This window comes from Prionailurus bengalensis, chromosome B4 (genome assembly GCF_016509475.1).
Source record: "Prionailurus bengalensis isolate Pbe53 chromosome B4, Fcat_Pben_1.1_paternal_pri, whole genome shotgun sequence".
Lineage (NCBI taxonomy): Eukaryota > Metazoa > Chordata > Mammalia > Carnivora > Felidae > Prionailurus > Prionailurus bengalensis.
Window position 1 is genome coordinate 98,955,872 of NC_057358.1, and position 134,998 is coordinate 99,090,869.

The following is a 134,998-nucleotide window of genomic DNA, read 5'->3' on the forward strand; positions in this document are numbered from 1 at the left end:
CATCATCCCCTCTGTCTATTTTCATGATTTTCTCTTTGTTTTGGTTTTTTGCAGTTTAAATATGATATGCCTAGGTATGGATTTTTGGTATTTACCCTTCTTTGTGTTCTATGAACTTCTTAGATCTGTGATGTTTGTCATTAATTTTGAAAAGTTCTCAGATATTATTATTTCAAATATTCCTTCAGCTCTGTTTTCTTTCTTCTCTTTATTGTATTCCAATTATATGTTTGTTATATCTTTTGAAGTTGCCCCACAATCTTGAATATTATGGTCGCCTTTTGTCATTCTTTTTCTCTGTGTGTCTCAGTTTTGGAAGTTTCAATGTACCTGTCATCACTTAAATTGTGAAACACTGAGACATTATCTTAAAACATCCTGTTGCTGCAGACACATAGAAAAGAATTGGCAGTATAAACTTCATCATCTGTGTTCTCATGTAATCTTATTGTCCCAATTATCGTTGCGTTCTTTTCTGTTTAATTTTGGAGGACAAAAGTATTAATTCACTTGTCAGTGAATTAATACAATCCAATACCCAGGGTTTTTTTTAAATTTTTTAACCTTAATTGTATTTTCAAAATCCAGCAGTCATATTTTTAATCTCTAAGTATCTTTCTTGGATTTTTAATGACGTTCTACTCTGGTTTTCTTGAATTTTAACACATTTACAGATTATGGATTTTTTTTTAAGTTTCTTTAATTTCTTATAGTAAGTTTGTTTTATAGGTGGGCATTTGTTTTACTTCCTCAGAGTAAAACATTCAATAAATACATTGGTCAACCTTTTGGTTTACTTAACCTTAGAGAGGGAAGCTTATGTCTGAAAAATTGTGGGGTTGAGATGGGTTGTAAGAAATTGAAAGGGTCCTATGTAAGTCACAAAAGCAAGAGAAAAACTTACATTTGTTATAATTTTACTTTGGAAAGTTAATGATCAAGGACATTGCACTTGGATGCAGTTAAACCTGGGTTTTCTCTTCTTTGCTGAAGATTTTCTTGTCTGTAATTATGCAGTTGTCCCAATGCTTTCTATAAAATTATTCTCATTGGCTTGACAGCTCTCACTGGGAACTACCCTCAGCTGTCTCCCTGATTTAGCTAAAAGTGTATATGAGAATAATCTGTACAGCAGGCTCCCTCCATTGCACAAACCCTGGCATCCAGGAAATTTCTGGTGGTAGACTTAATTAGGATCAAGTTATGCTTCTTACCAACTGCTGTGCACCCACACTCTTATCCAGCTCTTGCCATTCAAAATTAGGTAACAGTAATGGTTTTTTCAGTTCTTCCTGAATTAGGCTACAGTTTTATATGCAGTGAGTTAAAGGATAACATAACTTCCCCAATACATTGTCTCCTTTTCTATAGCCTGTAGACTCCTCAAATCTTAGAAGCAAGATCCACATTCTTTTCCAATATTAATTTTTGATACATATTTTTCACTACTGTTATATTCCCTCGGTAATTTAATGACAATTTTATGAAACATTAATGGTCAAGTGCTTCAAAAGTGGGGGTTCATATTCCATAATTTTATTATACTCTATATTAAATGTGTTAAGTCAATTGAATACTACTAATCACAAATATTATATTTATCTAAGTTTTACCATAGTGAAGTCATCTGTCTTTACTTCTTTTGGATACTTTTGAGATTTTCTCCTTACCATTGGTTTTCAACAATTTGATTAAGATGTGCCTTAGAGTGATTTTCATAAGGTTTACTCTTCTTAAAATTTATTGAGATTCCTGGGTCTGTAGACTTATAGTTTCCTCCAAACCTAAAAAATTATTTACTATTATTTCTTCAACTGATTTTCTCTCATCTCTTCTCTCTCTTTTTTCCTTTTGAGATGGCAATTGTATGCATGTTAGACTGCCTGTTATTATCCAACCGGTCATTGATGCTCTGTTTATTTCTTCCCTCATTTTTTGTGTCTGTACATAATTTTGTATAGTTTTTACAGCTTGTGTTTAAGTTCATTGGTCTTTTTTGCTGCTGGGTCTAATTTAATGTGAATGCTGTCTCAGTCTTTTCAGGTTGATATAACAAAAGTGTCAAAGACTGAGTGACTTAAAAACCAGATATTTATTTCTCACAGTTCTGAAGGCTGGGAATTCCAAGTTCGAGACACAAGAAGATTTGATATCTAGTGAGGGCACACTTTCCAGTTCATAGATGGTCATCTTCTCCTTGTGTCCTCACATGGTAAAAGGGGCAAAAAGGCTCTCTGGAGCCTCTTTTATAAGAGCACAAATTTCATTCATGAAGGTTCTACTTTCATGACTTAATCACCCACTAAATGCCCACTTCCGAACACCACTACATTGAGGATTAGATTTCAACATATGATTTGTGAGGCACACAGACATTCAGTCTATAGTATGATCTACGTTATTTGTCATCTCAGATACGGTATTTTTTACCTCAAAAATTTCAGTTTGAGTCTTCTTATATCATTGAACTCTCTCCTTTTCATGATCGTGTTTTTTTCTGCCTTCTTATTCATATGGCTCATAATTAAAATAGCTATTGTAATATCTTTGCTAATTCCTTCATCTCTGTAATTTATTAGTTGATTCTATTGATTAGTTAAAATTCTTCCTACATTAAAAAAATTCAATTCCAATATGTTCCCTACAAATCTTTAACAAAAACTTATTAGAGCCAATTAATCATAGGAGCCAAAAGTTGAAAAACAATCCAAATATATGATCAAATTTTAGTATATTCAACAAAATATTACTCAGTAATAAAAAGGAACAAACTACTGATATACACAAAAACAAAGAATAACTTCAGAGATACCATGTGAGTGAATGGAGTCAGACACCATGCAGAGCAGATATAGGCAGGGTAAATATAGTGTGACTATTTACATGCATTTCTAGAACATAGAAAACTAATTTATAGTGATAGAAATCAGAACAATGGTGGTTGGCATGAAGCAAGGGAGAGGTGATCAAACAGAAAGGAGTAGCAAGGGACTTTCTCTGATGATGTTACTGAACTAAACAACAATTATGTTGGTCAGATGGATTTATATATTTTCCAATTGATTGAATAGTACTCTTAATATCTGTGCATTTAACTGTTGGTAAGTTATAGCTCAATTTAAAAATGTTATGAAAACTTCACTGAAGAGAAATAGTTCAAAAAGAAAAAAACAAAACGAATTGAAAATAATTGCAACCTATGAATGGTTCAAAATCTTAACTATCTAACAAAATTTGGAAAATTATCAAATGTTTCTAAAGAATCAGAGAATTTGAAAATACAAATAACCAAGGATTATGACTTAAAAACTTATAAAAATCAAGAGTGGGATACAAAAATAAATTATAAACGTTTACTGACAGACCTGAAAGAAGAGCTGGAAAAGGAAAAGATGGGTCATGAGCAATAGAAGAACAATTAAATAATCTATATTTTAATATAACCTCAATCAATGATCAAAGAAATTAACAAACAAACAAAAAAACCACCTAATTCTAAAGTTCATGAAAAGAACAAACTAAGGATGCTATAGAAAATATAGCTAGATGCTATGGAAAATAGAGCTATAGCTTTTTTTAAAATAAAATTAGTGATGAAAGACATGAATAACAGAAGTTAAAAGATATTACAAAGAGTCTCTGTAAACAGATCCATGTATATACTTTAGTTTGTGGTGAAGACAGCATTGTAAACAAAAATGAAAATGTGGACTATTCAGTTACTAGTATTTGAAAAATTGGGTTTGCACATTAAAGAAAAATAGATCTCCGTGTGTGTGTGTGTGTGTGTGTGTGTGTGTAAATTCCAGGTTAATTAATATTACAAAAGCAGTAGAAGAAATTGTAAGTCAATATTGGTAGAGATGTTTTCTAAGTGAAACACAAATCCAAAGAAAAGAAACTGACAGATTCTGTTTCTTAGAAACTAAAGACTCCCTAAAACAAAATAAATCATAAATAAAGCTAAAATTTCAGCAAGGTTATGGGGAAAATTTTGCACCATATACTACTATATTACTGGCCAAGATTACTATTTAAAATACACACACACACACACACACACACACTCACATATACACACACACAGAGTTCCTAAAGTCAATTAAAAAAAAAACAATAAAAATAATGGAAATAATGGACAGGATGTAAGTCACAATGGATAATCACAAATATCTACATAAATATATACAAAAATATGTTCAACCCGATTAGTTATAAGGAAAATGCAAAATAAAAAGGAATTATTTTTCATATGTTTGACAAGAATTTCAGTGATTACATCAAGCCTTGGCATAGAAATGAGGAATAGTACTTTTGTACACTCAGTGGGAGTACAAATTGCAGAAACCATTCTGGAAAACAAGTTGACAGTCTATCAAAATAAAATCGTTCATCTCCATTGACTCAGCAGTTCTACTTCTAAAAAACAATCCAAAAGAACTATGCATAGATGAGCACCAAAATAGACACAGTAGAATGATTTATTTGTTGTGGTAGTAAAAATTGGAAACCTAAATATCCATCAAAAAATTATTCATAATAATATTGTAGTGTATTACATGGCTATTGAAATGAATGACATAGGCTTTTATGTGCTTGTACAAAACTTAACCCTAACTCTATAAAAATGAAGTTATAAGATGCAAAAACTAAAGGTTAAAGTATCAATTTCTATCTGATAGAAATCCCAGAAAGAGAAAAAAAAAAGAAAGAAAATGGGGGTGGCTGGGTGGCCAGCCAGTTAAGCATCCAATTCTTGGTATTTCAGCTCAGGTCATGATCTCACAGTTCAGGTAATTGAGCCCTGTGTCAGGTTCTGCACTGACAGCTCCAGAGCCTGCTTGGGATTCTCTCTCTCCCTCTCTCTCTGCCCCTTTCCTGCTCACGCTCTCTCTCTCAAAATAAATAAACATTAAAAAAAAAAGAAACAAAGAAAATGGAGAGGAAAGAACTGAAAATATAACAGTCATCATTTTTTTATAACTAAATAAAGATGCATACCCTCAGTTGAGAAGCCTCATGGAGTACAGAGGAGGGCAGAAAATATAAAGCAGTACATATTTATATGCAGTGCAGAAATATTTAAAAGCATTGAACACAAAGAGAAATTCTCAACATTTCTAGAGTTAAAACAGTAAACTTAAATTTGAATCATTGACCCAAGGTCTAAATAGTAACATAAGATGTGAAAAGATAAAAGACTAACATAGCATATAGTGGATGAAGTATGGACTCTGTTGTGAACAATGTTGAAATAATTAGTTCGCAGTATGAAAAGCACAATGAAGTTATGACCATATGTCACAGAAATAAGCTCCAGGATTGAAAGGATATTGTGAAAAGAAAAACAACAACGTTAGTAGGAAGTGTATTCTGATATCTTTTATCTCTCTATGGAGAATTATTTTTAAATAAGAACAAAAGGCATTAATAATATGAAAGCAAATTGTGTATAGTGTTACATCAAAGGTAAAGATTTTCTCAAACAAGGACCTCTCAAATGAAGTTAGAAGTAAGGGGGTATTTGCAACATCTAAAACTGACAAAGGATTAAGATCTATAATATACAAAGAAGTATTATAAGTTATCAAGAAATGGGGAAACCAGAAAGAATTGGGAAATTATATGAATGGGCGATTTATACACAAAAACACCATATAAATATATATCTGTATATATATACATATATATGTACACACACAAACATATGGAGAGACCAATAGCAGTAGTAATCATAGAAGTGCACATAAAAATAATAATGATATACGTTGTATTATCATCATATTCGAAAAAGTTCAAATAATGTCAAGTATTGATGCAGATGCAGGGAACAAAACCCTGATGCATTAGATGGCATCCGTGGCACTCATTTTGGAAATAAATTCTATTGACTAGTAATCAAATAAGGGTATGCATATATCCCACAAAAAGAAGAATAATTCCAGTGAAACCCTTGCTGAGGTACACAAAAAGGCATAGATAAAACTGCTCATTTGAAGTACAATAGTAGTAAAAAGTTGGAAGCATTCCAGATATCAGTCAACAGAAGACTAGATAACTTAGGGGGTTACTGAAAAGGATAATTCCAATAAGTTCATGCAAAAATTTTTCCAGTTCTATATAGGTCGAGTGAAAAAAGTAAGAAATATAACGCAACACATACACAAATGTGTATGCATTACATGCAACAATACTGTATATTTCACACTGACACCTTTATGGAGAGTGTGGATTGACAGGATATAAAGTAAGCACAAAATCAAGAAAAAGCATATGGGAATGAGATCATATAGGGAGATGAAGGGCATAAAACTATAAAAATAAACACTTGCCATACATCGACTAATAACGTACCAAAGAATATACCTCAATTTAGTCGGTGCACTTGAGATCCTCCTCAAATTTTAACATTCAGTATAGGCAAGTCCACAGTGAAACAAGCGTTCACATATGCTACTATTAGGTGATACTTTTCAGGACCTAAATGCCAATCTGTGTTTTTGGAATATATAATAACCTAGTCAGTTACCAAGTACATAATAATGTATAAAAATAGTTTTATACTTTTATAACTGTCAAGAGTTTTATCACTCTTGACTAGCAAGGCCACTTTTAACACATCAGTCTGAGCCTTTGTCTACTTTCTAAGATACTTCTATTTTATTCATTCAGCAGATGTTTACTAAACTCTAATTTCATACCTCAAACTCTGTGAATTCATCTCTGTCCTTTACCGATTCCCCATCTGCTTCTCTGATGGCTCTATTATTTTATCTTTTTCATTTTAATCTACCCCTAAACCTGAAAATCGCCAAAAGCTCAACCATTCTGTTTTTGCCTAAAATACTTTTTAGATTAATCCTTTATTCTCATAGTTTCTCCATATTGTCAATTTCCAAATCCAAATCTATTTTTTCATCTGGATATTGATGCTTTCATATCATTCTATTACCTCAAACTCAAAATAAATCAGTTGAATTTCATCATCTTCCCACCAAAATCATCTCTGATGGCCAATTACTGCCATCTTCTCTGAATGCATTGTTATCCCAATTGACCACTTAAGCTAAAAAAAAAATTATATATTTGTTTGGCTCTTTTCTTTCCTTTATCAATCATATCAGTTCTCATAAATTCACATCTGTATTAGTTTCCTATTGTAACAAATCACTATTAATTGGCTTAAAACAATATGAATTTATTATCTTACAGTTCTGGAGGACAGACGTCTGAAAGGAGTCTCACTGGGCTAAAATCAAGGTGTCCGTAGTTAGTAGGGCTGCATTGCTTACTTGTTCTAGTGAGAAAGCTGGCAATGGATGGTTGCCTTTTTTTATGATGCCATTTCTCTGGTTCTTTTTTTCTGTCTCCTTCTTCCTTGATGACTCTCGTGATTATACTGAACCCACTTGGATAATCCAGAATAATTTCCTGGAATAGCTGATTTAGCACCTTAATCCCATCCTCAACCCTAATTTCTCCTTGCCATGTAATAATCACAGATTCTGGGATGAGGATTTGAACATCTTTGCAGATCCATTATTCTACCTACCACAAAGTTTGTTCCATACCAATTCAAATTCACCTCTTTTTTAATTTTTCTCCATATTTCATAATTTAGGACCTATCCCTTGCAAAATCCTTTTTCTTCCAAAATGCTTCTGGGGTTCTTCACCAGGCACCCTGCATGTGCTCAAACCAAGTCACGTTTTTTATCATCCACCTGTACCGTTGTCCTAGTTTTTATGTCACAAATGTTCTTTTTCAGACTAAGTCATGTCATCTTTGAGTATCCACAACCCCCATCCCCTCTCAACAGTTATGAAGTTGTCTAAGACAAGTGAAGCCATCTTTTTAAAAAATTCAGTAAATCATTTGACGCTTAAATGATTGAATAAATTCAGATTTTGTTTAGTAGATATAGCTGTTTTATAGTACCTAGAAGAGAACAGTAATTCTTAAAAGTAAAAATTAAACAATTCATCCCAGAGTTAGTATTACTTTGTTATTACCACCACCACCACCCCCCACCCACGCTAGCAAACCACTGAGAACAGCCCCAGGTGTTACTCTGTCTTTCCTGCTAGATTGAAACTCAATAATTCCAAGTTAAGCCTCATCTCAATATCCTCAAAAACCCAATTTGGCAATTCCTATTATTATCTGCCTGTACCCAGTACATTTTAGCAAGCCTCCTTTCCTGAGGCCACTTGCCTGTCTTTTTAGAAAAATTCCTTTTTCAATTGCTCCAAACTCGGTCTTTTCCAACTGGCTGGCATTCAGTTCTTCTGGAAATGATTGCCTGTCTTTCAGGCTACATAAAAAACATAATTCTTTAAATTCCAGAATTTCTCATAAAACGTTTCCTTTATTTCACTGTTCATAGCCATACCAGACCAAATTACTGCTACACGATTATTAATAAGTCATGATATTAGTTGGTCTGAAGATAATGTGATCACTTTCACTGACAGGGAAAACAGAGACTGTAATTCAATATCCAATAACATTTGAAGAAGGAAGTATTTCTTCACAAAGCTTTCTGGGTCAAAAGTGCTGTATAATTTCAAAATAACACAATCATTTTATTTTGGCAATAGAGGAAACGAGCTTCAAAGATTCTAGGGTATGTCTACTCAGATGCATTTTCAGACATCTCTCTGGGGGAGAAAAGCTCTATGTGGGGGGGGGGGGGAAGCTGGTGTTGCTACATTTGTTGATGAAGGTAATTACTTCTTGGGGCACTTGCGTGGCTCAGTCAGTTAAGCATCTGACTTGATTTTGGCTCAGGTCATGATCTCACGGTTCGTGGGATCGAGTCCTGAGTCGGGCTTCCTCTCTCCTTCTCTCTCTCTCTCTCTCTCTCTCTCTGCCCCTCCTCCACTATCTCTCTCTAAATAAATAAATAAATAAAGATTTTTAAAAATAGTTCTAACAGGGGCGCCTGGGTGGCGCAGTCGGTTAAGCGTCCGACTTCAGCTGGGTCACGATCTCGCGGTCCGTGAGTTCGAGCCCCGCGTAGGGCTCTGGGCTGATGGCTCAGAGCCTGGAGCCTGTTTCCGATTCTGTGTCTCCCTCTCTCTCTGCCCCTCCCCCGTTCATGCTCTGTCTCTCTCTGTCCCAAAAATAAATAAACGTTGGAAAAAAAATTAAAAAAAACAGTTCTAACAAAATAATTAGGACGGAAGACCAAAACATCTGGTGACTTAAAAGTTAAGTTTGCTGAAGCACTCAACATTGTTCAGCAGTTCGCAAGTATTTACTGTTGTCAAGAGGTTGGAGAGACAAGCATCACGGAAACCAAATAGGGAAAAAGTAAAATCCTGTTTTGAGGTCTTCACTGGTTGTCTCTGACCTGGAAGAAAGAGTTGCTGAGCCATAAAGTAAGTCATCTTGTCACTGTTTGAATTAATTATGAGCTACCTGGAGGGTTGCGGTGAACGGACTAGCAACCCCTCACAGCTCCCAGCACATGGAAAAGCCTTGGATTTAATCAGAACTCTTGATGCTTGCTGAGAATCTCCTCACACATGGTACTCAGTGCTTCCCAGAGGCAGGCAGGGTACAGTACTTCCTGCACAAACATGATGAGTGCAGAATCTAGAATAGGAAATCTCTGAGGTTGATGACCTTTGAATGATCCTCATTCCTCTTGTAATGACTGAAAATTGTTAACATCCCACACTTCCTCTTTTCTATGCCAGGGCACTTGACCGTTACTGTTTTCAGATTTCCCTTTCTAATCTTTTTCTCTATTGAACAACCCCAACCACTCCCCCACCCCTTCACCCCCCACCCACCCCCCGCCACCTTATCCGTTGCAGAGCAAGACTCTTTCCTGCATCCCAACCTTTCTTTCAGGACCTCTTCAAAGTTCTTCATACAGACGACAGGGGAAAGAAAGTCTTCCAAAGGAACCAGAGTACTAGCCCAAAGCAGCATTTCCCAAGTGTAGATTTCTTTGACATTTTTGTGTTATCATTAACATGTACATAAATTTTGCATCCTACTTACTTCCAATTGTATCTGAGTTTGTAGGAATCCAAAATGTATGAAATTGTTTATCAACCGTGGAAATTGATGCTACAGGAAGATAGGCCTTGATTAATTATGACTTTCAGTATTCACGTAAGCCTGGAAGCTATTCTTTTCTCCAGGTCCACAGGAAAGTGTGTATATTGAGAGATTGTAGAGGTGACGTTCCCCCAACCCCCTAACTCTGCTTTCTGACCTTTACATTTTCATCTTCCAATAAAAATCTATCTTCATTTAAAACAATTTATCTTACATTGTGCTTGTTAAGGTCACTTTTCTCAATGTAGACTTTCAGAGCTGGTTCATAGTCTTTCTCTGCCACACTTGTACCACAATTCTAGGTGATTTCAGAGTTTACATAGACAAAAAATTCACATCCTAATTTCAAATGCCCTAGACCTCTTTTGCCTTACCGTTTCCCCCTCTTCACTGTAGCCCTTTTCTAAGGGACGTGCCTTATCTCGTGGTCCGTGGGTTAGAACCCCGCATCAGGCTCTGTGCAAAAAGCTCAGAGCCTGGAGCTAGCCTGCTTCAGATTCTGTGTCTCCCTCTCTCTGCCCCTCCCCTGTTCATGCTCTCTCTCTCTCTCTCTCTTTCTCAAAAATAAATTTAAAAAACATTTAAAAAAATTAAGGTATGTGCCTTGAAGAGGTAACTTGAAACTTTGAAGTTCTACATTCCATTCATTGTCAACAAATTCTTGATTTTTCACCTCTTATATACTACCCTTCCCACCAAATATGCACAGGAATCACAACAAACCCTCCAGGCCCTGGATTCCACCCCCCCCCCCTTTTTTTTTATTTGTTGATTTCATCCTAGTCTACCTTCTTTTCTCACTGACAAGGTTGTTCATCTGAAGTTCCTCATCACCAGCAACCTGCAAACCCAAATCCTAGAGCAGTGAGTTACCCTTTTTTGGTTTCTGCATTTTGGAACTTGGTAATGCTAGATAAAAAGCCCCTGGTTCTTTCTTTGATCTTGCACTACTGAATTCATGGTTTCCAACATTGGCTAGGACCTCTGAATCATTTCAGGACTTTACTTGTCCTGATTAGTTCCCTTCAACATTCCCCTCAAAACCCATTCAGAACCTGCTCCCCTGAAACCTCTTTCCCTCTCAGACTGGACTCTGTTTTATTCTCAGCAGATTTCTGCCTCTTACTTCATACTTCATCAAGAAAACAAATGCTCTCTCCTTCCACTTCCTACATCCTTTCTCACAAAATGTATTATCATATTAACATGTAGCTAAAGATCATTTTTATTTAAAGTGAAAAACATAGTGCCTATATTTAAGTTATTTTCAATTGTTTGAGAGTCCCTAACCCATTTGATAATTTAGAATATGAAAATAGACCAGATCTGCTCTGAATAATTATAGACAACAGTGTTCTAGTCTATGTATTCCTGCCTCGATGAGGGCCGAATGAAAAACTACCCAGTCCTCCATTTATTGCTTATAAACTATATACATACTTTAAATTCTGACACAGTACAATTAGATTTCTAAAACAGAAAGCACGGAAACTGTGCCACTTTCAAGTTGAAAAAGACAGTGCATCTTTGATCACTGCAATGGAGACAGAGCTGCTGAGACTTCATTCTTTAGAACCCACCTCTTCAGAGTCCTCACTTTCATCAAGGTGGCTATCCACTAGTGTTGTTTACAACTCAGAAATACCCTAGCTGCTGTCTTGGAGGTCTGGGCTCTGCACCGAGAAACAGCCCAAACCAACTTCTTGTAACATTTGAGAGAAAATATTCAGCTAGACACTTAGAAACTACTTCCCTCCAATAAAAGAACTCAGTGTCATTAATCTTCAAATGCTTTATAACAAGCAGGAATATTCGTGATTATTTGCTGACTTACGTTTGTACTTCCAGATTGAGGAGGTACAAAGCTCACACAGATGGCTTTGCTTTTGAAAAGACTAGTTGAAAATTGTAAGCTTTCAGCTGAGCTTCCAGGTTACCAAGGCTCGATATTTCCTTCCTTTCTGAAATATGAAGTATAATGTTCTTATACAAGTAGAACAAAGTTCAAGACAGCAGCCTGTTCCATTTCATAGTTCTGAATTTTTTCCAGAATTATATTTTCCCTTCATTTTCTGTCAGAACCAGTGCATTTACACTGACTAATTTGGATTACTTCAGGAGTGGAAGAAATGCATTCTTGTTCAACTATGCCGGCAACCAGCAAACACAACAGACTCCAATGTGAGGCAAATCTTAGGTCTCCCTGTCGTAAAAGCCAAGGATCTGTCCAAAATATTGGTAGCCAGGATGAAAGTTTATGTGCAAGATTCCCCCAAAATGTTGGTTAAATCCCTTAGGTCTCTACATTTTCCTGTCTCCAACACAAAATGTTATTGTTCTCAAGGGTAACCTTCATCAAGCTTGGCCCTCTTTTTTTGTGGTTGCAATTTCTGTTCTTACTCCAGGGAGATTTTCAATAGCTCAGATAGCTGGACTTATTCCAAACTGCCAAAGATCTACGCCCCCAGATCCTTCAAACTAGGTAGGAGATGCTGCATCTGGCCTAGAGATGGCTGAGCACAGAGGGACCGGACAGACTCTTCCCTGGGTCAGGTACCCACCAGTTTAGCAGTGCCCCCAAAAGGCATCTGACTCTCCACTGGCACTAACATCTCCTCTCAACCTCACAGCCCCAGCGTCATGCCCCTGCCCATGCCAACCTGCCTGCTGGCAACATCTCCTCCTGCAGACTCTGGGGTTGTATGTCCCCAGCCCCTCTGGAGCCATGCCACGCCACTGGTGGAGGCCAAAGAAAACCTCTTTTTGTTCATCGTTTTTTAATTTCCAAAGTTAAAAATTGCCCTCTGAATTTTTCTTTCATTATAGGACCCCATTCTTGTTTCATAGGCAGACTATCTTTTCTCACACCCTTGATGGTATTAACTATATTTGGTTTCTTCTGTTCCACTGATGGTCTTTGTTATTGTGCAAGTTGTGTTTTCCTGTTTGTTTTTTGTCTCTCCTAAATTGTATTTTCTTTTTTTTTAAATTTTTTTTAAACATTTATTTATTTTTGAGACAGAGAGAGAGAGAGAGCATGAACAGGGGAGGGTCAGAGAAAGAGGGAGACACAGAATCTGAAACAGGCTCCAGGCTCTGAGCTGTCAGCACAGAGCCCGACGCGGGGCTCGAACCCACAAACTGCGAGATCATGACCTGAGCCGAAGTCGGATGCTTAACCGACTGAGCCACCCAGGCGCCCCATAAATTGTCTTTTCTTGAATGTCCACTGATTGTTGGCTGTCCTCTCATATGCAAAAGTGAGAAGCTGACTGGAAGAAGTGCATGGGTGTGTGTTGATGGGTGGAGGATATTAACCTGGTTGTCTAGGATTCTAGGAGCTAGACAGGAGAAGCAGCCTGCTGGTCTTGCATTTCAGCATGTAGATTTTTGCATTATCTTACCACTCTTCCTACACACACACACACACACCTTATCCTGTGTGCCTGTTGTCTCTGAACTCAGAGGCTCCTTGGGCTCAGTTTCTCCAGACTAAGCATGCTATTACCTATGATGCATGTGGGTAGGGTAGTTTCTTGACTGCTCAGAAAGTGTAAGGGACCAGGAAGATTCAACCAATTTGTATATAGATTTTCAACCATTCATGTTGCTAATCATACCTCACTCCATGTTCTAAGCATTCTGAAATGGAAATTAGATCAATTCTTACAGGTACTCCTCCTCTTATAGGCATTTGGATTCCTCTTTTTTATGGTCTGCTAAAACCATTAAATTTCCGGGGCGCCTGGGTGGCGCAGTCGGTTAGGCGTCCGACTTCAGCCAGGTCACGATCTCGCCGTCTGTGAGTTCGAGCCCCGCGTCAGGCTCTGGGCTGATGGCTCGGAGCCTGGAGCCTGTTTCCAATTCTGTGTCCCCCTCCCCCGTTCATGCTCTGTCTCTCTCTGTCCCAAAAATAAAATAAAAAACATTGAAAAAAAATTTTTTAAACCATTAAATTTCCTCCGTAAGTTTGTTGTCTAAACTTAAAAAAAATCTTTCATCCACTATTCTTCACTGATATTTTTTTAAAAAAATTTTTTAATGTTTATTTATTTTTGAGACAGAGAGAGACAGAGCATGAATGGGGGAGGGTCAGAGAGAGAGGGAGACACAGAATCTGAAACAGGCTCTAGGCTCTGAGCGATCAGCACAGAGCCCGACGCGGGGCTTGAACTCACAGACCGCGAAATCATGACCTGAGCCGAAGTCAGATGCTCAACCGACTGAGCCACCCAGGCGCCCCTCTTCTCTGATATTTTAATGAAAAATTTGGAGGGAGAACTGCTGGACAAAGATGGTCAGCCTACTAAGTTTTACTGGAAGGGCTCCATAGTTAACTTGATATTTCTAAAACATTGGACAACATCATAGGTATACATATGGTTTGGGGGCAATATGTAATGCCATATAACAAATGTAACATTAGAATAGCCTTCTGGCTCCACCTTCAAAGAATAATCAGAATTTGAGCCTCCTAGCAGCTATCATCCCAATCCAGTGATATCATCCTTGACCAAGACGCTATCATCTATCATGTGGATTCGAACAGTATAGCAAATGACAGAAGCCAATCTGGATTTACTCTGATGCCTGAAATCTCCCCGAGAGCTGACTTCACACTATGCTTGCTAGCATTCAGAGGAGATGTCCTACATTATGCTTGTACTGTTCAATGACTAAATGCCTAGGAGTCATGTTAAATAACAGGCTTTGTTTTCTCCCCAGACTTAAATCTGACATAACGTTCATTTGTCACTCTAATATGTGTGTTAACTCTCTTCTGTGGCTACCTTTTGTAGAAGGGGTCTAGACCACTGATAGAACCCTTATCTGGTGAGAAGTGGGTGTAGAATGCAGGAGAGGAAAGCTTCCCCCACTGGCAGGAGCCATCTTGGCTGATGTTTTGTAGTTTTGCCAAAATAAGTGCAGTGATCTTTTGTCGGGTAATCAGCCTCCTCTTGCTTATTATGTAGCTGCAGTTCCGAGATTTGCTTTCAGCAAACCCGAAAAGAAAAATGTGAACCACATGCTCCTGACAGTAGGTAGTTGATTCAGTACTAACATTAGGACCTTATCCCCGAACCTCAGAAAACAAGCACAGTTTAATGCAGCTGGTAGAATGGGAGCATATGAATGAAATACCACTTTCAAGACCTGCCGAGTAGCTTGGGAAAGCTTTAGAGTGAGATGAATGTCTGTGGAATAGGTGGGTGGCTACTAACCACTGGACATAAGTGAGAATGCACTTCCCATGTCTAACCCCATTTTTCCAACCACAGCCAGGAAAGGCCAACAGTTGGAATATACCCATTCCCAACCATCCCCACCCTTTTTCAAAAAAATCTGAATGCTCATCCGTGTGTATTCTTGACCCCATCTTCTTCCAAACTACCTACTACTCCATCAGTACCTCCTGTTTTTTAAATCTCCTTCCCTTTTACCTTCTTTTTCTTATTATTCTTAAGTAGTACCCTTGATTTATCCTCACAAGTGTGTTTTGCCTTACATTCAATTTTGTCTGGTATTAATTTAGCTTTTTCATCTTTCTTTTGATCATTTTTTGAATGGTATATACTTCCTCATCCATTTTGATATGGTTTTAATTTAGGTAATTAATTATTTAATTTGGGTATCCTTATAAGTAGCATGTGGCTAAAATTTTTATTCAATATGATAAAATCTGCCTGATGAAATTAGCCTAATTGTATTTATTACAGTTACTGATATTGTATTAGGATTTTACTATATCTTATTTTGTGGTTTCTGTTTAGCCACAGTTTTTCATAGATTCCTTACCTACCTATCTTCTGTTTGATAAATATTTTTATGTTTCTTTTTTTTCTATGATGATTTATTTTCTTTAAGTTTATTTATTATTGTAAGGGAGAGAGAGAGAGGGGAGAGAGAAATAGAGACGGTGTGTGTGTGTGTGTGTGTGTGTGTATGGGAGGGGCAGAGCGAGAGGGAGAGAGAGAATCCCAAGTAGGCTCCACACCATCAGCACAGAGCCTGATGCAGGGCTTGAACTCATGAACAGGGAGACCATGTCCTGAGCCAAAATCAGGACGCTCAACCAACTAAGCCACCCAGGTACCCCTCTGTGATGATTTCAAAGCTGAAGATTGCATTTTTATTCTTTCTGGTGATTTCCGCTAAAATTTTGGCATGAATACTTAACTATAATTTTTAACAAACGTTAACAGTATTTCTACCTCTACCCCTAACCAATCACACTTTTACAATCTTTTCCCACACGGTGTTATTGTTGTTTAGAGTTTTCATTTTATCCTTTATTTTAAATCCATACAAAAAATAACTTCATTGAGTAGCTCATTTAATTTTTTGTCATTTGCTTGCATTTGGAGCAAAAGATATAAACCATCTTGAATGGAAGCCCTTAAACTTAGGAACATGTTCAAGTCTCTCCGCACTGTTCTGGAGGGGTTCCAGGGCTGTCAACAGATTCTCAAAGGGGAACACTGTCAATAGATTAAGGACCGCTCACCTTCAGAATAAAATCCAAGTCCCTTCTCATGGCATACAAGGCTCCCAGAACCTGCTCCTACCAATACCTCCGGGTTTCTGCCATTCCTTATAGGACTAGTCAAATTCCAGCAGAGACAAAGCAGTACACGAGCATGCATGTGCATGCACTCACAAGAGCGCAGAAACACACATGCACAGAGCACAGCACATACTATGCTGTCCCTTACTTCTGAACATTTGCTCATGCTCAGTGAGTCTAGAATGCCTCTCTCCTCCACACTTCTCCCATCTTTGTCTCTGATATCCACTAGCTAACTCCATGAGCATTTTCCTCTGATTAGCCACCACCATCACATTGCTGGGACTTCCATAGTTGTTTATATTTTATAATTTGACTTATCTTTTTTTTTTCAATGTTTGTTTGTTCGGTTTTGAGAAACAGAGAGTGAGCCAGGAAGGGGCAGAGAGAGAGGGAGACACAGAATCTGAAGCATTCTCCGGGCTCTGAGCTGTCCACACAGAGCCCAAGGCGGGTCTTGAACCCCCAGACTGCAAGATCATGACCCAAGTTGGTCGCTTAACTGACTGAGCCACCCAGGCGCCCAGCTTACCTTTTTATAATATGACTGTTTCCCACATTAGACAAAGAGTCACATGAACGTAATGAGTCTGTCATTCATGTTTGCATTCTCTAGTGCTTGGCTCAGCACCTGACATATAGAAAGTACTCAATATGTATTTGTTGAAGGAAAAAACAAAGGAGAAGAACTACAGACTTGCTTAAGGGTAAAAAGCAATTAGGCTGAATACTTTCAATTAAGATTAGAGTCTATCTGTAGCTTCAGAATTAGCCAGCCATAAGGAACACCAGTGAGACTCTTAATGCAGAAATGAGAATTCAATCATCTAATTGGAAAATAATAGTGAAACAGGGACTGTACAAAATAATTGTTTCTGGGGTGTGTGTATGTGCAAACACACATACACGCATATCACATATTCTTTTTTTCTGTTTTTCTATAAGATAACTTCTTCTTACTGAGTTCTGAGGAACAGATGTCTCAGGAAATATAATTGCTGGGTCCTACCTGGAGGTTGGGGGTGGGGGGAGCTTGCAAGGTAACAGAGGAAAATGGGGAGACATTAATCTCACTCCATTAAGAAAAAAAAGATGTTTAGGATATAATGATGTATAAATATGCCATTTGTAAGACAGAAGATAGAGATTCCAAAAAAATGGGGAATCGCATTAATTTAATATAAGAGAATATAGACATGGATATTACACCACTGAAATTTAACTTTAAAATATATGAAAACAACACCTGAATACTACAGCAAAATTGGTAATCAACATATAAAATATAAAAATTGAATATAAATATTCAACATAAAAATTCTGAAATTAAAAAAAATACAAAGATAAGTGAAAAATCAGAAAATATGCCCAGTATCAGATGAGCAAGCTGAATACTGTGATATGTCCTAAAATAGGCTTAAATTTCAAGAAAAAGTAAGTAAAGAATTCTCTGAACTCCAAAAGCAGTAAACAGCTTACTATCAGGAAACCAAAGTCAAGAGTGTTTCAGACTATCAGACAGTGGGGTGACACCGTCAGAGTCTGAAAGAGGAAGTGTGTGATCCGAGACTGGTACACTCCTATTCTAAGAGATGCCAATTTCCAACATCCCTTCCACTCATACATCTTTCTTCAGAGAACAATAGAGTGTGGTACTTAGAACACTACTAACAAAGGATTGCAGGAAAATTCGAAGTAACATCTTCAGATGTCTTACAAATTACTTATTTTAGTGATGTGTAAATAATGGGGAGATTAGAGAACGGCCACTTAAAGGGGTAAAATACAAACACCCCGAAGGAAAGAAGTTGGCGTGGATTGTAAATAACTCCAATAATTTCTGGAACAAAATTGCACTTTAAAAAAACATCAGTTTTTCATATAGCAGTCCTAAAGAATGTGACAGGAGAGAAAGAAAAACATAAAAAGCATAAAACATCTGATATACTAATGATCCAAACATATTGGGATTGCTGAGGCAGATAGAATTTTATGGATTTATGTCAGCTGACAGATATTTATTGTGTATTTATGCATCAGATGCAAAGCCGGAGGCTATACTAGACTATGGGAATATAGTGATGAACAATTAAAAGTGGCAATTGCCCTCTCAATGCAGGTAATGGTTGATATAAACGAATGTGAGTGGCAAAGTGGTACAGAGGATAAATGGTGCTATGGTGAGTAAAAGGAGTTCTAAAATTTCTGGCATTACAGATGAAACCTGAAAGTGTGTTTTGAATTGTTTATAAGAAATTTCAGAACTAGAATGATACCTTCTGAATGACACTGAAATATGAAAGGAAATGTAAGTAGAAGTGCATCAAAATGTTACCCTACATCTGCCTTCCAGCCTTCGTTGTCTTAGGGAAGTAACTCCATTACAACTTATGCAAGTGTCATCTTTCCTGTCTCTTCCCTTATTTTTCTAGCATATGTGCAAATACATATCTGCATGCACACACATGCACACACACACACACACACACACACACACACTCATCTAGAATATAATTTCCATATCTGTCCATGCTGCCAATCACTTATCACACTTAGCAGTCACTGGCTTCTTCATCTGCAGTTTCTGGGACCTATAAAGCTTCTTGAGGACAGAAAGCAGACCTTATTCTACTTTGGACTACCAGGGTCTAAGCAATACCCCTCGCTTCTCTGTCTCACTAGAAGCTCTCAACTTCAGGTGGGCCTATATCCATTACAGTTGTAGTCTACTTAAACTCCCTTTTAACACACACACACACACACACACACACTACTCAAAGATAGGTGAGAATAAATGATCCCTTGAGCCTCATTCTAAGAAAACAGGCAAGCTTTTGTTTTTACTGTCCCAGAGTTGGAAGCAGAAATGATTAAAAACTCAACTCAGGATCTGAATTTTTTCTGCATCTTATAGCAATAAGAACCAAACATAAATTATTCTCTCTACAAATTATCTTGCCATATTTATTAGAGTCATTGGTGAAACAGAGGAAATGGACAAACTTTTTTCATCAAGAGAATTATATGATACTTAATCTAAGACAGTGATAAACTCACTAATTGCCAGAACTAATATAATATAATGAGTAACTGTTGCAGAGGTAAAATATGTTCTGCAAAGCTATGACTTTATATTATAGTTCAATTTCATTTATCTTTAATAAAGTATAACTTTGGATTCTATGTATCACTCATTCATATAGATGTATCATGCCTATTTTCTTCTTTAATGTCTCAAAAGAATTTTATAAACCATGGGCCATATTAATTAAATCCCTGATTAGTTAACAAAATGTTTTTAATATCTTTGTTTTATTCAAATTCTAATTAAGGATTTGTTGTGCTTACTATTTTTGTACAAAAAATAACCCCAGAACTTAGCAGCCTAAAGCAAACATTTTATTTTGCTCACAGAGTTATGGGTCAATTATACTTCAATAAACCTGAAATTAAAAATAAACAGAATATAGAAAAGCTCATCCAGGTGGTTCTCACTTGGGGTCTGTCAAGTGAATATGGTGAGAGGTTGGTTGGGGCTGCAATCAACCCAAGATGACTCACGCACCTGGTAGACAATTGATACTATCAGCTGGGAGACCAGAGCACCTCATACAATGGCTCCAATCTGGCAGTCTCATAGAGTCTGACTTCTTACTTGGTGGTCAAATCTTGCAACAAGCAGTGAAGACACTTTGTGGCTTTTTCTTGCCTAGTCTGAGAAGTCACACAGCATCACTTCAGCCACAGTCTATTGTTACAATCAAGTAACAAGTACATATCCAACTAGAGAAGACACACACCCCACCTCTGGGTGTGAGGTTAAGCTCACTAGATAAGAACACTTTATGGGATGAGATACTGTCCCGGCCATCTGTAGAAAACACAATCTCTTACTGGATGCAAAAGACAATTGACTGCCTAGGGTACACGCCGAAGAGGTTAGGAATGTTGCCTAACATCTCTATAGATATAAAAGTCATCTTCCACATGTATCATCTTCCAATTAATTTCAGTAACAATAAATTTTGTTACTAATCACTCTTTCAAACTGTCACCTTACTACATACTTCGTAAGAAAAGAATTGATAGCTTTAATACAAGATTTTGATTTTCCTTCATGGGCTCTGATGAAAGAAGAGAATTCATCTCTCTTTTAAAGAATAATTCTGGGGCATCTGGGTGGCTCAGTCAGTTAGGTGTCTGACTCTTGATTTCTGCAGGTCATGATCTTGTGGTTCATGAGTTCAAGCCCTGTGCCAGGCTCTGAGCTGACAGTGCAGAGCCTGCTTGGGATTCTCTCTCTCCCTCTCTCTCTGCCCCTCCCCTGCTCATTCTCTCTCTCTTATTTTCTCTCTCTCTTAAAATAAATAAATAAGCTTTATTAAAAAATAAAAAAAAGAATGGTTCATATGATTGCCATTTGGGATTAATCAGAAAAATAAAGAAAATTCTTCATTAATTTTTTATTTCAGGCAAAAAATTACAAAAGAAATAAATGTATACTAAGTTACATGTGTCTGCTAGATTGTATTAAGCACTATACCTAGAGATCTATCCACATCTACATCTCTTAAGTATATCCATATTTATACCTATAGTGAATCCTTCAGTAAAGACTCAGTGACATTAAGTAGCTTCCCAAAGTCATACCTAATTTGTATCAGAGCTCAACTTTGAAATCAATATTCAGTGACTTCAAAGGTTGTGTCCTTTCCACATCATTTATATTAAAATGTTAAAGTACATGTTTTTTTCTTGATGTAATGGTCATATCCAAATACATCATCAAAATTACTTTTCCTTGACATCATATATTTTTTTTAAGTTTTTCTATATGAATCTCTTCAACTACTGGATAAGTGTACAACTTTCATAAGTGACACATAATGATTTCCTTGAATGGCAGTCACCTGTTCCATATTGGCTTTCTAATCATCTGAAAATCCCAGGAAACTCAGCATACAGTTGCAAAGGTGAGAATCTTTTCATTTGTATCTAAACTTCAGCCATACTCAGAAATCCCATTCTAACTTGATAAAAGGAATACTTAAACACAACAGAGACCATGGTTGTTTTCTCCTTGCATAAAATTCATCACCAGATAAATCATTTTTTATTCAAACCCTTACAAATAACTTTGCATTGCTTAGAAATCCAAAAACTATACAAATTAGCTTACACAGGTTGAAGAAATCTTAAAATGTGTATCCAGTAATACATTTCTATAATTTATTCAATCAAATCTCCAAAATCTTAACCATTTCAGTTTTTTATAGAACACCTGAAATGCCATCTCAATAATACCTTAATAAATCATGACTCCAGAGAGATGAATTATTATTATTACTCCCCTGATAGGACACAGTTCTTCCATGCCCCACTGTGTTTAGTTTATACCTGTGTTGTATCAAGCATGAACTAGGGGCATTTAATTTTTTAACTTTTTTAATGTTTATTTGCTTTTTGAGAGAGAGACAGAGCGAGGGACACAGACAGGGAGACACAAAACCTGAAGCAGGCTCCAGGCTCTGAGCTGTCAGCACAGATGGAGGGCTCGAACCCACGAACCGCGAGATCATGACCTGAGCTGAAGTCGGATGCTCAACAGACTGAGCCTCCCAGGCGTCCCTATGCTACAGTGTTTTAAGGCAAAAGTGTTCAAATGTAAGAACCAAACAATTGTTGCTTTAAATCACACATGTATTCACTTAGCAAATTTTGATTTAATATCTACCACACCTCAAGAGACTTTCCATTAGATACCAGGGTCATAAAGTGAAATAAGATATGGTTCTTATACTCAAGAAGCTTACAATACAATACAATACAATATAAGCCAAGTAATAACTATAGTATGAAGTGATAGATGCTTCATTTATCCAATGCCAATAGGATCCAAAGAACGGCAAGTATATCAGACTCCAGAGTTTCTTGGCTTTAGTTTTCCAGAAGTGATGGTTCTTGAGGTAGTATTAGAAAACAGTAGCAGTTGATTTAGATGCGCTAATGGAGGAAACAATGTTAGACAAAAGTATCAGAGCAGTACTGAAGGCACAGAGGTTTAAAACCTCATAATCCAGGGGCGCCTGGGTGGCTCAGTGAAACATCCGACTCTTGGTTTCAGCTCAGGTCATGATCTCATGGTTTGTGGGTTCGAGCCCATGTCGGGCTCTACTGACAGTATGGAGCCTGCTTGGATTCCTTCTCTCTCCCTCTCTCTGCCCTTCCCCAGTTGTGTTCTCTCTCTCTTCCTCTCAAAATAAACATTAAAAAAAAATTAAAACCTCATAATCCTGTTTAAAAACTTTAAGTAGCTTAGAATGGCTGGGGGAACAAAGAGAATGAACTGTGGAGAGGGAGATCAGCTTGGGGAGACTAGATTATTTAGGTTGTCTGTCATAACGTGAGGAGTTTGAACTTCTCTTAAAGGTGTGGGATACCATGGAAAAACTTTAATCATGGAAATAAAGTACATTTGAGAAAGATAATTCTAGAAGCAATGTGTAGATGGGTTAAAGTAGGAACGGAGAGGAAGCAGAATTGATGTGGAGGTAATACACATGTAAAGTGGTAAGAGCTTGAGCAAAGGAATAGGCACTGAGAATAGTGAAAGGGATGGATTCAAAAGTAAGAAACCCAAGGACTTGAGACCAAGTAGATACACAAAGCGTGAGAAAAATCTACACTGAGAGCCTTGGGCAATTGAACAGAATAGTGCTACACAGTAAGTATAGATGATCCTTGAACAATATGGGCTTGTTCTGTGCAGGTCCACTTACACGCAGATTTTTTTTGGGTTACAGTACTGAAAACAATTTTATTATATATATATATTTTTTTAATGTGAAATTTATTGTCAAATTGGTTTCCATACAACACCCAGTGCTCATCCCAACAGGTGCCCTCCTCAAGACCCATCACCCACCTTCCCCTCCCTCCCACCCCCCATCAACCCTGTTTACTCTGTTTTTAAGAGTCTCTTATGGTTTATATATTTTTAATGTTTACTTATTTTTGAGAGAGAGAGAGAGAGCGAGCACAAGCAGGGAAGGGGCAGAGAGAGGGGGACAGAGGATCCGAAGCAGGCTCTGCCCTGACAGCAGCTAGCCAGACACAGGGTTAGAACTCATGACCTGAGCCAAAGTCTGACACTCAACCAACTGAGCCACCCAGGGGGCCCAGTACTGAAAATGATTTTAATAACATTTTATTTTTTCTAGCTTACTTTACTGTAATAATGCAGTATACAATACATATAATAAACAAAATATGTATTAGTTGACTATGTTATCGGTAAAGGGTTCTGGTCAACAGTAAGTTAGTAGTAGTTAAGTTTTGGGGGAGTCAAAAGTTATAGGTGGATTTTCGACTGCACAGGGGATCAGCATCCCTAACCTCTGTCGTTTAAGGGTCAACCATATTATACATGACTGACAGAATGAGGTCATGATCAAATGAACAGTGGCTCCACGATGAGGCACTTATTCTTTACCCTGTGAAGACATCCAAAAAAATGTTCTCCTTAGAAGTTTGTAGAACCATAAAATAAAAATGGAAGGCTACAACAGGAGCTTTTCCTCATTATCAGATACAACACTTCCCCGTCAACCCACTGAATTCTCTTTGCTCTTCTCTTGCGTGGCTTGTTATACAGGTTCGGTTCCTTCTACTTTTTCAAGCATTTTCACTGTAGATTTTTGTCCTTGCTGGCCAACTTAGGGGCGACTACAGTTTATCACATAAATAAACTACAGTTTATTTATGCAAGTACTATAAACCATAATCTCACATATATACGCATGCTAAATACTGGGCGGTAAGCACAGCCTATTGTATACAATTCTCTCCTGAAGTAACTCACAACTTTGACTGGAAATTCAAAGTAATTAATAAAATGTGTCTTATAGATGTGTCAACACTATGGATTGTTCTAAGTCAATTTACCTGTGCAGAGTCACTGGTTCATTAAGAACATATGTTCATATAGTAAAACATTTAAAACAGGAACATACACTTTTACCTGTATTATACTCTAGTTACTCCAGCATTCTAATGTATATTCTTTCCTAACTAAGATACAGTACTCCTTTTTTTTTCCTAAAAAAAGTGAGTTTTCCCAAAAACTCTAAAACTTTATTAGTAAGAGTAGAGACACTAAAATGAATATATAGACTTCAATAAACAGTGTAGCTATTGAGAAACCAGCTCTATACCACAAACAAGTAAAGACCTTTTAAAGATCTAGAGAATGATGGATACACTTGATATAAAATGTATGTAACATCACCATAACATATAATTTCATATTTAATATTTTAAAGTTAATCAAGAAATATTTTAGACTCTTGAAGACTGTTAAGAATTTTAAAAGCCAGTTATTATATTGTCCATGTTTGAAAATATAACCATGTAATTAAAAGCTCTCCTATTAGACTGAATACTAAATAATAGATTTTATTACACTGAAATCAGAGAACAATGCAGACAGTAAGGCAAATGCAGAATGATTTATTGGGCCAAGAATTATAATTTAACAAAATATACAGATAACATATTGAATACGTATTCCTTAACTCTACATTGAAATAACAGTGGAAAGTAATAAGAAATTAACTATTCCTAAACTCCTATATAGACAAACTTCTTGCAAACAAACACATATCAGTACTTATATTAAGAGCGTGATGGTTTATTTAAGAGTAAGATGTGACATTAACATGTTAAATCCCAGAAGAATCTTCCCTTTTTTCCCAATATGACAGCCTACACAATACATTTTGTGATTATATTCACAAGATGACCCAACAATGTTAAGAGTAGATTTGTTATGAATAAAAAATTATCAATGAAAAACAGTACATGCATATTGAGCACCCACAGAATTAGTCATTTTAATATGAGAACAATTTGTAGGTTTTAAAATGACTATAGTTGGATACATTTTTCTAAGAATAAGAATGCGATTAAGAAATGGTGTTACTATCGAGTTACTATACTTACTATAGACTTATTTCTGCGAAAATGTCTTCCAGCATATTGTTTTAATTACAATAACCTAATGGCGGGGTGAATTCCAAGGAATAAAGAATTTAGCTAGTGAAAATAGCACTAAAATGTTCTTTCTGATATTTTAGTGGTGAGTTTTAGTACCTACTCGAAAAACTACTACTTTGAATGTACTGTGTTCCCACACATCACACAACTGATAATGTTGCCAATGGCATAGATGAATAAAATTATATGCCAAAAGTCATATTCTACAACTTATTTTACTCAACACCATTCTTTTCTAATTTATGTTATCATAATATATAACATTTAAAAGTATGAACTTGGAAACAACTGAGTTTTCTCTTCTCTCTGTATTTCCAAGCCGAAGTGAGGAGAAGTGAAGGAAAATTTAGAAAGGATAATTACAACATATTTAATCATTAAATAATATCTATTGAGAAGAAAATGTTTCAGTTGTTTTAGTATAACAAAAGGAGGTGTTTAGAATAACATACATTCATTTTAGGAAACAAACATCCTTTTACATTTTGTTAAGAATTAGAAAATTATCCCTTAGTCCATACATGTGATAATGCACTTTTTGAGATCTTTACTTAAAAATCTCAGAAAACATTCCCCCTCCCATTTTACACTGTTTCTAGCTAACTAGTAATTCTGTGTAGGTAAGAAGGATTGCAGTTAAAAATAGAATAAAAGAACGAACAGAGCTGATCACTCAAATAATTACACTGTGCTCAACTGGACCAAAAAAACAAAACAAAACAAAACAAAACAAAACAAAAAAACAGCACATAATTTAGAAGAATTCACAAGACAAGTCAGTGTTTACATAAGCATTTTAGGGGTAAGCCTCCATCATTCTAATAATTTATCTTATGGAAAACATCTACAATCACCCCACAGGGAAAATTTCCCTTGCATATCCGTTAATTCCTTTAACATTTTCATGTTTGAAACAAGCTGAACTATTTGAAGTCTTATAGGCTTTGGGCCCAATTCCAGTCTATCAGATTGAGAGTGTTGGCAATCATATTTTGGGGAACAGGTAGCAAAAAAAAAATGGATGTGTAACGCAGTTACTATATACATGCTCCCATATAGTTTCATGAAGACATAACTTTCCTATGAAGCCTACTTAAAAATGACCTTTAAAATCTATTCAAGATAAGTAATAAATCAAAATGACAGGACTTTACAAACTTAGAGACACTCATACATGCACATGAACATACATATAACTTCATCTATCTTTCTGATTTCTCTTTTCAGACTCAATCTTTTCGAGGAAAAGAAAAAGTCCTAGAAAAATATATTCCAGTGTTTGACTGTATTTTACAATCACTTCATTCTCTCCTTTAAAATGCTTCGTGCTGAAGACACATTCATTTTGAAAAACTAAATCCCCCATGGGGTACGTAAGATATTAACAAAATCTTCATCATTTACTATCCCTATACTTAGACCTTCATAGTAATCTTCAAATTCACCATATGACACTTCATCAGACTTGCTGCAGGCATCTTTTAGTGTTTCTAGAAAAGATAATTTGATTTCTTCCTCTGTGGAATGGCCTGTAAAATAGTACTGACTGTGAAACATTCTCCTTAGAAGACTAGTAAAGTGACTGATGATGATAAAGAAATACTTAATCACCTTATGAAATCTCTTCCACAATTTGAAATCTTATGTCAAACTTCCCTCCAATTTATTTAAACATTTTCTTGCATGAATCAGAATTTAATGGTGATGAGTTTAGTACACATTTGAGGCCTCTTTTAAGCCTCTGATACAATGTAATACATATAGGCAAAATAAGAGTCACTAATGTAGACATTCTTCTATTTCTTAATATTTTAGAGGACTCGGCTTTATTTCCATTAGAAATAAGGAAAGAAGAAAACAATTTCCAAGATTTATAGGCTGTTAACGCAGTAATGCAACGTATAAGAAACATCCTTATATTCAGGCATTAGTTATTTTATGAATCCGTTACTCATAATTGCAGCTAGAAAATATTACTGCGAACATAGGATTCAGAGGCCTATGAAAATCTTTGCTGGAAGAACTTTCACTGGATTAAATCACCCTATTTTAAACTCTGCAATTAAGTAGGTTATTTCCACTAGGTTATGTTAAATATGATTAATTTCATTCTATAGGAAGATGCTATTAAGAATGACATAATGTAAAAAAATTATAATTTTTTAGTTTGTCATTTTAAGAGAGAACATAAAATATCTGATTCAGTCTTTTAATTCATTGGCTTTGTTTAATTCATAAAGAAAACAATAAGCTATTTAAATAAGTAGCTCGGATTTTATTGTGGTCAGTTAAAGGGAAGGAACCATCTCAGCCACTACCCTCCTCACACAGATCTACTCCCAGGATCCCAGCACCGAACAGGAAAAAAGACATTCATTAAGTTTTTAATAAGAGGAAGTAATAATAAGATGGAAGTAAGCTATAGAAGGCGGTCAGGTAATACTCAAAGAAAATAGACGCCCATATATATAAAGGCAAAAAAGGGTCAGAGAAATCTATGTGACTCTCTAAATCATTCTGAAGTCATGTCGCATTTCAAAATAACACACTTAAATGGGAATACCACCTTGTCTAATGAGGTGGGCAAAATTAGGCAAGAGTTGGATCTTTTTCAAACACCAGAGGTCTCTAATGGACTCGGTAATAATTCATCGTAAAGTGCCTTTCCAACTGAAAGAATGCTTTGGATAAAATGTTTGCTGTCTTTTAAAAACATGCATGCGAGGGACGCCTGGGTGGCTCTGTCGGCAGAGCATCTGACTCGGTTTCGGCTCAGGTCATGTCCTCACAGCTAGTGAGTCCTAGACTCCCATCAGACTCTGCTGACAACACACAGCCTGTTTGGGATTCTGTCTCCCTTTCTCTCTGCCCCTCCCTCATTCTCTCTCTCTCTCTCTCTCTCTCTCTCTCTCTCTCTGTCAAAAATAAAGAAATAAAAATAAATAAATATTTAAAAATAAAAACTAAAAACATGCATGAGAAATACAGAACAAATGATTATTTTATTTTAAACACAGGCTGAATGAACAACGACTGAATAAGTACGTTCTGCAGAAATGGTAATATAAAACAATAAAGTGAATTTGTGATTGAATGTTAGTCAAGGATTAAAATTAATCAAGATCTGATCTATATAAAACATATATACCTGTTGGCAGTAGAGATTTCTTCCTTTGTTTACCGTCCGTACTTTAGGATAAATGAGTTTTAACACTTTTTTAAATAAAAACATTATTTTTTAAATTTTATAAGTTTTTATTTATTTTGAGAGAGAGAGTGTGAGCAGGGGAGGGGCAGAGAGAGAGGGGGAGAGTAAGAATCCCAAGCAGGCTCTGTGCTGTCAGCACAGAGCCCAAAGCAGAGCTCAAACACAAGACCATGAGATCACGACCTGAGCCAAAATCAAGAACCAGATGGTTAGCCAATGGAGCCAGCTATGCATCTCAACATTTTTTATTTAAATTTGTGTTTCAAATACTCAAGAATTTTATACTTCCTCTGTACTCCCACCTAGGAAATACATAACTTTTATCACTTGTAACTAACTTCTTTCTCTCCTCTTAGAGACCATCAAGTATTTTAATGAACAATGTTAAGTTCTATTATCTTCACAAGAAATATATTTGGAATATCTTATTTCTATTAAAGCTGAAAATAGCTTTTTCTAATAAATTATTTATGCAAAGTAAAAAAAGTATTTTCTACAGTTAGATTGTGCTACAAAAGCCTTAATTTAAATGAATTATAAATTGTAAACAATCTATATTCCAGAGATGGGTATGTAAATATATTATAATTTGTAATGACAGACAACAATAAAGGTTTTTTGTTTCTTTTTTTTTTTTCAACGTTTATTTATTTTTGGGACAGAGAGAGACAGAGCATGAACGGGGGAGGGGCAGAGAGAGAGGGAGACACAGAATCGGAAACAGGCTCCAGGCTCCGAGCCATCAGCCCAGAGCCCGACGCGGGGCTCGAACTCACGGACCGCGAGATCGTGACCTGGCTGAAGTCGGACGCTTAACCGACTGTGCCACCCAGGCGCCCCTGTTTCTCTTTTTTAAAAAACAGTAATGAGTTTTCCTCTTTTTAAGGCTTTTTATGCCTTGCTAGATCTTCCTTAATGAGAATGCAAAGACAAGGTATGGAATTTCTTAAATTAACAAAGGCTTACCCAAAAACAAAAACAAAACCCTCACCAACAATTCCATGACATCTAACAAAACTAAAGCTACTTAATTAAGATTATTAGAGGGGAGAAAATAAAGAGAAACACAATATAGGGTGTTGAAATCACCTAATTCTGAAATAAGTAAACTATCTTGTTCTTATATCTAGTAAGACTAATTAAAGGAGAAAAGCAGAGAATGACAAAGGTTTAAAGGAAAAGATACGCTAAATCCAATTAAATAATCCTAGAAATTTTCTTATGGCAACTGCAGTTCATTTAAAGTCACTGATAAGCACATTAAACTATTTTGACCTGAAACAGATTATTAGAAATTCTTTTAATATTAGAAAAAGGAAAATTCTAGAATAATAGTATTCTATAGTACTTAATAGTAGATGATCAAAATTATAAATTAGAAAGAAACTATTCATAAAATATAAATTATAAGTGGTCAAAAAATATACAAAAATGTGTTTAGCCTTCCAAGTAGCCAGGGAAAGGAAAATAAAATTATTTTTAGTCTATCAGATAGGCAGAAATTTGTGGTGTTAGCATGGTAGCAGTGTAACTGAATTCTCCATCTAATGGCAATATAGCCATCTTACAATGCAATGGTATAGCCATATTACAATGCAATTTGAAAGTATCCATTAATATTTGAAATGCAGATATCCTAAGTCATAAAATTACCCCCTCCACCCTGGAAACAGCAGAAAATGAGCCTATGGAGTCACAAATATGCCTATTCACTTTCTTCATTGTTTAGAAATTAAAAGTCTACCAATAGGAGACTAGATAGGTAGGTAAATTCTAGTATATTGATTTTTACAAAGAGTAATATACAACAAATAAAAATAAGGTGGATCAATGGGATTAATATGGAAAGAGCTCCAAAAGGTATTTTTGAGCGTAAAAAGTAAATTACATAGCAATGTGTTTAGTGTACCTTTCATGTTAAAAAAAAAAAAAGAAAGAAAAATCTTCAAGAAGTATTAGATCTTTATAGTACATATACATATTCATACAAAATTCATGGAGTAAGGATTGAAATGTATATATATTAAATGACAATAACTGTTACCTCTATAGAGGAAAGTATAATGAAAAGAGGAGAGTTACTATGGCCAAATGCCTTCATTATAATAAGAATTCATTTATACATCAATTGTGTAAAAATTAAAGTCTGAAGAAATATAGTAGGCAATACATCTCTAAAATTACAGATGTTCCTTGACTTATGATAAAGTTATGTCTGATAAACCAATCAGTTGTAAATTGAAATGGTCCTAAGCTGAAAATGCATTTAATTCACCTAATCTACTGAACACCATAGCTTGGTCTAGCCTACCTTACACGTGCTCAGAACACTTACATTAGCCTACAGCTGGGTAAAATCACCTGATGCCTATTTTATAATGTAGTTGAATATCTCATGCAACTGACTGAATACTGTACTGACAGCGAATGGCTGGAAGCGTGTGGGTTGCTGACCCTCCCAATCGCATGGCTGACTGGGAGCTACAGCTTGTTGCCCCCGCACGACAGCAGCAGAAAGTACCCTACCACACGACGTTAGCCAGGGGAAAAGATCAAAATCCAAAATTTGAAGTAGTCTCTACTAAACAGTTAATGTTTTCACACTATCATGAAGTCAGAATACCGTTAGGTTGAACCATCCGAAGTTGGGGACCACCTGGATGTATGCATGTATTTTCTAGATGCTCAAATTTTGACAAACATATGTATGCTCATTACATGTACACCTCCATTCCTAGAGAAAGACGTTCACTTTCTGCCTTAAATCTTCAAGTGTAAGCACATACAGTAAAACCAACTCAGAGAACTTGCACATGTAATTATCTGTCCTCTAAATCTATTCTGTTCCAACTCAGATTCCTCGCCATCTCCTCAGCAAGAAATAAAAGTTCAATCTCAGTTTATGAATATCAGAGAAAAAAATAAGAAGACAATAGACCTATGAATTTTTAAAGGAAGGCCAAATGACTCTTATGTGTCTGGTTTGAAAAATAACTGTTTATTTCCTCCCTTAATAGCTTCAAGTCCACACCGTAAATTAATACGATTTAAAGATATTACTTTTATTAACTAACATTTTAGAAATGTAATGCATTTTGACTCATAATAATTACCTGAAATTACTTGAGGATGCTTCTTTGCACAATAACATTTTCTTATGTCTATAATAGGCACACAGCCAGTTTTGTTGAAATCCAGTTTCATAAAGACCTAAATAAAGAGAGATGTTATTTTTTTTTCTATAAACTCATTAGACATGAGAATCTAACTCCCTATCCTGAAGAAGGTTATTTATGATCTCTAAACAAGCCAGTTTAAAAGTACTAAACTGGTATATGAAGGAAGCATCATGAATCCAGGAAGATATTAGAGCAAGATGTTAGGTAACCTACGCTGGAGTATTATTTCTACCACTTCCTGGAACCCTGACCTTGAAAAAGTAACCTTACCTCTGTTGCACTGGCTTTCCTCTCACACTTTAGAGTTGAGTAAAAGACCTTTCTGGTAACTTCCTGCTCTAGAATTTACAGGAAACTGATAAATGGCCCAGACAAATTACTTTGATTCAAAAAGTGAACATGTAAATATTCACCACTAAAATCAATGAGAAATTGCAATACTTTTTAAATGGCCTGTGTTACTCTATTTCCTAAAATTTAACACTACCTTTTGATATGCCAATTGTTTTATTGCTCCTCTAACTCAATACAATTTTTAGCATCATAAAATAAAAAATATTTTATGGAGGAGTGGGTATATAGAAACACAAAACCAACTCAAAACAACAGCCCACATTTACAAGAGTCGAAACTGGAATCAAGTTTGTTTATTCACAATAATGTGTTCACAGAAATATGGCACCTGTAATGGGCTGAACTGTGTCCTACTCCAATTCATGTGTTGAAGCCCCAACCCACCCTGTACCCCACAATGTGACTGCTATTTGGAGATGGGGCCTTTAAAGAAGTAATTAAGTTAAAATGAAATCACTAGGGTGGGCCCTAATCCAGTATAACTGGTGTCCACATAAGAAGAGGATATTAGGACACAGACAACCAGACTGAGGATTTGAGCACATAAAGAGAAGACAGCAAATCACAAGTCAAGGAGAGAGGCCTCAGGAGAGGCCAAACCTGCTGACACCTTGATCTTGGACTCCTAGTCTCCAGAAGAGCAAGATAATAAATTTCTGTTACTTAAGCCACACAGTCTGGGGTATTTGTTATGGTAGCCCTGGCAAATTAGTATAGTACTTTATAACTCTATTTTTGTCCTCTATTCCCAGAATCAAGATTTATGAAAGAGACAACCCTCCAATTTCTACTCCTGATATTCAAACCTGTCACCAGGACATGTAAAGTACAAATAAATGCACATTTATAAATATTATGTGCTGAATTCATTTAACATAAAGTTTTTATTGTGTCTTTTAGCCAGTAAAGATAAAGATTTTGAAAGTTTCTATTTCAGATTTATACCTGATGTAATTGTTTATACTTTTCTGTACAAAACAGCTTTGTTTCCAATATTAGATACATCTACATTTTCTATTAGGTACATATACAAAAGAAAAACAAACTACATTGCTCCAAATATGCTCCAAAAATGGCTACAAGAACCTGAGTAATACATAGTTTCCTATAAAAATCGGGGTTTCTGTTTTGTTTTGTTTTTTAAAGTTTTATTTATTTATTTATTTATTTATTTATTTATTTATTTATTTATTTATTTTGAAAGGGAGAGTGTGTGAGCAGGGAAGGGGCAGAGAGAGACAGGATCTCAAGCAGGCTCCACACTGGAAGCAGGGAACCCAATGTGGGGCTCGATCCCACGAACCATGGGACCATGACCTGAGCTGAAATCAAGAGTCAGACATTTAAATGACTGAGCCACCCAAGCACCCCAGGGGTCCTGTTTTTAATTTCAATTTAACACAGTCATTTTAATCTTCATTTGAACAGCTAACATGCATATTATAAAACCAGAGAAATATATTATAAAACCAGAGATTATAAAACCAGTCATCATCCTAAGATAACATGTATTGAGTCTTGACACTGGAATAGCCACAACGCTAAGATTTTACATGTTTAATCCTTATACCAACCCTATGAGACAAAACTAAGGCTCAAAGATATTTAATAATAGATAGTCATATAACTAGTCATTTATGGAGCCAGCAATTTATGGAACTAGTAGTCTATGAACCAAAATTTGATTTCAGATTTTAATTTCCTTTTAAAATCTGTTCCTGGGGTGCCTGGGTGGCTCAGTCAGTTAAGCATCTGATGTGGTCCATGAGTTCGAGCCCTGCATCGGGCTCTGTGCTGACAGCTCAGGGCCTGGACCCTGCTTCAGATTCTGTGTCTCCCTCTTTCTCTGCCTCTCCCCAATCACACTCTGTTTCTGTCTCTCAAAACTAAATAAATGTTAAAACAAAATTTTTTAATAAAATAAAATCTGTTCCTAAAACATATGTATAAATTATTTTGCTTTATCCTGGTAGATTTGTATATGTATGTATTTTGCTTGTATTTTACTAAACCCAAAACAAATGACAGGTAAAGGGATTTAAAACATGTTCAATGGTGGGGCTTCTGGGTAGCTCAGTCAGTTAAGGGTTGACTCTTGATTTAGGCTCAGGTCATGATCTCATGGTTCACAGGATTGAGCCCTGAGTCAGGCTCTGTGCTGTCAGCACAGAGTTTGCTTGGGATTCTCTCTTATTCTCTCTCTCCCCCTCCCCTGCTTGCATGCACTCTAAATAAATACATACATACATACATACATACATACATACATACATACATAAACAAATATGTTCAATAGTAATTCAATGACGTTTTAAAATAATGAGCCCTGCGGCACCTGGGTGGCTCAGTTGAATGAGAGTCTGACTCAGGTCATGATCTCATGGCTCATGAGTTCGAGCCCCACACTGGGGCTCTGTGCTGACAGCTCAGAGCTTGGAGCCTGCTTCAGATTCTGTCTCCCTTGCTCTCTGCCCCTCCCCTGCTTGAGCTCGCTCTCTCTCTCTCTCTCTCTCTCTCTCTCAAATATAAATAAACATTAATTTTTTTTAAATGAGACCAACACCTTATTAAAAGTAACTATTTAAAAGATTACTTAACAAAGTTACCTTTCGAACAAATGATTTCCTGTACTCATTCATTTCACCAATAATGGCACGTTTGAATTCTCCGTAATCAACCTTGCCACTGTCATTGCCATTCAGAATTTGCCATGCAGGTTCAAAATCCTAAAAATATTCACACAGATACCGTTGTTTCACCTTGAAATTGTATATGACCACAACAAAACTCATCTCAATAGTATTTTGTTACTACTTTAGCCCCAGACAAGGTAACAGGCTTAATTTAAAACTTTGAAAAAGTTATATATAAACCCAAACAAAAGCACTAAGAAAGCTTACAAAGGCACTAAGAAAGCTATTTAAAGGGACTCTGTGGTAAACAGTTCTGTAAGTTAAGGACCATTTAGGAGTGGCAATGTCACAAATTTATATTTTCAGTTCAATTCCTTTCTATACAAAAATGTTTACCATTTACTTGAAGTTGAACACTGGATATGTTTAATGTAGTCACTTCAGGTTCTGTAATGCTTCAAAAGCATCAGGACCACTCACAGTATTTCTAGTCTTCATGTTTCAAAGTACAGAAGATTTGAATGGGTCCAATATTATTCCATAAGTCACACTGAAAGGTGTTATTTTGAGTCAAACCTTAAGTCAGTTGGTTCATTTTACCATTGCCACTTATTCCTTTGCAAATGCACAACTTAGTAGAATATTCTATTCACAGAATTCCTAACAACAAAGAAATTACAGCATGAGGTTTTCTTAAACTAAGGTAAATATACTTTAAATGTCTCAGTCAAGTTGTTAGCTTTAAGTGAGAATGTAAATAGGGTATCTAGCAAGGTGATTGACAAATAGGTACTCAAAAAAAATTCCCTTCCACTTCCTCCTAATTTTTTCAATTAAAATTCTAATAAGAAAACTCCATCTTAAGATGCCCTGCTCCCCACCACTTTTCAACTACTCCTAATTTGTCTGTCATAATACCCAGTACACGACTGACTTTAAGTATCTGTAAAATGTGCTGTTAAGTTTAAAAATAAGCCTGACGGAGCACCTGATGGGTGGCTCAGTCTGTTAAGCATCTGACTCATGGTTCAGCGCAGGTCATGACCTCACGGTTTCGTGGGTTGAGGTCCCACATCTGGCTCTATGCTGGCAGCGAGGAGCCTGCTTGAGATTCTCTGTCACCCCCCCTCTCTCTACCCCTCTCCCAATCACTCTCTCTGTCTCTCAAAATAAATAAACTTAAAAAAATAATAAAAATAAGGCATGTTCCCATGAAATTTTCTCATCTGAGGTTCAAAGTAACTCTGACTAGAGGTAGTATCTGTGGATTGTCCAGGCAAAGCCTGTCAATTAGAAAAGTTAAAAGACCAATTCAAAATCACACAGTTGAAGTAGTAAGGCCAGAACTTGAATCTATACCTCATAAATTCAATTTCCAGTGTTCCCTCCACAAAATATACTACGTCTTGTGACAAGACCGTTTGAAGCAAGAGAGCAACGCAAGAGAATCCCTTACCCGAAACCCTTGAGGTAGACGTGTTTCAAATTCGCTATTAGAATAAAATCAAACTTAGTATGGCATGAAAGGCTTTAATGTAATAGAACCGTGCTAGGCTTATTTCTCTCCATTCTTCTCTGTTCCTTCCATTCATATATCTACCCATGTAAACTAATGTGTCGCCTGTTTACTCAGCACTTGCGTATGCAAGGTTCTTCTTGAGGTGTTACAGCAGGAAACCAGAAGCACCTTGGTGTCTTCCCAGATGGAACTTATACCCTACCTGCCAGAAAAGCCAGAGAATATTTGCAAAGTGGTATGAAGAAAATAAAATAGGAAATGGTATAGAGAGGACTGGAGATCGGATGAGGCTATCAGTGTAGCGCTCCCAGTAGAGAAAGCCTGAATGATGGAAAATCCAGCCATGCAAAGGTCTAGTGGGAGATTGCCCCCAGCATAGAGAACAGGATGTATAATGGCTCTGGTCAGGGTAGGAGGTGTGAGGGTGACCTTCTGCCATTCCTAGAACAGGGTATACTCCCTTTCCCCTTCATGCCTTTACATGTGCTTCTCCTTTTGTGGTCTCGCTGTCTGATCCACACTCCTCCTCCCCTCTTGTCTGTTTAGTTCTTCCTCATCCTTCAAAAGACAGTTCAGCTATACCCTCCTGCAGGAGTCCTATGATCTTCCCTCCCCTTCCCCATAAGCTGGCTTGGAAAATATCCCATGTGTTCTGAAAGCATTCTCCACTTAACACAGAAAGTGTTTTGTAATCTATTTATATTTCTTTTCCTTTGATTATGAAGACCTTAAGAGTACAGAGTATGTGTTCTCAGAGCTGAGAACAATGCCTTCTTATTAGGCTCTTGTTAAATGTAGGAGGGAGGAATGAATATTGAAATTTTAAAAAATCAACAGGACTTGTCGCTTGATGGCTAACACTGATTATGAGGCACAAAGAAAGAGACACATGAGCTACTAAAAATCTCACTAGAAAAATGAATAATACCACTTAAGAATACTGTTACTCATTGCAGCACGTACGTTTTCGGACACTTCTAAGTGAAATGCTTTTAGAGCTTGCTTAAAATCTGCCTTAGCTAAAAGTCCAGTTCCTTCCTTGTCCAGTTGTTGGAGGTATTTCCCCAATCCAGTCAAAATACGAACACCTCTTTTGTGTAGCTGTTCCTTTAGCGCATCTGTTCAGGAAGAAGAGAGATGGAAACCAACTGGTCTAATGTACAAATGTATCAAATTACAATTGTCTCTCTTGTAGAATTAAAGCTGATGTAAGTGATACAAGGGATGTGCTTGCTTATGCAACTAGATGGTGCGTGTGACTGACAAAAGAGTTTGGAAAATAGAATGCTTTTAGTAGAGTGTTATATACAAAATCACATGTAAATATACTAGAACTATAGCACCACTGTGTGGTGGAGTGCTGTATTTTAAATATACAAAAATAATGGGTCACTTTATCAGGATGAAAATAATCCAAGTGTTACAAATAAAATCTTAGTTTCTACTTTCCAGGCTTCCTCTTCATCTAATGATCCCACATCTTTAATCTCTTTCCTCTTTCCCATCATGATAAAATTGATGCCAGGCCAGTCGCTCCAAAACCATGAGTTCAACATTTCTAAAATAGTTTGAAATCATCAAAGGATAATTTACATATTAAATAGCATCAAGGCTTTGGAATGTTATCTTATACTTACACATTTAAAGTAGCCCTTTCTTCTAGGAATGTTTACGTTATATTCTCAAGCTCTTAAAATTCTCTTTGTGGGTCAGTGATTACATTTAACACAGTTTGTGCCATCATTACTTAAGAAAATATAATTAACGTTACTAGAGCAGTTATTGAACACAATAAAGAACACACATCACTGGATTCAGCAGTGACAAATACTGTACTGACCGTGACGGAACAGAGAAAATAATTTACTAACAATAACATGAAGAATTTTGGACAGTTCAAGCACCAATCCCAGACCAACATTTTAAAATGTTTATTTATTTATTTTGAGAGAGAGTGCGAGCAAGCAGGGGAGGGGCAGAGAGAAAAGGAAAGAGAGAATCCCAAGCAGTCTCTGTACTGTCAGCACAGGGCCTGGAGCAGGGCTCAAACCCACAGCCCTGGGATGATGCCCTGAGCCAAAATCAAGAGCCGGACACCCAACTGGGCTCAACCGAGTCACCCAGGCACACCAAATATAAGAATTATAGAAAGTACTAGGGGAGAGGAGCCGGGATGGTGGAACAGCATGGAAGCTTTTTGTGTGTCTCGTGTCCATGAAATACAGCCAGACCAACACTAAACCATCCTACACACATAGAAAACTGACTGGAGGATTAACACAACGATCTGCACAACCTAAACCACAGAATTCAGCAGGTACACAGCACAGAGAGCTGAACTTGGGGAGCAAGAAGTCGTGAAAGGTAGAGAACCACCTTTGCGGGCAGAGAGAGGACAGAGACTGGGGCGGGGGAAGAATATAGGAAAAGCACCCCTTCCCAAAAGCAGCTGGAGAGAAGGTAGAAAGTTGGAAACAGACGCAGGGACTAAACTAAAAAGGGAGAAAGGAGAGGGTTTAAATTCCATTAAGACTGTAAACAAGAGGAGCGCAAAGGCTGCAACTCCACAGCTCAATACCTGGCGGTGCTCTGGTGGGAAGGGCGAATCCCCAGGAGCAGAGTGGGGTCCAGGAGGATCTCGGGCCACATGGGGAAAAGCGGTTCCACTGCTGGAAGGACATTTGGTAGAGACTGTTGAAGCCACCTGGTCCCAGCAGACCCCAGAGAACAGCCACATTCGCTGTTGCTAGAACAAGGTCATTAAGGGTGAAGCCTGGTGCCAGACGTGTGTTGTGATTTTCCATAATCCCTGAAAAGCTGCTGCTACACTATCTTGCGAACTTTTTCTAGGGTGGGCTGGCACCTAGCCTCAGTCTCGGGGCACCGGCATTAGCAGGGTCCAGCAGGCTTTCCTGGTGCAGCTGGCATTTGGCCATTGCTCAATGAGACCCTCCCGCGGAGGGGCGGAACAGGTCAAAGTTGCAGTCCTTTGGAAGTAAGGGGCTGGGGAAAACAGCCACATCTGAGACAAAACTTGGGAGAGAGGTACTGCCTGGGGCCTGGTCACAGAGAGTGAAAAAGCAGGGAGTGGATGAAAGCTGAAGACTGAGGACGAATGCGCAATTGCTGATCCCGGAGAACAAACTGGGTAGCTGGGTAGTACCATTTTCACCGGTTCCATGCATGCACATGCGCATACGCACCTGCGAGCGCTGCAACAATCCACCCCAGTAGGCTAGCAGTGCCATCTAGTGGAGAGCCGAGCTGTTACACTGAGCCCCGCCCAACTGGGCCAACTTCACTCTTCAAGAACACAAGTCTCACCGCCAGCTTAATTTATGGAGTATAAAGAGCTACATAGACTGACTTCTAGGGGAAAACGAAGCAATTTCAGTCCTACTTCAATCTGTTAGCAGGCTCATCTATTCAATTTTCTTTTTCTTTTTTCTTTTTCTCTTTTACAATTCTTTTCTTTTTCTTGAATACAGAAAGAGAAAAAAATGATTTTTATTTTCAATTTTTATTAAAAATATCTTTCTTCAATTTTTATTACTATATTTTTTACTTTTGTGTAAGTTTTTCCAAATTCTACTTTACTTCCATCATTTTATTTTAGTCTACTTCAGTGTATTCACCTTTTCAAATTTTCTAACAATTTACTTTTTTTTCTTTCTTTTTTCTTTTTCTCTTTTTTGTTTATTTTCTTTTTCTTGAATGCAGAAAGAGAAAACCTTCATTTTTACTTTCAATTTCTCTTAAAAATATTTTTATTTAATTTTAATTACTATTGTTTTTGCTTTTATGTAAATTTTTTCAAATTCTATATTACTTCCATCATTTTATTTTAGTCTACTATAGTGTATTCACTTTTTCAAATTTTCAAATGACTTTCTTTTTTTTACCTTTTTTGTCTTTTTCATTTCTTCTTCTTAAACACAGAAAATGAAAAAATTCATTCATTTTTAATTTTTATTAAAAATATTTTTCTTTAATTTTTTTCTACTATACTCTTCACTTTTGTGTATATTTTTTAAAGTTCTATTTTACCCCCATCATCTCATTTTAGTATACTTCAGTGTATTCATTTTTTCAAATTCTCAAACGATTCCCTTTTTTTTTTCTCCTTTTTTTTTTCTCTAACCTGTCAAAACCTCTTTCAACACCCAGACCAAAACACACCTAGGATCTAGCATCATCTATTCTACTTGTGTGTGTGTGGTTTTAATTTTTTAATTTTAATACTTTTTAATTTCAATTTTTTTATTTCAATTTTTCTACCTCATTAATTCCTTTTCTCCCTTTAAAATGACAAAATGAAGGAATTCACCCCAAAAGAAAGAGCATGAAGAAACGACAGCCAGGGATTTGACCAACACAGATACAAGCAAGATGTCTGAACCAGAATTTAGAATCACAATAATAAGAATACTAGCTGGAGTCGAAAATAGATTAGAATCCCTTTCTGCAGAGATAAAAGAAGTAAAAAATAGCCAGAAGGAAATTAAAAATGCGATAACTGAGCTGCAATCATGGATGGATGCAGCGGCAGCAAGGATGGATGAGGCAGAACAGAGAATCAGAGATATTGAGGACAAACTTATAGAGAATAGCAAAGCAGAAAAAAAGAGGGAGATTAAGGCAAAAGAGCACGATTTAAGAATTAGAGAAATCAATGACTCATTAAAAGCAACAACATCAGAATCATAGGGGTCCCAGAAGAGGAAGAGAGAGAAATAGGGGTAGAAGGGTTATGTGAGCAAATCATAACGGAAAACTTTCCTAACCTGGGGAAAGACAGACATCAAAATCCAGGAAGCACAGAGGACCCCCATTAGATTCAACAAAAACCGACCATCAACAAGGCATATCATAGTCAAATTCACAAAACGCTCAGGCAAGGAGAGAATCATGAAAGCAGCAAGGGAAAAAAAGTCCTTAACATATAAGGGAAGGCAAATCAGATTTGCAACAGACCTATGCACAGAAACTTGGCAGGCCAGAAAGGAGTGGCAGGATATATTCAGTGTGCTGAATCAGAAAAATATGCAACCAACAATTCTTTATCCAGCAAGGCTGTCATTCAAAACAGGAGAGATAAAAAGGTTCCCAGACAAAAATCAAAGGAGTTTGTGATCACTAAACCAGCCCTGCAAGAAATTTTAAGGAGGGCTCTCTGAGGGGATAAAAGATGAAAAAAAATTTATATATATAAATAAATAAATACCAAAAACAACAAAAGATTAGAAAGGACCAGAGAACACCACCAGAAACTCCAACTCTACAAGCATCATAATGGCAATAAACTCGTATCTTTCAGTACTCACTCTAAATGTCAATGGACTCAACGCTCCAATCAAAAGACATAGGGTAACAGAATGGATAAGAAAACAAGATCCATCTATATGCTGTTTATAAGAGACCCACTTGAGACCTAAAGGCACCTTCAGATTGAAAACAAGGGGATGAAGAACCATCTATTATGCTAATGTTCAACAAAAGAATTATAGAAAGTACTAGATAGTATGGGTTTTATCCATGAAATGAATAAAATATAAGTGATTTTTGTAATATAATACTTGTCCTATGCATTAGATGATAACCTAAAGAGATTTATAGTAGCCTCTTGTAAAAGAAAAAATGCTACACTGGGAATGAGATTCATGTTGGGATTCTCTCTCTATCTCTGTCCCCCGTCCCCCACCACTGCCCCATTCCCGTGCTCATGAGTGCTCTCTCTCTAAAATAAAAAAATAAAATAAAATTCTTAAGATCATAATTCATATAATATTATTCAATTAAACAGAATCTTTAAAATAGAAGAAATCTTAAAAATATTTTTAAATATATATATATCATAAAATATAAGCAAAATAAGCAAATAAGAAATATAAATCAAGTGCCTTTGTTATAAAACTAAGAAATGTCTGGAAAATATTGCTTGCAAAGAGAATGGTTGAAGACTTGAGACTATGGTAATGATACATACCTTGAATGGCCTTTAAGACAAGCCTATCATTGGCTTCTTGACTGGTTATATCCTCACGTTCCACAGAATCAGTTCTGCAATTGACATGTTCACGATGATAAAAATGTATTCTTTTGCAATTTTGAGTATGGAAACTCTAAGCTCTTTCCTGTTCCGGACTCAAAGAAACTCTCAGAGTTGGAAGACTGCTTAGAGATTAGTCAAGTCCCACCTCTGCTTGCTGCTTTAATCCCCAGAAGACTGAATATGCTAAATCAAGAGCTAAAATCCTTAAACCTTCCAAGAACTACCTTTAAACATTATATTCATTTTGTAGCTATTTCAATGTTCTTTTAAAATTATTAAAACTATAAAATTTAAAATCAGTTTTAACTTTCAAAGTACAAAATGTAAAAACGTTATTTTAAAAAGTGAAAAAAAAATTGCATGCATTTGAGCAATACAGCACATAACAAAGAAATAGACTTCCTTTAGCCAATTTATGGGATGTGTCCTCTAACACACACACAGTACACCAATTATTGTCATTCTAATATGCATATAGCACGAAGAAACACTCAGCAAGAACAGCATATATACATATATATTCTGTGACTTAAAAATATATATTTTATTATATATTCTGATTATACACATTTTATATTTTATTTATATATATTACCTATATATAAATATGAATATATAAAAAACATGTTATTTATACACACTTTGCATCAAAACATGTTTTTAAATGAATTTCAATTTTTTAAATCAGAATATATATTATAAAGCATATATAAATAATATATATTTCAATTGACATGTTCATACATATATATTATAAAATATATATAAGTAATATATGTGTGGGGGCACCTGGGTGGCTTTGTTGGTTAAGTGTCCAACTCTTGATTTCGGTTCAGGTCATGATCCCAGGATCATGGGATCGAGCCCCAAGTTGGGCTCTGTGCTGAGTGTGGAGCCTGCTTAAGATCCTCTCTGTCTCTCTCTCTCTAAAATAAAATCTGTTTAAAATGTATGTTTTACGTAATAAATATTCTGTGATTTAAAAAACTCAAATTCATTTAAAAGCACTTTTTGATTCATACCACTTTTTTTTTTCATTACGTATACCATCAATCCATGAATAATATAAGCAAGTGCTAAAAAAAAAAGCATTACACTAAAAATGTGGGTAACATTATAATATGGTACTGAGGCCTACCTTTTAAAATTGATAACTTAAGTGGCATTTGGTAAAATAAAAGTGATATAACACAGGCAAATTAATAAAATACCTTTAACAGAAAATGGGACATTTTTTATCTTTATTTAACTATTCCCACACATAAAGTGTATTTGAGTACAATATAGCACATAAAGGAGTCAAATATATCTATGCTTTGTTTTTCGAAAATATAAACCTTAACTAAAGTCAAAATGCTTTAGAACAGAATATCATTTTAAGATCATAAAAAATAGTGTTTGCACTTACTTTCAAAATGACAAGTGCATATTTTACTTACTTGAGAGAATCCAAAGCTATCTGATCAATATTAGTGATTCGAAGTATAAGTAATGTGTTTTCTTTTATGCTTTCTGGAAGTCTGGGATGATCAGAACTCAAAAATGTCAAGTTTGCTCCCTAAAGAAATTAACAGATGAATTATTTATTAATTTTTAATATTTTTAATGTTTATTTATATTTGAGAGAGAGACAGAGAAACAGAACACAAGCCAGGGAGGGGCTGAGAAAGGGAGACACAGAATCCTAAGCAGGCTCCAGGCTCTGAGCTGTCAGCACAGAGCCCGACATGGGGCTGGAACTCACAAGCCATGAGATCATGACTGGAGCCAAAGTCAGACACTCAACTGACACTCACATGCCCCAGCAGATGAATTATTTAAAGCTAGGAAGTATATGAGAAGTAAAACACACTAATACTAATTTTAAATATTCAATTCTGATTATACGATACATGGTATACTTTTATACTATAAAAAAAGTATATTTAGAGAATATTTGGAAACCACACAGGCTCCAGCTAATAATATTGGAAATTAAGGAAATAATTTCTCAATCTCTCAATTAGAACAATCTCAGATTTAACAATCGATGTGAAAAAAGAATTCCAACTTTCTATAAGAGTCAGAAGAAGAAAGGACAGTTATTTAATTATGGCATCCTTAAGTTTAGAAATACAACTATTGATTCACAGAAAGATGTACTGCAAATTGATGAACTACAATGGATCCATCACCCTCTCTCACCCGGTCTTTTGGAACAAACACCACATAAATTTAAAACTAATTGTAACCTAACTGGAGCAGCAGGGCTTTGGTGAAAAAATTCCTATCAAAAATCCCTAATCCAAACTTAGAAAATTATTCTTTTAATCTCTGAGCTGCTCAAATAAATATGGTTGAATATAGACAAACATTAAAATAAGGGGCTTAATTATCTCTCTTGAAAATAAGGGGAGAGATTTCTTTCCTTTTTCTTGGAGTATTTACTTTAAAAACATCTAACTATAGTATTTTCTCCATTCTTTAAAATGTATATAAATTCTCTTGAAATGATTATATGAAGCATTGAAAGAGACTATATGATACGTGTAGCAGAACAATGCCTATAAGCACACGTATATATACATTTGTGTGTACATACTTGTACGTGTTCTAAGTCAGAGCATCCAAAGCATGATTGTGAGTTAACGTATGTGGGTGCACTTTTATGTGTGTCTGTGGGCACACGTACATGTTTATATGAGTATTATCTTACCACAGGGCACTAAAATTTCCTTCAGGGAGTGTCTGGGAAAAGACCTTCATGGAGCATACAAAAGTGAAAAGGTAAGTTCCAGGATAACACCTGGAAGGTCCCTGCCCCCACCCCCACATAAGACAAGACCTGCCCCCACCCTCGCAAAAAAGGAAATTAAGCCTAATATCCCTGCATACAGAAATGGAAGACTGTGGGAAGAGCAAGAGGTGGAAGCAGTCAGAAAATGGACAGGAGGACTTATATCATGAGAAATGTTTAAGGAACATAGTTTTAATAAAAATGTCTATTGTAAGTTGCTTACACTGATGCAAAATAAACCTCCCTCTATTATGCCCTTCAAAATGTCTGCCACACTAAGGATTTTATATATATATATATATATATATATATATATATATACACACACACATATATATACACATATATATACACATATATGTATGTAATACATACACGTATATATGTGTATATATATATAAATTTTTTTAATGTTTATTTCTGACAGAGAGAGAGATGAGCATGAGAGGGGGAGGGGCAGAGAGAGAGAGAAAGAGAGGGAGACACAGAATCCGAAGCAGGCTCCGGGCTCTGAACTGTCAGCACAGAGCCCAATGTGGGGCTCGAACTCACAGACCCCGAGATCATGACCTGAGCCGAAGTCAGACACTCAACCGACTGAGCCCCCCAGACGCTCCCTTCGTTCTTTCCCTCCCCTTTTTCTTTCCTACTTTCCTTCCTTCATTCCTCTGTTCCTCTCTCTCCCTCCCTGCTTTCTTTTCTCTTTCTTCCTTCTCCTCTCCACCCCATTTGTTTCTTGGAAATCATAAAAGGCAGCAGAGTTCCACATCTGGTTCAAGTAATACAGAACAGGGATAGTGAGAATAAATCATAAACTATACTAAATCATTAAAGCAGCAGCTCAAAGCAAGAGGTAACTTTAATTTGGGGATAGACATGAAACGTTCTGTCTGCAGGTTGTGAAATGGGATTTGGAGTTGATGTTCTCTAGATCTCAAGAAGCAGGCTAGACTGACATATGTCTAGTGTATTTATTTAATCCAAGTTTAAGATGTAAAGTTTTTCCTCACCCCAACTCCTCATGTAACTAGTCACAACATCTTATTGATTCTGCCTCCTGAAGACTTTAAATTTTTTTTCTAATTAGCTTCAGAGACACAGCCACTTGCCTAATTCAGGTTGCCGTTACCTCCTTCCTAATTAATATTATTCAGTCCAATCTGGTTCTTTCTACTAGTCTTCAATCCATTCCCCATATTGTAACTAGAAAGATCTTTCTAAATCACACACCAGATAATGTCAGCTCCCCTTGTTCCATCCACCTATCATCTTTCAATGACTCCCCAATACATTTTAGATAACTCTTTAATATAAGTCTACTGTTAATAAGCTCTGACTCCTCTCTTGCCAACTCTTAACTTGAACTAAAGTTCAGCCAGCTAACTACTTCCGGTTCTCCAAATAAGCCATGTTCTTTCATGCTTTTGTTCTTTGCACGAGCTGTCTCCTCCACCTGGAAGCCTTTCCTCTCCTATCTACTTATCCCAGCCTAGCTAATTCCTTTTCTAGGTCAACGTTGGATGGCGCTCTTTCCAGGAAGCCTCTTTTGACCCAACAAAACTGAATCATTGCCCCTCCTATCCAGCCCTCCTTTTTGACTGTATTTCCCATTAGAGGGTAAGCTCCATGAAAGTAGGAAACTGACTTAACTTATTCACTGTTCTATCTCCAATGTTTATCCTATGAGTATATATGTGCTACCTGGATGGTCACTGTGGATAGTGCTACATTTGAGATAATATAAACATAGTAATTTAAAATTTAAGAGCACTAGAGGCTCCTGGCTGTCTCAGTCCACAGAGCACGCGACTCTTGATCTCAGGGTCATGAGTTCAAGCCCCACGTTGAGCGTAGAGCTTACTTTAAAAACAAAAATAAATACAAAACAAAATTTAAGAGCACTATACAAATTGTAATATTACCGAAGACCAACCCATTCTAGGGAATCCTTGTTATACACCATAAGTCAGTAGTTGTGTGAGGTGGGGAAATCACAAGGAGGATAAGCTAACTATCAGATATATGACAGCTCCAGAGGCCAAGTATCCCTCTATACGGAGAAAAACATGCATCTTCAGGAGATAAGCCTGCAATTATGAGAAGCATTACTCCTGGTACTACTGAAGTAGCCACATACCTAGTGGCACAGCCTTGAAGGCCTTAAAAGTACCGAGAGACAAGCTCTCCCAAACTTATATCCCAGATTTGTGGGGAACGGTAGAGTGTTACGGGGAATAAATGCTATGCTTACATTCAGGCCACCGGGATCTGGACCTGAGAGGCAGAACCTCCTGGGGAAAGAGCAACCATTAGCCACTCGCACAAATGCCCCTGCCCTGTAAAGAGTAGAGGTAATAAATTGAAAACTAGAAACCCTGTTCCTCCACCCCCACAGGATCCTACAAAATTCAACATCTGGTATTAAAACATTGGCATACATACATACTTAACTTACAATATAAAAATCACCAAGTTGGTATTGTTTTCCTTTTCTTCGTCCACACTGATGACTATAAATGTTTTTTTGAATAAAAGGAAGCACATTTGTTCTAGAAGTTAAATGACAAAAGTGCAAAGTTAGTCAGATTCTCTCAGAAGTCATCATCTTGAGAGTTGTAACAATGTTTTATGGCATACCTATTTTTCCCAAATTGCCGATATTCATAAATTGTTAGGGACTGGTCATGAGTAAAAAAGAACCCAATCAGCTCTCTGCAAGCATCACGTCCATTTCTAGAAAAATAGAATAATATTAAAGATTTTCAAATAGGCTAATTTTCAAATTAAATAATAAACCAGAATTGTGTATGTCAAAGAATAGCATAACTCTCTTGAATGTGTGCCAATGAGCAACCATTATGGACAGCTACAGGGGAAACGACCTGGCTTGCTGAAGTGTCAGTTTAAGTGAGATTTGGATGGAGAAAAGGCTTTACCTTACACTGATATGAATATAGATATATTACAATTTAGATCACTATTTTGACATAGAATTTTAAGATAAAGTGAAAAATTTTTTTAAATGTTGACCTTGCAAGAAGCCACTCAAGGATAGACATTTTCATCTTTGCCATTAATAGAAAGTTTAAGGGGCTCCTGGGTGGCTCAGTCAGTTAAGCATCCAACTTTGGCTCAGGTCATGATCTCACGGTTTGTGAGTTTGAGCCCCACCTCGGGCTCTGTGCTAACAGCTCAGAGTCTGGAGCCTGCTTCGGATTTTCTCTCTCTCTCTCTCTCTCTCTCTCTCTCTCTCTCTCTCTGCCCTTCCTTCCTTGCTCATGCTCTGTCTCTATCTCTGTCTCTATCTTTGTCTCTCTCCCAAAAGTAAACATTAGAAAAAATTTTTTAACGAAAAAAGAAAGTTTAAAATCACTAAACAAACATGATAACTTTTAAAAACACACTTCACCTTTAATATACACAAAGAACATCAGCATTTTGTATGATTGGAAGTTTATAAGACAGAGATAACATATGTGAGAACCATCTTTCTTCTCACTTTCCTGTATCTATCAATAATCTACTAGTGATTTAAACCATTAAAGGAAAATCAAATAAAGCAGCTTACATAAAGGTTAATTTTTAAATGGTCTACCATTTTCTACTAGTAGTATATATCATCAAAAAATTCATTTCTAAGTTTCTTTTCGAAAGACATTTTATTTTATTTTATTTATTTTTTTTTTTAATTTTTTTTTTTTCAACGTTTATTTATTTTTGGGACAGAGAGAGACAGAGCATGAACGGGGGAGGGGCAGAGAGAGAGGGAGACACAGAATCCGAAACAGGCTCCAGGCTCTGAGCCATCAGCCCTGAGCCTGACGCGGGGCTCGAACTCACGGACCGCGAGATCGTGACCTGGCTGAAGTCGGACGCTTAACCGACTGCGCCACCCAGGCGCCCCCGAAAGACATTTTAAAATCACTTTTTAAATAACTTCTAATTAAAATGTCTTATTTGTAGGTTCCTAGTTCCTATAATTTTTGCAACATACTAATATATATTACCTAAAATGTTCATTCTACATTCACATTTTTTATTTAAATGTGACATAACTAACTAATCTCATTATTCTTATTTCTATTTGAAGAGACTATGTTTTACATTTATAGAATTAGAAGTTTAATAAAATCACAATTACCTTGATATGATCCTACCATCAAACTGTACTTTGTGGGAAAGCATGTTTTCAGTTAATGTAGAATGGGTTCTTATCCTGTTAAGAAATACACTGGTCAATAATTATTTTAAAGTTACTTACACGACACTTGATGTAAATGATGAAGTACGAGAAAAAGTTACGTTGATATTTTGAAACGCACAGAATGAAGATGAAGTTATAACCCCCACCCCCCCGCCTCGCCCCGCGTTTTGAGTGCTCACTGAAGCCGACTCGGAGGAAATAACCCTGAGATGCAGTGTATAACACATGACTGACTTCTATTTGAATGTATAGTATCAAAGTGCTACACAAGTAAACAGCACATTTGTAACTGGTCCTACCTGCAGCCATTTCTAACCCTGTTCTATGCCTCCCTCCAACCATATAATTTGCTTTTTTAGTTTTTTTCCATTAGAGGTAACTAAGGGACAAAGTCCTGCCAATAACTTCCAGGAAAGACTTTCTTTTACCCTGGTGACAGAGTGTGGCATGGGAACAGTTCCTGCCTGTGAATGTGGCAGGGAAAAGATGCCAGCCATCAGGCAAGCATGTCAGAAAGGCCAATAAGATCTTGAGAAAGCCAGCCCAGAGCTGCGTCATCACTGAGCCACTGGCCTAAAACCAACCACTACCTCCAGGCAACTGGTCATGTAAGAAAAATAAATCCTGACTTGTTTAAGTCACCATCCGTCAAGTTTTCAGTCACGGGCAGCTGAAAACATTCCTTACCAACATAACAGAATAATGGAAAAGGATGCTGGAAGAGGCTCCAGCCTTGCAAGAGGTCTAGCTGTAAGACCCCAGGCTGCTTATTTAATCTTATGGCCTTCATGAAGCACAAAATGACCTCACGAAGATTGCTAGTCCTAAAATTTTGTTTAATAATATGAAATAAAACCCAAATATCCACACTTTGGAACCCTGTTACTGGTAATCTCCTTTATATTAAGAAATCTGAAAAATTGGTCATGTGTCTTTACTCTCCTTCCTAAATAATTTTTTGGCACTCCAATAAAACTGCAGGTGTAATGAAACTGCAATAATGTAAATAGTAAGTGAGTATATGAGTCATTGGGATCTTGAAAAGTAATACTTCAATAAAATCTAAGTCTCTATGAAAGGTAAACAGGATACACACAACAAGAACCTATGGACCAAAGGAGTTTGTGAACACAGGATGGAGCCATGAAAAATTGGTCATCTCGATTCAACTTAATCCATTAGTATTAATGTGCATAATGAATGCTCACTACATGCCTAAAAAAATTCTAAATGCTGAGAAAAAAACAGCAATAACAGCTACTATTTATTGAGAACTTCCTAGACATCAGTCACTATTAAAATCACTTAAATGTGTATTGGTCCATTCAATGCTTGCAATAACTTCATGAAGTACTATTATCCCATCTTACAAATAAATTTTACAGAGTCATATAGTTACTGCATGACAGAGCCCAACCTTGCTCATAACCATTATATTAGATTGCTTCTCAAAGATGAACAGAATTCAATTTAACAGTGATAGGTTGAAGTAACAGCAGCTTAGAGTCTAGAGTCTCCATGAAAAGATAAAAGAATAAAACATTTACATTATAAATGGAAAGTTCTATGCTAAGGTTTTAAGTATCCAATAAGTAGTACCAAACACTTCTACCCAAGTTCTTAACCAATACAAAATAAGAATCAGGCAGATGAAGATTAAAATATGTATTTTATTATATTACTAACTATATACTATATTACTATATACTATTACTGTATACTATATACTATTACTATATACTATATTACTAACTATATTACTAATTATATTACTAACTATATTATATGACTAACCCACTCATTCCCAGTGGGTAGGGACCCTGCGAAATGTAACGCCTTGAGCAGCTTCTGCAGGCAGCTGGCTCCCAAGGAAAAGAGAAGAGGAAGGGCTGCCCTATACCTGCTATTCCCACTTCCAACTCTGAAGCAAAATCCTCTTCTCCTTCTCCAGGAAGAATGAATGCGGGAGGACGAAATCCATGAATTCAGTAATTCTAACTAATACCACTATAGTATTTTTCACTGAAGGAGGCTCAATCTAAAATTTATATTGACAAGGGCTGCCTGGGTGGCTCAGTTGGGTAAGCATCCGACTTTGGCTCAGGTCACGATCTCATGGTTCATGAGGTCAAGCCCCAAGTCAAGTCAGGCTCTGTGCTGACAGCTCGGAGGAGCCTGGAGCCTGCTTCAGATTCTGTGTCTCTCTCTCTGCCCCTCACCTGTTCATGCTCTTTCTCTGTTTCTCTCTTCAATAATAAACATTAAAAAACTAAATTAAAAAATAAGTAAAATAAAATTTATATAGAAGAGGAAAGGGCATAGTATATCAAGCCAATATTGAAGGTTTTTTTCTAATTCCTCTAAAAGAAAGCAATACCAATTAAGACAGGATGATATTGGTGCAGAAATACACAATAGGGAGATGAGACTAAAGGAAAAGCCTAGACACCAACCATGCATTTATAATAATTTGATATATTAGGACATAAGCAGCATTATGAGTTAGAGGGACAATGAGTTTGTGATAGGTAGAGATTTCGTGAAGATACATAGGGCACTAACGACAAGTGGAAAGATCGGCAAACTGGTCTACATCAAAATTAGTAAACTCCTATTCAGCAAAAGACTTGATCAAGAAAATGAAAAGGTGACCATAGAGGAAGAAAAGATCTGTCCAACAAATATAACTGAAAAAGGACTTGTACCAAGAATATATAAATTAAGTTCCACAGATCAATGCAAAGAAGATAACCCAACAGACTCGAAGGGAAGATTCATGTAAGAGGATATCTGTTTCATACAAGGGGATACTGATAACACACCCATAAGAACTAAGATGAAAGACATTGACAATACTGAACACCAGCAAAGATGTGGTGAACCAGAATCCTCTTACTGCTACAGGTGGGAGTGCTAATTGCAGCCACCACTCTGAAAAACTATTTGGCGTTATTTTTTAGAGCTGAACAAATGCATACTAAATGGTCCAGCAATTCCACTTCTAAGGATGTACTGAGCAGAAACGAGGACGTATGTTCACCAAAAGGCATACACCAAAGTTCATGGAAGCACCACTCTGAAACAGCCAAATGTCCATCAACATCGTGAGTAAAAAAACCGTGGCATATTTATATACAAAGAAATACTGTACAGTGAGAATAAAAGACAAAAACAAGTAACAACTCATAACATGTTGACTCATAAACATGTTGAGCAAAAAGAAGCCAGATACATAGTGTCTAAATTTTGTGACTTCAGTAAGTTTATAATAAGGCAGTTACCATCTGCGATATCAGGACAGAGAGGTTACCCTGTTATGGTAGGGGAAGTGGATAGGCAGGCAAGGGGAGTTTCTGGGATGTTCGTAATGTTCTATTTCTTGATGTAGGAACTTGGGACCTGAGTATTGTTCACTTTGTGGAAATTCGTTTGCTGTACACTTAAACTGTGTACATTTTGTGGACATATACTTTATTTCAATAAAAGATTACTTTATAAAAAGAAACATTTAGGGGCACCTGGGTGGCTCAGTTGGTTAAGCATCCGACCCTTGATTTCAGCTTAGCTCATGATCTCACAGTTCGTGGATTCAAGCCTGGAGTCAGGCTCTGTGCCCACAGTGTGGAGCCTGCTTGGAATTACCTCCCCTCCCCCACCCCGCCACTTGTGCCTCCCCCCCCCCAAATAAATAAATAAACTCTAAAAACACAAAGAGAAGTTTAGATGTGTTAGCTGAATAATGACCCTCCAGAGTTGTTCATACCCTGTACCTCAGAACATGTAAATATGTTACAATTACATGATAAAAGGGACTTTGCATGTGTGACTCCAGACCCTGAGATGAGATTATCTGAAATTACCCAGCTGGATTCAATGCAATCACAAGTGTCTTCATGAGAGGAAAGCAGAGGGATACTGTGACTACAGAAGAGCTGTGTCAGAGTGATAAAAAACAAGAAAGACGAGCAGCCATTGCTGGCTTTGAGCATGGAGGAAGGGGCCATTAGCCAAGGAATAAAGGCAGCCTCTAGAAGCTGAGAGAGACAAGGAAATGGATTCTCCCCTGGAGCCTCCAGAAGGAATGCAGCCCCGTCAACACCTTGCTTTTAGGCTTCTGACCTCCAGAACTGTAAGAGGATGAATTTGTGTTGCTTTAAAATACTGTGTGTGGTAATTTGTCACAGAAGCCATAGGCAATTAACACACAATACCTTTGAGTATTTAAGGTATGGAAACACCCTTCCAGAAAATAAGAATGAAACAAAAGAGAACAGTTCTAAAGAAGTACTTCTTGGCATGTCCAGCAGTCTGAAAATATGAAAGCATTGCTGCAGAAACTGTGGATTTTGTGTCTATTGATGCTGAAGCGAGCCATCACCTGCCAATGAAGTTGTTGACAAATTTAAGTGGACTGCACCCCAAAACTGTAAAAGCCCAAAGATTTCATAAGCTACAACGTAAAAGGCAAAATGATAATAATAATAATAATAATAATAATAATAATAATAAATGTTTAAATAATACTAACTTTGAATACATTATATCAATGAGATTCGGCATATACAAATGTCTCAGTTACTATATTGTATATTGTCACATATATTATCTCCTAAGGTTGTAGCTGTCATTCCTAAGTTACTAATAAAAACTCTAGAGGGCAAAGTATACCCCAATACCCTAAATTGGCAGAACCGAGATCTGAACTCCAAAAATTCCACTTCCTTTTATATAGAAAAAAGCAAATATAAGCCAATAAAAAAGGTCTTTTCAGTTAGACACATAAGTATATTTTTAAAAATTCATTTATAACATACTATAACATCCTCATTCGATATAAGTAAAGTCTTCTTACTTAGTTTCATGTAGCGTTCTTTTCCTAAATCGAAGAGGTGCCATCTTTGAATCTGGAACGATATGAATGCTTTCTTGTCTCTCGGAGGTTGAGTTTTGTTCTGGATCACTGATCACAGCCCTACACAGAAAATACAAAGTCTGACAATTTAGTGTGATAACGCATGACTCTAGCATTCACATATGTGTAAGCAGCTAGAAAAGCTCAACTACCAATGCAAACTTACAATTATATATTTGCCAGATACTGAATGAATAAATTTAATAATTAAAACCTACTAGCCATAAAAAACAAACACTCCTATCAATCTTTTTCCATAAATATTATCTAAAAATACACTGAAATTTTTTTTTTTAGTTTTTTTTTTCAACGTTTATTTATTTTGGGGACAGAGAGAGACAGAGCATGAACGGGGGAGGGGCAGAGAGAGAGGGAGACATAGAATCGGAAACAGGCTCCAGGCTCTGAGCCATCAGCCCAGAGCCTGACGCGGGACTCGAACTCCCGGACCGCGAGATCGTGACCTGGCTGAAGTCGGACGCTTAACCGACTGCGCCACCCAGGCGCCCCTACACTGAAATTTTTGAGAAAACTCTGAGCTTCGTGTCTCTCTTTAATTTTTTTAATGTTTATTTATTTATTTTGAGAGAGAGAGAGAGAGAGAGAGAAAGCACGAGCAGGAGGAGGAACAGAGAGAGAGGGAGACAGAGAATCTCAAGCAGGTTCTGTGCTGCCAGCACAGAGCCCAACTTGGGCGTCAAGCCCACAAACCATGAGATCATGAAATCAAGAGTCAGATGCTTGGGGTGCCTGGGTGGCCCAGTGGGTTGAACATCTGGCTTCAACTCAGGTCGTGATCTCGTGGTTTGTGAGTACAAGTCCCACATTGGGCTTACTGCTGTCAGCATGGATCCCACTTCAGATCCTCTGTCCCACTCTCTCTCTGTCTCTCTGTCCCTCCCTTATTCATGCTCTCTCAAAAACAAATAAAATAAACCTTAAAAAAAAAGATGCTTAACCTACTGAACCACACAGGGGCCCCCATGTCTCTCTCTTATTTTTCTTTCAACAAATAGACATTGTATTGATGACTTCTGAATAAAGATGTGAAGCAAAGTAAGTAAGCAACAATATGGATTTCTGGGGGAAAAGCATTCCAAGCAGAAGGGAAGATAAATGCAAGGTACCTAAGACAGGAGTGAACCTTATGGTATGTTTGAGAACAGGGAGGAAGCTGAGTGGCTGGAACAGAATAGATAAGAGAGGGAGAGAAGCAGGAAAAGTGAGCCAAGGTCTAATGATGGGCAGATCATGTAGGGCTTGGGTAAACTATATTATTGACAATTTTTTAGCACACCTGATCCATATCCTTGCCATGGCCTCATTATAGGTGTACTGTACTTTCTTCCCCTTTAGCTTTGGGCTTAGCCATTTGACTTCCTTTGGCCATTATATAGAGCTGCATGGCTCTGCTGATCTCAACTAAACTAACGTATGTAAGTGTGGGTTGTTTGTGGATCTGCTTGTCTAGGATAATCTTGGCTAAGTGGCCCAGGTGCATTTGCAGAGTCACGTTCTTCTTAAGACCAGTGGGTGGGCCAAGCTGTGTTCTCATAAATATAGTGAAAGCACAAAAAGGCCAAGTGGGAACACATAAGGCTTCCTAAGTCCTAAGCTCTGAACTGAGACCAATGTTTTTATTCATATGTAACTGGCCAAAGTAAGTAAAAAGTAAGAACCACTTGGCCAAGCCTAGCTTGGACAGTTAATCTGAAGATACATGAGCTCTAATTAATTATTGTCTTAGGGGGCGCCTGGGTGGCTTAGTCAGTTAAGCGTCCGACTTGGGCTTAGGTCATGATCTCACAGTTTGTGAGTTCGAGCCAGGATCCCTTCAGGCTCTCCACTGTCAGGCAGAGACCCCCTTCGGATCCTCTGTCTCCTCTCTCTCTGCCCTTCCCCCACTCGTTTGCACTCTCAATAAATAAACAAACAAACAAACAAACATTAATTATTGTTTCAAGCTACTAGGTTTTGTGGTGATGTGTAATCAATACATAGATATTATTCTGATGTGGAAAATTACTGGAAGGTTTGATCTGGCTTGCTTTTTAATAGACTTACTCTGGCTCCTGGGTTAAGAACAGACCAACAAGGGGCAAATGGAGACACGATGAGTGTAGTTAGAAAGTGACTAAAATAATCCAGGAGAAAGAAGATGACAGTGTGAGCAGGGATGATGGCAGAAGAAGGAGTAAATTTATTGTGAGGGTGGAAATGAGAGTGATTGCTGACAAACCGAATATAGGATTTGAGAAAAAGAGAGGCATCAAAAGCATCACCAAGATTTTAGGTCTAAATAACCTGAAGAATGGAGCTGCCTTGGAGGAAAATTAAAGAGGATTTGGTCATGGGGAAAGGGAAGGAAAAGAACGTCCCGGAACCCAGATTGGCAAACGTTCCACTGCAGCCTTAGATTAGGGAAGCATCAGCGTATAAATGGTTTTTAAAGGCATGATACTGGATGAGGTCACTTGGGAACTACATGTAGAAAAAGTCCAAGAATGGAGCCCAGTGTACTCCCACATATAAAGGCAGGGGTGATGAAAAGGAACCAGGGGAAAAGACTGAGAAGGAGCAGAAGGGAGAAGGAAAACTAGCCAAGTGTCGTGTGTAGGAAGCCAAATGGGAAAGAGAAAAGTATTTCAAAAAAGGAGAAAGTTTCCAGTGGAGAAAGACGTTGCTGGGTCAAATAAAGGAGAACCGAGCGATCACCATTAGTGGAACAACATGGATGCCACTCGTTATCTTATGAGGAGATGTGGTGGCACAGTGAGGGTGAAAACACCGACAAAGTGAGTTCAAGAGATAAGTGAAGGAGGTGCATTGAAGCCTGTAAGAATAATTAATAGGGGCGCCTGGGTGTCTCAGTCGGTTAGGCGTGGGACTTCGGCTCAGGTCATGATCTCACGGTCTGTGAGTTCGAGCCCCGCGTCAGGCTCTGTGCTGACAGCTCAGAGCCTGGAGCCTGCTTCCGATTCTGTGTCTCCTTCTCTCTCTGCCCCTCCCCCGTTCATGCTCTGTCTCTCTCTGTCTCAAAAATAAATAAACGTTAAAAAAAAAATTTTTTTTAAAGAATAATTAATTATTTCAAAACAAGTTACTGAAAAACATGCACGTAAAAATACCTTTCTCTCTGCCATCTACACAAGCAATACTTTTTTTCAAAGCTAATCATAAGTCTCTCTCTCTCTCTCTCAAAAATAAACATAAAAAAAATTTTTTTTCAGCTAACCAAAAGTCCTAGTTCTTTCTTGAAGGCATCCTAGACTATTCCGCCTTTTCTGAAATCCTGCCATATTTACATATCATCATGCAATTTGAAACAGCTGTGTTTAACCTTTACACAGTTTTCTAAGAGTTATGAAACTGGAGATTAAGTTTAAAATTTCTAACGGTCCCACAGTTTCCAAACTGTGCACCAAGTCACTCTAGGGTGCCACAGAAAATTCATAGGGACTACGTGAGATATTTTTAATTTTTGAGGGAAACAGTGATACTTGGTATTTGTTGGATGCTACCTGAACTACTAGCTCAAGGTAATTCACAGTTTGAACAAGAGATCATGTTACAATGATGTCAAAACGTTGCAAAGCAGGGTTTTCTACAGTTGCTGTGATAAATAGTAAGTGCCATGTGCAGTCAAAAGTGAAGGTGACAGTATCCTACACATTTCTAAGGTTTGAGGGATTGGGCAGTGTCCCAAAAGGTACAAACAAGTAATTGAGGCTATTTGAGAATGAAATAAAAATATTTTTTCTTTCAATTTATGTGTATTATTTTTTCAAATGGCCATTAAGTTGTAATGAAGTAAATACTTAAGTTATTTAGATAAAAAATACTTAAAAATAGAACTGTTGGGTATTTCTACTGACTTAGGAATGCTATGAAAAACAAAATCGCTAAAACACTATGAGTGCAGTGAACAGAGAAAGTTTGAGAGCCTCTGAGATAGCCACTTGCTGATTGACTAACAATAAAAAAAATTAATGAAAACTTTCTGAATGGATTTATATTACTCATTACTAACTCTCACCCACCTAGATAAGTGGTCTATCATCACTTGCTCTGCAACAGTCTGTTTCTTCTTCTCTGCAGCCACAATTTCCTAAGAAGAGAAAATTTCTTTTTAATTTCATTGTCCATAAAATAGAACAATACTATAGTTAAGACAAGAATCCAAAATATATGTTAAATTTCCAACTTCCTTCTTAAATATAAATTACTATATCCATCACTAATAAAAGAATCCTTATTATTTAATATAAAAATACCATTTATTTCCTAAAAAGTGATACACTTAAATTTCTGTAGAAATCATCAGAGTTTTCCATGCACAGCCTCTGAATTTCATGGAGCCAGAATAAAGGAGGAGGAGATTATTATAACCCTATCCTTGACAGATGCCCTGTAAAAGGCACTTTAACCTGCTCCAAGAATACCAACCCTGACACAAAAAGAGTTTGTTCTAAAACTGTAAGTAGTAGATATGAAGCTAAAACTGAATTGGAGTCATTCAACCTTATATCAAAAATCTAAAAATAAATATTTTTAAAAAGCCTTCCATCATTAAAAGGATAATAATATTTTCTATGCATATAATCCATTACTCAATTGCTGGTTTGATTAAACTATCTTCACACTATTTTTTGCTCTTCCAACTCATTTGAAAATATTTTTACTAGGGGCGCCTGGGTGGCGCAGTCGGTTAAGCGTCCGACTTCAGCCAGGTCACGATCTCACGGTCCGGGAGTTCGAGCCCCGCGTCAGGCTCTGGGCTGATGGCTCAGAGCCTGGAGCCTGTTTCTGATTCTGTGTCTCCCTCTCTCTCTGCCCCTCCCCCGTTCATGCTCTGTCTCTCTCTGTCCCAAAAATAAAATTAAAAAAAAAAAAAAAAAAAAAGAAAAGAAAATATTTTTACTATATTTTAGGTTATATGAAATTGAAAGATTAGTAATCATTCAATTCCAATTAGATTATAATGTGACTATATTCACTAAAATGTTTCTTTTCAAGAGTAAATAAAATAAGCTAAAAAAAATTAAGGAGTCAAAATAAAGCTTGTTCTATTTTTACACTATAAATTACTGTCATCTCCCTTGATCACTCTAGTAAATGGAATCAAGTACAATAACATTCCTTAGATAGAGGCTTTGTAACCTTAGGGAGAATGCTCCATTTGAAACTAACGCAAAATTCAAATAAGAATGACTAAAGGCATATCATAGAAACTACTAAGAAAACTGGAAATTTGGGCACAACTATTTAAATATTAGTCTATAGTTGAATTTCATCTTTTTTTTTTTTTTTTTTGGTTTGGTAGAACTTAAGATACAGTTTACACATCCAAATACGCCCCATATAAAGTTCATGTCATTTAACATAACTGCATCTGGTGTTATCTAAGCTCATGACAATTTATAATGACTTGTTTAGTAATCAATGTCAAACAGCAATTAAAAAGTTAGAAAACTTGTGGTAACTTACAGGTACAGCAAAGCATGTTTTATGTCTAAGGGGGAAGAAAGTGAACACTGACTAAAACATGAAATTATATACAGAAAAGGTCAGCCAGAACAGAGGTGTAAAACTCAGAAGCAAGCAAAAGAGGTGAGATTAATGAGTAGAAAGCCCATGCAGAAAGCCCACCTTGAGTGTTGACATTTATGGAGGCTTATTGTAGGAGAGGTTAGAATCACCCTCAGGCATACTGATTTAGAGGCCTGCGTAAACAAAAAGCAGATCAGAAGCAGAAGCCACACTGATTCAAAGGATCTGATGTTGAAAACTGACTAGCAAACTAGAAGAGATGGATATAAAAACCACACAGGCTCGGGGCGCCTGGGTGGCGCAGTCGGTTAAGCGTCCGACTTCAGCCAGGTCACGATCTCGCGGTCCGTGAGTTCGAGCCCCGCGTCGGGCTCTGGGCTGATGGCTCAGAGCCTGGAGCCTGTTTCCGATTCTGTGTCTCCCTCTCTCTCTGCCCTTCCCCCGTTCATGCTCTGTCTCTCTCTGTCCCAAAAATAAATAAACGATGAAAAAAAATTAAAAAAAAAAAAAAACCACACAGGCTCACTGCTTCTGTTGTTGACTTAAGTGGTTAAAAATTAAAATGTTTCTACCTACATTTTATTTTTTTTTTTAATTTTTTTTTCAACGTTTATTTATTTTTGGGACAGAGAGAGACAGAGCATGAACGGGGGAGGGGCAGAGAGAGAGGGAGACACAGAATCGGAAACAGGCTCCAGGCTCTGAGCCATCAGCCCAGAGCCTGATGTGGGGCTCGAACTCACGGACCGCGAGATCGTGACCTGGCTGAAGTCGGACGCTTAACCGACTGCGCCACCCAGGCGCCCCTCTACCTACATTTTAAAAATAAATCAGTATTGGGGCGCCTGGGTGGCTCAGTCAGTTAGGTATCCGACTTCGGCTCAGTTCATGATCTCACGGTTCGTGGGTTCAAGCCCCGCATCAGGCTCTGAGCCCATCCAGCTTAGAGCCTGGAGCCTGTTTCAGATTCTGTGTCTGCCTCTCTCTCTGCCCCTCCTCCACTCGCGCTCTGTCTCCCTTTGTCTCAAAAATAAATAAACTTTAAAAAAAATTAAAAATAAATCAGTACTAATTTCAAACGCATTCAAAGTGTACTTACACAAACATTTCCTTGGGCAGGTGTGGGGGTGATGATAAACGCCTGCTACCACAATGAAGTAAAATGTATGTGATGCTGAATTTAGTGAATTAAAATGATTGTGAGTAAAAGAAATCCACTAACACCCAGATGGCTTTGGATGAAATCAAGAACACTCAATAGGCCTTAAGTATCAGTAATACTCATTTCAAGTGTAACTGCAGGAACATATCAAAGTAAGCCTTATCTGGGATACTGTTTTGTCTTATAAAGCAGCCTTTTTTAATTTTAGGATAATCCTGGTAAGATTCCTTATTCTATTAAACATAAATATCTCAATAATAATAGGCATATAAAATAATGTTTATGTTGTTTTAGTAAAAGAACTATAGTAAAGTAGTAACTTGGTCATCCACAGAAAATAGTACATAGTTCGGAGACTGATTACACATTGTTGTCAATTCAGAACATACTAATTCCGGATGATTATAATTCCAATAAAATATATATTGACTTCCCTCTCAATGATAATGATAATGTAACTGGCTAAAACTGTAATGTTTTATTATATTTAGGTTATTTAAGCCAGAATTTTCCCAACTTTGGAACCACCACACACTGGTATTTCATCAACTCATTACTAATATGTCTAAGATATTAATCACCTGGGGGTGTCTGGGCTGGCCAGTGGACTCCAGCTTCAAGCAGCTTGGTCTGATTACCCCAGGACACTATAGAAATGTCATTATCTATTTGTATCAGACCTGCCCTAAGCGATCCTCATCCAACAATCCAAATGATTTTATAAAAGATGCAATTTAGAGTTAATATTGAGAATCTAGAGCTTTGCTTCCCTTTTCCTTAAAAAAAAGAATAATTACTTGATTCCTGCCCTTTTCCTTAACGTGCTGGAATTTCTCTAGTCTTATTTGCTTATCACTTTCAAAAAACTAACTAGGTTACTTTGGAGGCAGGGGTGATGCTAAATTAAACCCACTGACAAAAACAGCAGCCAATTAACATTTTTAATAGCATAAACTAAATTTTTACAAACTCTTAAAGATTCAAGACTATTTTTCCACGGTAAATATACCAAACAGCAACCATTGGTAAAAATAAGGACTCGATTTACTCATTAGTGAACATCCACCTCAGTCCAAATTCAATTGTTGCAATTATTTATTCAGTTTTAAGTCTGGAAAATCTTGGAGGGCAAATGAACTTAATGGGTTAACAAGTAAATAAAAATACTGGTAACTTACGGCATCAGACTTCCTCATACACCATGGTGCATTGTACGGGATGTCTGCATAACCCTGCTGTAAGAGGGCCTTCCTATCCAGAGTTGTAAGACCATCAATGATGGCTGCTTCACCTTGTACACACTGCAAGTGAAAGCAATAAATAAACTCATGAGAGTTTGTACTCAGTTCACATACTTGGCATATTTGTTTTTAACAAAATAGAGTATTAAATCACCTCTGAACATATCAATAGTTATTTGTGTAGCAGTTAACAGTACAATCTCTGACAATCAGATCGCCTATTTGAATCCAGTTCTTCCACCTTCTAGCTAGATGACCTCTCTGTGCCTTGGCTTACTCATGGCAATGGGAATTATAACAGTATCTACTTCACACACACACACACACACACACACACACACACACACACACAGATTAAATGCCCAACACCTATAAAAGTATCTGATATAGAGTCAGCATTAGATACAAAGTAGCAACTATTATAACTATTATTGTCCATTTGAGTCTTTGTAAAGTTAATAAAAATGGGCAATGTCCACTCCTTCATACAATGAAATTCAGAAGTACTAAGAGATGGGGTTTATCCTTTAAGGTAAAGGATTCTCTGGGATCCTAAAGACAAACACTAAATTTTTTCTCTGAATATAAGATGTACTTATATTCCCTTAACAACAACAACAAAAATGTCCCAGTGGGATAGCAATTGCCAAAAACATAATAGATTTCAAGAGTTTTTCCTCCAGGGTTTGTTCTCACTTAAATCCTTCTCGAAAGGTCACACTCCATGTTCATACTCTACTCTGTCTTCATGACCTTTGACTACTACATGAAATCTTATACATTTGTTTGTGAATTATTGCCTGCCTCTCCTGCTAGACATTCCATTAGGGTGGAACTGTCTTTTCTATTGCAGTATCCCTGATGCCTGAACAGGACCACACATTGTGAACACTCGATATTTATTCAACAAATGAATAACACATCTTATATAAGTATTAACTATTGGGAAATCAATTTATGAGGATACTTTATAATTTTATTTATTTACCTGCTAATATATTTGTTTTTCCTGCATAGTGATTTATTTTAACAGGCATCAAAAAAGATGTTTAGCATTATATAAGGTAAATTAAGCTGATTAAATTAACAGATTATGTTCAAGTATAAGCAAAGGTCTGCACTAAGTTTAGACTGAAAAACACTTTCAAAAGATTTTTATTTATTTTGTTTCAGCTTATTTTTATCCTTTTACAAAAGGGAAAGGGTGACATTTCCCCCTTGGTATGTCAAATTTAACCTCCCCAGACCAGACTTCCTGGTGGTCTTCCCTCCCCTTCCAATTGTTCAGGCCCAAAACTTTAGAGGCATCCTTCATCATCTCTTTCTCCTAAGCCTGCAACCAAACCATCAACAAATATTCTCAGCAAATATTCTCAATTATTCAAAATCTACCCAGAATCTGGTTTCTCATCATGACCACTTCTTATCCAACTCTGCTGCCATTGTCCTCATCTCCTGTGTGGCTTATTGTGACAGACGCCACAAATATCTTTCCGCTTCCAGCTTCGCCCCATTCTTCACAAAACCCATCCTCAACACAGCAAAGGCACTTTCTGCCTCAGAGTAAAAGGCAAAGTTCTTACGTGGTCTACAAGGCCTCGCAAATCTGCCTCCCCGGCCTCCCTTAACTCTCTCCTCATCTCTCCCTTCCTCTTCCTCCTCTGACCACACCATCCTCCTTGGTATTTCTTCTTTTTTTAGTGTTTATTTATTTATTTTGATAGAGAGAGCCAGCATGGGAACAGGCAGAGAGAAGAGAGAGAGAGAGAGAGAGACAGAGAGAAAGAGAGAGAGAGAGAGTGAGAGAGAATCACAAGCAGGCTCCGTGCTGTCAGCACAGAACCTGACTCGTGGCTCAAACCCACAAACTGGGAGATCATGACCTGAGCCAAAATCAAGAATCAAAGGCTTAACCAACTGAGCCACCCAGGTCCCCCATCCTCCTTGATATTTCTTGAACACTCTATGCTCCCTCCTGCTTCCTGACACTCAAGAGTTTATTCTGAGTGGCTTGTGCATCACCTCTTGTGCACCAGTCGTGTGCTGAAATGCTACCTATGGGAAAGATCTTTCTTCCCTGGTGATCCTGTACAAGTTGCAATCCCAACCTTGAACCCTGGTCTTCCCAGTTCCCCTCCATTCATAGCATTTATCACCATCTGTCAGGCTAGATGGGTTGATTCATTCATTCATTCACTAATATTTTTTTCTTGCTAAGTCCTTCCACGATGATATATATTCTGTAAGGGCAAAAATATTTGTTTTATTTACTGACTTAATTACTGTTTTCTATAAAATTGAAGTTTAATGATTTTCATGCTTTATTTAAAGATATTTCATTATTTAAAATATAAGTTCACATTTTGGGAAATAATTTGACAATAAGGATTCATCAGCTTTTTACACTAAATGGAAGGAAACTCAACAAAGGAAATCTGCCGTTAAACAAGCTGAGGGGAACTTTTATCTTACTGTTTAATTAATTATCTGTTGACTGATAATATCAGTTTGACTAATGGGTGATTATGACCTTTAGTAATTGTCCTAGGTCCTAAATAAGTCTAACTTTAGCTTTTTTTTTAATCAGTAAAAAGAATCAATTTACATGTTGTTCCCTACTTTATCAAGAGGCTTACATTTCTGATATCAGAGAGCCCTTCTATTTCCAGAGATTACTATTCCAATGCGAATTAATGTAATTGTAAACAGTTTTACTAATAGCCCATGTATACAGCAATTTTGATTTTCGTAATGGCAAAAATCTAAAAAAATATCAAATAAGTTGTTCGAACCCTTAAGTACAAAATTATTATGTATAGAAACCAGGTCTTTTTGCAAGACTATCAAGAACACATGAAATAATAATTGTATACATTTATATGTAGATTTTAAAAATCAAAGCAAAACAGAATTTTTTTCCAAAAGAAAATATGCATATGCTGGCTTCTATAAAGTTCTTTATTCATACTATAAGTGTTTACCAAACATATGGGAAGCTTTGCAAGAAATATTGGTTCCTCTCTTAACCAAAAATAAACAAATGCCCTCATCTGAACACATGTTCAAGGAAATCAAAGCTTCGCTTGAAAATATTTTAAACTACTTTGCTGCAGCAAATAGAGCATGAGCTTTTAGATATCTTCAGTCTATTTCCCCAACACTATTACAGTGATCTAAATATTACATGGTAAAACTTATAAATAAATGGCCGGATGCTACAGGGCTGTGAAATTATCCTGCCTATGATTATAGACATTAGATTATTACATTTGTATACATCTGTTTGGATCTGGGATATGTGTCTTAACATAATAGAGACAAAATAATCCCATAACTTTCGTTACTCTTTCCACTAAACACCATGTGATGTAGTAGTTAGTTCAAGATAGTTCCTACATGGATAGATGATATGCCATACCTACTCATAAATTAATCAATTCTTTTTACCTATAAAAAATGTTAAGCTGATACAATCATCAAACTTCCCTGAAAATACAATATTCTTACAAAAAGTTAACTATTACATCCAACTATTATCTCTTTTATGGCTAGTAGTGTCATAAACAATGTTTCTAAACCTTTCTTTCCACATTTCAAGGTTGACCTTTCCAATATGCTTACGAAAAGCCATTAAATATATTATGGTTAGTTTGCTCTCATGGTCATGAATGGTGAATTTACATCTAATTAATATTAAATAAAAGCATAACTTTAGTAATTCATGATGTTAAAAAAACATCTCCCAACATGACGCAGAAGAAAATCACGGAGTGATGACAGTTTTAGAATAAAATAGGGTCACTGTCACATCTGTAATCACTTTTCAACTTTAAAATTTAGACTGTGAGGGGCATCTGGGTGGCTCAGTCGGTTAAAGCGTCCAACTTCAGCTCAGGTCATGACCTCACAGTTCGTGAGTTCGAACCCCGCGTCAGGCTCTGTGTGAGAACTCAGAGCCTGGAGCCTGCTTCAGATTCTGTGTGTGTCTCTCTCTCTGCCCCTCTCCAACTCATAGTCTGTCTGTCTGTCTGTCTCTCTCTCTCTTTCTCACAAAATAAATAATTAAAAAACAATTTTAATTTAGACTGTGAGACAAAGAGAGTTCAGGATAGCTACATCAAAAACAGCTTTGTGATATTGTCTTATTTCCAATCCCAAAATAATGAAAACTTCTAACAGAGAAAAGATGACTAGGTCATCTGGCTAGAGTTTTCACATTTGAAAATGATAAATAATAAACCCTTAGAGTAGTTATTAAGAATAAACTAGTTAATGCAAGCAAAGCACTTCAAATAGTCCCTAGAACACAAAAACAAATGCTAGCTACTATACTTACTGTGACTAACAGCAAGACACCCCAGACAAAAAGACTTCTCTGATACATGGAATTTCTTTTTTTTTTTTAATTACATCAGAACTTCATGAAGTCTCATACAATACCTTGTCATCTACCTTGTTTCTTGGAGACTGTTGCGTGACACCTGGTTTTGGATTTTCTGCATTTCTCTGACTGTACTGTTTATATCCCTCTTTCATTTCAGTTTTATGTTGCTGATATTTTAGTTTATATTTGCTTGTTGGTCCTGGTAGGTTTTCAGGTATTATGTCTTGCTCCTAGATGTAAAAATAAAAAGCATGTTATCCACCAGAAAAAAAAGAGAAAAAAATGAAAATAATTATTAATTTTCCTTATTAACATACACAGGTTTATCATTTACCTTAACATTTATGCTTAAGAAACAGATCATTATGATCTACATGCTAAACAGAGGTCATATGTAAAATATTTCACTGGTACAGCATCACTGAGCAACCAAAGCAAGTTGAACTGCTCAGGATGGACTGTGGTCGTTAAGTACCAGGAAGCTTATACTTTGTTTCCCAGCTGAAGATCAGTCCTGGTGCTATGAAACTGGTGGGTTAAAATGAATATGCGCAGTACTAAGTGGGATATATGAAAAGCCATCCTAAAATAAAATTAAATAACATTTATTATGGGCTCTATGCAATATTGTGTCCAAATGTTTTTTATAGTAAATACCAAGTAAAAATTACCTCCTCATCAGAGTCAACAAGGCTTCCCAAATCAAGTCGTGGAACCCTGAAAGAAATAATCTATGCATCCCATTACTTTTTAAAATGAGGCTTTAATAGTTGCAAGTCATACATGCTGCATCTTATATAAAAAGGTACACTAAAGCCAGTGGTGTGCTGCACCTACCAGCTGTGAGAGGCTTGTGTTACATAAAGGTTCAGTAGTTTTTGAGCTAGTTGTTAACAAAGCATTATTAAAGATAAAATTATATAAACTTCTAATTAAATAAGCTATATTAAAAACAAAGGTCATGGGGCGCCTGGGTGGCGCAGTCGGTTAAACGTCCGACTTCAGCCAGGTCACGATCTCGCGGTGCGTGAGTTCGAGCCCGGCGTCAGGCTCTGGGCTGATGGCTCGGAGCCTGGAGCCTGTTTCCGATTCTGCCCCTCTCTCTCTGCCCTCTCTCCCTCTCTCTCTGCCCCTCCCCCGCTCATGCTCTATCTCTCTCTGTCCCAAAAATAAATAAACGTTGAAAAAAAAATTTAAAAAAAAAAAAAAAAACAAAGGTCATAAATACTTGAAGTCATCACTTCTTAATGGCTTTACTGTGCTTCACTATTATCTATGTTCTAGAAGTTATTTACACCTATGGTATTTGTGTGGTAGTATAACGGTGTGCATCTCTTTCCAAGTCTGGGTTCAGTAATATTACACATAGCTTGAAATCAGCCACAGCAGGATGATTGACACAGAAATTGGCAAATGCTATGAATCAGGACTTGATTTATTATTTTGTTGATTTCTGAGACTCAAAACAGTAGTGAAGAAAACATTAATGGTACAGATTAAACTTAAAAAGTGTATCGTATCTGTAATTGGCACATTACAAATAACAAAAACTGAGGAAATATTGTACCAGAATTTGAAACTTTTATTTAAGTCAACAACTAAATCACTCACATCACTTTGCAATAAATGAAAATATCAACCAATGTTCATAAATTGAACTAATGGTTCGCCAGCTGCAGATACAAGAATTCAGCAGAAAACAAAAAGCATTCCGTGAGAATCAATTGGCTACATGGAATTTCCAAAGGAGAGTTTATATATTTATTAGTATTTGTAAATTGCCTACTATATATCTTCCATAGGAGTAAAATTTATAACCAACTTAAAAAATACTTAAGTTTATGTATGATTAACAAGTAAAATTTTAAATAAACTTATAGTACACTTATAAACTTATAGTACTCAGAAAACCAGTTGTTAAACATTTAACATGAATGGGATTCATTGTCAGTACACACTGAATATATTTATCTAAGGCTTGCACCTACCTCTATTCTTTGTCTAGATGAGTACAGAGGTATCTGTTACGTAGAACCACATGAAATTGCTGATACTTATTAATTTCATACGGTTCAGCCTAACAAATTACTAGGGTTTTAACTTCTATTATCTAATAAGTCCTGTAGTCTAAAATACTTGAAAAAATATAAAAATAATAACCTTCCAAATTTTAAAAGGCAAAAATGTACAATATAAAACATGAATTAATGTAGTCCATCCAAACCTAAAATCATTTAAATAAGATTGACAAAATTGTCATATTTCTCAAGATAAGGTTAGGGTCACAGATACTTTTCATTAAATTCATTTTGACTATCCTAGTTTTAAAATTCAAAATTTCATACATTTCTCTAATAAATTCACTTAGCTCAATTTTCTAAATAAAACAATAGTTTAACTTTTTCAGGAAAATGTAAGAATATTAAAGAAAATAAAAAACAAGACAAGTAGTACCCTCAATCCTATCATCCTGCTTCCATTATGGCATAGCAATTTTCAGGCCATCTACATGAATATCAATTTTTTTGCAATTCACAATCACAGCTACATATAAAATTTTGCTTTATTTTTTTTTTATTTGTTAACGTATTATATATGTTCGCCCATTAAATAGCTCAAATGTGAAGAAATGTGACTTACACAGGTAGGCAAGGATTCTGGATTGCCCGTGATTTGGAAGTCCGTCCTTGCTTTAATTAAAAGAAAAAATCAGTATGTATATACCCTTTATTTATACGTTAAAAGATAAGCAATGAGTCAATTCAGTAAAGCTGATTATTATTTTCTCAGTAAACTTCATAGAAGAAATATTTATTAAGGCTCTCCTTACTATGCTTGAGACACAGAAATAGGATGATAAGCAACACAGACAATCTTTACCCTCATGGTGCCCTGTCTGCTGGGGAAGACATTCATTCAAACAAACAATAATGCGGAAAAACACGTGCTATGACAGAGCAACTACATATAGGATGTGTACCCAACAAGTCTAGGAAACTGAGGACGTTTTTTCAAAAACAAAAAAAAGTAACCTTGAAATGGAACTCTGAAGGGTAAGTAGCAGTTAGCCAGATAAAGGCAGAAGGGAGAATATTGCTTTAGTCAGGAAACAACTCATCCTGCACTAGCCCACAGGCAAGAGCTAGCAGCTAGACAGGGCTGAAATCCAGAGCAAGGAGATCGTGGCCAGAACTGTTCCATAATACAAGTCAGAGAACTTGGACCTTGCCCTAAAGGTAATGTGAAAACTGCAGGATTTAAGCAAAGAAGAGACAAATATATACATGTATACATTTGTAGATGTTCAGTATTATTTCCAAAAAATTGTGCAAAGACATGAAATTTACTCATGATAAATTGAGTGGTGAGCTCATGGTGGTGAGCTCAGCCACCATGGAATAAGAAATACATATGAGTCATAGAGAAATTCAAGTTAATAAGTGCAGCAAACAATTCATCAACACTTCTAGCTTACTTCTTAAATGTTATCTAACTGGTCATTTTTGTGATACTGACAATAAGTATAGAAATTACATTCAAGGGGCACCTGGGTGGCTCAGTCTGTTAAGCATCCAGCTTTTGATTTTGGCTCAGGTCATGATCTCACAGTTCACAGGTTTGAGCCTCGCATCATGTTCTGCACTGACAGCACGGAGCCTGCTTGGGATTTTCTCCATCCCTGTCTCTCTCTGCCCCTCCCTCACACTCTTTCTCTCTCTCTCAAAATAAATAAATTAAAAAAAAAAAAAAAAGAAGAAGAAGAAATTACATGTAAGACTGAACTTCATCACTCTAATTGACCAAAGAGAACACAAATTCAATTCAGTATAAACTTTATTAATACGGCATTGTTTTAAATACTATCCTAATAAAAAGTTAAAATGCAGAAATATAAAATCACAAAATAATCAGTTAATTAGAAAAAAATATATATATATATATATAAAATAGTTGACCCTTGAGCAATGCTGGGGTTAAAGGTACTAATCACCTCCCCCCATACAGTCAAAAATGCAAATATAACTTTTGACTCCTCAAAAACTTAACTACTACTAGCCTACTATTGACTAGGAATATAAAGTCAATTGACACATATTTTATGTTATATGTACTATACGCTACATTCTTACAATAAAGTTAGCTACAGAAAATGTTATTAAGAAAATCATACTGAATAGAAAAAACATTGTATTTATTGAAAAAAATCTGCATATAAATGTACCCATGCAGTTCACACGAGTTAAAGGTCAATTGTCTATCTATAACACATACATCATAGCCTAAAGTAGCAGCACACCTCTATCATGTATCAAAGATTGTCTTAATTGTACTTGGAAAACATCGTGATATCATCTAAACTTAGGAAGAAAATCTAAACAGAATATAACTGTAGTTGTCATAATTATCACCATCATTATCCCCCAGAAAGCCTTTTATTTTTTTTAATGTTTATTTATTTATTTTGAGAAAGAGAGAGAGTTCACAAGAGCAGGGGAGGGGCAGAGAGAGGAGAAAGAGAATCCCAAGCAGGCTCTGCACTGTCAGCACAGAGCCCAGTGCAGGGTTGGATCTCAGAAACCTGAGAGTATGACCTAAGCCGAAATTAAGACTTGGGCACTTAACCAACTGGGGTACATAGGTGCCTCTGCACCATCCCTCCCCCCTCCCTCCCCCCCAGAAGGTGTTTTAATAGACCCCAGAAAGTGTTTTGACTTAAAGACAGTCTTTTAAAGTCATAGGCCTATTTTACAATGGCAGTTACCTTTCTTGTCTAATTCCAACAAAATTTTGCTAGCCAATCCAGAATGAAGGTAAATTATAGCTTATAAATCCCTGGGCCAGGAGTTGGCAAACTATGGTCCAGCTCTGTTTTATAAATAAACTTTTATTGAACCACAACCACATTGATTTATTTATGAATTGTCTATGTATTCTCATTACAACAGCAGAGTTAAGTGATTGCAACAGAGACAACAGCCCATAAAGCCAAAATTACTAGCTGGCCCTTTATTTACTTTTTTCTAAGTTTTTTATTTATTTTGAGAAGGAGAGGGAGAGAAAGAATCTCAAGTAGGCTTAGCACTGTCAATGCAGAGCCTGACACAGGGCCTGAAGCCACGAACCAGAAGATCATGACCTGAGCCAAAATCAAGTTGGAGGCTCAACTGACTGAGCCACCCAGGGACCCCTAGCTGGCTATATCCTGTCCTTTTTTTTTAAATAGACTTTATTTTTTTAGGAGTTTTAGGTTCATAGCAAAATTGAGTGGAAGATACAGATATTTCCTGTATGTCCCCTGTGATATTATGATTTGTAAGAAATATACATTTGGACATTCATATGACCAAAACAGATTTCTCATATATATTTGGTCTTGTCCAGTTCCTGGGTTACAGCTCCCAGAATCTTTGGAGTTTTCTCAAAGTTAAGAGAAATAAATGTCCTTTGTTATGTTAATGAGGTTGCTTTTGGAAAGCTCCTAAACTTGAGGGCTGGTTGCCAATAAAGCCTACCCTGTGATTGGAGGGTTGGACTTTCACTCTCACCTCCTGACCTCCAGGGAGTGGAGAAGAGGGCTAGAAGTTTAATTAATCACCAATGGTCAATGATTTAATCAACCTTGCCTATGTAATGAAACCTCCATAAAATCCCAAAAAGACAGCATTCAGAGAGCTTCTGGGTTGGTGGACACGTGGAGGTTGAGAGAGTGGCATGCCTAGAGAGGGCATGGAAGCTTCCTGCCCCTTCTCCCATACCTTGCCATACCCATCTCTTCTCTCTGGCTATTCCTGAGTTATATTTTTATAATAAACTGGTAATCTAGTAAATAAAATGTTTCTCTGAGTTCTGTGAGCCACTCTAGCAAATTAATCAAACTCAAGGAGGAGGCTGTGGGAACCTCTGACTTACATAGCTTGTAGGTCAGAAGTACCAGTATCGGAGTATCAACTCCAGCCTGTAGCCAGAAGCACAGGTAACAACCTGGGCTTGTTTGAAGTTGGAGAAGGTGTGCAGTCTTTAAAACTGAACCCTTAACCTGTGGAACCTGATGCTATCTCTGGGTTGATAGTGTCAAAACTGAGTTGAATTGTAGGTCACCCAATTGCGTCAGAGCATTGCTAGTTGAAGGTGTTGAAATTGAAACAGGGTGCTCATAACACCAAAAGACCCTATTGACCACACATATGCATAGCCTTCCCCATTATTAATATCCCTCACCAGCGTGGTACATTTGCTACAATTGATAAACCAACATTCACAAATCATCATCACTCAAAATCCATTACATTAGAGCTCACTCTTAGTGTGTATTCTATAGATTTAGACAAATTTGTAATGACTTGCATACTGTCTTTTTCCCCTTTTATTTTAAGCAACTTCCATGTTACTCCTTAAAATCATGTTCATCTAGTATTTCTCAATTGCTACATACTTTTCCAGTATTTTTTTCATTATTTAAAAAAACACACACTTTTAAAAAATACCTTTGTTTTCATCTGAGTTTTTCTATATTTCAGATTATTTCCATAGAATAGATTCCAGGGATTTTATTTGCATCAAATCACTTGAAAAATTTTATAGGTCAATACACACCACCAATCTTGTTTCCAGAAATGTGGTACCAGGTTTTTGTTTTGTTTTGTTTTTTGGGTTTTCTTATATTTGATTCTGTAGAATTTCAATTTAGACTAGTCATTTTCTAAAGAACATAATATACACATTACAAACAAATGCCTCTGCATTCCAGAAATTCAACTCCTGAAAGTTTTGCAAAGAGGTGATGATTTCTATGTAATATCCTGCTTCTCTAATTATTTCAAAAGCCAAAAAGTTAACAAAGCAGATTTAAAGACAGCAGCATGAGTCAATAAAGAAACTTTTGTATTTTCAAAACTCTATACACTAATTTTTCTAATGTCACTATTACAATGTAATTGAAATCAATTAATATAAATGATAATCAGTTAATACTGTGAATTATCATTGATGTTTTGGTCAGGTTTTTTTTATACGTCACTCTGTGCTCATCAAAAGTGCTCTCCTTAATCCCCATCACCTGTTTAAGCCATCTCCCCACCCACTTTCCCTCATGGTACCAGTTAAGAATGCACCGATTCTAAATCTGAGTATTTCAATATTACATTTTTCCTCTAATTTAATAGAGGCATAAAAGTATATCATGATGCTAATTTTCATTCCCCTGATTATCAGTGGGGCTGAACAAGTTTTTGTATTCTTATCTCCTACACATATTTCCCAGCTGTTGGTGTTTGTAATGATATCTGAGTAAAGAGCACAGATCTTGAAGTCAGAACTGGAGTTCAAAATCTTGGCAAGTCACTTAATCTCGAGGACCCACAGTCCTTCCACTTCTAAAAGTAGGTTAATAATAATACCTACCTCAAAGGTGTGTTGTAAGAATTAAGTGATATAAGTTAATGAAACATTTATCATGGTGTCTGGACAAGCAGTAGGCATTCAATATTTAGAATAATAAGAATAAAGAAATATAAATATACATCACTTGTATGTATTTCTAAACTAAAATTTATATTTACCCAATTCTGTGATGGAAACAAGGGAAAAGTAGCCGTAAATTTGTGCTTAATCAATGATTTATATACACAAGGGTGATATTATGAAGGTTTACAAAGAATAAAGGTCTTAATAGAAGCCCAGATTCTCTTCTTACCTAACACAAAATGTATACTGATACTCTCTTCTTCTTTCTACTATTCTTATTTCTTACATTTTCTACAGATACACACAGATAATTTTTAAGATAATAATATGAAAACAATAATAATAAGCTTTATTTTTACAAATAAAACTAATTCAAGCAATGACCAAGTTTTCAATTGATTATCTTCAATCCTGGCCACTCACTTCTTCAAATCTAGAAAATACGGATCCTAAATATTTGTAAGTATAAGTAGTCATAAAAAACATGAAGAAAATGGCCAATGATTTAATAAATCATTTAATGAATTTAACAAATCATTTAGTGAATAATCAGGCAATTATTTAAGAGGAAAACTATATAGCACACATACTTGCAGCAGCTTTCTTCCAGAGAATGGCTGAGTTTGACTCGCAGGAGAAGAAGCAACTCCTTTAACCTCTAAATCCATTCAAGTTCACGTATTTATCCTGCAGTATACTTTGAAAAGGGTAAAAACATTCAAAACGGTCATTCTTACTCTAATTTTAAACAAGCCATGCAAATTGCATACTACTACTACATGGAAAGAAATCATGTGGTTAATCATTCTTACTTCTTTCACTCAAATCAACTTTTTGTGGGTGAGTACATTGTGGGGCAAATGCTAGTCCGAATAGTGTTCCCCCAAAGATGTCCATGCCCTAATCAGTGGGCCCTGTGAATATGTTTACCCTATGCAACAAGGAGGACTTTTCAGATGTGATTATGTAAAGGATTTAGAGGTGTGAAAATTATCCTGGATTATCTGCAGGGCCCAATGTAATCATCAGGGTCCTTATAACAGGGAGCAGAATAATCAGAGTACGAAACAGAAGATGTAACAAAGACAGCACAGGTCAGAGAGTAGTGAAGATGCTCTACAGCTGGCTTTGAAAGTGGAGGGAGAGGTCATGAGCAGTCTCCACAAGTCAGAAGAGGCAAGGAACGAATTTTCCCCTGGAGCCTCCAGAAGGAGCCAGCCCTGCTGACATCTTAATGTTAGCCCTGTAGGACTCATTTTGTACTTCTGATATCCAGAACTATAAAATAAATAATAAATAATAAGTTAATTTATGTTGTTTCAAACCACTAAGTTTGTGGGAATTTTTCATGGTAGTGATAGAAAACTAATGCTTGTACTTCTCTACCCCAAAGTGGTATAAATTTATTTTCTTTACTTTTTTCCTAAACCTTTAGGAGTTTTGACTTTACCAGAGTAAGCTAATGAAAAATCTTGTTATGCAAACAGTATTCTTCAATACAAAGAATAAAATAGAGTGGATGGTCCAATTAGTAATTATGAGGTGACAGGTAAAACGCACGTAAGAAAATATTGAAAATCATCAACTTGCAAAGTTGTACAAAACCAAAATCCTCAGTCACCCAAATTTTGAATATTTTATTTCACACTTCAACCTTGATCATACTGAGGATATGTTGTTTAACAATTCATACTTTTTCTATTATTAGACTTGGATTTATTTTAATAGTAATTTAATTTTTAAGGAAAGATGGCATGGCATAGTGCCAGCATAGAGTTATATAGACTGATATTAAAATCCTCATTTTTTTGATACTTTCCCATAATGTAAGCTTGGGTAAGAATTTAACCTTTCCGAGCCAATATTTCTAATTTGTAAAATGCGTTTAATGTTACCACATTTCTCATCTTCCTATGTATATGGAATATGGTTATTCAATTCGTGGTAGCCATCATTATTATTATCAAAATGTAGTTTTACTGCAATGAAATCCTCTTACTGAGATATCCCAGTTCTTCACTAATTTATCTATATGGCTCCTTTTACCCCATTTCCATAGTCCCCTCCCCTAGGACCCCATGACCTAAGGCTAGATTTCTACTGTTAAGAGTAAAATCAGGAAGACTTATTAACCAACAGCAGACATATTCTGAAAACATCACAATATTGGGTTTGATAATAATTTGGCTTTTTGGCTTTTTTTTCCTGAGCTATCTTTCACAAATAAGCAACTTTCTTATTTTTTTTTACTATATTTTTTTTATTTTATTTTTTATGAAATTTATTGACAAATTGGTTTCCATACAACACCCAGTGCTCATCCCAAAAGGTGCCCTCCTCAATACCCATCACCCACCCTCTCCTCCCTCCCACCCCCCATCAACCCTCAGTTTGTTCTCAGTTTTTAACAGTCTCTTATGCTTTGGCTCTCTCCCATTCTAACCTCTTTTTTTTTTTTTCCTTCCCCTCCCCCATGGGTTCCTGTTAAGTTTCTCAGGATCCACATAAGAGTGAAACCATATGGTATCTGTCTTTCTCTGTATGGCTTATTTCACTTAGCATCACACTCTCCAGTTCCATCCACGTTAAGCAACTTTCTTAAAGTTGTTATTGCTTTGGTGGGGGGAAAGAAGGCTGTTGTTTGCTTTTAACCACATCACAAAAGCTGTTGTATTTGCCATGATGATTGGCAACCAACAAACCCAAGTTAAAACAGAGAAGCTGAGCAATCAGCTAAGTGATTTTCTCCACACACCACCCACACAATTATCTATACCTGAGAAACCATTACAGCCATTTCAAATCACTACAGGTCACGTTACATCGCCATAATTCATTTGCAAATAACAAAAACAACAAAATTTAAATACTCTTTCCAGGACTTCCTACTCCCTGTATTTCCCTAGGCTTAACACTCATTAGCTTTGACTGTAATTAACTCTTTTCGTGTCTCTAATAAACTGTCAAGACCATGAAGCTGGATTTCATGTCCTTAATATAGGAGATACATAATAAATATTAATTTAGTCAATAAATTAATGCATAGTCAAATACCTGTTCACATTTTAAACATATTCTTAGTTTCCCTTCTCTGCACATAAATGACATGATCACATGCTACATATACTGTTCTTCAAACAATAGATATGGTATTCAAAGCACGAATGGTAATCATTATTTTTCACGCTATACTGTAAGCCTCACAAAGGCAAGGACTATGGTTTTGCTCACCTTGTATCTCAGCACTTAGCAGAAAGCCCAGAAAACAGTAGGAACTTAACAACTGTTTGCCGAATAGGTGAATTCAGTCAATTCACATGTGCGTTATTTCAGACCTTGGCAGCATACAAACGGTTCATTCAGATATCACAGGAGTAGGAAAGGGCAGTGCCATCATACAGGGAACACTCCAGGATCTACAGAATTGGGGCAGTCAGGCTCCTGACACCTCTGTCAAAGAATCTTAAGATTTGGACAGGCCTGCAGAGATGAAATAGCTCAATCTTCTGATTTCCAAACTGAGGAATCAGTGACCCAAAAAAGGGGGATTTTACTTTGCCAAGTTATTTGTCAGTTATTACTGAGCATGAATTTATACCAGTTTCAGATCTCTTTCTAACACTACCCCCTTGCTGGTGGTACAGGTCAGAAGAAAGAGAGGAGAATTAGCTAGAGACTCAAGAACACCAGAAACCTAAACCTGGTGGCAAAAGAATTTCAAATAAATGGCCTGTGAGCCGATCTTTGGAATGCACACCAAAGTCTGTCCATGTCAGACGGGAATACTCAGTTGGGGTATGTTGGGGAGGAGAGGTGGCAGGAGGCAGGGAAAAGTACTTCTGAATGGCTCTGTCTCCATCCGGACTGCCGCAAGTCAAGAGATATTATAGCTGGCACGTCATGAATGTTGTTAACAAACAGATCCAAGTCTTACCACATTATCTTTAGTGCCACCAAAAAGAACAGAACTCACCTCCCACTCTTCTCATTTCTCAAGGATAATTATTTCCAATTGTAATTATCACCATTTCCCTCTTGGTTAGTGATATTAGTGACTATAATTTGCTTCTACCAAATCAGAGCATAATGGAAAGCGAAGAATAAATTGGTCAAATCCATCCCATAATCAAGGAGAGAAGAAAAAGATGAAAAGATTTAGTATTTAATCTCCATGCAAGTGAGGACCAAGTTTATCTTGGAGCCCAGGTGATAAGAAAGTATCTGAATGAACCTGGCGTCATTCTTAAGTTCAAACAGTAATTGTCGGTACACCCCTCCCCCCCAACACACACACACAAAGGTTAAGATTATGCATTAACGCAAAGTACCTGAACTAATGCTCCGCCCTCTTCCTATCGGAGATTCAAGGACTGGGGTGTGACACCAGCCAACGACAGCCAACCTGAATTGACCCAACAAGATAGGTAAAGAGCAGGTCCAGAGTGGGAAGGATGGCAAAGGTATGTATCAACGGGGCGATTCCATCGAGAACTCCCCCGAGACAGCTGAGACAAGCTGGAAAGGCACAGCTCCCAGTACACTCTGCCAAGCCCAGGCCCGCGTCTGCAGGTTGCCTAGCAACTGGCGTCCCCTTGCTGGGCCTCCAAACCCTTTCTCAAATGCAAGGAAAAGATGATCGGCCCAAATCCCTTGCTCCTTCCACGCCACCTCTTGCCCTATACTGAGTGGGGTATTTCCTCGGCCAACCCGGCCAGCGAAGCAAGCGACCCGCGGAGGTACTTTCCGGAGCGAGCTGCTGAAATCCTGTGGGGGCCTCCGAGTCTCATCCGGGGACCAGTTCCAGGGTGCCTCTAAATCCCGGCGGGGAAATGGAAGAGGATTCACTTATATATGGGCTTCTCAGGCGCAGAGACGGGACCAAAGCCCAGCCGGGATCCACCACGGGTGTTGTATATAATTCTTTTAAGTGAGTTCTCTTTAACAAATTTTATACGGCCTCTGGCAGGAGTTCAGATCCTAGAGAGATATTATGAGGGGAAAAAATTATGTTATAATGCCCGCTGTCAAGGAACTTGCAATTATTTATTTTATTTAAAAAAATTTTTTTAATGTTTATTTGAAAGAGACAGCGACAGACAGAGCATGAGCAGGGGAGGGGCAGAGAGAGAGCAAGACACAGAATCTGAAGTAGGCCCCAGGCTCTGAGCTTGCAAGCGCAGAGCCTGACATGGGGCTGGAACTCACGAACCGAGAGATCAAGACCTGAGCCAAAGTCGGCGCTTAAGGACTGAGCCTCGCAGGCGTCCCAGAACTTGCAATTATTTAAAAAGACAAGACGCAATATAGTATTATAGAGAGATATATACATACAGGTACATAGATATTTGGATATAGGGAGATATAAATTAAAATACCGATACAGGGGCGCCTGGGTGGCTCAGTCGGTTGAGCGTCCGACTTCGGCTCAGGTCACGATCTCGGGGTCCGCGAGTTCGAGCCCCGCTTCGGACTCTGGGCTGATGGCTCAGAGCCTGGATCCTGCTTCCGATTTTGTGTCTCCCTCTCTCTCTGCCCCTCCCCCGTTCATGCTGTGTCTCTCTCTTTCTCAAAAATAAATAAACGTTAAAAAAAAGAAATTTAAAATACCGATACAATGGAAAGGGAACAAAACTAGGAATCAGGAAATTTTCATTTATTTTTTGCTCTGCACACAATGTCTATGGGCATCAACCCTTCATCAATAAAAGGAAAGTTCTGGTTTGAGAGATTTGTCGGGTTCCAAGCAAGGTATGCCCACGGAGGGGTCCAATAATAAAACTGACCTAAAGAAATGACCAAAGCAGGCAGTTTTTATATTTTTGGATGCAAAGAGACAATAAATCTGAAGAATTGACAAAACAAAGAACAAAGAAAGCTGAATTTGGGGAGTTCGGTAAATTATTCTAAACAGATTGCTCTGGGGTAGTAAATTAATAAAAAGTAACAAGGGTTGTTTACATACCCTTCTAGGCTCTTAATTTCTTCTCTGGGGATAAGGATGTCACCTTACATCCTGGTATAGGAACAGTACCTTTCACATGGGAGGTTTATTTCTTGCTTAGAGGAGACAAAGCAGGGAGAAGGTCAGAGTGCTCTCTTGCATTAACTACTTAAGTAACTTTTATTTAAAATAAGCAATATAACAAAGTTGCACATTTTGGGGTGGCCTGCCTTTGGCCCCTACATATAAACTGTACTTTTTTGCCAATTTTCAAAACAGTTCCTCACAAAAGTTCTGTTGCTATTACAGACAGTTAATTTCCTTATACACAAAACAATACTACATTAACCATATGTTATGCTATGTTAACCATATGTTATACTATGTTATTGACAGATCCAAAGTAACCTGCATTTGAAGGTCAGCAAACAACCACTGAATACCTACTATCTGCAAATATATTCAGTGTTAGAAAAAATAAAGTCTATAAGCCAACCTAGTATTGCCTTTTAAATTGAGTCTAAAATACTTATTGAGCCTCTAGTATGTATATGATGAATAAGATAGCTTAAAATTGTATACATTATTAGAAAGTTAAGGAGTGCTCATTTCCTCATTAATTCAGTCAATTAACATTTATTGAGGGCATGTGGGTTCAGTAGCTGCTCTAGGTGCTATAGATATAGAAATAAAGCAAATAAAACCACTGTTTCAGTGAAGGTTAAAATCTGAGGCGATAAACATTAAGTAAATAAAGACTATCATCGCAGGTAGCAATTAATGTGATAAAGAAAAATATAAACACTGATAAACACTGGGATAAATACTGATAGAAGTTGTAGGATCATGTATGGCTTCATTGAGGGGAATTTTGCAGACAAAAGTAACAGCAAGTGCAAAATGCTTGTGGGTAGAGCATCCTTGCCAAGCTGATGGATGTGGCTGAAGCCAAGGGAGCCAGTGGAGAATGTAGAATAGGGGGCAGAGATTAGCCATGGTCAGATTATGTAGTGCCTTTTGAACCAAACCTAGGAATTTGGATTTTATAAATGTGACAGGAAGTCATTAGGGGGTTTTGAAAAGAGGGGAGGCTGTGATACTATGATTTATGGTAAGAAATATATATTTGATCTTCCTCCAGGTTTCTGGCACAGAGTTCCTAAAACCCTTGGAATTTTCTTAAATGGTGAGTACAAGGAAACTTCTTTTGTTATGGTGATGACATGACTCTTGGAAAGCACCTAAGAATGGAGGGCAGTTGCCAATGAAGCCGACCATGTGATTAGAGTTGGAAGTTTCCATCCCACCCTCAGGCCTTCTAAAAGGGGACAGGGGCTACCAGTTGAATTAATCATCCAAGTCCAAGGAGTTTATCAATCATGCCTCTGTGGTGAAGCCTCCATAAGTACCTAAAAGAAGGTTCCCAGAGCACTCTGCTTCCAGAGTGCAACATAGAAATTCTGCCTGAGTTTCTAACCTTCAGACTCAAGACTCCAACATCAACTCTTATCTGAATCTTCAGCTTGTCAGCTTGCCTTAAAGATTTTAGGCTTTTCAGCCCCCACAATTGTATGAGCCAATTTCTTTAAAATCTATGGGTGTACATGTGTGTGTAAAAGGGAGTGGGTGGGAATATATGTCTATTAGTTCTGTTTCTCTGGTAACCCTGACTAATAGGGGAAAAGAGAAAGTAATAAGATATAGGAACATGAGGTAATTTAATGACAGACAATTCCTTCTAATTGGAGTACTTCATAAAAGGAACTAATGATTGGAATCTTATAGGATTCATTTATTAATTTGTTCATTGAATATGGAACTCTGTTGAGATGCTGGGGATACAGTAGTAAAAATAATACTAATAAGCAATCCCTGCCTTATGGGGCTTACATTCAATTGAGGGGAGAAGTGATAATCTAAATAAGTAAGTTACATATGATATGAGGATAAGGGTTATGGGGAAATAAAGGCAGAAAAAAAACAATAGGAAGTAATAGGTGTAGGATGGGTAATGTAAAATACCACTGTGAGGTATTTTGAAAAGATGAAATTTGAGAAAATACTTGAAAGAGGTTATAAACAAGTCATGTAGCTTTCTGGGGGAAAGGGTTCTAGGCAAAAGAAATGAGCAAGTGCCCTGAGGCATCAGTTCCTTCCGCTCTTTTAAGGAATAACAAGGGGGTCCAAGTATCAGAGGAGTGAAAAGGAAGGGAACAGAAGCTGGAGGTGAGATCATAAAAGGGTCTCCTTGTTTAAGGCCTTGAAGGCTACAGTGAGTGATGTGGTTTTGGAGTGGTGGGGTCTGGAGCCCAAGCCAAGAAGGAATTCTTGACTTTATATTTTTTTAAGTTTTTTTTTTTTTTTAAGTTTTTTTTAAACGTTTATTTATTATTGAGAGACAGAGAGACACAGAGCATGAGCAGGGGAGGGGCCGAGAGATGGAGAGACACAGAATCTGAAGTAGGCTCTAGGCTCTGAGCTGTCAGCACAGAGCCTGACGCTGGGGCTCAAACTCACAAACTGCGAGATCGTGACCTGAGCCAAAGTCGGACACTCAACCGACAGAGCCACCCAGGCGCCCCATCTTCATTTTATTTTACTTTTTAATTTTTTTTTAACGTTTATTTATTTTTGAGAGAGACAGAGACAGAATGCGAATGGGTTGGGACAGAGAGAAGAGGGAGACACAGAATCTGAAACAGGCTCCAGGCTCTGAGCTGTCAGCACAGAGCCCGATGCGGGGCTCGAACTCACGAGCTGCGAGATCATGACCTGAGCTGAAGTCGGATGCTCAACTGACTGAGCCACCCAGGCACCCCAATTTTATTAAAGTACCAAGACAGGACCAGTGAGCAGAAAGAGCTGGACTGGGGTTGTGAGGAGTGACTGATTATATACTTGGGAGTTGGGAGAGGTGAAGGCAAGGAGAAGTTTCCAAAAGGACATTCATACACTAAGAGGACTCAAAAGATACTGGAAGCCTAGCTATTGTCAAGCTTAAGTGTTTTGTTTTGTTTTGTTTTCTCTAGCAAACCATGAACAATAAGATAATAAGGAGTTCCTGGAGAAATGTTATACTCTGCCTATCTCAAGTATTTGTCAATGGGCTGCAGGTTATAAAGAAATTTAATTTTCCAACCATTTCCTTTTTGCCTTTGTTCCCCACATCAAGAGGAGTTGTGATGGGTGGGGTGGGTGATGTTAGGGCTCCAGGAAACTGAGTCTATAGGTTTCTGGAGGCTAGGCTATTGATAAGATTGCCTTTTTCTTATAATTTACTAAGATATTTGTAACCTGATGGGGACTCTTGTGCTACGTGAACACGATCTCTATCAGTTCTGTTGGTTTTTCCCTTTCCTTGCTTCTTGGGCATCCAGGAGTACCTGAGGAATGTCCCACATTTCCCACCTGGGGGAGGTGGGGGGGGGGGAGTTGGTGGTGGGATTGTGGGACGTCAGCTTGCCTTATGCTCCCTCATCTGTGAGGATAGCCGGTGAGGATTTTGCTTTGAGTGCCATGGGAAGCCATCAGTTGGAAGGTTTTGAACAGAGTGATCTGACTTATATTAGTAGGATCACTTTGGATGCTGTGTTGAGACTTAGTATTTAAATATTGGAATATGAAGATAAATATACATAGAGACAATAGAATGAAGTCCTAGAAATGCTGAGAAAATTGTTTTCCCTCTACTGGTCTGGTATTTTTTTTTTAATAGTTTTTTGTTGTTGTTGTTGTTGTTGTTTTTGTTTGTTTTTTTTTACTGTTTAACATGTATGTATCACTTAATAAAGTCAAAATCAGTCCATATTTCTACCCTTCTTCCAGGAATACAAGGACTTTAGAATAATTCAACTATAACCACTGAGCTCTCCCATCTTCCACATGATTTTTGCCAAGTATTATAGTTCTACCCTGTACTTAAACTCCTTCCTTGAACGCTCTTCCTCCAGTAGCCACACACTTCCCTCTTGCATCCCCTTCAAGTATTTGCTCAAAAGTCACCTTCTCAAAGACATCCACACTGATCACTCTATTTGAAATCAAACGTGCCACCCTCATCTCCACCCCAGTGCTCCCAAATTCTTTAGCCTGATTTGTATCTTTTCTATACATATCATCAGGGTGTTTTTCTTAATCATAGAATTTATTATGCTCACCATTTATTCCCTGTGTCCCTTCACTAGAATTCCAAAAAAACCAGATTGCTTTGTTTTGTTTCCTGTGTTGTAAGCCCAAACACCAGGAAGGATGCTTAGAACATAGTAGACACTGAAAGTACTTAAGTATGCTCAAGACTATATACAATCACTCTGACTGCTGTCTGGAGAATAAACCATGGGAGGTTAGGAAGCAGGAGCAGGAAGGTCCACCAGGAAGCCATTGCAATTATCCATGCAATCAAGGAGTGCCCTTTCAAATGCTGAATGGTAGTCAAGCTCTGAAAATACACAGACAAAGACAACAAAATTTGTCAAGGGACCCAAACCTCCAAAGTTTGGGGCCTGAGCCGTCAGAAGGATAAAACCGTCATTAACTGTGATAGGGAAGATTGTGGAGGGACCCGTTTTAGGGTGTGGGATGTAAGAAGTTCAGTTTGGACTGTGTAAGTAATGCTAGCCACATATATTGCAATTCTCCATCAGCAGAGACAGATGAGAAATATTGTCTCTCCTGCTAGGTAAAATTTCCATTAGGATCCTTGTATTTTCCCCCATTTTATAATTTAATTTTCTGCTTTTTTTAAGATTTTATTTTTAAGTAATCTCTACACCCAATATGGGGCTTGAACTCACGACCCTGAGATTCATTGACTGAGCCAGCCAGGCACCCCCTAATGTTTAACTTTTTACTTAAAAAAAAAGTTTATTTTTCAGAGAAAGAGAGAGAGAGAGTGCAAGCAGGGGAGGCATAGAGAGAAGGGGACAGAGGATTCAAAGCAACTCCGTGCTGACAGCAGTGAGCCCAATGTGGCATACGAACCCACGAACTGCAAGACCATGACCCAAGCTGAAGTCACTCTACCGACTGAGCCACCCAGGCACCCCTACTTTTTACTTATTAAAAATGGTTACTGGGCACTTGGGTGGCTCAGTCAGTTAAGCATCCGACTTCGGCTCAGGTCATGAACTCACGGCTCCTGAGTTTGAGCCCCGAGTGGGACCCTTTGCTGACAGCTCAGAGACTACATCCTGCTTTGGATTCTGTGTCTCTGTCTCTCTCTCTCTGCTCCTCCCTGCTCATGCTCTGCCCCTCTCAAATAAACATTAAAAAAAAATTTTTTTTTAATGGTAACTAGTTGCATCAAAGATTTTTTTAGTGGCAAGATTTATTGACTAGAATAGTCAGTAGATATAAATATGTATTTACTTGAATTAAATGGCACTGTAAACAACCTCAAATCATCAAATAAAGATATTTATTTGAACACAGAAATACTGGAAAATGTCACCAAAAAATGCTGGTTTATTATTGAATAACAAATGAAGTTGATTTACATTTCAATATAGGTAAAATAAGCAACCAAATGTATTCTGTCTTAGTCGTTAACATGCCAACTAAAGTGGTCCTTTATCTGAAGTTTACTAGTAACCAAACCATAGGTCTGTTTCAAACTCAAATATCAAGAATGTAAGATTTTGTCAAGAGGAACTGCTTAGCCACACCTCTCTATCTTTATCTTTCTAGGTGGTCAGTCTCCAAATGAGAAAACAAAGGCAAATTTTTGAATTATTAAATGTTTGACCAAGTAATAATTTAGGATCATACTATGTGGAGTACACAAAATGCCCATTCTTGAGTTATTACCAGTTTCTGGAGATATGGGTAGTATGACACTGCAGTTAATTTAAAACAGTAAAAAAAAGCTACATATGAAAACCGAGGCTATGTAACTAATATATAGGGTTTTGTGCCGGCCTGGTCCACTGTCAGCATATAATACGGTTGTCTTTTTACATAACACCATGTCGCCAACATGTTGCAATCTGGATTGCAGTTCAGGAGCTCTCCCCAGTGATTCTGGATTGGGTCCTCAGCGTCCTGGATGGTTAAAACCAGGCACCAGAGGGCCACCCAAGGCTTTCTCTTGTAGCGCAGGGCTTTGACGCGTGCTACCTGCTGCCTGTCCTGCCTCGGGTTCTGGCGCAGCCCTCTGGGGGGGGCCAACCAGCCGAGCATCCCCGCGCTGAGCTCGAGCTTGTGCAGGAGGATGGAGCCAGCCCGGAGAGTGGTCCCCACGGGGCCGCGGAGGACTGGCTGGCCGAGCCGTTACTGGTCCACGCAGTCAGAGCGTCTTGTGCATTCCGCTATGGTTCTGAGGAAGAAACTGAGTTGCTTATGGACGCTAGGTCTCTGTCTGGTAGCCAGTAAATCGTCTGCCAAAGTTCCCTCCGTCACAGACACGAATTTTAAAGACAGCAGCGTCAAGGCGCACAACGACATGCGCGGCAAAGTCTGGCCCCCCGCGGCCGACATGAAACACATGGTGAGAAAGAACCCCGGGCTGGGATCTTATTTCTCTGGTTCATCCTAAGGTAACTTGGCGGATAAATATGATGCAGCCATTTGTATGAATTCAGTCTGGACTTTCAGCGTGCACTTAAGAATCACACCTTGGCCGGGCTATCATCCTTCAGGGGGGTGATAGGCGTGGACGAGAAGGGAAAACTTAAACCTGTATCTTGCCCAGGTTTAGCTCCCTTTAGTGGGGGGCGGGGGGGGGGGGAGAGGAAGGATTGGGGGGTAGGGAGGATAGGGGAATGGAGGGTGGGGGTGGAGGATGAAGGGTGGGGAGTCAGGAAGGATGGTGTTTGGGAGTTGCTTGGTCTTCATCGCTAAGGCGTAATAGACGTACTTCCGCAACTTCGCACAGGTTTCCCCACCCCGTCCCCTTATTTTGGCTAGCACTCCCCAAACAGCATAACTGGGATACTACGGATAAAAGAAAGAACACAGGGATCGAGATTCTCTTGATCTCTTATTATGAACTCAAGGATGTAACAGCACTACATGTGTAGTATTCATCTTTAAGAAATGTTCTACAAGGATGTGAATAATGAAATCAGCATTTGAGCAATATCAGATTGTCATTTCCATGAAAAATAGAATGTGAAGTTTAACTCCAAAAACATTGAACTGATGGTGTCTTTTGTAGACCTTCATCATATAGACATTAAGGCAAAAAGAGTACTCTGTTGAAGAATGAGCATCAAGAACATTGGACTATTAAAATAATTCATAGAATTTACAGTTCTTAAACGAATGCCTGACTATAAATTTTCTTGCATGTAGATGTCATAATGAAACTATGAATATAAATGTTGACAGCATAGTTTTGCTTATATACTATGCAGGTATAGCTACATTGTAAAACATATCTATTCCAGCTTTGTTCCTTTATATCCAACAGAAAATAAAATGGAAATAGGGGCACCTGGTGGCTCAGTTGATTAAGTGGCCAGCTTCTCTGGTCACGATCTCGCGGTCCGTGGGTACAAGCCCCACATTGGGCTCTGTGCTGACAGCTCAGTCTTGAGCCTGCTGTGGATTCTATGTCTCCCTCTCTCTCTGCCCTTCCCCTGCTCATGCCTCTCTCTCTCTCTCAAAAGTAAATGAACATTAAAAAAAATTTTTTTAATAGGTACATAAAATGGAAGTATTATAAGATCACATTCAGCAAATAGCACAATTTAAAACTGCACTATTCTGCTACATGGGAAAGAATTTTTTGAGGGGGAAGAGGTTTCAAATAGGTTTGGGAAACACTGGACTGGATTAAACAACAATAAACTGATCTCTTTAATACAGAACTATTAAAATATTTTAATATGTAATATGTACTTTAATCTCTAATAAGTTAGGGTGGTCAATGACATGGATTTGCTATACAGTATTTCCTCCACACTTATTTGAATATATTTTTTTAAGGACTGTCTTATGTCATTAAGATGGTATTTATATATATGTGTATATGTTTACATATATGTGCATTCTATATAAACACACACATATATATGCTTTGGTTTCCAAAGGAAATAATAAAAAGATATACATAAAATTAGTTTAAATTTAAATAGTTAGCTGAAGGCAAGAGGGAAGAAAGGAATAGGGTGGAGAAGACGTGAATGGAAACCAGCCTTCTTTGCATTTACTTTGTTTTATGTTTGAGTTTGTAGACATGTAAACGTTTTTGTTATTTAACCCTTTACATTTTCTGGTGCTCTTTATTTCTTTGTTTAAGAAATTTTTTTTTAATGTTTATTTATTTTTGAGAGAGAGAAAGCAGAGTGTGAGCAGGGGTGGGGAGGGAGAGAGAGAGAGAGGGAGACACAGAACCCAAAGCAGGCTCCAGGCTCTGAGCTGTCAGCACAGAGTCTGACGCAGGGCTCAAACTCACAAACCTCGAGATCATGACCTGAGCCAAAGTCGGACGCTCAATCGACTGAGCCACCCAGGTGCCCCTCATTTCGTTGTTTACATCCATATTTCCACTTGGTATCATTTTCCTTCTGCTTAAGGGACATAAACATTTCTTATGCTTCAGTCTGTTGGTTTTTAATCGTATCAGCTTTTTATGTTATAAAAGTCTTTATTTCTCCTTATATTTTTCTCTATTAGGCGATTGCATTAACTGTATATTGTTTCCAGTCGAATGAGAAATAATTGGCATACATCACAATATAAACTTAAGGCATACAGCATGAGGGTTTGCTTTACATATATTGTGAAATGAATGACACAATAGGTTCAGCTAATGTCCATTTTCTCATACAGATACAGTTTATAAAAAGAAGGGGCGCTTGGGTGGTGCAGTCAGTTAAGCATCTGACTTTGACATAGGTCATGATCTCATGGTTCTCGGGTTCAAGCTCTGCATTGGGCTCCGTGCAGACAGCTCAGAGCCTGGAGCCTGCCTCGGATTCTGTGTCTCCCTCTCTCTCTGCCCCTCCCCAGCTCGCACTCTGTCTCCGTCTCTCCCTCTCTCTCTCTCAAAAACAAATAAACGTTAAAAATAATTTAAAAAAAAAGAAGAAGAAAGGATAAAAATTTCTCCTTGTGATGAGAACTCATAGGATTTACTCTCTTAACTTTACTATATATCATACAGCAGTGTTAGCTATAGTCATCGCGATGTGATGTGGGCCAGGAGCAAATAGTGAAGAAAGAATTCTTGAGACGTTTTCAGTGCAAAAACGTGTTTCTATTAAAGCACGGGGACAGGACCCATGGGCAGAAAGAGCAGGGATAGGATTGTAAAGGCAATTGATTATACACGTCTAAGCTGGGGGGAGGGGGTGGGGGGCGTCGGTGGTAAAGACAAAGGAAATTTCCAAAAGGATTTTCATATGTTAAAGATTTCCGGGATCCTGGAGATCTGGCTATTGTCAAGCTAAAATTGTTTCTTGCCTCTGGCAAAGCATTAATATTAAGACAATTGTGAGTTCTTTTTTTTTTTTTAATCTTTTTTAAAAATTTTTTTTTCAATGTTTATTTTTGGGACAGAGAGAGACAGAGCATGAACGGGGGAGGGGCAGAGAGAGAGGGAGACACAGAATCGGAAACAAGCTCCAGGCTCTGAGCCATCAGCCCAGAGCCCGACGCGGGGCTCGAACTCCCGGACCACGAGATCATGACCTGGCTGAAGTCGGACGCTTAACCGACTGTGCCACCCAGGCGCCCCTTTTTTTTTTTTTTTTTAATTTTTTTTTCAACTTTTATTTATTTTTGGGACAGAGAGAGACAGAGCATGAGCAGGGGAGGGGCAGAGAGAGAGGGAGACACAGAATCGGAAACAGGCTCCAGGTTCTGAGCCATCAGCCCAGAGCCTGATGCGGGGCTCGAACTCACAGACCGTGAGATCGTGACCTGGATGAAGTCGGACTCTTAACCGACTGCGCCACCCAGGCGCCCCCAAGACAATTGTGAGTTCTTAGAGGAAAGTCCTGCTCTGTCTCAAGTATTTGTTGATGGGCTGCAAGTTGTAAGGTAATTTAAATTTAGCTACATTTCTTTTGCCTTTGTTCTCATCAATCATGTACATTATATGGATAGTACTTACTCATCTTATAACCAGAAGTTTGCATCTTTTGACAACTCTCTATCTCCTTAATTTTTGCTAGATATTATCATTGTGTGTAGGATTCTAAGCTTAACTTTAAAGATGTTGCTGCACCGTCTTCTTCTTTCACATTATTTGTGATGAGAAATCTGCTGGATCATTCTCTTGGTTCCCATATACATCATATGTACTTTTCCTTTGGCTGATTTTAAGAATTTCTCTTCATCCTTGGTTTTGAGCAATTTGATGTTGCCTAGTGTCACATTGTTCATGTTTCCTAGGGCTCATTGAGCTTTTTGTATCTGCAGATTTTAATTAAAACAGAAAAATTTTACGCATTATCTATTAAAATATTAGAGGCTCCAATTACACATACATTATACCATTTGAAGTTTCCCACAGTTCACTGATGCTCTTTTCATTATTGTTTTTTCTCATTCTTGCTTTTTCTACTAACTTTAACACTTGTGTCAGTTCTGTTTGGATTTCCATTGATTGATTTTTCTGCTCATTTTGGCCTGTATTTTCTTGCATCTCTCTATGCAGATAATTTCTTATCAGGTACCAGATATTGCTAATTTTACCTTGTTGGGTGATGTTTATTTTTGTATTTCTATAAATATTCTGGATTTTTTTTCCTGGCATGCATTCATGTTACTTGGCATTTTGATCCATTTTAGACTCGTTTTTAAGATTTGTTGGGCTGCACAAAAGCTGTAGTTTAGACTAGGATAAATATCCCCCACAATTAAGCCAAGATCCTTCTGAGTACTCTACATAATTCCCAAGATTATGAGGTTTTTCCAGTCTGGCTAGTGAAAAAAAGGCACTATTCCCAGGACTGGGTGAGCATTAGGTAATATTTCCCTTATCTTTTTGAGTGATTCATTCCCTGGTCTTGGGTAAGTTCCTCATATGCATGTGCTAATCACTACTCTGCCAAATATCCAAGCAGGACCCTTTGAACATCTTTGGAGTTCTCTCTCTATGCAAGTCTCTCTTACCTGGTACTCCTTTATAGCCTGAAAATTCTCTCAAGGCAGTAGGCTGAAGTTTAGCTTATTGGTCTCCCTGTCAGGGAGCACTGGTCTTTCTTTGCTTGATGTTATGTGTGCCGACACCTGTTGTTTCATATATTTTATTTTTATTGTTTCAAGTGGGAAAGTAAATCTAGTCCTGTTATTCCATCTTGGGCAGAAGCAGAAGTGCTAACTATTAGTTGGGACTTTAATAGGAGTTTCTCCAGTCTTCCACTACTGAATCATCAAGGAAAACTAAGCACCTCATTTCTCATATCAATTTCTATATTTATCAGGAAATGATAGACTATTATATTGTGTTAACAATTGAAACCTGAAAGCTCACAGGCATTTTTTTCCCCATTTTTTTTATTGACATGACACTGTAGTTAAGTATACAACATGATTCAATATATGTATACTGTGAAATGATTACCACAAATTGAGTTAATGTCCATCACCTCACATAGTTACAATTTCTTTTTCTTGTAATGAGAATGTTTAGGATCTAATAGCTTAGCCACTTCAAATATACAATGCAGTATGATTGCATATAGTCACATCATCATGCTTTACTGTACATCCCCCAGAACTTATTTACCTTAAAACTGGAAGTTTTCACCTTTTGACCTCCTTCACCAATTTCACCCACCCCCCATATCCATAAACCACCAATATATTGTCTGTATGTATGAGTTTGTTTTTTTTAGATTCCAAATGTAAGTAAGATCCTACAGTATTTGTTTTTTCATTGTCTGGCTCGTTTCACTCAGCATAATTCTTTAAACAATATAGGTTTAGTATCTCACTCACACAAAGTCCAATACTGGTTGGACCACTCTCCACATCACTTCTTCGTGCAGTGCCATGGGCTGATTTTATTTTGGTTCCATCATGCCAACATATGTTTTTCAGAGTCACCATTGAGAAAGCTAGAGGGCTGTACAGGTATTTTTATAATCAGACCTGGAGGTGATATATGTCATTCCCACTCAGGTCCCTCTGGCCAGAATTAGTCTGATGACCCTAGCATGCTTGCATTAACTATCACTAGCACAGACTACTTTTATGGTCATCAGATATTTACTTATTCCTTCCATCCCATAAGCAGAATAAGTTCAAGGCCTCCTCCAAAGGATAAGCCCAATATCCTGTTTAGTTACTGAATCAGAATCTAATATCTCTGAGTAGAATGCAACAACCCAACGAAGTCAGTTGTGAACACTCTTGGCCTAGTGCCTCTATCTGTCCTCCACACAAACAATATTCAAAGGCAATGCAAGACAAGATAACCATAACAAACACTTCTACTGAGAAAGTGGAAGAATAGGAACCACACAGCAATCGTTGGTTCAGAATGATTATGAAATCTTTAGATAGTAGACAGTATTCATACCTAATATACTGGAGGTCAGAAAAGTTTTTTTGATTAAGGAAGTAGGAGTTCCCTTGTCCATTGTTTTCTGTGGTATCTATCTTCTCCCTCTAAAATGTTCTTCCTTATTCATCATCCTCCTTGGCGAAAATGAATTGGGCATTGGGAAATATACCATCTTTAAGCCATAACCGTTATGCCCAGAATTTGTGATCCCCAAAGACCACCAGGGAGCCGAGTCCGAAGCAAAAGCAAAAAGAGCCTTTATTTGAGCTAGCTCGAACTCAATCTCCTACCTGCACCGACACAGCGGTGAGATACCAGAGAGAGAGAGTGAGTTTCAAAAGGACAAAGGTTTTATTGGGGCCTAGGGTCAGTTGGTGAGATAATGGCTGTGGCCTCAGTCGATTGGCTGGGGAAGGGTCGTGGCCTTGGCCAATTGGCTGGGGAAGGGTCGGAGTCCTGTTATTCAAGGGGAGGAGACATGGTTGGCCGGCATAGGTCCGCCCCTTCAATAACCTTCTCAGATTGCTTTCTGCCCATGGAAGTTTAAGATCCAAGGTATTCATAGGCTTTTTTCGTAACAAGTTTACAATATCTTTGGGAATACATCTGTCTCAAAAAATCTGAAAGTCTTTCAGCTATATGCCCCCAATCAATTCCAAATACCAATACCCACACTTAAAGTACCAATTGGAGAAATTTTCAAGTCTTTCTTTGTTTTCTCATTTTGGTGCTTTTCTTGTTCACCTTAATGCCAGTTATCTTGAAATATGACTTTTGGGGAAATGGGTACATCCTCATCTGTTCATTTGCTAAGGACCTTTTAATCACTTAAGAAGATATCCTTGGAGTCACATTCTTCATCTCCTCTTTGTCCTAATCGCATGAAAGTTTTATGACATTAGTCTCTCAAAGTCTTTTTAAGATCTCATATCTTATTATATGCTATATAGAAGCAGTTCTTTTCCATGCCTCAAAAGCCCCACACTTCTTGACTCTAGCTTTCATTTCTTTCTCCAAGCTGGCCATTTTTTTACTCTTAAAATATCGTGTTGAACCCATACCACAACCAACAACCACTATTTTGTTTTCCAATCTCTGCTTAGAGCTTCAAGTTCAGTGAACTCATGATTCTGAGTTATAGATCACATTTTTTCAGATGTTTTGGCCCTGAATAACATGGATTGCTCTTATTCCTGCCTCTGACATAAGTTTCCTCACTGCTTTCCAGCTAACTGTTAAATTCCCCACACGGTTCAGGCAAGCTTACCACCAACATTTGTGGGCTAAAGGAAGAATAAAAATGGAAACCTACATATAATCTCATTGTTTGCTCAGTAATTCAATCTTTATTTAGTAAAGAATGTATGGTTTCAAGGATTTCACCTACCTTGCTCAGATTTGGATTTAACCAGAATAATTTTGCTCATTTTCATTTATATAATCAGTAACTAAATTTTTACTTCTTCTGAAATAATCAAAACTATTAAAATTAAAAGGCAAAGTTTAATGGGTGAATAATGATTTTAAGTATTGAAATTTTTTTTGGAAAATTCAAGTCTTGTATATTTGTATAAATATAAAATTCACCATTCTAGTGATCATGTCCATCTAGTGGCCAATGTAAAGAACTGATGTCATGCTTCACTTAGGTAACATACAGATCTACATTTACCCCTACTTAACAGTGATGGAAATTGTTACCATTGAAAAATGTCTTCCTTACCCCAAAAATGGGAATATGAAGAGAGAAGGAAGGAAATAGATCTTCAGTAGTTCTGCTAAACAATATTATATTATGTAAGATTCCACTGCTTTCATGTTGCTTTAAAAGATTTGACAAGTTGATCTTTTCTCTTACCTAAGACTGAACATAGTTAAAATCTTCCCTGGACTCTGAAGCAGTGTCTGTCTCTTACATCATCAGCAACAATATTCACAAACTATTTTACCATTCACATATAAATGCCTTTTGTTTTAAAAACATGTCGGTGTCGTGGGTCACACTGAACATGTGGTAAGGTTAGAATGAGAAGAATCTTTCATTTTATAATACCCTGTGTGTGTGTGTGTGTGTGTGTGTGTGTAATATGTGATGTCCTATAAAATCTGGGCCCACAGCAGGAATCCTTCCTACTTAGGTCTCAGGGTGGTTTAAGTTTAGATTTTTATTATGGCTTCACTCTACTTTGAGTAGTAAGTTTTATGAAGCTAGTCTAGGCTGTCCTATAAAATAGACCCTGAAATTTTAGTGGCTTAACAATTTAATTCCTTAGTGGCACAAGTTGGAGAGAAGGTGAATTGGATTCAACCTCTCTTGCTGAGACAAGACCCTGGGTCCCTTGCTGGGACCCTTACCTGGGTTAGCTCATTTACCTGCAATATTACCAGAGATCCCAAAGTCATTCATTGGATAATTGCTTTACCAATGTGAAGAATAACTATCTATTGATTCTCTTGCTATTATAAAGTAAGAGGTTTTTTTTTCTCATTTCTTCCCTTTTTTTGTTGAATTAATATGGCATTTATAGTCAGACCACTGTTCTTATTAATTGCAGATCTTATTAATTGCATTTCTTATTAATTGCAGATCTTTATCCTAGAGGCAACTAGTAGTAACACAAATAAAATTTAAGATAAGTGTTTGTGAGGTTGTAAAGAAATTGGAAACACTGTACATGGTTAGTGGGCATATAAAATGTGCTGCAGTTCTGGAAAACAGTATGAAGATTGCTTAATAAATTATAGTAGAGCTACCCTAAGATCCAGAAATCCCACTTCTGAGTGTATATCCAAAAAATTGAAATCAAGATCTTGAAGAGATATCTGCACTTCCATGATCACTGTAGTACTATTCACAATAGCCAAGATATAGAAACAACCCAAGGGTCCATCAATAGATGAATGGAAAAGGAAAATGTGGTATATACATGCAATGGGATATTATTCGGCCATAAAAAAGGAAAGTCCTGGGGTGCCTGGGTGGCTTAGTCAGTTAAGCGTCTGACTCTTGATTTGAGACTCAAGTCATGATCTCATCATTCGTGGGTTCGAGCCTCATGTTGGGCTCTGCGCTGACAATGCTGGGGTTGGCGGTGAGGTGGTTGAGGTATTGGGGAATTGTTATTCAAAGGGTATAAAGTTTCAGTTATGTTAGTTGAATAGGTTCTAGAAATCTGCCATATAGCATAGTGTCTATAGTTAGCAATATAGTATGGGGCACTTCAAAACTTGTGAAGAGGGTAACTCTCGTGTTAAATATTCTTACATGTTTTATGTAAGTAGCACACTGCAACATCCAGGCATTCTCCCACCCTCAACTCTATGCACAATATACTGTTTCTTGCCATAGCACTAGTAGAAGCATCATGTTTATATAAGCATATTTTTAAAAAGATAGTGTGGGAACTCTCCATATGAAACTATTATAATTCTCTTTGTTTTTAGTTTATATTTGGAAGAATCTCTTAGTAGGTTTTCTTATTCTTCCTTGTGTAGAGGAGCTTCTGTGATATGGATGGACTTCATAATATGAGGGTTTGTGGTCAGGAGAGCTTGCAGAGTGTACTGGAGTTAAGGCTAGGCAGAAAACAGGTGATCGGGCTTTTTAAAATTTGTGTCTACAAGCATGTCAAAGTCTTACAAGTTAAGGCAGAATATTAATAAAAATTTTCCCATAGAACTAGAGACTTAGTAGCAATTTAGTTTTAGGTGAAAGCATTACCAGATCTAAGGTGTCATTAAAATTTTTTTTAATGTTTATTTATTTCTGAGACAGAGAGAGACAGAGCATGAATGGAGAGGGCCAGAGAGAGAGGGAGACACAGAATCTGAAGCAGGCTCCAGCCTCCGAGCTGTCACCACAGAGACCAATGTGGGGCTGGAACTCAGGGACCATGAGATCATGACCTGAACCGAAGTCTGACGCTTAACTGACTGAGCCACCCAGGCGCCCCTTTTAAAATATTTTTTTAGAAAGATTTTTAATTATGCTGTTCAATCAGGGGAAAAAATAGGCCTCAAAGAGTCCCTGAGAATTCCAAAATGCAACTAGATTTTTGCAGTTATACATATACCTAGATAATTACAATTTATACACATACTATGCATGTTTGAACTGGCTTGCAATACATGTTTTAAATGCATATAATTCCTTTGCCATCAGATATTAATTCCTGTTCTTTCAAAGCTGTTGTGTTCACCATTTGTGTGTGTGTATATATATATATATGTATTTTTTTTAATATAATTTATTGTCAAATTCGTTTCCATACAACACCCAGTCCTCATCCCAAACCATTTGTGTATTAAGACTAGGTCTTAATTAGAATGATAGAATAATTTTCACTTGTACCATACTTTGGGTAGGGGATGACTTGATACAAGTTATTCTACATTAGAACTAGGTTTTAACTGATATATTTTCTTTAAAAATATATACCAGATTTAAGCTGGTCTTTTCTTTTTTTTTTTTCCTTTTCTTTTAAAATGGAGAAACCTCTCAATGATTCAGGTAAAAGACAAGGATTTTCACAGGCATAAGAGGAGATAAAGCTTTCCAGAGTTTATAGCTAAACTGAAATATCTCGGAAAAGGAATGAATTGGTTTCTAGCAAGGAATATAAGTGAGAAGGCCTGGCTTGAAAACATTTGTTTGCTATTGCCTATTTATTGTTTGTTTGATTCTGTAATTACATCTGTCTTATAGTGGCTGTGAGAAAAATAGAGGCTCTGTCCTTGTGGTATCTTGCCTCTTTCAAGTATGTATAATTTTTGGTGAAGGGTGGTATATGAGAACTCATCACTCAGTCTAGTCATTTTTTCAGAAGAGTAAATTATGATCTGTCCTCTGAGAACTGCTGAAGTCTCTCTTGGCTACTGTAAACAAACTTTTTCACTTAACAATTTTTGTAGTTTGAAGGAATATGAGTGATTAAAGTGTCAAGAAATGTAGGAAGTTAACCAATGAAATTAGTAGTATGAATTTAAATCTACAATCTTAAAGTGAAAATGAAATGTCATTTATTTATTACCATTAAATTACCCTAATTGTAATGTTTAGTCCTCACATTGACAAGGGGATTAAAAATGTGATCTTAAACATTCTGGGGACTCCTTTGCCCCTATTGTTATACAAAAAACAAAAAGCAAAAAACCTGGGGTCTTTGTTCCAAAAGATAGGTGAATCATCTTAAGTAATCAAGTCAATAATCATTATTATCCTTCCAAACTAGTCACTATTGAGATGCCAATATCATTACCCTTCCGGGTTTGGACATGCTCCCAACACAGTCCAATGACACAGAAATACTGATGGAGGCTGGGAGAACCATGTTAGATATTCTACTTTCCAAAGGCCACCATGCTACCATCTGAAATCTTGCTGTATGCTCAAGGCATGTAATACTGGCAGTAGCCTTTAATTTTAGCTCCTTTTTTGTTTTTAAGTTTATTTATTTATTTCGAGAGGGAGGAGTGCTGGAGAGGGGTAGAAAGAGAGGGAGGGGGAGAGAGAGAACCCCAAGCAGACTCCACACTGTCAGTGCAGAGGCTGATGCAGGGCTCAGTCCCAGGAACTGTGAGGTCATGTCCTGAGCCCACATCAAGAGTTGGAGTCTTAACTGACTGAGCCACCAAGGCACCCCTTTATTTTTAGCTACTTAAGCTTTCTGGCATGCCAAAAATCTTGAGGCAAAGAATTACAGAATGTCTGTCTACCTACTTGGAATGCCTTTTTGGAATTATGGAGATAGGAATGGAACATACAATGAGCAAAAAACTTAAGAAATCATCTTACCAACAAGATGGAGTATATCCATGTGCACTATCCTTCCCATTAAATATAAATAAAAACCTCATATTATATATGACATATACATGACATATTTTTTAATGTTTTTTAAATCTTTATTTTTGAGAGAGAGAGAGAGAGAGACAGAGAGAGAGAAACTGTGAGTGGGGGAGGGGCAGAGGAAGAGGGAGACACAGAATCCGAAGCAGGCTCCAGACTCTGAGGTCTCAGCACAGAGTCCAATGTGGGGCTCAAACCCACAAACTACAAGATTATGACCTGAGCTGAAGTTGGATGCTTAACCGACTGAGCCACTCAGGTGCCCCTAGAAGATTCTTAAAGTTGGAGAGATAAAAAAGCAAAGTAGCCAGAGACTCCAGACTCAAGAAATGACACAAAGTGAGCTCCATGTATTTCCTCTTTGACTCCTGTATATATTGGACTAGATATGACAGAAGCCTAAGTCCCAGAAATGCCAATGGATACAGAAAATAAAAGCCTCAAGAAAAGTCTGCTCTCTCTTGACAAAGAAAAAGGGCAACCTAGTCAGGAAGAAAGGTTTCTTTTTTCTTTTCTTTTCTTTGATAACCATCTGACTTCGGACAAATAACATGGGGATGGGGAGGGGAAGCAACAATCCTCCTATCTTTTTTAGCAAAGGCTAAGTGGAGAGCCTAGACTATCATCCTTGACCGAGGCTAGTAAGGGACCCCTCCCACCTCCTCTCTACCAGTGTTGTGTCAGAGGAGGCTTCTTGCCCTCATGAGGCAATAATATGGTGTCCCTTCCCTCCCAGCCAGGATGGTATCTGAAGAGGCCAATTATGGAACCTGGACTTTCACTACCACACAGAAGTAATGAAGTGTCCCTCATAACCACCTCCCCATGATGCTAGTGGAGGCTGAGTAGGGAGCTTAGATTTTCATCCTACCTGGTAATAAAAAGGCAACCCTTACTCTCCCAGTGGGATGATGATGTCAGCAAAAGCAAAAGGGGAACCTGGATATCCATCTCCTTCCAGTAATAACAAGGTATCCCTCCTACAGGGTTAGTAAGAGTGGGGAGTCTGGACTTTCACCCACCAATCAAGTGATAAAGAGGTGGTGTCCCTTTTCCCCCACTGGAGCAGTTTTAGTGAAGACCTGCGAAAACAGGATGATTTAATAAAACCTAGAGTCTCATAACATAAAATTCAAAAAGTTAAGCACACAATGAAAAATCGCTCATCATACCAAGAACCAGAAAAATCTCAATATGAATAAGAAAAGACAACAGACGCCAATACCCAGATGACAGAGGCATAAGAATTATCTCACAAGAATTTTAAAGGGCTCATCATAAAAATGCTTCAAAGAGGAATTATAAAAATGCTTAAAACAAATGAAAAAATAGAAAGTATCAGCAAAGAAATGGAAATTATAAAGAATATTTAAATGGACATTTTACAACTGAAAAATATAATAACCAAAATAAAAAATTCACTGGATGGGTACCTGCTGGCTCAGTCAGTAGAGCATGAGACTCTTGATCTTGGGGTCATGAGTTTGAGCCCCATGTTGGGTGTAGAGATTACTTAAAAAAAACTTACTGGATGGGCTCAACAGTTGAATGAAAATGACAAAAGAAAAAAAATCAGTAAACTTGAAGATAGAACAATAGAAATTACAAAATCTGAACAACAGAGAGAAAATGGACCAAAGGGAAAAAGTGTACAGGTAGGGATCTATAAAGCAAGAACAAAATATCTATGTGTGTCATTGGAGTCTCAAAAGGAATAGAGAAAGATAGGGAGGGGGAGAAAAAAACATCTTAAGAAATAATGGCTGAGAACTTCCAAAATTTGGGTACAAACATGGACATAAATCTGAGTGAGGCCCAAATGTGATGAACTCAAAGAAGTTCATGCCAAGATACATCATAATCAAATTTTAGAAAATTTAAGACAAGGAAAAATGTTTAAAGCAGTGGGAAAAAAGCAATGTATTACCTAATGGAAAACAACAATTTCAAGGTCATCAAACTTCTAATCCAAATCCATGGAGGCCCAAAGGAAGTGGCACAACATTTTCAATTTCAATTTCAATTTCAAAGAATAGTCAACCAAGAATCCTACCCAGAGGGAGAATATACTTTAGGAATGAAGGTGAAATTAAAACACTCTCAGATTCAGGAGAACTAAGATAATTTGTTATAAGCAGACCCACTCTAAAAGAATAGCTAAGGAAATTCTTCAAACACTAAGATAATGATGAAACAAGACTCTTGGACCATCAGGAGTGAAGAAAAAAGCGAAAAGTAAAAGTATGGGTAAATATAAGAAACTATTTTTCCTTAATGTTTTCTAAATTATGTTAGACAGTTGAAGCAAAAATTATAATATTGTTTGATATGGTTCTTAAGGCATTTAGAAAAAATATTTAAGACAGTTATAGTATTGGTGGACTGAGTGGTGAAGGAACCTAAATGGAAGTAATATTTCTATACTTCACTCAAACTGGTAAAATGCTGACACCAGTAGTTTGTGACGAGTTACATAAGTTATGTAATATCTAAAGCAACCTCTAAAAATTACATATATATATATATATATATATATATACACACACATATACTAAAAAGAAGTATGTATAAATCAAAGTGGAATTCTAAAAAATGTTCAAATAGTTCACAAGAAGGCAGGAAAAGTGAAACAAGTGAATGAAAAACAATGGGGCCAAATAAAAAATAAACAATAAAATGGTAAACTTATGCTTTAACTTATCAATAAGTACATTAAATGTAAAATAGTCCAAATACATCAACTAAAAAACAGATTATCAGAATGGGTTTTTAAAAATGTGAGCCAACAATATGCTATAACCAAGAAAGTCACTTCAAATATAATGATTTGGATAGGTGGAAAGCAAAAGGTTAGAGAAAGACATGTCATATAAATAATAATCAAAAGAAAGCATGAGTGGCTTTATAGGAGCATCTGGGTGGCTTAGTTGGTTAAGAGTCCGACTTAGGTTCAGGTCATGATCTCAAGGTCCCTGAGTTCCAGCCCTGCCTTGGGCTCTGTGCTGACAGCTCAGAGCCTGGAGCCTGCTTCAGATTCTGTGTCTCTTTTTCTCTCTGCCCCTCCCCTCTCTCTGTGCACGCACACGCTCTCTCTCTTTCTCTCTCTCAGAAATAAATAAACATTAAAAATTTTTCTTAAAAAAAGAAAGTAGGAGTAGCTTTATTAATATCAGATAAAGTAGATTTCAGAGCAAAGAAAATTACCAGAGAACAACATTACATAATGATACAACAATCAATCCATTAAAGAAATTTTAATTAAAGTTTTATATGCCCTAAAAAACAGACCTTTAGAATATAGGAAGGAAAACTGATACAACTTGAAAATAGAAAAGTTCCCAATTATATTTGGAAATCTCAACACTCTTCTCTCAACAGGCAGACAGAAAATCAGCAAGAATGTAGAAGAACCTAATACCATTAACCAACTAGGATCTAATTGACATTTAGAGAAGAACACTCCACTTAACAACTAAATAATATACATTCTTAGGAAGTGCCTTGGAACATTAACCACAATTGGCCATATTCTGAGCCATAAAATGAAAATAACAAATTCAGGACAATTGAAATTATATAGAGTATGTATGTAGATTTATGATGCCTTGATATCTGGTACAGTAAGTCCTCTAGCTTTGTTCTACTTTTTAAAGACTGTCTTAGCTGGGAATGCAAGCTGGTGAAGCCACTCTGGAAAACAGTATGGAGGTTCCTCAAAAAACTAAAAATAGAACTACCCTGTGACCCAGCAATTGCACTACTAGGCATTTATCCACAAGATACATGTGTGCTGTTTCAAAGGGACACATGCACTCCCATGTTTATAGCAGCCCTATCAACAATAGTCAAAGTATGGAAAGAGCCCAAATGTCCATGGATGGATGGATGGATAAAGAAGATGTGGTATATCTATACAATGGTGTATTACTCAGCAATCAAAAAGAATGAAATCTTCCCATTTGCAATTACGTGGATAGAACTGGAAGGTATTATGCTAAGTGAAATTAGTCAGAGGAAGACAAAAATCAGATGACTTCACTCATATGAGGACTTTAGGAGACAAAACAGATGAACATAAGGGAAGGGAAACAAAAATAATATAAAAACAGGGAGGGGGACAAAACAGAAGAGACTCATAAATATGGAGAACAAACTGAGGGTTACTGGAGAGGTTGGGGGAGGAGGGATGGGCTAAATGGGTAAGGGACACTAAGGAATCTACTCCTGAAATCATTGTTGCACTATATGCTAACTAATTTGGATGTAAATTTTAAAAAATAAAAAATGAAATTAAAAAAATACTGTCTTGGGGCGCCTGGGTGGTGCAGTCGATTAAGCGTCCGACTTCAGCCAGGTCACGATCTCGCGGTCTGTGAGTTCGAGCCCCGCGTCAGGCTCTGGGCTGATGGCTCAGAGCCTGGAGGCTGTTTCCGATTCTGTGTCTCCCTCTCTCTCTGCCCCTCCCCCGTTCATGCTCTGTCTCTCTCTGTCCCCCAAAAAATAAATAAACGTTGAAAAAAAAATTTTTTTAAATACTGTCTTTATTCAAAGACTTACTTTGAATTTTGAAATCAATTTCCAGCGGCGCCTGGGTGGCGCAGTCGGTTAAGTGTCCGACTTCAGCCAGGTCACGATCTCGCGGCCCGTGAGTTCGAGCCCCACGTCAGGCTCTGGGCTGATGGCTCAGAGCCTGGAGCCTGTTTCCAATTCTGTGTCTCCCTCTCTCTCTGCCCCTCCCCCGTTCATGCTCTGTCTCTCTCTGTCCCAAAAATAAATAAATGTTGAAATCAATTTCCACCAAAAAAGAAAAAGTTATGTGGATTTTCTTTAGAAATGATTTAAATTTCAATATCCAATCCTCTCTAATATTAACTGTCCCAGTTCATAAACATTTTATATCTATTCATTTAGTTAAGTCTTTACAAATTTATCTTAGTGATATTTTGTAGGTTTTCAGTGTACAGATTTTTTATGTCATTTATTGGATATATTTTTATATATTTGTTATCTTTGCAGCTATTTGTTTCTAAAGTATATATGGAAATACAATTTTGTGTATTTTCCTAGCATTTGGAACTGATAATTTCACTTTTTTCATACAGTATTGTTGGTGCATTCACTTGAATTTTCTATGTAACCCAGTCTTGTTATGTATGAATAATAATAGATTCCAATAATGATACATTTCATATCTTTTTATTATGTATTTATAGCTCACATATTTTATTATACCACCTAACCCCCTTATTATTTTGTTTTATTATTTTTTTTAATTTAATGTTTATTTATCTTGAGAGAGAGAGAGCAGGGGAGGGGCAGAGAGAAAGAGAAAGAGAATCCCAAGCAGGCTCCACACTGTCAGTTCAGAGCCTGATGAAGGGCTTGATGTCACGAACTTTGAAATCATGACCTGAACTGAAATCAATAGCTGATTGTTCAATTGATTGAGCCACCCAGGTGTCCTGTCCCCTGTATTATTTTAAATAAAAATAATGAGACATCTTGTTACATTCCCAATTTGGGAGGAAAGCTTTCAATATCTTACCATTATATCTTGATGCCCATGGAAGAGTTTTTTGTTTGTTTTTGGTTTTGGTAGATATTCTTAATCAAATTAAAAACATTTTATTCCTAGCATTCTAAGAGGCATTTTCTCTTTTTAACTATGAATGGGTATTCATCTTTCACTTATGATATATTTTCATGACCTGAATTACTAAACCAAGAACTCTTGGCTTATTTAAATCACATTCAACTATATTTGTTGAGTGCCTCTACTGTACCAGGCCATCTGCGAGGCATTGGAAATACAAAGATAAACTGTCATAGAATGGGTACTAAATGTTTCTGAAGCAGAACTAAAAATAATGACTAACTACAAACATAATACAAAAAAAATCTATTTTTTATTAAAATAAATTTTTAAAAAGTTGAATTGATTACAATCATTAGAATAACTTTAATCCAAGCAAACATGGACAATTGAATTCAAATTCTTATCTTTCAGACTTGGGATGATGGTTTAGCGCAGGTTGCTAAAGCGTGGGCAAACAAGTGCAAGTTCAAACACAACTCCTGTTTATCAAAATCCTATGGATGTCATCCGACTTTTCAATATGTTGGAGAAAATATCTGGCTAGGTGGATTCAGCATATTTTCACCAAGATTTGCTGTTATTGCTTGGTTTAATGAAACTGCATTTTATGATTATAATGCCCTATCATGTTCCAAAGTTTGTGGCCATTACACACAGGTAAATATTTGATATTTTATTGATTAGTTCTTCTTTATGCACATTTCGATCAAAAGACAACTTTTTGAGCATTTTATTTTAAGTGTCTTTTGAGTATCTAAAAAATACACCTTTATTTGAAAGCTATTTATACTGGGAATAGAATTCTATGTACTGATTTTTTTGTGTATTTGTTTGTTTTGTTTTTCTGAGTTTAAAAATCTTAAAAAGTGAGACTGTCATCTCACTTGCATTGTTTCCAACTAGAAATTTACTATACTCTTTTATTTATTCCTTTGTACTTAATGTGTCTTTTTGCTCTGACTGCCTTTAAACCGTTTCCCATTATTACAGGTCTCCAGCAGTTTCATAATAATGCACTGCAGTTTTCTTCATGCTTTTTGTGCTGCCGTTTACTAAGCTTCTGGGAACTGTAGGTCTATGGTTTAAGTCAAATTTTGAAAAATGTTTGCCATTATTTCTTCAAATATTTACCATTCTCACTTGTTCCTCCCTTCAGAGTTGTTACCCATGTAGGAGACCACTTGAAGTTTTTCCGTAGTTGACTGATGTTTTCTTCTCTCTTGATTATTTCCCCTCTATGATTAATTTCAGAGAGTCCTATTGCTATACCTGAAGTTCACTATTTTTTCCTCTTTTAATATCATCAATGACTGTATCTAGTATGTTTAATCTTTCATCTAGCTTTTTAATCACATGGGATACAGTTATAGTCACTATTTTAATGTTTTCCCTCCTAATTTACCATCCATGTTAGTTCTGTGTTAGTTTAAATGGATTGATTTTTCCTCTTCGTTATGGGTCAAATTTTCCTGCTTCTTACCCCACTGGAGAAATTTTATTATATTTTCAACTTTGTAAATTTTGCCTTTTTGGATGCTGCATTTATTTATATAACTATAAATATTCTTGAACTGTCTTCTGGGATAGTTACATCATCTGAAAATTGGTTCCTGTAAGGCAAGACTCTTATGCAGATTCTACCCAATGCCCCAGAAATTGATATTTTCCAGTGTGGCTAGTAGAAATAGGCTCCCTTCCTAGCCCTGTTTAAGTCTTAGCATTCTTTCCTCTAGTTTTTATAGGTAGTTCTTTCCCGGACCTAGGGTAGTTTCTTCACATGCATGCTGATTAATGCTTTGCTGAATTGATGGTGAGGACTCCTTGTAGATCGCTATAGTTGTGTCACTGTATGATTTTTACCACCCCGGTGCTATGTTCCTGCCTCCTTGGTCTCCCCACATTTTCAGCTCTGCCTCTGAATCAGTTGAATTCAGCTGTGTGAATCCATCAAGCTTCTCCTGGTTTCCCACACCTCAACCCCCCACCTCCCCAGCCATGACCTGGAAACTCACAGCAATAATCTGGAACAATTGTACAGCCTGAATCTTTTCCTCTCAAATCACAGCGGGCATTGATGTTAGTTGCCTGATGTTAGTACCTTGAAAACATTATTTCCTGTTATTTTTCCAAGTATTCTGGTTGTTTCAGTGGGAATTTTTGGTGAGAAGTAGAGGTCACTTTTAAGCTAAGCTAATCCTGAAAATGGCAATGAGCTCCTATGAAGCCTCATTTGAGTGACAGAAAGGGCTAACTATCTTCTCCAAACTTATTCATCTGTATAAGATGTATACAATGACTCAAAGCAAGTCATTTTTATCAGAGAAGCACTGAACAAAGAGGTTAGCAGCTTCCATGCTCCCCCTCTATTCACCCTTTGCCCAATAACAGAACACTATAAGTCTGGACACTCTTCTCAGGATAGATGTTGTCTGCAAAGAATATAGTTTGGCTACTGCTGGGAAAACTGAAAGAATAGAATCCAAATGTCAGGTGTACTGATAACAAGCAGAATGCAATATCCCTAATATGGCATCAAGACCAAGTTACAACCTTTATATAATCCTTTGACTCTCTCTCTTTTGTTTCCAGAAAAAAGGAACCTTTTCCCAAATAACCCTCCTCCCCTAGCATTGCTGCATCAGAATTGGAAGTTCACTCCTCACTGGCTAATTTACACATACGCTTAGGTAATTAGGAATGGGTGCATTCTTCCTATTGGTTCAACAACTATATCTTGCTTATGTTCTAAACAAAATAAGCCAAAAATTTCTTGCATTTACCATTGCAGATATTCATACTGAAGTTACAACCAGTGTTTGCATTGTCACATCTAGTCCCTTTAATGAAAGCAATACGTTTTAAACCTACACATAGTCAATATTTACTTTTACCATTCCCAAAGCCAAAACAGAATCACAACTTAGATACATTAAACAAACAGAATTTTATGAAGTTGTCATTTATTCATGAACCAAATTTTTAGACATGGTTCCTAAAATATATACATGCTTGCAGTTGTATAGCTTATTAACTTTTTGAAACATTCAAAAGGAAAAGGATCTCTTTTGGATCTAGCTTAATTTCATTTTATTAAGTAGGAAACTAGAATTTATCTGTCAGAATTTATCTGTCAGTCTCTAAAGCCACAGACATGGTTAGAAGCAAAACTCCTTTTTTTTTTTTAATTTTTTTTTCAACGTTTATTTATTTTTGGGACAGAGAGAGACAGAGCATGAACGGGGGAGGGGCAGAGAGAGAGGGAGACACAGAATCGGAAACAGGCTCCAGGCTCCGAGCCATCAGCCCAGAGCCTGACGCGGGGCTCGAACTCACGGACCGCGAGATCGTGACCTGGCTGAAGTTGGACGCTTAACCGACTGCGCCACCCAGGTGCCCCAAAACTCATTTCTTAATTCTCAGTTCACTGTCCTTTTTATTACCCTTTGCTTTTTCTCAGGCAACCAAAAAGGCATTAAAATATATTTTGCAAAACTGTTGATTCTGACTACACCTACGCCATGGGAAATAGTGACTAACACATCAGTTTATAAAATATGTTAATAAATTTTGTTAACCGAATTATAAAATAAATGAATTCAGAAAATTCATTTATGTTGTCAAAATCTATTTTAACTTTCCTTGGAGGATTTTGCTTTTCAAATGGAGGAAATCAGTATTCTCCCTTAATTCATTCAGGAAATAGAGAAAAATTCCCTTCTATCATTGTCACAAAGAAATAGTAATCTGCTTCACTTTTTTTCTCTCTCTCTCCCCATGTCTGGTTTTCCATAGGAGTCTTCTTCTTTTTGAATAACTTTGCTATTCTTTGCAACTAGACAAAAATAAAGATTCACCATATCTGTGTCAGGCATCTTTCTTCAGTAAACTCATTATGTCCTTAATCTCTATCCCTGTCTGTCTCTTGTGACTTAACAAAGGTAAGAATATGGTTAAGACCACAAAATTTGAAATGTGATCACAAATGAAGTAGAATATTTCTGATAAAAAGAAAGAAAATTTCATTATTGCTTTCCCTTATATTATGATTTTAATATCATTTGTATGATATGCCCATGGAGAAAATTTTAATATATTTCATAAGTCATCTAAAAAATATAACTGTTTATGTTATATTCTCCTTTTGATTTATGAGAATTAACAGTGAGGAAAAACTAGTTAGCCCTCAGGAAAGCAGACTTAACAAAATAGTTGTTTAATAGTAAAAATTAAGGAAAAAAACCACAATAAATAGCGTGCGTTCATTTTTGATAGCATGATAAAGATTAGACCTGTTCTCATAATGCATTGTTTCCATAAAGTTGTTTTACATATTTTATTTTAAAATTCCTTCCCTTATAGGTAGTTTGGGCCAATTCATATAAAGTCGGTTGTGCAATTACAATGTGTCCTACACTTGGGAACCATGAAACTGCCATATATGTATGCAACTATGGACCTGCGTAAGTTATTTTGCTATTCAAAATATTTTAAATTAAAATACGTGTTAAGAATTGTTTCCAAAATAGAACCTTATACTAAAGAGACAAGTATATTTTTGATAACTGAAGTCTCGTGCTCGCTTCGGCAGCACATATACTAAAATTGATAAGTGAAGTCTCTCTCTATAACACTACTCAAAAGAAATACATTAAAATAGAAAGTGGTGAGAGAATATTACCTTATGTAAAAAAATTATACCTGTCATGAAATAATTAAACTTGAGAGTGAACATTATGGAAACTTTATAGTTAAAAAAAAAAAGATAACAAAATACATTGTCACAGTAATATCTAAATATTTGGAACACAAAATAGGGTGGCAGAGGCTTATCTAGTGTCACATACTTGGGATGAGTAAATGATTGAGAATGACAGTGAAAAGCATAGTTTTCTAGGAAAAGAATATCATAATTTTTAATTGCCTTGCTGATAACTTTATATCTAAATGGAAATAGAACATTAGCCTAAGGGGAATCCCAAACAATGACATTCTGGAACTCTTATCCCAATACATAGAAACATGAAAGAAGATAAAAATCAGTTAGTAGTTCAACTCTTTTAACAAACAAAATTTTAAAAACAAAATGTACAAAAAAATGAAAATGCAGGCAAAGAATAAATATATATAATTTGCAAAAACAATCTGATATGTGCAAAAATTGCTATGGAGAGGTACAAAATGTGTACATCTCTTTGTATTTTCTATGGTTCTCTCTCAGTTAAAAATAAAAACAAGAATGACAAATACACACCCTTAAAACTTGGGGCAGAGTACAATTTTTATAAATACCAGAGAAATTGCAGAACCACTGAATGCTTATTTATTACCATTCAAAATAGAATACACAGAGAAAAAAAGAATCCAAAAAGGATAAAAAGAGCATCAGTTATCTGTGAGATAAGTTTAGGGAGAAATGGTTTCCTGAAAGACACAGGGACAGAAAAATATTTGAAGAAATATGGCCCCAAACTTTCCAAGCTTAAGGAAAATTATAAACTCACTGACCCAAGAAGGCTAACAAATCCCAAATCTGCAGAAAGAAAGCTATACCAACTCACCTTAAAATAAAAAATTTCAAAACCACTAATGAGAGAACATTTTAAAAGCAACCAGACAATTAAGGCATGTTACATAGAGGAAAAGATAAGGATGATAGATTTTTCAGTGGAAATAATGTCAGAGACTGAACAGCAATATCTTTAAATACTGGAAGAAAAAAAAAAACTGTCCACTGAAAATTTTATGTCTTTTGAAAATCTTTCAAAATTAACAAACCATTGGAAATGGTAACCACATGGGTAATATATAGGATGTTTTTCTTATTATTTAACTCTCTTTCAAATATAATTATTTAATTAAAGATAACAGCAGTATATTGTGAGAGTTGCAACTACACAAAATTAAAATATGTGAGAACTGTAGCACAAAGGTTAAAAGAGAAAAATGGAAGTACATTAAGGTTCTTCTACTGTACATTAAGTGCAATAATTTAACTTGACTGTGTTAAGTAGAAGATACATATTATAAACCCTAAAGTAACTACTTAAATAATAAAACAAACAGCTATAGCAAAGACACCAGCAAAGCATGTAAAATTAGATTTCAAAATATTCAATTAATACAAAGAAAGGCAGAAAAAGAGGAAAAGGGAACAACAAACAGATGAGACAAACAGAATAAATAAAATGATAGCCTCAACCTAACTTGAATCAATAATCACATCAAATGTAAATGGTATACCCAAAGCAAAAGGAGGAGATTGCAAGATTGGATAAGAAGTCAAGGGGCGCCTGGGTGGCGCAGTCGGTTAAGCGTCCGACTTCAGCCAGGTCACGATCTCACGGTCTGTGAGTTCGAGCCCCGCGTCGGGCTCTGGCCTGATGGCTCAGAGCCTGGAGCCTGTTTCCAATTCTGTGTCTCCCTCTCTCTCTGCCCTTCCCCCGTTCATGCTCTGTCTCTCTCTGTCCCAAAAATAAATAAACGTTGGAAAAAAAAAAATTAAAAAAAAAAAAAAAAGAAAAAAAAAAGAAGTCAAGAACCAATTATATTCTGCCTGCAGGAGCACATTTTATTTCTTTTAAGATTTTACTTTTAAGTAATCTTTACACCAAATGTGGGGTTCTAACTCAGAACCCTGAGATCTAGAGTTACATGCTCCACTGACTGACACAGCCAGGCACCCCTATGAAAGCACACTTTAAATATAAAGACAGAAATAACAAGAAATCAACCATAAGAAAAAGTCTGTAAAGAACATAAATATACAGAGGTTAAATAATATCCTACTAAACATCAAATGAGTCAAATAAGAAATCAAAGGGGAAATACAAAAAATACACGGAGACAAATGAAAATGAAAACACAACAGTCCAAAACCTTTGGGATGCAGCAAAAGCTGCTCTAAGAGAGACATTTATAATAATACAAACCTACTGCAAGAAGCAAGAAAAATCTCAAATAAATAACCTAACCTTTACTTAAAGGAGCTCAAAAAGAAAAGAAACAGGGGCACATGGGTAGCTCAGTTGGTTAAGCATCTGATTCATAATTTCTGCTCAGGTCATGATCCCAGGGTTGTGTGATTAAGCCCCGCATCAGGCTCTGTGCTGAGTTTGGAGCCTGCTTGGGACTCTCTCCCTCTCTCTCTCTGCCCCTCCCCTACTCACACTCTCTCTTTCTCTCTCAAAATAAATAAATAAACATTTAAAAAAGAAGAAGAAAAAACCCCAAAACATCAGAAGCAAAGATATAATAAATATTAGAGCAGAAATACACAAAATAGAAACTAAAAAAAAGGAAAGAAAGAAAAAAAGAATGAAAGAAAGAAAGACACACAATAGAACAAATCTATGAAACTAGAATCTGGTTCTTTGAAAAGATAACCAAAATTGATAAACCTTTAGTTGGACTCATTGAAAAAAAAAAAAAAAAAAAGAGAGAGGCAGTACTCAAATAAAATCATAAATGAAAGAGAATAAATAACAAATGATACCATAGAAATATAAAAAATTCTAAGAGAATATTATGAAAAATTATATACAAACAAATTGGACAACCTAGAATAAATGAATAAATTCCTAGAAACATATAACCTACAAAAACTGAATCAGGAAGAAATAGAAAATTTGATCAGATTGATTATCAGCAATGAAATTGAATCAGTAATCAAAAAGCTCCCCAAAAAACAAAAGTTCAGAACCAGATGACTTCACAGGTGAATTCTACAAAACATTTAAAGAAGTAATTCTTTGTCTTCTCAAACTATTCCAAAAAATAGAAAAAGGAAAATTTTTAAATTCATTCAATGAGGCTATTACCTTGATAGAAAAACCAGATAACGACATCACAAAAAAAGAGTACTGTAGGACAATATCTCTGATGAACACAGATGCAAAAATTCTCAACAAAATATTAGCAAACCAAACCCAACAATACATTTAAAAATCATTCACCATGATCAAGTGAGATATATTCCTGGGATGCAAAGGTGGTTCAATATTCACAAATCAATTAACATGATATATCACATCAATAAGAGAAAGGATGAAAAACATATGATCATTTCAATAGATGCAGAAAAAACTTTTGACAAAGTACAACATCCATTCATGATAAAAAACCCTCAACAAAGTAGGTTTAGAGGGTACAGATGCCAACATAACAAAGGCCATATATGAAAAACCCACAGCTAATATCATACTCAATGGTAAAAAACAGAGAGTTTTCCCCCTAAGATCAGAAACAAGACAATGTCCACTCTCACCACTTTTATTCAACATAGACACAGCAACCAGGAAGAAAAAGAAATAAAAGCATCCAAATTGGTAAGGAAGAAGTAAAACTTTCATTATTTGCATATGTCATGATATTATATATAAAAAACCCTAAACTCCACCAAAAAAACTACTAGAACTGATAAATGAATTCAGTAAGGTTGCAGGATACAAAATCAGTGTAGAGAAATTCATTGCATTTCTATACACTAATAATAAAGTAGCAGAAAGAGAGATTAAGAAAACAATCCAATTTACAGTTTCACCAAAAATAATGAAATATCTAGGAATAAATTTAACCAAGGAGGTGAAAGACTATAAAACATTGATGAAAGAAATCGAAGACAACAGAAATAAATGGAAAGATATTCCATGCTCATGAATTGGAAGAACAAGTATTGTTAAAAATGTCTATACTACCCAAAGCATCTATAGGTTTAATGCAATCCTTATCAAAATACCAATAGCATTTTTCACAAAAGTAGAACAAATAATGCTAAAGTTTGTACAGAACCACAGAAGATATCAAATAGTCAAAGCAATCTTGAAAAAGAATAAAAATGGAAGTATCACAATCCTAGATTTCAAGATCTACTACAAACCTATAATAATCAAAACAGCATGGTACTGACACAAAAACAGACACAAAGATCAATAGAAGAGAATAGGGAGCCCCAAAAGAAACCCATGATTATACGGTCGATTAATCTTTGACAAAGAAGACAAGAATATGCAATGGAAAAAAGACAGTCCCTTCAACAAATGGTGCTGAGAAAGCTGGACAGCTACATGCAAAAAAAAAAAATATATATATATATATATATATATACACTGGACCACTTTCTTGCACCATATACAAAAATAAACTTAAAATGGATTAAGGACCTAAATGTGAGACATGAAACCATTAAAATCCTATAAGAGAACACAGGCAGTAATTTTTCTGACATTGGTCATAGCAACATTTTTCTAGATATGTCTCCCAAGGCAAGGGAAACAAAAGTAAAAATAAACTATTGGAACTATATCAAAATAAAAAGCTTCAGCTCACTTAAGGAAATAATCAACAAAACTAAAAGACAACTTACTGAATGGGAGAAAGATATTTGGAAATGACATATCTGATAAAGGATTAGTATCCAAAATGTATACAGAACTTATACAAGTCAACACACACACAAAAACAAATAATCCAATTAAAAGTGGGTCAAACAGGGGCACCTGAGTGGCTCAGTAAATTAAGCATCCAACTTCAGGTCAGGTCATAATCTCATAGTTTGTGAGTTCTAGAGTTCTAGCCCCATATCAGGCTCTCTGCTGTCAGCACAGAGCCCACTTCAGATCCACTGTCCCCCTACCCTCTGCCCCTCCCCTGCTTGTGTGTGCATTTGCACGCACCCTCTTATCAAAAATAAATAAACATTAACAAAAATAAAAATGGGTCAAAGACATGAATAGACATTTCTCCAAAGAAGACATATACATGTCCAACAGACATATGAAAAGATGCTCAACATCACTTATCATCAGGGAAATGCAAATCAAAACCACAATGAGGTATCACCTCACACCTGTCAGAATGGCTAATATAACAAACTAATGAAACAACGAGTATTGGTGAGGATGTGAAGAAAAAGGAACCCTCATGCACTGTTGGTGAGAATGCAAACTGCTATAGCTACTGTGGAAAACAGAATTACCATATGATCCAGTAATTCCACTACTGGGTATTTATCCAAAGAACATGTAAACAGTAATTCAAAAATATATATATACCCTTATGTTTATTGCAGCATTATTTACAATAGCGAAATCATGGAAGCAACCCAGCTGTCCATCAATTGATGAATGGATAAAGAAGCCATATGTATATAATGGAATATTACTCAGCCATAAAAAAGAATAAAATCTTGCCACTTGCAAGAACATGGATGGATTTAGACAGTATAATGCTAAGTGAAATAAGTCATCCAGAGAAAGAAAAATATCATATGATTTCACATTTATGGAATCTAAGAAAGAAAACAAAGAAAAAAAGGGACAAACCAAAAAAACAGATTCTTAACAACAGAGAACATACTAATGGTTACCAGAGGGGAAGTAGGTGGCAGAATGGGAATAGGAAGGAATTAAAAGAGTACACTTTTCATGATGAACACTGAGTAATGTATAGAATTATTGAATCACTATATTATACATCTGAAATTAATATAACCCTGCATGTTGACTATACCTGGAATTTAAATAAATAAATAAATATATACATACATACATAAATACAATTAAAATAAATCAAAAAACAAACAAAAATAGATTAAAAGTACAAGAATGGAAAAAGGTTTACTATTCTAACATTAGGTAAAAGAAAGCAACAGCATCTATACTAATAACAGATAATGTGGATTATAGAGCAAAGAATAATACCAGAAATAAAGAAGGTCGTTTCAAAATGACAGTGGGGTTAATCAAGAAGCAACCTGAATGAAATGGAAAAGTTCCTCCAGGAACACAAACTGCAAAGGATAAATGAAATCAAGAAAAACCACAGAGCAGTATCTCTTATGAACATAGGTACAAAATTATAAACAAAATTTAGCATTTGAATCCAACAATATAGTAAAAGCATAATACACCTTGTCCAAATAGAATTTATTCCAGGAATATAGGGGTGATGTAGCATTCTAAATACATCCATCACTGTAATTCACCATAGAAATCAACCTAAAAATAAAGATCACATGATCATCTCAACAGATTGAGAAAAAGCCAAACATTCATTCCTGATAAAAGCTCTCAGCAAGCTGGAAACAGAAGGGAACTTCCTAAACCTGATAAAGGGCATCTGTGAAAAACCTATATATAATATTATACCAATAGTAAAACACTTTTCCACAAAGTACCAAAGAGTAAATATGCTAGGCTTTGCATGCCATATACATTCTGTTACCTTCATCTTGTTTTTATTTTGTTTTAAAAAGTCCATTAAGAATTAAAAAAAAAAAACAATTCTTTGCTTGCGGACTACACAAAAGCAGGCCAGATTTGGCCTATGTGTCATACTTTGCTGACTTCTGGTCTATAGGTCTATATAAAAAAAATCTAATGGAATCTATGAAAATTCTTCTAAAACTATTAAGTAAATTTAGCAATTTTTCAGGATATAAGATCAATATACAAAAACTCAATTACATGTCCATATACTAGCAATAAACAATCATAAATTGAATTAAAATAACTACCATTTATAACTGCATCAAAAATATAAATTATCTAGGGATAAATCTGGCAGAAGATACAAAAGACCTATACACTGAAAACTACACAATATTCATGACAGGGGTATCTGGGTGGCTCAGTTGGTTAAGTGTCCCACTTGATTTCAGCTCAGGTCATGATCTCACCATTCGTGGGCTTGGCCCCCCCACTGGGCTTTGCACTGAGAGCACAGAGCCTGCTTGTAATTCTCTCTTCCCACTCCCCTGGTTGTGCAATGTGCATGTGCTCTCTCTCAAAATTACTAAATAAACATTTAAAAAAATATATTCATGACAGAAATTAACGAAGAAACAATGGGAGAGATTATACCTTATTAATGGATTAAAAGACTCAATATTGTTAAGATGCGATTTTCACTGAATTGACCTATAAATTCAGTACAATCCCAATAACAATTCCAGATTTTTATTGTAGAAATTGACAGACTGATCATAAAATTCTTATGGAAACGAAAAGGGCTTAGAATAGCCAAATCAATGCTGAAAAAAAATTATAGAGCTAACATTATGTTTTCCAGAATTAATAAAGCTAGAATAATCACAACATTGTGATATTAATGTAAAATTAAATAGATCAGTGGAACAGAATGTAGAGTTCAGAAATAAACCCCATACATGGTTGTTCACATAAGTTCAACTAATTTTCCAAAAATGCACAAAGACAATGCAATGTAAAAAAGATTTTTAAACAAATGGTTCTGGAACAGTTTATCATCCATATATAAAAAACAAAAATAAATTTAGATCTACACAACACACAACCTATAATAATGAACTCAAAACGGATCATAGACCTAAATGTTCCAACCCAAAACTGTTGAAAGAAAACACAGATGAAGCCTTTGTGACCTTAAGATAGCCCCCAATTTTTTTAGCTATTACATCAAAACCATGATCCATAAAAGAACAAATTGATAAGTTGGGTTTAATTAACATTTAAAATTAATGTTATTCAAAGACACTGGTAAGAAAATGAAAAAACATGCCTCAGGGAGAAAATGTTTGTAAAGCATCTATAATGAAGGTCTTATATTGAGAATATGCAATGAACTCTCACAATTCAATATTAGGAAAACTTAAAACTTAATTTTTTTTAAATGGACAAAAGATTAACAGGGAAGAAATGCAGATGACAAATAAGCACAAGAAAAAATTCTCAACATCATTAATCATTAGGGAAACACACATTAAAACTACAATGAATACCACTACACAATTAGAATGGCTAAGGACTGGCCAATCCAAATCCAGACAAGGAAGTAAAGCAATTAGAATTCTCAAGACTGCTGGTAAAAATATACAGTGTTAAAACTACTTTGTAAAACCTGTGTGGTAGTTACATAAAAAGTTAAATATGCACCTAGCACATGATCTATTCATTTCACTTCTAGGTATTTATCCAAGGAAATGTAGGTCCACATAAAGACTTGTAGAAGAATGTTCAAAGTGTGCACAGTAACTTTATTTGTAATAGTCAAAATCTGTAATAACCCAAATGGCCATCAACAGATGAATAAATAAATTGCAGCATATTCTTTAATGGAATACTACTAGTCATGTTATTAATGTTTTTCTTTGGGTACTCTAGGTACGTAATACTTTTCAAAGTCTTCCACAGATACAGAGATGGGTGTGGGGTGGAGAAGAGGTTTCTTAAATGTAACAATTTACCTTACTGAAAAGCAGGCATAATAGTTGCAAATCTTTTTGGTACCTCATCAAACTGAACTACGTAAGAACCAGTGTATTGTATATAAAGCATGTTTCCACTTGCAATTTAAATTGTATTTATTCCATTTATAAAATCAAGAGATAATCACAGTGTTTACTACAAAAACTTTGTGGCTCTCCCATACATAATTATATTGGATTCACACCTAATTTGTATTCTATAGAATATTCAAGAATATAACTGTTGTGTGGATTAGGGACATCTGTAAAGAACAGTTCTAATGGTTTCATTTTACAAAATAAAGGAGCATAAACTTGGGACAAAAATTGTTATTTTTCCTTTTAAACATTCATGAGTGAGTGACCAAAACAACGTGCATAAATTCATGCACAAATTGAGAGAAATTAATAGCCCTTTGGCTAACCAATGATTCTTTTTTTACAGAGGAAATTTTCCAAATAGGCCCCCTTACACTAAAGGAGTATCCTGCTCTTTGTGTGCAAAAGAAGAAACCTGTGAAAACAAGCTCTGCCGTAAGCAAAAAAGAAAAAAAAAATTCATTTTATTCTGAGAGCAAAGTTTCCATGAATTAATTGTATTTTAAAATTTGGATCCTCAAGTGTATATAGAATTATTGACAAGATTTGATTGCTGCTATATGATGATATAAATCATTCGTCATAAATTATGTTTAAATTTTTTTAATGTTTATTTTTGAGAGAGAGAGTGAGAGAGAGAGAGAGACAGAGCATGAGTGGGGGAGGGTCAGAGAGAGAGGGAGACACAGAATCCAAAGCAGGCTCCAGGCTCTGAGCTGTCAGCACAGAGCCCGATGTGGGACTTTGAAACCACTAGCTGTGAGATCATGACCTGAGCTGAAGTCAGAAGCTCAACCTAGTGAGCCGCCCAGGCGTCCCATGAACTAATTATCATATTTAAATTCAGATGATCCCTCCTTTCTTCACTGATTATTTTTCCTTTCAAGCTAAAGGACAGAAAGGAGTACGATATAAGTATGATCCAGTTTGCTACTATACTCAAAATAACTATTTGTTGAGGTATATTTGTATTTGCTTCTAATCACCTCCTTTTATTAGTTATTGTTAAAATAGTGGCTCATTCAGAAGTTATGCATTAACCAATGCCCAAATGAATTGCGATTTAAAGCTACTATGTTTCTCTTCCATTATCAGCCTTTTGGTTCTCACAACAGAGATTTTTTTAAGGATAAGTGCCTATATTCTGGATTGAAAAAGAATTTTGAGTGAAACAGGGGAAGAGAGATGACCTGAAAATTTGAGGAGGAGGGGGATTAGGAAGGAGAGGAGTAGGAAGAGAAGATTTGGTGCCACAAAAGAAGACACAAAAAGAATGCATATTAAATGATTCATTTATATAAAGTTCAAAAATCAGCCAAACTAACCTACCTTTGGCATTTGGAGTCAGGATATGGCTACCTTTAGAGAGGAAAGAGGAGTTAGTTGAGTAGAAGAGGATGCAAGAATGACTTTCTACACCTATGCTATGGTGATCTACATCTGTTCACTTTGTAATAATATATCAATCTTTCCATTTATGAGGTACACATGCTTCCATATTCATATTATACATCAGTTAAACAATGAGTTGGAAGTATGGCCCCTCCAATTTTAAATTTCATTCAAAGCAGTTTAAAACATAAACTGATTATATATCTCCTATTTGAAAATTAATATGTTTTAATTAAAAGGGCATAAAAATAACAATGATACAGTCTTCTTTTTCAAATTTCATTTAAATTCAAGTTAGCTAACATATTGTGTAATAATGGTTTCAGGAGTAGTATTTAGTGATTCATCCGTTACATATTTAACACCCAGTGTTCTGCCCAACAAGTGCCCTCCTCAATGCCCGTCACCCATTTATCCCACCTCCCACTCAACACCCGGCCAGCAAGCCTCAGTTTGTTCTCTGTATTTAATAGTCTCTCATGATTTGCCTCCCTCTCTGTTTTTATTTTATTTTCCCTTCCCTTCCCCTATGTGCCACTGTTTTGTTTCTTAAGTTCCACATATGAGTGAAATCATATATTTACCTTTCTCTGACTTTTTTCACTTAGCATAATACATTCCAGTTCCATCCATGTTGTTGCAAATGCCAAGATTTCATTCTTTTTGATCCCCGAGTAATATTCCATTATATATGTGTATATAAATATATATATATGTGTGTATATATATGTATATACGTATACATACGTATACATATACATATATACATATATATGTGTGTATGTGTATGTGTCTGTGTGTGTGTATATATATATATACATATATATATATATATATACACACATATACCACATCTTCTTTATCCATTCATCAGTAGATGGACATTTGGACTCTTTCCATAATTTGGCACTTTCTCTTTTTTTTTTTTTACTTCTCCTTCCTGTCCAGTATCTAGGCCACTGTTATTTCTCGCCTGAACTAGTAGTTTCCCACTTCTCTTCTTCTCCAAATTGTTTTACAGAAAATCGAGATCAAATCACTTTTCTTAAAATTCCTCAATTTCTTCTTACTCCAATTAGAGAAAAATATGACTGTCTTCCAAGGTCAACAAGCCCAGGCATGATCGTTCTGGCTCTTCCTTTTCTCCCCTACCATTTTTTTGTTATCCTCCCTTTGACACACTAAGCTCCATGAACACCACCCGCAAATACTCCATCCTCTTTCTGAAATCTCCAGCATCTGGATCACCTGTGGTTCTGCTTCTAGTTCCAAGATTGTTTAGTTTCTCTTGGTTTTGGTAATATGCTCTGTTTGTTGGTGTGGTGAATTATCTTTAAAGATGGCCAATAATGATTCCTCCCCTCCTTATACATATGCCACTCCTCCCAAAAAAGTGGAGACTATTTCTCCTCCCCTTGAATAAGGCCTTCATGTTGTGCCAGTTCTGGGCCTACCCTTTAGAGGAGACTTGGCAACTTAGGTTTTTGTTCTGATGGAAGCTCCCAGCATTTCCAGAAATTCATCCTCTCCTCTGGAGAGGTCACACTGAGAAAAGCCTTGGAAGAGGACAGGTCATCTTTCTGTTTCAACCCCGGTTGCACTCCAGCTATAAGCAGCTATGTCTTTGAATCCTGATGACATTATATGGAGCAGAATAATTGCCTGCCAGAGCCAGCCAATCCAGATAATTGTAAGAAATAATAACAAATTGTTATTGTTTTAAGCTCTTTAATTCGGGAAGTTTGCTTCACAGCAGTACATTACAAAAACACTTGGTGTACGCCTATTAAGTTTCTTTTAAACATCTAACAACACGTGTAAAACAAAAATGTAGAGTTCTCCTTTTCCTCTGCTGAACAGAAAGAGTCGGGGTTGTTCACCTTAATCCAAACACAATTTAGTCAACGCTGGCTTAGAATTCATGTAAGGGTTTGGCCCTGTTCTAAAGGTGTAGACTTCTAGGGCTTTCCACTGTTTGACCCTGTTCTAAGGGTGTAGACTTCTAGGACTTTCCACTGAGACACTGGTGTGTTCAATGTTGCCTTTTCCTAATGGGTTCTGAATTCCAATGCTTATTGCTTTAGCACTCTGAAATTACTGAAAAATCTGCTTTGCTTTCCAGAAAATTTCACCCTAGGATTTTAGCCTCCTGCCCCTCATAGCTTCCAAATAAACAAATAGTTTGAATACAAAATGGCCATCTCTTTGGCTCATTTCCTCTCCTCCACCTTTACCTTTCACCTGGATCTTGAACTACTCAATTCTCCAATATTCTCTCCCTAGTCTTACAAGACTAACAAAAGTTCTGCTGGTTCTATTTCCCAAACATCAACCTCTGCCTGGGCAAAGCCCAGATTTTTAGCCCTATACCTGTGCCCCAAATGAACAAATGGCTCCAGAGAAAAAAACAGCTTTCATAACACCAGCCCATCTCTCCGTGGATCTACAGCTCTAAAATCTTGACCCTCCAGTCTTTGTTGCTTTAGGAAATCTCTGAGGCTCTTAAACACTTTCTTGTTGTACTTTATCTGGATTTTCTAGTTGTGCTTAATAAGGACTTTTGTCTGTCATACATTTCTACATCCCAAGATTCCAGCAGTTATTAACAATGGGTCTCCAAGAGAGCACCACACAGCTTCAAAGTCTATGTTAATATTTGCTGTCTGGTAGGAGGTGTTTTCCCAACTTGTTTCTTTTCTAAATTATTCAGAAATTACTTGGCTCTTCTTGGACCTCTGCTCTTGCAAATTAATGTTAGGATAACCTTATCAACTCCACAGAAGACCTTGAAATTTTGGTTGGAATTACATTGAATCTATAGATAAATTGGGAGAGAATTAACATCTTTGCCCTGGTTTCCACTTGTTTAAAGCCTATGATTTTTGATTTGTGCCTTTTCTCTTTTATGTTGATCAGTGTTTATATAAACTCAATTTTTAGTTTTGCTGACTTCCTTTTTGAGAGACGGGAGGAGATACAGCATAAGGGCTAAATGTATAGGTCTTAGAGTCAGATGGCTTAACTCAGAAGGTGAGTGATTTGTCCCCAAGTTAAAGAAGTTCTCAATAAACTTTGGCTACTATTATAGTTAAGGCCTCATTATTTTCTATCATTTGACCTAGTTTGTGTTTTTCATAGCACTAATCACTCTCTGCAATGATAAATTTTATTCATTTTTATTTATTTATTTTAAAATTGATGATAGATTTTTCTCCCCTTACTTTTCTGTAAGGAAACTTTATTTTTTCCTGATAACTATTTATACCCAAAGCCTATAATTATGTTTGATACATAGTAGACACTGAAAAAGTGAATGAATGAATAAAAAATAAACAAATGAATTCCTAAAAAATGCAGGATCTTGTTAAAGACAGGGAAAAGAAAAAATGATGAGGGAAAGGCATAGAGCAAATTTTGGAACAAGAGCCACACCAGAAAGGAATGAAATATTTGATGGAGGGCTCTGGGTACTAAAAAGTCAACATGAAAGAATTACATTCTTTTTCAGGGAATAAAGGACATGGCAGAGTGCCATAAGTAAAGTTAACTCCTTTATATAGTTTTGTTGAGTTTAGGCTTTTTTGCCTTCAACATGAGAGCTGCTCTAGAAATATCTGTTGACATGACTGCTGGCAGGGATACCATATAGATTTTTAACCACTGTGGGATTGGGGGAGGAAGCTTTCATTTTCTTAAGTTAAACTAAGTTTAAAGCTAAACTAAGTTTCCTAAGTTTATCATCTTATTTAAAAGGCCAGAAAAAGCAAGTGAATGTCTCTAATTCTCTAATATTTTTCTATCTTAGGTAATAAAGAACTTGATAAGCCTGAAAGTACGTATCAAACTATTTCAATATTGATTCAATTACTTCCTCCCCTTGAAACTAAATGGAGCTTTTAACTGTTGTGCTTTATTGACAGAATATCCAAATTGGAGTCCACAAGGGAAGGCACCTCAGCAGATATCATGTAATTCATTGTGCCTAGTTTCTGTTCTTCTGAGACTATTTTAATCATCATTTACATACAAGAAAAATTCTCAGACATGACAATAAACGAATAGTTTATGGCTAAATGTAACTCTCATCAGTTTAATTCTTAAAATTTCTACACTTTTGTCTGTTATCTGAGTTTAATGTCTGATTTTAACAAAAGCGTATTGTAGTATAGAAGGGTTACAATAAAAAAAGGTTTTTTTAAAAATTATGCTGAGTGAAATAAGTCACTCAGAGAAGGGCAGATATATGCTTCACTTATATGTGGATCTTGAGAAACTTAACAGAAGACTATGGGGAAGCGAAGGGGAAAAAAATAGATACAAACAGAGAGTGAGGGAGGGAAACCACAAGCGACTATTAAATACAAAGAACAAACTAAGGGTGGATGGGGGGTGGGGAAGAGGGAAAATGGGTGATGGGCACTGAGGAGGGCACTTGTTGGGATGAGCACTGGGTGTTGTATGTAAGCCAATCTGACAATAAATTATATTCAGAAAACAAAAAATAAAAATAAAAAATAAAAATTACAATTTTACATTGGACCAAAAAAGTTCCATTCTCTAATTTTCTAGATTGTCATTTTAGTTACAGTAGACTTAAAGAACATTTCAGATATTAGATATTTTCCTCATACACCAGTAGTTTTCTTTAAGAATACCATCAACATTATTCAGAAACAAAATGTTATTAAGGAAAGTATCAGATAGTGTATAATGTCATATTATGGGCATAATCAATAGTTAGGGAAATGGATGAGAACAGATTAAACTAAAAGGGAAATCAATTAAATTTTAAGCCCTTAGAAATTTTATTTTAAAATGTGTCCTGTATAAAATAATATACCTTTTTAAATCTATACAACTGTAGTATATACAGTTAACAACACTTCTACAAACCAAAGAATTAGTCAATTGCAGCATTTCTTTTGTCTGAAGACAAAAAAAATTATTCAATTAATTCGGTTTTAAAAATCAGTTATGTTGAATTGTTCACTCCTGTGGACTAAACTATCTAGATCTTTTTCTTCTCAGCTAAAGCAACCACTGACTTTCCTCAGCTATAGGTATTAAAAACCATTTTGAAATGTATTTTTAACATGACTAATAGTTGTTTATATTGCCAAATACCTAAGAATCTCCATATAGCCGGATGATTGTTGCTATTCTTTAAAAAAAAAAAGCAAAGTGATCTTATATTTCAAATCTGTTTGTATTAGTCAGGGTTCTCCAGAAAAACAGAACCAACAGGGAAGACAGAGACAGGGACAGAGACCAAGAGAGAGGGGAGGTTTTAAGAAATTGGCTTACACAATTGGGGTAGCTAGCAATTCTGAAATCTATAGGACAAGCTGGCAGGTCAAGTAAGAGTTGCTGTTGCAGTCTTAAGCCTGAAGTCTGGGAAATTAGACAGATTTCTATGTTGTAATCTAAAAGCAGAATTCATTCTTCTGGAAATCTCAGTCTTTGCTCTAAAGGCCTTCAACTGATTGGATACAGCCCACTCGCATTATGGAGGGTAATCTGCTTTACTTAAAGCCAACTGATTGTAAAGTTAATCACATCTAAAAAATACCTTTATAAAAATAGCTAGACCAGTGTTTCACCAAACACTTGCCACCATAGTCTAACCACACTGGTTAGTTAGTCTAAAGGCCTTCAACTGATTGGATACAGCTCACTTGCATTATGGAGGGTAATCTGCTTTACTTAAAGCCAACTGATTGTAAAGTTAATCACATCTAAAAAATACCTTTATAAAAATAGCTAGACTAGTGTTTCACCAAACACTTGCCACCACAGTCTAACCACACTGGCACATAAAATTAACCATCACACTGCTATTTGACATCATGCATTTGAAAATAAATTATCAAATAAAAAAATGAATTATCATTATCTTTTTAGTAAACTATTAAATGAATCATTATCTTTTTAGTAAACTATTGCTATTTGTTTAACTATTGCATTGTTGAGATTCAAATCCATAATTAATTAACTTGCAGTTTGAAATACACTAAAGGTAAACTGACACATACACATATACTTAACTATCTGTTGTATTATTATTATGTTGCCTTCATGGATTTTTTTAAATGTTTATTTATTTTGAGAAAGAGAGAAAGAGTAAGCAGGGGAAGAGCAGAGAGAGAGAGGAAAAGAGAGAATCCCAAGCAGGCTCTGTGCTGACAGCACAGATCCCACGAATCATGAGATCATGGCCTAAGCCATTATCAAGAGTCAGGTGCTTAACCAACTGAGCCACCCAGGCGCCCCCCTCATGGATTTTTTTAATTGAACTTTCTCATGAATAATTAAAACTATCCTCTGATTTTTAATATAATCACCTCCTTACTTCTGCAGATACCTTATTCATCCAAAATCTTGTTTCCTTAAATCAGATTAACTTAAATTCTACAGAACACATAAAAAAATGAATTTTTATAGACTCATATTCACTGATTTTGAAGAAATATTTGTCAGAACATTAAGTTGGCTCTGCTATAGGAACTTGTAAGTAGTGGGATTTCTCAGAAAAGGGGGTCTCTATTTGCAGAGTTCTCTATCTACACTGAGGCTGGGCAAATGGAGTACACCCTGTCTTACTTAGTGGGGCTTCCCCTCATTGGCAAGAAGAAAAAATTCTCGGTCAAGGAATTGTTTCTTCTATTCCTTATGATCACAACCACAGACTCTTCATAGGGCATCTTGGGAGGCCTGACATCACAGCAGTTCTTTTACTCTGAGCAGGATCTTTTGTGACCTTAAATAACCCTCCTATTTCACTCAGTTTGCAACTACAAGACAAACTCCTCTGGGTTTGGCCTTTTCAAATTAATGAAGGCAGTTAACTTAGGATTTAAACAGTGTATTTTTTTCTAGGGATCCTCTTGTTCTACTAGGCTATGTTTGAAATTTCCACAAATTTGGCTAATCACTTAGAGGTAAAGTGATCACACTCATCAGTCTTAGTTGGGCCAGGTTTATTCCATCCTTACCCCTTGGAAACAATCATGAACAAATGGTTTAAACAGTAGTCTCTATAGTTTTTTGATTATGCATCCTTCTGAGTAAAATATATATATGTATATATATATATATATATATATATATATATATATATATATATTAGAGTGGGAGTGGCTAACGGTCCTGGTTTGCCTAAGACTGAGGAGTTCTCCAGGACAGAAAACACACTAAACCCAGGGAATTCCCTAACAAACCAGGAAGTTGGCAACCCTAAACTTGAATCAAAGTAAAAATGTATTGGGGCGCCTGGGTGGCTCAGTTTGTGGAGCATCCAACTCTTGAACTCAGGGTCATGAGTTCAAGCTGCACATTGGGCATGGAGCCTACTTTAAAAAAAAAAAGTATATATGTATCATTTAATTACATGCATCATATGTATTTTTATAATAAAGCAATATATATCTTAAAATACACAATAATTGAACCTGAAAAGGATGACATAATAATGAATTAAAAATTAATGCTAAAGAAGGGTGCCAGGGTGGCTCAGTTGGTTAAGCGACCAACTTCAGCTCAGTTCACGATCTCGCAGTTTGTGAGTTAGAGCCCCGTGTAGGCCTCTGTGCTGACAGCTAGGAGCTGGAGGCTGCTTCAGATTCTGTGTCTCCCTCTCTTCCTCGTGCTCTGTCTCTCTCTTGTCTCTCAAAAATGAATAAATGTTGGATCCTGGGAAGATGGTGGCATAGGAGGACGCTGGGCTCACCGCACACGTCCTGCTGATCACTTAGATTCCACCTACACCTGCCTAAATAACCCAGAAAACCACCAGAGGATTAGCAGAATGGAGTCTCCAGAGCCAAGCGCAGATGAGAGGCCCACGGAAGAGGGTAGGAAGGGTGGAAAGGTGGTGCGCGCTCCACGGACTGGCGGGAGGGAACTGGGGCAGAGGGGCAGCCCGCCAGCAAAGCCCCCGAGTCTGGCTGGCAAAAGCAGAGGGGCCAGACAGAGTGTGTTCAGACAGCGAGCAGGACTTAACATCTGGAAGGTTATAAGTTAACAGATCTGCTCAGAAAGCTGGAGGGCTAGAGGACAATGGGAGGGAGAGTTGTTGAGCCCCGGACGACAGAGCTCAGCTTGGAGAACAAAGGCGCTCACCAGTGCCGTCTCCCTCACCCATCCCCCAGCCAAAATCCCAAAGGGAACCAGTTCCTGCCAGGGAACTTGCTTGCACCGCGCAAACACCCAACGCTGTGCTTCTGCAGATCCATCCCTCTGGTGGGTCTGACTCCCTCCCGGTGCCACAGGGCCCCTCCCTAAGCGGATCACTGAAGGAGAAGTGAGCTGAGCCTGCCCCTCCCGCCCCCCTGCACCTTGCCTACCCACCCCAGCTAATACGCCAGATCCCCAGCACAAGTCTGGCAGTGTGCAAGTAGCCCAGACAGGCCACACCACCCCACAGTGAATCCCGCCCCTAGGAGAGGGGAAGAGAAGGCACACACCAGTCTGACTGTGGCCCCAGTGGTGGGCTGAGGGCAGACATCAGGTCTGACTGCGGCCCCGCCCACCAACGCAAGTTATTCAAGACAGCACAGGGGAAGTGCCCCGAAGTCCAGCACCACTCCAGGGACTATCCAAAATGACGAAATGGAAGAATTCCCCTCAGAAACATCCAGGAAATAACAACAGCTAATGAACTGATCAAAAATGATTTAAACAATATAACAGAAAGTGAATTTAGAATAATAGTCATAAAATTAATAGCGGCACTTGAAAACAGTATAAAGGACAGCAGAGAATCTCTTGCTACAGAGATCAAGGGACTAAGGAACAGCCAGGAGGAGCTAAAAAATGCTATCAATGAGCTGCAAAATAAAATGGAGACAACTAGGGCTCAGATTGAAGAGGCAGAGGAGAGAATAGGTGAACTAGAAGATAAAATTATGGAAAAAGAAGAAGCTGAGAAAAAGAGAGATAAAAAAATCCAGGAGTATGAGGGGAAAATTAGAGAACTAAGTGATGCACTAAAGAGAAATAATATATGCATAATTGGTATTCCAGAGGAGGAAGAGAGAGGGAAAGGTGCTGAAGGTGTACTTGAAGAAATAATAGCTGAGAACTTCCTGGATCTGGGGAAGGAAAAAGGCATTGAAATCCAAGAGGCACAGAGAACTCCCTTCAGATGTAACTTGAATCGATCTTCTGCATGACATATCATAGTGAAACTGGCAAAATACAAGGATAAAGAGAAAATTCTGAAAGCAGCTAGAGATAAACGTGCTCTAACATATAAAGGGAGACCTATAAGACTTGTGACCGATCTCTCTACTGAAACTTGGCAGGCCAGAAAGGAATGGCAGGAGATCTTCAATGTGATGAACAGAAAAAATATGCAGCCGAGAATCCTTTATCCAGCAAGTCTGTCATTTAGAATAGAAGGAGAGATAAAGGTCTTCCCAAACAAACAAAAACTGAAGGAATTCGTCACCACTAAACCAGCCCTACAAGAGATCCTAAGGGGGATCCTGTGAGACAAAGTACCAGAGACATCGCTACAAGCATGAAACCTACAGACATCACAAAGTCTCCAAACCTATATCTTTCTATAATAACACTGAATGTAAATGGACTAAATGCGCCAACCAAAAGACATAGGGTATCAGAATGGATAAAAAAACAAGACCCATCTATTTGCTGTCTACAAGAGACTCATTTTAGACCTGAGGACACCTTGAGAGTGAGAGTGAGGGCACGGAGAAATATTTATCATGCCACTGGAAGTCAAAAGAAAGCTGGAGTAGCCATACTTATATCAGACAAACTAGACTTTAAATTAAAGGCTGTAACAAGAGATGAAGAAGGGCATTATATAATAATCACAGGGTCTATCCATCAGGAAGAGCTAACAATTATAAATGTCTATGTGCCGAATACCAGGAGCCCCCAAATATATAAAACAATTACTCATAAACATAAGCAACCTTATTGATAAGAATGTGGTAATTGCAGGGGACTTTAACACCCCACTTACAGAAATGGATAGATCATCTAGACACACGGTCAATAAAGAAACAAGGGCCCTGAATGACACATTGGATCAGATGGACTTGACAGATATATTTAGAACTCTGCATCCCAAAGCAACAGAATATACTTTCTTCGCAAGTGCACATGGAACATTCTCCAAGATAGATCATATACTGGGTCACAAAACAGCCCTTCATAAATTTACCAGAATTGAAATTATACCATGCATACTTTCAGACCACAATGCTATGAAGCTTGAAATCAACCACAGAAAAAAGTCTGGAAAACCTCCAAAAGCATGGAGGTTAAAGAACACCCTACTAAAGAATGAGTGGGTCAACCAGGCAATTAGAGAAGAAATTAAAAAATATATGGAAACAAACGAAAATGAAAATACAACAATCCAAACGCTTTGGGATGCAGCGAAGGCAGTCCTGAGAGGAAAATGCATTGCAATCCAGGCCTATCTCAAGAAACAAGAAAAATCCCAAATACAAAATCTAACAGCACACCTAAAGGAACTAGAAGCAGAACAGCAAAGGCAGCCTAAACCCAGCAGAAGAAGAGAAATAATAAAGATCAGAGCAGAAATAAACAATATAGAATCTAAAAAAACTGTAGAGCAGATCAACGAAACCAAGAGTTGGTTTTTTGAAAAAATAAACAAAATTGATAAACCTCTAGCCAGGCTTCTCAAAAAGAAAAGGGAGATGACCCAAATAGATAAAATCATGAATGAAAATGGAATTATTACAACCAATCCCTCAGAGATACAAGCAATTATCAGGGAATACTATGAAAAATTATATGCCAACACACTGGACAACCTGGAAGAAATGGACAAATTCCTAAACACCCACATGCTTCCAAAACTCAATCAGGAGGAAATAGAAAGCTTGAACAGACCCATAACCAGCAAAGAAATTGAATCAGTTATCAAAAATCTCCCAACAAATAAGAGTCCAGGACCAGATGGCTTCCCAGGGGAGTTCTACCAGAAGTTTAAAGCAGAGATAATACCTATCCTTCTCAAGCTATTCCAAAAAATAGAAAGGGAAGGAAAACTTCCAGACTCATTCTATGAAGCCAGTATTACTTTGATTCCTAAACCAGACAGAGACCCAGTAAAAAGAACTACAGGCCAATATCCCTGATGAATATGGATGCAAAAATTCTCAATAAGATACTAGCAAATCGAATTCAACAGCATATAAAAAGAATTATTCACCATGATCAAGTGGGATTCATTCCTGGGATGCAGGGCTGGTTCAACATTCGCAAATCAATCAACGTGATACATCACATTAATAAAAGAATAGATAAGAACCATATGATCCTGTCAATCGATGCAGAAAAGGCCTTTGACAAAATTCAGCAACCTTTCTTAATAAAAACCCTCGAGAAAGTTGGGATAGAAGGAACATACTTAAAGATCATAAAAGCCATTTATGAAAAGCCCACAGCTAACATCATCCTCAATGGGGAAAAACTGAGAGCTTTTTCCCTGAGATCAGAAAAAGGACAGGGATGCCCACTCTCACCGCTGTTGTTTAACATCGCGTTGGAAGTTCTAGCATCAGCAATCAGACAACAAAAGGAAATCAAAGGCATCAAAATTGGCAAAGATGAAGTTAAGCTTTCACTTTTTGCAGATGACATGATATTATGCATGGGAAATCCAATAGACTCCACCAGAAGTCTGCTAGAACTGATACATGAATTTAGCAAAGTTGCAGGATACAAAATCAATGTACAGAAATCAGTTGCATTCTTATACACTAATAATGAAGCAACAGAAAGACAAATAAAGAAACTGATCCCATTCACAATTGCACCAAGAAGCATAAAATACCTAGGAATGAATCTAACCAAAGATGTAAAAGATCTGTATGCTGAAAAGTATAGAAAGCTTATGAAGGAAATTGAAGAAGATATAAAGAAATGGAAAAACATTCCATGCTCATGGATTAGAAGAATAAATATTGTCAAAAGTCAATACTACCCAAAGCTATCTGCACATTCAATGCAATCCCAATCAAAATCGCACCAGCATTCTTCTCGAAACTAGAACAAGCAATCCTAAAATTCATATGGAACCACAAAAGGCCCCGAATAGCCAAAGTAATTTTGAAGAAGAAGACCAAAGCAGGAGGCATCAAAATCCCAGAATTTAGCCTCTACTACAAAGCTGTCATCATCAAGACAGCATGGTATTGGCACAAAAACAGACATATAGACCAATGGAATAGAATAGAAACCCCAGAACTAGACCCACAAATGTATGGCCAACTCATCTTTGACAAAGCAGGAAAGAATATCCAATGGAAAAAAGACAGTATCTTTAACAAATGGTGCTGGCAGAACTGGACAGCAACATGCAGAAGGTTGAAACTAGACCACTTTCTCACACCATTCACAAAAATAAACTCAAAATGGATAAAGGACCTGAATGTGAGACAGGAAACCATCAAAACCCTAGAGGAGAAAGCAGGAAAAGACCTCTCTGACCTCAGCCGTAGCAATCTCTTACTTGACACATCCCCAAAGGCAAGGGAATTAAAAGCAAAAATGAAGTACTGGGACCTTATGAAGATAAAAAGCTTCTGCACAGCAAAGGAAACAACCAACAAAACTAAAAGGCAACCAATGGAATGGGAAAAGATATTTGCAAATGACATAACGGACAAAGGGCTAGTATCCAAAATCTATAAAGAGCTCACCAAACTCCACACCCGAAAAACAAATAACCCAGTGAAGAAATGGGCAGAAAACATGAATAGACACTTGTCTAAACAAGACATCTGGATGGTCAACAGGCACATGAACAGATGCTCAACGTCGCTCCTCATCAGGGAAATACAAATCAAAACCACACTCAGGTATCACCTCACGCCAGTCAGAGTGGCCAAAATGAACAAATCAGGAGACTATAGATGCTGGAGAGGATGTGGAGAAACGGGAAGCCTCTTGTACTGTTGGTGGGAATGCAAAGTGGTGCAGCCGCTCTGGAAAGCAGTGTGGAGGTTCCTCAGAAAATTAAAAATAGACCTACCTTATGACCCAGCAATAGCACTGCTAGGAATTTACCCAAGGAATACAGGAGTACTGATGCATAGGCGCACTTGTACCCAAATGTTTATAGCAGCACTCTCAACAATAGCCAAATTATGGAAAGAGCCTAAATGTCCATCAGCTGATGAATGGATAAGAAATTGTGGTTTATATACACAATGGAGTACTACGTGGCAATGAGAAAGAATGAAATATGGCCCTTTGCAGCAACGTGGATGGAACTGGAGAGTGTGATGCTAAGTGAAATAAGCCATACAGAGAAAGACAGATACCATATGGTTTCACTCTTATGTGGATCCTGAGAAACTTAACAGAAACCCATGGGGGAGGGGAAGGAAAAAAAAAGAGGTTAGAGTGGAAGAGAGCCAAAGCATAAGAGACTCTTAAAAACTGAGAACAAACTGAGGGTTGATGGGGGGTGGGAGGGTGGGGAGGGTGGGTGATGGGTATTGAGGAGGGCACCTTTTGGGATGAGCACTGGGTGTTGTATGGAAACCAATTTGACAATAAACTTCATATATTGAAAAAAAAATGAATAAATGTAAAAAAATTTTTTAATTAATGCTAAAGAGATGATTATGCCAGGAATATAATAATAATCAAACAATTTATACTGTTTGCTTGTATCTTTACAACTATAATTAGTCTACAGTTTCCTTTCAGCAAAACATATGACCATTTTGTAATGGCTAGCTTAGTTAAAACCAGGTAAAATATTCTGTAATTAAATCTACCCAGGTTCATACATTGCAACAAAAGAAATAAACAAATCCCATAATCATCACTCCCTGTAGAATTTCCATTTCTCCTTAGGAAGACATGCACCACTTTGCCAATGTCCCCTGTCCAAAAAGCACCAGGAACTCACGTGGAGTTGTACATATTAGATTTCTTCCTTATAAAAATAATTTAATAAATATGTATCAAAAACGCATAACATGTCTGACACCATGCTGTTAAAAATTAATTTTAGTCCTTGTCAATGTAAATAAAAATGAGATAGTATTTATTAATAATATTAATTTAATAATAATAATACCTAATACTAAGTAATGTTTACAATGTGCCAAGCATTAAGTGCTTCACATATAACAATTACATAATCCTCTCAGTAATCCTGTGAGGTAGATGCTATTTTCATTTCTTTGTTTTATGTTTCTTTATTTTGAGAAAGTGAGAGAGCATGAGAGGGGGAAGGGCAGAGAGAGAGGGAGAAAGAGAATCCCAAGCAGGCTCATCAGTGTGGACCCCAATGTGGGGCTCCATCCCACAAACCTTAAAACCATGACCTGAGCTGAAACCAAGAGTCGGACGCTTAACTGACTGAGCTACCCCGCTGCCCCAGTTTTCATTTCTTGAACTACTAGTAGATTTAAACATATTTTTTAACTGCATTCAGACTTACAAATATACTTTTTGAGAGTTATGAAGACAGCATGAGGAATGCTGTCCTTTGGTCAAGGATTCCTAGCAGTTTTTGCATACATTTAACCACTCTAAATAAATATTGACCTCAAGAATACAGAAGTTATATAAATTTAGGAGTCAAAATTTAATGTAAATATTACCAGGTTTATATTCAATTTTATGGCTTTGACTTTTAAATTTTTTTTTCAACGTTTTAATTTATTTTTGGGACAGAGAGAGACAGAGCATGAACGGGAGAGGGGCAGAGAGAGAGGGAGACACAGAATCGGAAACAGGCTCCAGGCTCTGAGCCATCAGCCCAGAGCCCTACGCGGGGCTCGAACTCACGGACCGCGTGATCGTGACCTGGCTGAAGTCGGACGCTTAACCGACTGCGCCACCCAGGCGCCCCTATGGCTTTGACTTTTAGATAGAGGCAAACTATTTTGGTTCCTGAGACCCAAACTCAACCTGGAATCTGGTTTTACACATCTTACCTACATGTGAAAATAATAGATGCTGCATGAATATTTCCCCTAGAGTTTCCATTTTTTTGTTTTGTTTTGCTTTTGTCAAGTGCCTACTCATCTCCATCTATTTTTCTAATGGTGTTGTTCATTTCCTTAGGAATTTTAAGTGATTCTTAAATGTGCCTTATGGCACATTGCTGATTTTAATCTTTTGACATTTATCTAGCAAATATCTTTCTCAGTTGTCCCTTATTTAGATTTTCATGAACTAAAGTCCATCTTTCCATTTCAAATGTTGAATTTTATTTGTACCATCATTTTGGTTTTCTCTTATAACACTTCTCACACACGATTATCATAATTTGAATTTTTGGGTTATAGAAAAGATCAATCAAGTGAAGGTGACAGAAAAGTGAAAGAGCAAGAGTAAAGTAAAAACAGTGTCTTTCCAGTAACATCTTTACAGACAACAAAATAACACACATCATAGCTTCAGCCATACTGCATGATCATCCTCCTTAGGTGTAGATAAAAATGTACGTTTAAACTTGCTAGTTCTTATCAAAATCCGAGTACAGAATTAGAGCATTATTCCCCTAAAATTTCAAGCACAGTGTACAGAAAGTGAAAACTTAAGTCCAAAGTCATCTGAGAGAAGCTTAAAGTCTATATCCTAAAATTGCTCATATTTTTCAAGTAAAGGCAATATCTCTGTTAGACACAACTGAAAAGTAAATGGGTACTCAAAAAGAACATCTGCAGCAGAATTTTAGTAAATCTTAGTGGTAATTTATTTTTCACATTGCTTGGAAAGAAACAGATGATTCTGTCAATATCCTCTAACAATTCCAGTGCCTTCAAGAAATTTAATGTGTTAAATTATATCACCACTTTCAAAATTAAGAAAGTTAAAACTTCTTTGAGGGCTAGATTAATAGGCCAAAATTTCAAAGTTCAAAAAGTCACAAACTTTAAGAACTGAGGAGAAAACACACACATCTTTTGGTACTGTTGAGGAAGATTTCCTTTCCTATTCATGGTCCTTCTAGCCAGACTAAGAATCAAAATGATATGAGACAGATTAACAGGTGAAAATCAAACTTAATTATGTATGTATGGGGTATCCAAACAGACATAGGAATTCCAAAGACAGGCAAAATGAGATATGTATGTCATTCT

The 134,998-nt window shown here is 36.8% G+C and overlaps 2 protein-coding genes and 1 pseudogene across 5 annotated transcripts; 1 reads left to right on the forward strand and 2 right to left on the reverse strand.

The window, feature by feature from the left end:
• Positions 1–8,130: 8,130 nt before the first annotated feature.
• Positions 8,131–12,845, reverse strand: LOC122473663 (annotated as a pseudogene).
• Positions 12,846–25,126: 12,281 nt separating this feature from the next.
• On the reverse strand, positions 25,127–79,290 carry CAPS2 (calcyphosine 2). 4 transcript variants are annotated; one of them, XM_043561469.1, is made up of 18 exons: positions 78,660–79,287; positions 78,305–78,399; positions 74,922–75,028; positions 69,508–69,557; positions 67,539–67,584; positions 66,924–67,097; positions 62,421–62,543; positions 58,571–58,638; positions 54,471–54,590; positions 49,556–49,630; positions 48,052–48,147; positions 47,870–47,963; positions 44,078–44,196; positions 42,573–42,646; positions 37,550–37,704; positions 35,041–35,160; positions 32,015–32,111; positions 25,127–27,222 (listed from the first exon to the last, which is right to left on the reverse strand). In XM_043561469.1, the coding sequence occupies exons 3-18, from the start codon at positions 74,997–74,999 to the stop codon at positions 27,047–27,049; spliced, it is 1,665 nt and encodes a 554-aa protein (XP_043417404.1). In that variant the 5' UTR covers positions 75,000–75,028; positions 78,305–78,399; positions 78,660–79,287; the 3' UTR covers positions 25,127–27,046. The 4 variants fall into 4 exon arrangements, with proteins under 4 accessions (XP_043417404.1, XP_043417408.1, XP_043417406.1 ...); XM_043561473.1 differs by lacking the exon at positions 69,508–69,557 and having other exon boundaries at positions 78,660–79,290; XM_043561471.1 differs by lacking the exon at positions 78,305–78,399.
• Positions 79,291–86,466: 7,176 nt separating this feature from the next.
• Positions 86,467–122,957, forward strand: GLIPR1L1 (GLIPR1 like 1). Its single transcript, XM_043561474.1, has 6 exons — positions 86,467–86,756; positions 104,585–104,830; positions 108,533–108,633; positions 117,838–117,926; positions 122,689–122,715; positions 122,804–122,957. The coding sequence occupies exons 1-6, from the start codon at positions 86,481–86,483 to the stop codon at positions 122,893–122,895; spliced, it is 831 nt and encodes a 276-aa protein (XP_043417409.1). The 5' UTR covers positions 86,467–86,480; the 3' UTR covers positions 122,896–122,957.
• Positions 122,958–134,998: the final 12,041 nt, after the last annotated feature.

Bases quoted from the DNA above. Each gene is read 5' to 3' on its own strand.
- GLIPR1L1 (XM_043561474.1), top strand. From the start codon at position 86,481: ATGGAGCCAGCCCGGAGAGTGGTCCCCACGGGGCCGCGGAGGACTGGC. The intron at 86,757-104,584 runs GTGAGAAAGAAC...CTTATCTTTCAG, and splicing joins CGGCCGACATGAAACACATG to ACTTGGGATGATGGTTTAGC. The intron at 122,716-122,803 runs GTACGTATCAAA...CTTTATTGACAG, and splicing joins AGAACTTGATAAGCCTGAAA to AATATCCAAATTGGAGTCCA.
- CAPS2 (XM_043561471.1), bottom strand. From the start codon at position 74,999: ATGGATTTAGAGGTTAAAGGAGTTGCTTCTTCTCCTGCGAGTCAAACT. The intron at 62,544-66,923 runs GTATTGTATGAG...TTTCACTTGCAG, and splicing joins GAAACAAGGTAGATGACAAG to TGTGTACAAGGTGAAGCAGC. The intron at 37,705-42,572 runs GTATGTATCATT...CTTCCTGAACAG, and splicing joins TGTCTTAAAGGCCATTCAAG to ATGCGCTAAAGGAACAGCTA.